Genomic DNA, 144,179 nt, shown 5'->3' with positions numbered 1-144,179 from the left:
ACCAAGTAAATGTATTCAAGTCTCACAATCCACTAGTGACATCTAGCAGCATATAGTGACAACTCAGCAGAACAGAATGGATGAACCTCTAGGTGCAGTTAGCATATGATACAGTACCTCTATCATGGATTCCGACATGACGGAGGTTATGGATAACTTGTCAAACCCCATCGTCTGTCTTATGTCAAATTTTTTTGACTCAAGTTCGAGATTAGAAAACTCTTTTTTCAGAACTGCTCTGGCCAAGGCCTTTCGAGTTTAGTCTCATAAATCATATAGGATCACTCCTAATCTATCAAGGTCGATAGATTCCATTTAGATGCAACCCTAATCCGACAGCGAACCTACTGCAGCCAATCTACACCACAAGAACCTTTAGGGTCCATGTTTATGTGCTCGTCAAACTACAACAACCTCACCGTGATTAGCTGAGGCATCGCAGGTCTAAGTACTAGTCATACAACTGCAGCATCAAGTAAGTCACTGACGAGTGGATAGACATCCAAGTGACTTCTTGCTTTGGTCACGCTTAGTATCCTTGATCTCTAACAAGCACTTGCACAATCACCCCAGTGTCCCCACACTATGGACTTAAGACTCGTCTATCAAGAAAAGAGATTTGTGCACTAATCTCATCGGATCGATCACCGTCCTTCATGATGATCCATCGATCAAGAGCAATTCAGAAATTAGCTATTAATTACATATGCCTTAAATTCTCAACTCTTGAGAATATGTGCTATCATTTTATTAATTTCTAGGACGATTCATGGACACATAATAACATGAATGAATAAAATGCCTTTTTTATTAATTAATCAAAGATCAAATACAAATTTCATGCTTCCAGAACAATTACAATGCGTCTGCCAAATTGACTTCTAGGGCATACTGCTAACAGTAACTTGGTGTACCTCATGAAACATAAATATGAAATAAGATCTCTCTTGCAGTCCTTTATTTGTATGGTCCAAACCTAATTTAATGCCATAGTAAAACAAGTCAGAACCGATAATGGTGTGGAATTTCATATGTCTGAATTTTATAATTCCAATAGGATTATACACCAAAAGACTTGTGTTTATACTCCACAACAAAATGGAATTGTTGAAAGAAAACATCAACACCTCCTCAATGTTGCTAGAGCTCTTCTTTTTCAAGCATCTCTTCCAATCAAGGTTTGGGGAGATGTTGTCCTAACAGCCACTTATTTGATCAATAGGACACCCACTCTGTCAACCCTAAAGGATGAATTTTGATGATTACAAAACACTTGAGATCATATTGTGTACTAATGACATTGGCTTAATTGTGAAGTTTTATAAGTCAAGAAAAATCAGAAGAATTGAAGAACTGCAAAATCTTAAGTTCTTCGCAAATATCTCATTGGACATGTCCTAAAAAGGAATTGATCTTAATCTAGTCCATGGAGATCAGAGAAGAAGTCTAAGGTTTTCTGTTTGAAAGACTTGAGTCAACTTCTAAGCAAAAAGGACAAGTTTATGTTGATTCTGATAAGTTTTATTCAAGGAACACAGTCAAAGAGTCAACCCCCGCAAAACATGAGTCGACCCTTGTGTAGTAAACAAAAAGTTTTTTATGGCCTGAGAAAAGCTTGAAGAGTCGACCCTTGTGTTTGAAGAGTCGACCCCTGCTCAGTCTCAGCGCCAGCCGAAAAACTAAAGCATGAGTCGACCCTTGTGTTTAAAGAGGCGACTCCTAATGAAGATGAGCCAACCCTTAAGAATTAAGAGTCGACCCTTTGAAGATGACGCAGCAAAAGCTCTCTCCACGATTTGAAGTGCCGATCCAGAAAGAACATGAGTCGACCCCTGAGATACATGAGTCGACCCTTGTACTGCTGGGACCACAACGGGAAGCTGTGAACGATTTTTGTCTTCTTCTGTAACAGAAAAAGATTCTCATCAGAACGGGAAGAAAGGAATTCAAATTTCGTCGAAGAATTTGTCTATAAATACGAGGAAACCTCAGAATAGAAACAACAAGGAAAGGAAAAAGATTTCATTGAAAACAAAAAGTTTTCATTGAGAAAAAGAGAAGAAAAGCTTAACAGTTCATCTTCCTTACCGGCACTGTAATCAGAAACTTTCTCTTGTGAGGAGATCAGTCGAAGTTTCTCACTGCATCGTGAAGAGCTGCTGTTCAGGCATTGGAACATCTTTCCACAGCAAACTACTTCATTGGCTTCAGCTTTTTGCTTTCATTGATTTATTTTTTATATGCTTTGAAGCTTTTAGTTTTCAAGTTACAGCATTCTTTTAGTTGGATTAATTGCTGCTGTAACAGTTTCATTGATTTGAAACTTGTAAAGGCTCTTCCAAGCCTTGATTGAAAGTTGCTGAATCAGGTGTATTCAATAAGGGTGATAGTTTTGGTTGGTTCATCTGAAAACCAACTGGATTGTTTGTGAGCTCGGAAAAACAAACGGTGTAAAGTTTTGGTTGGTTCATCTGAAAACCAACTGGGTTGTTTGTGAGCCCGGAAAAACAAATGGTGTAAAGTTTTTGGTTGGTTTGTCTAAAAACCAACTAGGTTGTTTGTGATCCCGAAAAACAAAAGGTTTTCGGTTGGTTGCCTAGAAAAACTAACTGGATTTTTGATTGTGAGCCCGGAAAACAATCAGGCTATAATCTGTTGGGTTATAGTGAAAATCTCAAGCTAGGCTTGAGGAGTGGACGTAGGTGCTGGGAGTGCACCGAACCACTATAAACCTTGGTATTTGTGATTGCAGTTATTCTCTTTTTTTCCTCTGCATATTCCTTACTGCATTCCTAACTTTTATTAACTGTCATATTTGTGCAATCTCATTTCCGCTGCTGAATCTATAAGATATTAGTAACTCATACTCTCCATACGTTTAAACATTAATAATTTTTTTTTTAAGAGACCCAATTCACCCTCCCTCTTGGGCTGCACCTCTGGGCAACAAGTGGTATCAGAGCCTGATACTCCAGAAACTTTTTGATCTAACAATCAAGAGTTAAAGGTCATGGCAACCACTATGGGATCCTCTGTTTCCGAAGGGTAATCTACCAATAGACCACCTCTTTTCAATGGCACAAATTTTACTTATTGGAAAGCTCGTATGAGAATTTTTATTCAAGCACTTGACTATGACTTATGGACTGTTATTATTAATGGACCTCACACACCAACTAAAATTATTGATGGCATCACCTTATTCAAACCTGAGATTGAATGGGATGACCATGATAAAAGAATGGCTCAGCTGAATGCAAAAGCCATGAATGTTCTTTACTGTTCTTTAGATATAAATGAGTTTAATCGTATATCTATTTGCATGACTGCTAAAGAAATCTGGGATAGGCTGGAAGTTACACATGAAGGCACTAACCAGGTTAAAGAATCTAAAATCAGTATGCTAATGCATAAGTATGAACTATTTAGAATGGAAAATAGTGAATCTATAACTGAAATGTTTACTAGATTCACTGATATTATAAACGGCCTGAAAAGCCTCGGTAGATCTTACTCTAACAGTGATCTTGTTCGGAAAATTCTTAGGTCTCTTCCTAGAGCATGGGAAGCAAAGGTCACTGCTATTCAAGAAGCCAAAGATCTCAATTCTCTCCCACTGGAAGAACTGCTGGGTTCCTTAATGACTCATGAGCTCTCAATGAAACAGAATCTTGAGGAGGATGAACCTAAGAAGCGCAGAACCATCGCTCTTAAATCTACTCTGTATGAGGATGAAAGTGAGGATTCTGAACCTGATGAGAGTGAGGAAATGGCCCTGATTACAAGAAAGTTCAGAAAATTCTTTAGAAGAGATAGAGAAAACTTTAAGAAAAGGCCTGTGATCAAGGGGGAGCAAAGCAAAGAAAATAAGGAGCAATATGTTTGTTATGAATGCAAAAAGCCTGGACACTTCCGAACAGAGTGTCCTCTATTAAAGAAGGCTTTGAAGAGGTTAAGAAAGAGAGCTATGATGGCTACTTGGAGTGACAATGATGAATCCAGCTCTGGAGAAGAAGAACAGCAACAGGATGCTGCAAACCTGTATCTAATGGGACACGAAAATGAGGTATATCTGAATACTGATTACGATTTCACTTTCGATGAGCTTCAAGATGCTTTTTCTGAGCTTATGATTGAATATAAAAAGCTTAGCTTAAAGAACAAGGAACTGAAGACTAAGAACCAATCTTTAAAAAAAGAAAATACACTGCTTCTGGGTAACAAGAAGAAACTACATGAAGAAAATCAGGAGTTAGCTAATGAAGTTGAAAAACTGAAACCTATAGTTGATAAATTAACCCTAAGCTCTGAGAAATTGAATTTATTTCTAGAAAGTCAGAAAGCTGTTTATGATAAAGCTTGTTTAGGATATAATTCTTGGAAGAAATAGAAATTATTAAAAACATTTTTGTGAAACCCGCTTATGTTAAACCGAAATCTGTACCATTCAAATTGGACAAACTGAAACAGAGATATGCCACTTACAATCCTATAAGTCAAAATCATATGAACAATGTTTTAATTAAAAAGATATGGGTTCCAAAGGGAACCATCATTGCTAACATTCAAGGACCCAAGAAAGCTTGGGTACCAAAGATAAAGAATTGAATTTCTGTTTTGCAGGTGTGTCTAGCATCCCAAGCATCAAACAGAAAATGGTACTTGGATAGTGGGTGCTCTAGACACATGACAGGGGATGAATCCCAATTCATGTCCCTCAAAAAGAAAGATGGGGGAATGGTTACCTTTGGTGATAATGGAAAAGGCAAAATCATTGGTATTGGTAACATTTAGATTTCACCAACTACTTTTATTGAAAATGTTTTATTGGTAGGTGGAATGAAACATAATTTGCTAAGCATTAGTCAATTCTGTGATAAAAGATATGTTGTGACTTTTGAATTATCATTATGCTTAGTTTCTAGTAGTAATGACAGAGGTATAATATTTACTGGACATAGACATGGAAATATATATTTAGTTGACTTAGATCAAATACTCATGAAAAACATGGACTGTCTAGTAGCAATGAAGACCAAAAACAGTGAAGCCAGCTGGTTATGGCATCGAAAATTAGCTCATGCAAGCATGGACTTAATTTCAAAACTTATTCGAAAAGAACTTATTTTCAGCTTGCCCAAATTGTCATTTGAAAAAGATAAAATCTGCTCTGCATGCCAACTAGGAAAACAAACAAGAACCTCCTTCAAGTCTAAAAATGTTGTTTCCACTAATCGGCCTTTAAAGCTTCTGCATATGGACTTATTTGGACCAACTAAAACTGCAAGCCTAGGAGGAAAAATTTATGGCTTTGTTATTGTGGATGATTTTTCTAGGTATACATGGATTTTATTCTTGGCACACAAAAGTGAAGCATTTTCAGCTTTCACTAAACTGTATAAAAGGATTTCAAATGAATATGGACCGAAAACTATTAAGATTAGAAGTGATCATGGAACTGGATTTGAAAATCATAAACTTTCAGATTATGTTTTTAAATTGAACAAAGCACTTTATGGCTTGAAGCAAGCTCCTAGAGCTTGGTATGATAGGCTACGCAATATTTTAATAAAGAGCAATTTTTCAAGAGGAAATGTTGATAACACTCTCTTTATTAAAAAGAAAAATTCTGATATACTGATTGTTCAAATATATGTTGATGATATTATATTTGGAGCTATTAATGAAAGTTTATGTGAAGAATTTGCTAAGCTCATGCAAGGTGAGTTCGAGATGAGTTTGATGGGTGAACTCAACTTCTTCCTTGGACTCCAAATCAAGCAAATAAGAGATGGAATGTTCAGCTGCCAAAGCAAATACACAAAGAAAATCTTAAAGAAGTTTGGTATGGAAGATTCAAAATCAATAGGTACTCCAATGAGCTTCTCTTGTAAATTAGAAAAAGATGAGCATGGTAAATTCTTTGATTCAAAGCTGTATAGAGGAATGATTGGATCTTTACTTTATCTTACATCAAGTAGACCTGATATAATGCATAGTGTTTGTATGTGTGCAAGATATCAAGTAAATCCTAAAGAATCACACTTAATTGCTGTTAAAAGGATATTAAGATCCTTAAAAGAAACACAACACCTAGGTTTATGGTATTCTAAGGCATCTACAATTGACTTGATTGGATATTCAGATCCTGATTTTGCTGGTTGTAGATTAGACAGAAAAAGTACAAGTGAAACTTGTCTATTCCTTGGAACAAACTTAATTTCTTGGTTTAGCAAGAAACAAAACTCCGTAGCACTATCTATAGCTGAGGCTGAATGTATTGCTGCAGAAAGTTGCTGTGCCCAAATCCTATGGATCAAGCAACAGCTTGGGGATTATGGCATAAAACAAAATAAAATTCCTATAAGGTGTGACAACACTAGTGCCATAAATTTGACTAAAAAATTCCATACAACACTCAAGATCTAAACATATAGAAATCAGACATCATTTCATAAGAGATCATGCTCAAAATGAGAATATAAAAATGAAATTTATAAATACTGATAAACAAATTGCAAACATTTTCACTAAACCTCTTAATGAAGACATATTTTGTAAATTTAGAGGTGAATTATGCATTTGTGATCCATTTTGATGATTGATTATGACTGAAAAATTGTGTATTTTGATTGAGTATCATTGGTTGAATTTTAGTTGATTTGATCCGTGGTTTGCAATTAAGTTTTAAATGTTATTCAAAAAGATTTTGTCTCTTGAACAGTTTAAGGAGACGACTCATGTAAATGAGGAATCGACTCATGGTAATGGACGACTCTTAAGTTAAAAGAGTTGACCCCTAACTTACAAGAGACGACTCTTAAGTTAAAAGAGTCGACTCTTAGTTCATCGGAGATGACTCATGAGTTAGATAAGTCGACTAAAGAGGAAACTATTCGAAACGGATTCTAAAAGGCTTTCTCTCTCTCTCTCTCTGAAATGTTGAACCTGAAACGTTTCATAACCCTTAGAGTGCCTCTTTTGTCTTCAAACTCTTCTTCGAACCAGAAACTCCCAAAAACCCTAGAAAATCCTTCCGAGGTTCTGATTGATCTTCCAATGGTGAGAATCAAGCAAGCAATATCTGGACCAAAGAGAAAGAATACCACTCCACACACAGAGAGGAGAACAAAGGCTAGGGCAGAGAATCCACAGAAGGAAGTAACACCACCGCCTCAACCCGTTACGACTCCTCTGTCACCTCCATCCTCAGTATCCAGACAAGGACCTCTCTCCATAAGAAATATATCGACAGGAAGGAGAGTGGATTTTGAATTTTTGGAGAAAAAAAATTTCTCCTTAGGGCAGAATCTTAAGGATATGGGTTGGGAATACCTATGCTCTCTGAATGTGCCAACCTACCCAGACCTGGTACGAGAATTCTACAACAATGCCAGATATGGAGAAGGACAGATCTCGTCCAAGGTAAAAGATGTACCTATTTTAATTACTGAAGAGATTCTTAGAGATACCCTTCGGATTCCAAATGATGGAGAAAAAAGAGATCATCTAGAAAATAGGAATGAAGGGATTAGTACCATTTTGAAGAGAGAAGTCACAGGAGATTGGACTGAGATCAGTGCCAATCAACTGAATGCAGAGATGCGTCTGCTGCATCACATGATCAACAAGATGTTCTTCCCGAAGACAGGAAAATTTGATCATGTTTCAGAAAGGGATATACTAGTAATGCACCATATCATCCAAGGACTCCCACTGAACCTACCCTGCTTAATGCTTAGATACATGGAAGCTCAAGGTCAAAGAAAAGGAGCTTTACTTCCTTATGGTATGGTCTTAACTCAAGTCTTCTGTAACTTCAATGTAAATCTAGAAGGAGAAACCAAGAAAGAATTATCATCTTCTGATGTTTACAATGATAAATCACTGAAGAGGATGGGATTTGTCAAATCTGAGAAAAAATGGACTCATAAAGGGAAAGGATCTCAAGATGAAAGTGGTCAAGACACTACTACACCACTAAAAGGCAAAAAAATCCCTACACAAGCACCTCCAACAGAACCACCAATCAGTTAGCCTCCTCCAATACAAAGGCCATCAGATCCTTCACTTAGACTTGAGAAATGGCAGTTGAAATTTATTGGAGACAATATTATAAAAGCAATGTTCAATTCTAGAGTCTGCTGGAATTCGGTTGTTGACCTCATTGACTTGGTTAAAGAAGTTAAATCTGAACTGCAAGGATTGAGGCAATTAGCAGCTAACCAGCAGAGAAAAATTACTGAGATTGAAAAACAGCTGCAAGCACAAGAAAATTCTATTCAAGGCACTATACAAGAACTGAAAGAAGAACACAGTCAGCTCACTAACTCCATCACTGCACTAAACAGTAAAATTGACAAGCTGATGGAAGAGCCAAAGGAAGATCAGTCTGGACCTTCATCTTCAAAACCTTGAACCTAGACTGACCCTAGACTGAAACTACCCTTAGCTTAGACTGAAACCCATGTTTTCAAAACATAACCTTGTACTAAGTTGAGTTTCATGATTTTTTTTTGGCACACTTGTATGCTGTCTGATACAAATTGATCTCAATTGTAATCTTTTCGATTTATCAAATGTACTTCATCTATCAAATGTAATGAATGCTTACCTTTCTTGAAATGCAGTGAATGTCCTTATTGGTTTATATGCTGCTCTGATACATATTGAATCAACTCTTAATCCTTAATGTTAGTATGCTCTGATACTCTTAATGTCCTTATGTTTAATTTCCTTTCTTTGGTTGATGACAAAAAGGGGAAGAAATATATAGAGATAAGAAATGTAAAAAGAATTCAGAATACAAATCGGAAGAATTATATGAAAAAGAATTCTAATCTGAGCAATCTCTACATTAAAGATAATATATAGGGGGAGATTTAAATTATGATGGTAAACAAAACTTAAGAAAAGATGAAGAACAAGAACTCTGCATAATTTAAATGGTTATAACTGTTAGGGGGAGATTTTTTTTCTCCTTAATTTGGTGAAATTATGCATATATATCTGAATGTCATATTTGCTCTGAACTTCATTATAAAATTTTGATAATTGCTGTGAAAGTTATTGCAAAATTCTTTTTAACTCAATGGTTTTGTCATCATCAAAAAGGAAGAGATTGTCAACCCTAAAGGATGAATTTTGATGATTACAAAATACTTGAGATCATGTTGCGTACTAATGACATTGGCTTAATTATGAAGTTTTATAAGTCAAGAAAAATCAAAAGAATTGAAGCACTGCAAAATCTTAAGTTCTTCGCAAATATCTCATTGGACATGTTCTAAAAGAAATTGATCTTAATCTAGTCCATGGAGATCAGAGAAGAAGTCTAAAGTTTTCTGTTTGAAAGACTTGAGTCAACTTCTAAGCAAAAAGGATAAGTTTAAGTTGATTCTGATAAGTTTTATTCAAGGAACACAGTCAAAGAGTCGACCTCCGCAAAACATAAGTCGACCCTTGTGTAGTAAACAGAAAGTTTTTTATCGCCTGAGAAAAGCTTGAAAAGTCGACCCTTGTTCAAAATGAGTCGACCCCCGAAATTCAAGAGTCGACCCTTGCGTTTGAAGAGTCGACCCCTGCTCAGTCTCAGCACCGGCCGAAAAACTAAAGCATGAGTCGACCCTTGTGTTTAAAGAGGCGACTCCTGATGAAGATGAGCCGATTCTTAAGAATTAAGAGTCGACCCTTTGAAGATGACACAGCAAAAGCTCTCTCCACGATTTGAAGTGCCGATCCAGAAAGAACATGAGTCTACCCCTGAGATACATGAGTCGATCCTTGTACTGCTGGGACCACAACGGAAAGCTGTGAACGATTTTTGTCTTCTTCTATAACAGAAAAAGATTCTCATCAGAACGGAAAGAAAGGAATTCAAATTTCGCCAAAGAATTTGTTTATAAATGTGAGGGAATCTCAGAATGGAAACAAGGAAAGGGAAAAGATTCCATTGAAAACAAAAAGTTTCTACTAAGAAAAAGAGAAGCAAAGCTTAACAGTTCATCTTCCTCACCAGCACTGTAATCAGAAACTTTCTCTTGTGAGAAGATCAGTCGAAGTTTCTCACTGCATCGTGAAGAGCTGCTGTTTAGACATTGAAACATCCTTCCATAGCAAACTACTTTATCGGCTTCAGCTTTTTGCTTTCATTGATTTATTTTTTATATGCTCTGAAGCTTTAAGTTTTCAAGTTACAGCATTCTTTTAGTTGGATTAATTACTATTGTAACAGTTTCATTGATTTGAAACTTGTAAAGGCTCTTCCAAGCCTTGATTGGAAGTTGCTGAATCAGGTGTATTCAGCGAAGGTGATAGTTTTGGTTGGTTAATCTGAAAACCAACTGGATTGTTTATGAGCCCAGGAAAACAAACGGTGTAAAGTTTTGGTTGGTTCATCCGAAAACCAACCGGGTTGTTTGTGAGCCTGTGAAAATAAACGGTGTAAAATTTTTGGTTGGTTTGTCAAAAAACCAACTGGGTTGTTTATGATCCCGAAAAACAAAAGGTTTTCAGTTGGTTGCCTGAGAAAACCAGCTGGGTTTTTGATTGTGAGCCCGGAAAACAATCAGGCTGTAATCTGCTAGGTTATAGTGAAAATCTCAAGCTAGGCTTGAGGAGTGGACGTAGGTGCTGGGAGTGCACCGAACCACTATAAACCTTGGTGTTTGTGATTGCGGTTCTTCTCTTTCTTTCCTCTGCATATTCCTTACCGCATTCCTAACTTTTATTTACTGTCATATTTGTGCAATCTCATTTCCGCTGCTGAATCTATAAGATATTAATAACTCATACTCTCCATACGTTTCAATGTTAATAATTTTTTTTTAAGAGACCCAATTCATCCCCCCTCTTGGGCTGCACCTCTGGGCAACACACTCCCATTCTCAACAACAAGTCACCTTGTGAAGCTCTTTTTCTTCCACTCCTTACACCCATTTAAGAGTTTTTGGGTGTTTATGCTTTGTTTCCACTCTCAAGCATAACCAAACCAAGTTTGATCCTCGAGCCAGAAAATATATTTTTTTTGGGCATCCAGCAGAGGTTAAAGGCTACAAAGTCTATGACTTAGAAAATCAGTCATGTTTCATTTCCAAGGATGTCATCTTCCATGAATCCACATTTTCTTTTCAGAATTCTAACACAAAAGTTCCTGAATTTTTTCCACCTTCATCAGATCTGGTTCTACCTCCAGCTTTACCAGATACTCATTTATCAGCCTATCCCACGCAGACAGAAACCACCAACCCTTTACCTCACTCTCCAGCACCTAGTTCTTCCTCTGCATGTGCAGATTCAGCTGTGCCACCTTCAGCATGTGTATACTTAGCCGTGTCACCTTTTGTGTGTCCAGACTCAGTCATGCCAACTGAATCACCCTTTCTTAATGAGTCCCATAACCCTAATGTTTCTATGATCCCTCTTAGGAGGTCTAACAGGGTCAAACATCCACCAAACTATTTGAAGAATTATCACTGCAAATTAGTCACTACTACACCAATTGGACAACCAAATTCTCATTCCACTATCCACCCTCTACATAAGCAATTATCCTATGACCATCTTTCTCCATCTCACAAAGCCTACACACACTCTCTCTCTTTAACCAAAGAACCTACAACCTATAAAGAAGCTGTAGTCTCTCAGCATTGGAGAGATGCAATGAGGGCTGAAATAGATGCTCTAGAGGCCAATGGAACATGGACCATCACTACTTTACCTCCAGGGAAAACAACAGCAGGTTGCAAATATGTCTACAAAATCAAGTTAAATTCAGATGGGACAATTGAGAGATATAAAGCAAGATTGGAAGCTAAAGGTTACACATAAAGGGAAGGCTTTGATTACCAAGAAACCTTCAGCCCTGTAGCCAAACTCACAACCATCAGGGTATTCCTTGCTTTAGGAGCAAGATACAAGTGACATTTATGTCAATTGGATGTCCACAATGCATTTCTTCCTGGTGGTCTAGATGAAGAAATATATATGGAATCACCTCCAGGTTTTCAGATTAAGGGAGAGACATCCAACAAGAAATCAGTATGCAGATTACATAAATCTAACTATGGCCTCAAGCAAGCCTCTCGACAATGGTATTCAAAATTCTTCTCTTCTCTCACTGCCATTAGTTTTCAATAGTCCAAATTTGATTATTCCTTATTCACAAGAAGTGATGAGCATGGTTTGATAGTTCTTATAGTTTATGTAGATGATATCATTGTAGGCAACAACAACTTGACAGTTATTGACTCTATCAAAGCATATTTACACTCTCAATTCAAGATCAAGGATTTAGGAGTTTTGAAATATTTTTTGGAACTAGAGATTGCAAGATCAGTTGTTGGTATTCATTTATACCAAAGAAAATACACTCTTGAAATCCTTGAAGAGGCTGGGCTTCTCGGCAGCAAATCGGTCACAAATCCAATAGAATCCAATCGGAAGTTATCACACTCATCCAAAGATTTACTGGTTGATGTTACAAACTATAGAAGATTGATTGTGAGACTCATCTATCTGACAATCACTAGACCAGACATAATATATGCTATCAATTTTCTGAGCCAATTCATGGACAAATCAACACAAATTCATCTACTTGCAGCTCACAGAATTCTGAAATATCTAAAGGGATCCATAGGTCAAGGTATTTTCTTCTCTTCTCAATCTCCTCTGCACCTTAAGGCATATAGTGATTCAGACTGGGTAGCATGTCCAGAAACCAGAAGATCAGTCACTAGTTTCTGCATTTTTATTGGTGATTCTCTAGTTAGCTAGAAATCCAAGAAACATGCCACTATTTCTCGATCTTATGCAGAAGCAGAGTACAGGGCATTAGCTCTTATGAGTTGTGAGATTGTTGGTTGATTACCTTGTTGAAAGATTTCAAAAGAAACCATCCACAACCTGCACTCCTATATTGTGATAATCAGGCAGCACTACATCTCACTAGAAATCCAGTTTTTCGTGAGAGGACTAAGCACAGAGCTGGACTGTCACTTTGTCAGGGAAAAGGTGTTTGCTAGTGTTCTTAAACCAGTCCACATTGCTTCAAAATTTCAATTAGCCGATATATGTACCAAAGCTTTATTTGCTACTATATTCCATTTTCTGTTATCCAAGATGGGCACATTAAACATACATGCCCATCTTGAGGGGGAGTCTCAAAACTACAACACCATTAGCCCGGATGCAACTCCAAGCTGCAACTCCTCTATAGCAGCACCATTGGCTTGACACTTCAAAGCTGAAACTCCAATCTCAAAGCTGAAACTTCATCAGCTTGATCCAACTCCTCCAGCTCCACAGTAGTATAACGGGAACACATGAAACTTCAATAGTTTTTTCACCACGTTTCATAACAGTTGTCTAAAAAACTGTTACTGAAACTGTAATTGTTTCCGGTTATGCTCAGCAAGATTAGTTACATTCTGTTAGATTTTAATACTACTTAATACCTAGATTAGTTACCCACTAATCTACTATGGACATGTATAAATACCGCTGGGATCTGTACGAATTAAAGTGAGGAAAATAGAATCTCTTCCAACTTTCTCTTCTCCCCTATTTTCCTGCTGTCTTCCTTTATTTTTCTAACAGAAGGCGTGCAAGCACGACGTCTTGCTCACTTCCGCCGGGGCATCGAACTCCTCCAAGCATATCATGCACCCCTCCTCCCGAGCGCTGTCTCCTTGACCATACACGAAACACTGCAGCCCCTCAATAAAAGACCCGCTCGCCGGCACACCGCCAAATCCTTGTGGATGTAATAATCGAACACATCGTCAGCTTTCTCCTCTTCCTCCGAAGGATTGTCCATCATCCATTGAAGCATAAGCTCGACGTCTTTGCCCGACCCACGTTGTCCGAGTAGTAGGCCAACGTGGACGAGCAACTCGAGCACCGATCGGTCGTCCATCATCTGTGCTGCGGCCAGGTAGGAGAAGCGGAGTATCTGGTTGTTGCAGAGCTGCCGATTGTCTTGTGGACACCATGGAGGCAGGCTACTATGGAGGAGACGATCGATGGGAGAGCTGTGGGTAACGGGATCTGGCCCAAATGGAATCGACTCTTCAACGAACTAAATTTTACTGCTCTCTATCTTTCAGCTATGGTCGTTCTAGGGTCGACTCGTCTCTTTCTGAAGTCAATTCTAGTTTGACTACAGTCGGCTTATGAATTCTATGGGTTGACTCGCCAATACGATGATTTTTTCAACTCTCCATCTTTTCTCGATGGCCATTTTGGGTCGGCTCATTTTTGTCTAGGATCGACTCGTGCTAAGCTGGAGTCGGCTCGAGCACTTCATGATCTTGCTCATCAATGTAATGAATTTTTTGGCTTTCTGTCTATCCTCTGAGACTATTCTGGGGTCGACTCGTAATCTGTTGGAGTCGGCTTATGAAAGTACATCAGTCCGTGATAGTGTGCCGAGGTCGACGTGTTGCAGGCTTGAGGTTGACTCTTGGGATAGCTGAGGATAAAATCTTCTATCTTTGTATTTGAGCTTCCAAAAAATGTTATTATGGCCTTTTAGAGTTAGTTTCTTGATGCCGAGCTTCATATGGATGGTCCTTATTTAGGAGTGGCTGAAGGCTTTCTTCTTGCTTTTTGAAATTAATCAGTTATACTCAAAGCAATAGATTAGTCAACTTTTAATTCAACTATTTTGCATCATCAAAATCAACCCTTTAGGGTCAACATATAATAACATATTTTACTATATCTTAGCTTTGTATGTAAGGCCATCCTAAGCAACATAATAAAAAAAAAAAGAAAACAAAAGATCCTTTCCTTCGATTTATTGCCAGGAAGGTTGACAATAGAAATTATTTTTCTCCTCTGGAGGTTAATAGAGAAATATAGAGAAAAGAGGCAAACTCTTTATATTATTTTTATTGATTTAGAGAAAGCATATATTATAGTTCCTAAAGAAGACTTATGGTGGTTGTTAGAAAAGAATGGAGTTTCCATTAGAAATATTAGTGTGACAAAGGACATGTACGATACAGCAATTACTAGTATGAAAACTCCTGGTAGTAATATTAGTAAGTTTCTAATCATAGTAGGTTTAGTTTTATATGGAGGATCTACTCTAAATCCTTGCCTTTTTTACTAGTTATGGATGCACTTACTAGGCATATTTAGAAGAATATTCTTAAGCATTCTATTTGCGGATGATATAATCGTGGTGGATGAAACTAATATCAAGGTCGATCATAAGTTAGAATAATGGAAGAGTGCATTAGAATCCATGGATTTTAGGTTAAGTAGGACAAGATGGAATACATAGAATGATATTTTAATAAAATTTGAAATAAAAATGAAGGAGGTCTGAAACTAAGGATCATGAAGCCTCTAGGAGGGATCATTTTTGATATTTAGGATTTGATTTTTAATTAAGGGAAGAAGAGGATGCTATCCAATATGGTTAAAGCAAGTTGGATATAATGGAGGAGAGTAACTAGATATTATGCATTTATAGAATGTTTGCCAAGTTGAAGAAAAAGTTTCATAGGACAACCATATGACCAGTTACATGGTACAAACTTAAGAAATTAGAAAATAACATGTGCACTAGATAGGTGTGGTCGAAATGGAAATGCTGAAATAGATGTATAATAATACAAAAAAATAATGAATAAAAAATGAAGCCATTCATAAAAAGGTGGATGTAGCACTAATTGAGGAGAAGGACAAATTTGATGGTTTGGATATAGGTTGAGCGATGCACCGATATGGAGGAGTAGTTTGATATATGTAGAAGTAAAGAGGGATAGACCAAAAATCACATGAAATGAAATAGTAAGGAAGGACTTAACGTTTCAACATCTCTCAAAGAATATGTATTTAAACCAACTGGAATGGTGTAAAAGGATTCATGAAGCCAACCCTAAATAGTTTGGATTTAAGACTTAGTTGAGTGGAGTTGAAAATAATTATATCATAAGATATGATACAACATAATTTCTAAGCACTTTGTGTAATACATGTGCAAAATGTGCCTCATAGCCTCATTCCTGAGACTTGGTGCTCTTTAAGAAGTCCCAATTAGAGATGCAATGTGAGGAACATTTCAAATAAGCCAACTTAAACAATGCAGCCTAATAGTTGGAGCCTCTGTAGTGTTGTATAGGACCATATATGTGCATATAAATAGAAAGGTCACATATAAATATGTAATCAAGGTTGAAAGACAAAAGAAAAAATGACTTGTTCAGGGGTTTAACCATTGTCAGAAATGTTGATAAGTAGCTCTTGATTTCTGCAAAGGCACTGACCTCTACTTCTCATTGTCATTTGTTCATTCTGGAAGAGGAGTTTCTTCTTTTTTTTTCTGTTAGAAAATTTATATTTTTTATTTTTAATTGCTTCCATAGCAAGTTCCAGTAAATTGACCTAGTAATGATCACATGACTACAATTGTGGGTGCATCTACATCAATCATCTTTTTTTTTTTTTCTTTTGATAGCATACATGTTACTTCTGTTAGTGATGTCATTCCTCTCTATCTCTAATAACTATTTCCTTTAATTCATTGGGAAGACTAAATATCTAAGTCAATTATATATAAAGGATTCATGAAGCTAATTATCTCCTATAAAAATGAGGCTTCAAACTTTAAAAGATTCGATTTGTCAAATTATATGAATTATATGGGTGAATGCAATTCAGATATGTAGATTTATCAAGACCAAGTTCTCATGGAAGATAGTAACTTTACATAGTACACTCATATACATATAGAGAAGTGAGCTAATGATAGCTGAGTGTCTCTTGCACACATCAGAGATCTTAAAACATTAGCAAGCCAAAAAAAAATCAAGACCAAGCTCTGACGGAAGATAGCAATGAGACAGTAACATGACATGGCACAATCACATACATAGAGATAGCTATGCTAATAATGGAATGGGTGTTTCAGACATTCAAGGGTCTTAGAAGTATAGGAAGCCCATACTGGGGCTGAAGGGTAAGCATGTCCGCTGGTGCATGTATATAGTTTGGGGAGAGAGATAATGAGAACCTCTGGAGGATCATGGCGATCACGATTTTCGCTTCCAACATTGCAAAGCTTTGACCAATGCATGCTCTCGGTCCTATCGAGAATGCAAGTAGTGCATTGGGGTGCTTGGCGGCTTTTGATATCCCATTCTTGTATCTAAGAGGATTGAACTCATCAGCATCAGCTCCCCAAACCTCTTTATTCCTATGAATAATTGCAATTGGTATTGCCAGTCTGGTGTCCTTCGGAATCACTAGGTTTCCTAAGGTCAAATCTTTAGCAGCCATTCTTTGCATCATGACTGCTGGGCCATAGAGCCTCAAGGCTTCTAAGAGAACCATGGTAACCTGCAAAAAGAGATGATTATGTAAATAACTTAAAGACAAATTATGCAGGAGGATGTCCGTTGTGTCTGATAAATATATACCAATTTTAACTTGCTGAGCATGTCTGCATTGGGAATTCCTGTACCACATTCTCTGAGCACCTCCTCTCTGAGCCTCTCCTGCCATTCTTCATTGGTACACAACAGGAGCACAGTCCAAGTAAGCAAATGGGAGGTGGTCTCCTGTCCAGCAAAGAAGAATGTCTTGCACTCATCTATGATCTCATTCATGCTCAATATTTGACCCTTTCGCTCTTGATCATGGTTTGATCTGCAAGACTCCATCATCAACCCAAGCAGATCATTTGCATAGCTGGAGTCCTTCGAATCTAATCGACCCTGTATGATGTGCATCAGTGTGTTCCTCACTCTTCTTTCTAGCTTCCACCTGTGCAGATTCCTCCTAGAAGGAAAATATCTACTAACAAAGGATATGATTGTAGTTAGATTTGCTAAGCCATGTTTTATGAATCATAGTATAGTCATGAAAGGATAAAAGGAAAAATGAGTTACTTGTATCCAGGGATGTTCATATTGAGAAGACTTTCTCCTGCAAGTGTCTGGAGCTCTTTTTGTGCCTGAAAGACTTCCTTGCCCTCAACATAACTGCTTCCAAAAGCTGTATGGGAGATTACATCTGCTGTTAACTCTTGAAATTGGCTGCTGACCTCTATCTCTCTTTGTCCCTCAGCTTGAGTTGCCTGATCTTGCCATCGTTCTAGCATGGATTGAGCACATGCTGCCATCTTCTTTGTCATCGTCTGTCAAACTAAAAGCAGTTAGGTTACACATTAAAATGTGTGCTGACACATAAATCATGCCAGCCACCCTTAGATTATATGGTGTCTGAGTACTATTAAAGTTCAAATAAATTAATAGACATATAAGCTTGGATAGTGACTGAACTCATGATGATGGTTAAAGAATTGTGGTCATTTACTTCAGTTCTTTCACAAATTGAAAAAACATGAAGCAATTTTCTGTGCTGGATTTGTAGTGTTAGAAATAACAACATAGAAATCAAATACGAAGATCAATATTAATTAATGAAATAGGGTCCAACATTTGGTCTCTTTTTACTTATATCATTTTTTAATACAAGGTATCAAAGCCAACATAACTCAACTCAACTAAACCTTGGTCCCGAACTAGTTGGGGTTGGCTAAATAAATCTTTTTCCTACATTCCACTATATTTAGGGCAAGCAATCAATCTCGTAAAATTACAGCATTAATATTGTAGTGGCAATACTAAAGAAGTCGAGAAAAGGATAATTGAGTTAACTCTATGCTGGTTTTCTCTTTTTGGGTATAGAAAACCATAAAAATTCTAATAAGCAATGCTCCAACATCACTATTGATTTCTTAAACCATATATATATCTGTATCTGCGTATGTATATTGGTATGTACATATGGATGGGTGGATGGATGTTTTCGTGTGCGTGAGTAGGGAGGCCTATATAAACTTGCATCCTTTTCTAAGTATTATCATTGTAACCTGTTCTATTAAAACAGATTATGGTGCCAAGTGTTGTAGTAGCATTGTTGTAAAATATTAAGGGTTCATAGGCAACTGACCTTGAGCTTATCCATTGTAAAAGCAGGACTGACAACATGCCGGTGCCTAGCCCATTCCGCCCCTTGAGTGAGAAGCAAACCCTTACCCAATAAAGCCAGTAGGCTAGGAATTGGTGTCTCCTTTGGGAAGAAACCAAATTTGTTCGATAGCACTTGTTTAGCCAACTCTGGATCAGTGATACATATCGTTGGATGGGGTCCAAACCAATATAGAAATGTTTCTCCTGTGGCATGCAACAACATAATTAAGAAATTTAACAATATTTTAACATTTGACTTTTTTTAGTTGAAATATGTCATTTTTATAGTAATTAAAGACCAGCTTGACTTATTACAAAGCAGCTCATTTCCATGTTCTTGGATGCATGAACAATATTCATGGACTTTTTTTTGAGTGCTCAAATGTGTGAATGTATGACATATCTTTCTACCATTTGTCACCCTATCATGGACATATGAAGTTCTCCAGTCTATGTATTCTGGATTTATCCTTTGAAGACATGGTAACAGTGTTCTCCAACTTATTGAGAAATTATCAAATCAGACTCGACCATCTATGCCCGATTAGAGAAATGATGCTGACTTATTCTCTTCTAGCAGAAGCGGACAAGAATTATCAAGCATATGTGAATTTAATTGTTTAATTGTGAATTATTAATGATTTATTCAATAAAATTTTATGGATTATAGTTAATCATGCTGTTTGTCACTATTAGAGATGATGCTTTCATTAATATCTATGGTTGGTGCCCCTGCCACGCTTCTTTCTACTACTATATTAATTATTTTATATAATTTTCTTTTACTTTGTAAATTTATTAAATCTATTTCTAAATTTTGGCAAATTTAACTTTTTTAAGAGACAAATTCTGAAATTTTGTACCTTGCCAAATTAGTTCATGTGTACTGATCTTGTTGCCATATTCCAGAAAAGATGAAGAAGATAAAATGAGGACTAAGGAGACATATTGGGTGTGTGTGTAGATCTTGTGACAGTGTCAGTGTGTGTATGTGTGGGTGGTTGTGTGTGTGCGCGCGCGCGCATGCACGTGTGTGTACATATGTGCGTGTGTTCATGTATGTGCGTGTGTGCTGTGTAAATTTTATCACAGCTATTTCTGAATTTTGAAAAATTCCACTTTTGTAAGAGGCAAATTCTGAAATCTTGCAACTTGCAAAATTAATTTCTGTGTGCTGATCTTGTGACTGTGTTTCAAAAAAGATGAAGAATATAAGTTGAGGAGACACTGAATGATTATATATATATATATATATATATATAGAAATTCAGCTTTCCTAACAGGAAAATTCTTAAATTTTTAAACTTGCCTAATTAAGTTCCATGTGCTGATCTTGTGACTGTGTTCCAGACAAAATGAAAAAGATAAGATGAGGGGACATTGAATGATTTTATATATATACAACAAACCTTTGGAAGGAAAAAAATAATAAGAAGGCATTTATCAAAGCATCGAGTAGTATACCATCTTCCTCTAGAATATGAAGAAAGGTTAGTGAGTTTAAACAGACCATATTGTGACATCCACTTGAGATAGTGCGGCAGGACCCTAGGAGTGATATCATTTGAGTTGATGTCCAAGATCAGCTTTCTTCCAGCCTTCTTCATGCTTCGAATCTCCTCAAGTGATCCAGACCAGAACTTGCCACCAGGGCCCCTACCCCTTGCTTCCTGAACCTCTTTGTTATGGCATATGTTCTCCATGTAAGATACACCAATCCCATCCAGAGGCTAGAGACCAGTACCACCACCAAGGCACCTAACACCAATCCAAGATTGCTCATCTCCCTACAAAAAGAAGCTCAAAGTTAGAACCTAGTACCTTCCAAATCTTCAAAACTTAGTTGCGTGCAGCTTGCAGCCAAAGCATGCAAAGGAGCAGCAATTCGGAGCTCTGGAAAACAGTTTGAGCAAAGAAAACTTTGACAGCCGATCTTTGATACCTTCCTGAATGATATAGTAGCATTAGAGGAAGATTGCTATCTTATTTTTACCATAAGTTTTGGACTTTTTGTTTGCTTAACAAATGTTGCTGTGACAAACTGGTGACTGTGGTTTCCTGTTTGCTCTCTGTAAATGAGATCATGGATGATGCAAGCAAGGAAGGGCTTCTTTTGTGCATTATTGGCTTCGTCCAAACAAAGTCCAATCCTTACAATGGCACACCTGCTTGTATTGCTTCATTTTTCCCTCTCTCTTTTTTTTTTTTTGTTTTTTTCCATGTGCGTGTTGGTTTGTAGTCGGACTGATCCTTATCTTGTTTTCCGGCATGACCATATATATCCTTATATTTTTTAAAAAATGACTGCATCTAGAAAACTTATAAGAATCAAGATAGCTTTATAGGAAAAATCCCAAGCACGCGATCCACTGGATAGTGATAAATTATTAATAGAAAGATGTTATGTTACTCTCCCTTCATCTCCATCAAATTATTCAAATTTGATTCACAAGAGGATCCCTGTTCACTCTCCCTGACAACGTCTGTTTCCCTGCTCACGTCCCTGGTGGGTGGGCAGTCAAATTTATTACTACTTAAATGTGCTAAGCCTTCTAGTTGTTGTAGGGCTCTCACTTTATTTAGTGGAGAAACTTTAACCACCATGTGTATTTAATACTTCTACTTCCAAGTCATTGGTCTTTGCCATCAGAGCTGATTCAGCCAATAGGCTTAGTACGGTACGGAAAACCCATAAGCATCATGAGAAAAAGCATCTAAATCATTAGTTTCAACAAGATTTTGAGAGAAAATTGGAAGAAGAGCTATGAATTCTCAGATTCGCAGATTCAAGGGAGCTACACGAGGTTGGACGAAGTAGGCTGGAATAATTACCATTGTAATATTAAGTTTTGGCAACTAGTCGTGGGCTGAAGTAATTACCATTGTAATATTAAGTTTCGGTACCTAGTCATAAGCTGGAATAATTATCATTATAATATTAAGTTTCAGTAACTAGTCAATATCGACATCTTGCAATGTTACCATTAACTGAGGGGGCCGGAACAAAACAAGACACTAAGCATAGTCCCACCTCTCTTAAGGCAGAAGCATGCTTTCAGGATATCAATTGGCTTGTTTCTTCTATTAGTTCCCATAAACCATTTCTTTGCTTTTTAAACAGCCAATGATATGCATATTTGGAATATGGATAAACATTAATAAATCTCAAAAGCTGTAACCAACATCATTTTGAGCCTATTACAGTCTGTTTCTTTTCATATGCTTTGTGCAATAACATGTGGCCTGCAAGAAGCTATATGTTTATGAATGATAAAGTAGTTTCACATAAATAATCTGGTGCATGATCACAAGTATCTAACGGTCACGCCTCCGGCCCGAGGTTGCGAGCCGGGGGTCGCGCCAACCGCCGCACACCCGTAGGAAGCTCTCCCTACGAGCATGCAAGGCATCTAAACCAAACATTTCAATATATAACTAAAATAATTCGGCTGAAATAAATGCAATTTTATTCCATTGACTGACACAAATTTTAAAGTCTCACAATTCTAAATATGCAACGGAATAATAAAGATAAAACATCAATTTAAATAAAACCTAATTTAAGATAACTTGTACCATAATTCTTTTATTCGCTCTCCCATATTGTAAAACCCCAGATCGAGCTAATTCTTCGGATCTGTAAAAAAGTAAGAAATCGTATAATGAGCTAGACAGCCCAGTAAGTAATAAATATTTTAACTAGACAATTCATATAATAACATAAAATATAAATACAAATTACGATGAATCAGTATAAAGACATAATCAATTTCTTTTCAAACACAAATTCATTGAAATCCGTATCTTTCAAATATCCATATACATAATCATAAATTTGATTCGAAACAAATCACATTCATCTCAACAGCTTCTAACTACGACCACACTTATACCCTGTGGCTAGGCCAAAAACAGAACCGCACTTATACCCTGCGGAGTGGGCCAGAATACCGCACTTATACCCTGCAGAGTGAGCCAGAATACCACACTTATACCCTGTGGTGGGGCCAGAATTGCCAATGCATAATCCCTAATTGGCAGGGTCCAAAACATAGTCAGGCTGAGAGTTCCAAATCTAATGCACATCAAAATTCTTTTGTAACATAATAGATATATCATAATTCGATCTAAATATGCATATACGATGCAAGAACAGTAAATATATCCAAAAAATATTATTCCAATTCCTCTTTCTATTTTTCATTCAAATCATCATCTCATAAAATTCATAAATCACATATAAATTTATTAACAATTTATTCGATGCAAAAATAATATAAATGAAGAGTCTAGAGAAGGCAGTTCATTACTTACTTTGACAATTTCCTCGCAGAACCTTAGCCTCCGACGAAGATCGGCGATTCTCTTCCTCTCCGGCGGCAATGGAAGAAACCCGTGCCGTGGCTTCTCGGCTCTCTCTCTCTCTCTCTCTCTCTCTCCCTCCCTTGGATGGTTGCACGAGGAAGAAGAGGGGACTCGGGGGGTTTGCGGCTCCTCTTCCGGTGGACTTAAAGGAGAAAGAGGAGAAGCCCTAAAACAAGGGCTCCTCCTTCTTCTTCGGGATGGAAAGAATCCATCCCGCTGCCTCATGTGCGTTGCACGTGAGGCCAAGTCTTGGGACTGGGCCGGTCAAGTGGACCGGGCCCAGTTCCAGGGTCTCACATCCTTCCATCCTTAAAAGAAATTTCGTCCACGAAATTTTCGTATATGCAGTTCAAGAGTAGAGAATACTTCTTTCAAATCAAGTCTTAACACTCTTCAAATCAAAGTCGTTTCGTCTGACCAATGTCAAATAATTCCATTCACCACACTTTCTCTGCACACTCTGATTTAAACGTCAACATACTCGTCGTGTCAAGTCTAGATTTTTTTTTTTGACAATTAACTATTTAATCTTTTCTGGCAGCATAATGAGTTGTCTAACAAGAGCAGTGGGCATGGCTAGACAATAAATAGAAATAAATATTGGGACTAGATTAATACCTGTCGTCAACACATCAGAAGCCTGTGCATCTTGCTGTGTAAGTGCAAATACTCTTTCTTGAGTCTTTAGCCTCTGGCTTCCTTCCATTGCCTGAGTAGATCTATTCTCCTTTCTTTGTGGGCAATCTGCAATTTTATGACCCATCTTACCACATCTAAAACAGGCACCGGTGTTCCAATGGCAATGCTTGTCAGCATGAGCCTTACCACATCTGGAACATTTATTGCTATTCATCTGCTTAGAGTTGTCACTCGTAGATTTCTTGTTTGAACTTTCGGCGTTTTCATTGCTCTGCCCCTGGAATTCATTTGACCTGTTCCTCTTCTTTTGATTTCTTTCCCTTTCCAACCGTTCATCATTAACTTCCCTTTCAATTATCAAAGCCTTATTTACCACAGCTGCATAGGTAGTTAATTCATAAGGTACCACTTGTTTTCTAATTTCAGTGTTTAGTCCCATCTCAAATTTATGCGCTCGATCTAGCTCATCCTCAACTAACTTTGGAACAAATTTGGCTAGCTCGGTAAATTTAGCTTCGTATTCTGCAACAGTCATATTCCTTTGCTTTAGATGAATAAACTTCTGCTCTTTTTGCGTCCTTACACTCCGAGGAAAATACTTATCATAAAATGCTCCTCGAAATTTTTCCCAAGTGAGTGGCTCCCTATCCTGCTCATGTTTATGTTCCAACATCCGCCACCAGTTGAATGCCTTACCTTGCATCATGTATGATGCAAACAAAATCTTTTCATCATTTTGGCATCTCAAGACAGCAAATGCTTTTTCCATCTCTGTAAGCCAATTGTTTGCTTCCAACAGTTCTGTAGTCCTCTTGAAAGCTGGAGGAGCCAGCCTCTTAAATTCATCTATATTGCTACGTTGTTCACACTGTTCCCCTCGTCCTTGCTGTAGTTGTGTCTGGGGCAACGGTGCTTGTTGTTGGAGCAACTACTATTGCACCTGCTGTTGCATCTGCATAAGGCCCACTATGGTCTGCATAACCTGGCCTAGGCCCGGTTCTTGTTGTCCTGTTTGAGTATCACTAGCAGGATTGACGACTCTATCCTGCTGAGGGATGTTACCAACTTGTTGGGGTGTGCTGTCATTTTGCGGGTTGGGTGCCTTATTAGTAGCTCTGCGAGTAGTCTTTCTCATCCGATGTGGAGACATCCTGACCTATGTCTATCAAACAGCAGCATGCCAATAATAAGCTTACCAATTCATTACAAGTACATAGAATGGTTGCTACAATCATCATAAACTAACGTCCCAATGTCCCTAGTGTCTACCCACATACAATCATGTCATGTCAGATTTTCTCATCTTATAATTTATCCAATTATGCTCTGATACCATAAACGTTGTCACGCCCCCGACCCGAGGTCGCGAGCCGGGGGTCGCGCCAACCACCGCACACTCGTAGGAAGCTCTTCCTACGAGCATGCAAGGCATCTAAACCAAACATCTCAATATATAACTAAAATAATTCGGCTGAAATAAATGCAATCTTATTCCATTGACTGACACAAATTTTAAAGTCTCACAATTCTAAATACGCAGCGGAACAATAAAGATAAAATATCAATTTAAATAAAATCTAATTTAAGATAACTTGTGCCATAATTCTTTTATTCGCTCTTCCATATTGTAAAACCCCAGATCGAGCTAATTCTTCGGATCTGTAAAAACAGTAAGAAATCGTATAATGAGCTAGACAGCCCAATAAGTAATAAATACTTTAACTAGACAATTCATATAATAACATAAATATAAATACAAATTACGATGAATCAGCATAAAGACATAATCAATTTCTTTTCAAACACAAATCCATTGAAATCCGTATCTTTCAAATATCCATATACATAATCATAAATTTGATTCGAAACAAATTACATTCATCTCAACAGCCTTTAACTACGACCACACTTATACCCTATGGCTAGGCCAGAAACAGAACCACACTTATACGCTGCGGAGTGGGCCAGAATACCGCACTTATACCCTGCGGAGTGGGCCAGAATACCACACTTATACCCTGTGGTGGGGCCAGAATTGCCAATGCATAACCTCCAATTGGCAGGGTCCAAAACATAGTCAGGCTGAGAGTTCCAAATCTGATGCACATCAAAATTCTTTTGTAACATAATAGATATATCATAATTCGATCTAAATATGCATATACGATGCAAGAGTAGTAAATATATCCGAAAAATATTATTCCAATTCTCCTTTCTATTTTTCATTCAAATCATCATCTCATAAAATTCATAAATCACATATAAATTCATTAACAATTTATTCGATGCAAAAATAATATTATATAAATAAAGAGTCTAGGGAAGGCAGTTCATTACTTACTTTGAACGCGATCCATAACAAATCTAATTAATTTCACAATTTTCTCGCAGAACTTTAGCCTTCGACAAAGACTGGCGATTCTCTTCCTCTCCGGCGGCAATGGAAGAAACCCGTGCCGTGGCTTCTCGGCTCTCTCTCTCCCTCCCTTGGGCGGTTGCACGAGGAAGAAGAGGGGACTCGGGGGGTTTGCGACTCCTCTTCCGGTGGACTCAAAGGAGAAAGAGGAGAAGCCCTCCTTCTTCTTCGGGGTGGAAAGAATCCATCTCGCTGCCTCACGTTCGTTGAGGCCAAGTCTTGGGACTGGGCCGGTCATGTGGACCGGGCCCAGTTCCAGGGTCTCACACTAACAATCTTTAAAACTGAATCTTCACAAGAGACATTTTGTTGTAGAAGAATGTTTTAAATATGCTTGTGCAGGAAGGAAACCAGTGGAAACCTAAATTAGTATGACCTTTGCCACTAAAATCTTCTTAGGAGTCTGTCTCACCCTACTATCTTTCTACTGCTCAATTTGGTGTTAAATTAGCTTGGAGCTCAGCAGTGCAGTCAAATTTGTAATAGAACAAGCCGGACTTAAGCCACCAATCTTGAACAACAAAAGCACTATAATAATAAATTTCATGATTGGTTTGAAAATGAAAGGAACATACTGTATTTCATAATTCAACAAGGTCTAGAAACAACTACTGATGGAAGCAGATCATTGGAGAAGTGTTATGGACCATCAATAGGGAAGCCCTATCCAGAATAGAGAACCCTCAAGAACCTCACCTCATTGAGGAATGGAACATAGAGATCAATGATTTCAGTTCTTATTGGAGAGGAGGAGAGGATGGTGGGAAGATAAAGGTTCGGACAATGATAAAGGTATTGACTCTATCCGTAAAAACTCCTTTCTAAGGAATATTGACATGTTTTACTTCAAAACTTAAAGAACTTTCAGATATAATATATTTCTATTTCACACATAGCTCAACAAATTTCAATTATAGAAGATGAAAAAACATATTTATATATAAGTTCTCCATAGTGCATCCTGGAAAGCAACCAAACATAGTATCAAGAGCCTATAATGTGAGGACCTGTGCGGACGTGTGTTTAGTCCCACATCGGTTATTCGCTGGGTAGATCTTGGGTATTTATACAGGATCAAGGAACCCAAATAGTAACTTCCGGCTAGCCATTTTGGGTGAGGCCCTGAGTTGTTACAAATGGTATCAGAGCGGACCCGGCTCATAATCTATATGGACTAGGGGACACTGCAGCACGGATCCATTGGGGCTAACCATGAGCAAGATCGTGGTGTTTGTGATTAGATTTGAATGGATTTGAACCCTTAGCCTGACGAGGACGTCAGGGCTTGAACGGGGGGAGTATGTGAGGATTCGTGCGGACGTGTGTTTAGTCCCACATCGGTTATTCGCTGGGTAGATCTTGGGTATTTATACAGGATCAAGGAACTCAAATAGTAACTTCCGGCTAGCTATTTTGGGTGAGGTCCTGGGTTGTTACATATAATACAAAATATGGAATTTGGTAAAAATAGAAACAATCTTTTTATGCTGTTTAACCAAGAAATATATGTGAAAGTAGCCACAAAAACAACCAAACATGGTATCATGAGCCTATAATACAAAATACGGAATTGTCTATGCACAAAACAAGAGGGTCCATACCATATCACTCGAACAGCATGAAAATGAATTAGGATGATTCTAAGAGTTCATAATCAATGAAACAAACTTTATACCCACTCTAATGCACGCTCTATAAACTTAATCATCTTGGTTCATGGCCAGAATTGGAATCGAAATCAAAATCAGAATAGATTTGAATAGGAATCGGAATGGCCATATTTTCCAACGTATTTGGTTTATGACTAAAATCAGAATGGAATTTGAATGCCATAGAAGAGTCCAAAATGGATTTTGGAGAATTGGAGCATTCTAATTCCCTCCAGAAATTGGAATGAGAATGGGATTTTTTCTAACCAAACAGTTTGAATGAGAATCACGCATTTCCTTTCCCATTTCAGAGCTTAACTCTCCCCCGACCAAATATATCCTAAAGGTAGATGATGAATCCATTTTTGTCCACAAATACCATCTGACTAGATATCAGAATATGTCATGTTGTAGAGGCATATCTAAGTAAAACGAAATAGTGATTCTATTAATTCAAATGATACACAATTTCAGTCCATTTAACATCCATGGTATTTAATTTTGAATGCCGAAGTTGGCAATCAGCAATGAGCAGTCAATCAAAATATTTTTAAGATGTGTCCAAATTGAAAGCAATGGTGATCACTGTTTCACTAGTCGATGATTATAAGTTTTTAAGTGCACGTTATGATCGATGATTTGAATCGCGCAAAGGATCAGCTCAGCCCTGTTGTTTCCTCACCAACCAAAGCTTGAAGGGAAGAGCCGATCTCAAATTGCAATCAGAGTGCAGAGGACTTGCAATCAATTGCATAGACTCATCCTATTTATCATGTACTTCATCTATCAATACTATTTTCTTTTTGAGTGTATAGTTGATAAATGATATGAAAATCCACCTAAAGTATGAAAGAATCTAGTTCTTACATGTTTCCTTGGTGATCCCTCTTCTAGAGTTCACCAAGAAATCTTGGAAGATCACCATCATTAGAAATCACAACAATACATAATCCAATCCACCCAAATCTTCCAGTTGTGCTCCTAGTACATTAAACAGTATATGGAAAACATTATTTAACCTGACCTCCACTTAGCAAAATATTTGTGGCATCATAAGCTTTTACAAATATGTTGTTTCAATTATAATCTTATATGATCTTTCATGTATTTCTGACTTATGTTAACATCTCAAACCCATTACTATTAGTGAGTGAATCTTTGTTAAACAATTAAAACAAAATCCTGGTACAATCTTACAGCCACCAAGCTCCCCAATCCTGAAACCTTGTAGGTAATCAATGGCTTCTTGAGAAGGAAGTGAATATAGAAAGCTCTCCAAGCGCCCCCACCAAATAGGATCTTTCTGTTCCTGCATCTAAGAAAAATAATGATATAGTTGAACCTAGAAGTAAATGTAATAGAAGAGAACCAAACTTAGGTAATGAGTTATTTATCTATCTAGTGGAAAGTAATCCTGCTAGCCTTTCATGAGGCAGTGTCATCTATATATTCTCCTTTTTGGTGGAAGAAGCATTTTTGGTGGAAGAAGCAATAAAAATGAAATGGATTCCAGAGTGGCTAATAATATATGGGAATTAATTGATTTAGCTCTAGATTTTTACCATTGGATGCAAGTGGCTTTTGAGAAGGAAACTGGGACCCAATGTTATAGTTGAAAGGATTTAAAGCTAGGTTAGTTTATACAACATAAGGGGATTGAATATTTTGATACTTACTCATCTGTTGCACCACAATAAGAGCCTTAATTGCTGTAGCATCCATTTGTATCCCTCAGGTGACTGTTAAAATAGCCTTGTTATATGGAGAATTAAAGGTCCATGAATGTTTGTAGTTCCAGGACAAGAACATAAAATATGTAGACTATTAAATCATTGTACAGGTCAGAGAAGAAGACTCCAAAATAGTGGCATGAAAAATTTGATAGTGTAGTGATATCTAATAGCTTTTCAAGAATGATTTTTTGATCTCCATGACTCTTAGTTTACTTAAGATGTCTCTTTGACTTTCCAAAGCATTAAATACCAGAATTACATAACTCTTAAATTTACTCATATTAATTGTAAGCTTCTAGAATTACAAATTAATTTCTAACAATCCGCTCATACTTTTCAGGTTGCAATTGGTATGCCTGATCATGGAGGAAAGGTGCGTGTGCTATTTTGCAAATATCTCCGCATGTCGCAGCACTCAAGGTCACTTGATAGTAGCAGGCTTGATCTGTCATACTGGGTTTCATCGATGGCTGGCCCAAAATGAGTGTTTAACCAAAGCTCTTTCCAGCGGTTCAAATTTCATGTCAAGCTCAATACTCCGTTGCTGAATTCATGGTTGCATCCCACTAGGATAATCTCTCACTACTACTTGAGAAAATTTTTGAAGATATTGACGATGTTGCATTGTCCTGATTGTCGTATTTGTGGCAAATTCATTTTTCTTTGACGGATACAGATATGAATACAGATATTAGTCGAAATCTCAAATTTTTATCCCTATCCAAACAGATTAAGATACGAAAATAGATCCGGACAGATATTATCCTATCCACTTTCGTCCCTATTCTGCCATAACATTTAGTTGCCTCTTTAGATCCTCCCCTTACCCGTTGTTGTCTTACTCTATGCTTTGTAGCTTCATGAAAATATACATATATACATTATATATATGTGTGTGTGTACACACACATATATACATACATACATACATATACATATATATATACATATACATACACACACACACACACATATATAGGTGCTGGTGCATATTCATTTTTGTCATGCAATTTAGGGAATTTGTGCTGTGCACATGTATCACTATAATTGTCTATATGTAAAACTTAACCATGTGCACGTGAAGATGGTGCTCGAGGTGCTTGTTTGCGGTTGCATTCACTCTAATCATAGAAAGCTGAAGAAATAGGGTTTATACTCCTTGAGTGATACATACTTTTGTTCCTATGTTACTATTCAAATTCATGGTAATTACCACTTGATCATTATTTTGGCTGCTTATCCAAATAATGCATCCGTAAATGATGAAGCAACAGTTTCAAGTTATAATATTCTAATCTTTTTTGTAAGGAAAAATCACTTATGATCGAGAGCTTCAGTGTTATATTTTGTCCTAGTCTAAGCTATAGGAAAATGTCATTCAAAGTTTATTCACTTTGATTATCTCTTTCAAACAAATTGTTATCATGAATTCTTAGTTTGTTAAATAAGATAAAGGATAACAGAATAGTATAATTTTTCTGTTTTATACATTTTTGCCGAAATGCATGTTCAAACCACGTGCAAGTGGGATTACTATTAGATTGTCGTAATTTTGTTCTTAATCTCTTGTTCATATGTTTACATCTGAATGTTTATACTCTTATTTAGTTCTTTTCCTATTATTTTATATCATTGGATGTCTTGATAGCTTGAGTGCATAATATTATTAAGGAAATAGGGCATGTTGGTGCTGCTTAGTTGCTTCTAAAATAGTGATTCTTTCCATGTGGAAAGTTGGACATAATAATGAATCCTTACTCATATAAGCAAAAATATGTTGGAATCCCTTTATATCAATATATATTTTGTTCAATTGGCAACCAGTTACTAGGTATCTGGGTGAATGTTTTTGTCTTATCTAGCATACATGCTTTTGTTTTTTCCTCCTTTCACATGTGCCATCTTTTATATTGAATAGCTTCTCTGAAATTTCCATTGGCTTCCATAAGAAATGTCTAGAATGCCTAGAAGATCCATGAATTTCTTGCGTCTCTCTCTCTCGCCCCCACCCCCCAGCTTTCTGTCTCCCTCCCTCTGGTATAGTCTAGACAGTGACAAGCTCTTGGACTCCATGTAAAAAAGAGGCTTATCTCGAGCTACCAATGCTTTGAGCTCCATTGTTGGAATAAACTCAATGCTTTTGCATGTTACTATTTGCTCGCAAAACATTTTCAAAATATTTTAGCAACCACCATCAATCGTGTAGCTAATGATCGAATTGTTTTTCCTGATTTTCTTTTTTAAATTCTATTATCTCTATTAATTATTTTTCTGATAATATTCTAAAACTTCGTTATATAACTCTGATTTTCTAATTCTTTTTAAATGTAACTCCTATCCTTAAAGACTAATTTATGAAAAAAAATCTTGCTAACATATTTGTAGATCAAGATCTTTTATCCCAGAAATTCTCCAATAGTATTCCTAAGTAAACTTTTCATTAGCTATAATGAAAAAAATGATTGCATTTTCTGCATGTATGTTAAATTCAATGCTGACAGGAAAGACCGATGTCACATAATGCTATGTCAAATCCAATGACGACATCAAGAAATACAAATGGCTTACTAGCTAGAAGCTACAAAGATAAGGGAGAAATACAATGAATGGAAAAGTTTTCATGTTCTATCAAGAAATTACTAATATCAGTATTGATATAAAATTATGTAAAAAATGGATCTTTACATCATTCGTCCATAATGAAAGAAGTTATATACAAATATGGGTGAGATTCAAAAAGAGCCAAATTGCTTTTCTTTTTTCTTTTTTTTTTTTTTTGGGGGGGGGGGGGGGGGGAGGGGGGGAGCGGAGGGGTGACTTAGTATTTAAATTCAAAAATAAGTTGGATATGTGGAGGGAAGAAGGTGATTTACGGGTTACGGATTTAAGTTATCCCAATTTCCACCCTTTAGCCTTTTTTCTCTTTTTCAATTAAAATAACAACTAAATAATATCATAGATTATTATAAAACAACATTATGTATAATATATCATATACTCTAGGCCAGGCTAATTTTAAGAAGACAAAGCCCAAGCTGGGCAAAAAAATCGGGCCTGGACAAGTGGATCAGGTTTAGTTTGCTGAAGTCTAATTGCAAGTTACTATTTCAAATCTCCACCTGTCCATTTAATTTCCCTTTCCCTCTTTGTCATTTCAAAAAAGAATGCAAAGTGTTGTCCTAGGCTGATTGGGATTTATGTATGTTCTCTTTGGATTTGTGATTTCTCAAACCAACTTCTCAGTTCTTCTTGATTTTGTTGTACTAGAGTTTTATTTTCTATTGATATTTTTGATCCATAGTCTCTTTACCTGGGCAAGTTGGAACCACCTCATAAAAAATGTCTGTTGTTGAAGTAGGAGTGTTTAATCATGAGGTTCTACTTGCTCTGAAGTTTATCTTGTTGTTCTTCTTCTTCTTCCTACATAGAAGATTTGTCTTTTAATGACCTGGTGCTAAAGCTTTTTTTACTTTTAAGTTCCTAGTTGCACAAACTTCATGGCAATGAAGAAAGAATCTGAGAGGATAATAGAGAGGGTTGATCTTCATGATTAGATTCTAATAAGTTGCAAGAGTCTTCTTAAACTTAGTTGAATTCATGTGGTAAACCAAGGTAGTAGAGTTGCCGATTTTGATTTTACAGCCTCCATACCTTAGGGTCCAATTTGGTTAGTCTAGACCTGAATCGTACATATACTCAAGTCAAATTCGAGTATCGAATCTGCTGGTATCCAGAGTACTAACTTTTATGTCAGGTTTTGATGCCAAATTCAGACATTATAACTCAAGCTATCTAATATGGATATGGTAAGAGTGGATACAATCTGATTGCATCTAATCGAACTTGCCTGACGAAAGTCCTTGTTTAATTAGTAAAATGAGGAGAGAAGATATTGATGCCCCTGACGACCTCTTCATTCAGATCTTATACCCAGCTATTGTCATCAATGAGAGAAATGGAAAGAAAAAAAGAGAAAAGATCTGGAGAGAAGAGGAAATCCAGGACTTTAGCATTTGAAATTGCTTCTGCAATTTTATAAGGTCATATATTGCATATCTCGGATGCTCCTAAAGCAAATTGTTAATATATAATGTTGCCCAGTTATGCAGCCCAAGAAGAGAGTGAATTAGATTTTTCAAAAACTTTAACTAATGTAGCGAAATTAAATGCCTGAAAGAAGAAGATAAACTTTAGTAACAAACTAATAAGTAAATGTGTTGAAGATAAAAGCAAGTAAAGCAATCAACGCAAATACAAAAAAATAATAGCGATACAGTGTAAACCTACACCTACATCCACTCTCCAAGATCTTTTTCCTAAACAATTTACTATAATCTATAACTCAAATTACAGCCCAGTTGTTTTTCAGGTTCACAATCAATCTAGTTGATTTTTTTGGCAATCAACCAAAACCTTCTTCGAGCCTATCCTAGGCTCAACATAATCCAATTCAAGGTTAGATGGACCTTTTCCTCAAGTTTCAATCCTTGAAACTTATTACAGCAAAGAATAGAAAGAAGTAAATATTGTTGCCATGAATATAGCTCCAAGACAATAAATACAAAATAATAAATAGAGTTACACTCTGTTGGTTGACTTGAATACTTTTGAAGGCGCTTCACCAATTCTCTGATGTTCAATATATAGTATTTCAGCTCATAATGAAAGCTTTTAAATGATTTTCTCTTTGCAGCTCTCTCTTTTTAGCTTTCTTCTCTGGGCTCTATTAGATTTTTCTTTATAGTGCTGAAGTTCATATTTTTTTTTGGTGTTCCTATGAATTTATACACTTTGGAGAAGTTGGAACACTTTTCTAGCCATTAGACAATTAATAGAGACGTTTGAGATAAAAACAACTATTTTGATTCATAGGAAAACTAGCAGTTATAGTTGTCAAGCGCAGAGGGGTCGACTCGAAATTTTCAGAAGTTCACTCATGATCTTCATGAGTCGTCTCGAGCTTGCTTCTATTTTTGCTCTACTCTATTTTCGTTTGTGGCACTTTTCAAGTCATCTCTCTCAGTTCAGATTCGACTCAAGATTTTTAGAGGTCGACTTGAGATTATCAGGAGTCGACTCGTTGCTTTTAGGGGTCAACTCTTCAACAGACTAAATTTTACTGCTATCTATCTTTCTCCTATGTCTTTTCTAGTGTCGACTTGTCTCTTTTTGGGGTTAACTTGAGTCTGAGTAGAGTCGGCTCATGAATTCCATGGGTCGACTCGCCAATACGATAATTTTTTCAACTCCTTGTCTTTTCTCTATGATCATTCTGGGTCCACTCGCTTTTGTCTGGAGTCGACTCGTGCTAAGTTGGAGTCGGCTCGAGTACTTCATAGATCGACTCATCAATATAATAAATTTTGTGGCTTTTTGTCTGTCCTTTAAGACTATTCTAGGGTCGAGCACAATCTATTGGAGTTGGCTCGTGAAGGTGCGTCAGTTAGTGACAGTGTGCTAGGATCGACTTGTTGCAGGCTTCAAGTCGACTCTTGAGGCAGCTCAAGATGAAATCTTCTGTCTTTATATGTGAGCTTCCAAAAAAAGCTATCATGGCCTTTTGGAGTTAGCTTATTGATACGGAGCTTCAGATGGATGATACTTACTTGAGAGTGGCTAAAAGCTTTCTTCTTGCTTCCTAAAATTAATCAATTATACTCAAAGTAATAGATTAGTCAACTTTTAACTCAACTATTTTACATCATCAGAATTAATTCTTTAGGGTCAACATATAATAACATATTTTACTATATCTTAGCCTTGTATATAAGGCCATCCTAAGCAACATAATGCGGAAAAAAGAAAACAAAAGATCCATCCCTTCATTTTTGTTGCCAGGAAGGTCGACAAAAGAACTTTTTTCTCCTTTGGAGGTTAATGAAGAAGTATAGAGAAAAGAGACAAACTCTTTATATTATTTTTATTGATTTAGAGAAAGCATATATATATAGTTCCTAAAGAAGTCTTATGGTGGTTGTTAGAAAAGAATGGAGTTTCCATTCGTGTGACTAAGGACAAGTATGGTACAGCAGTTACTAGTATGAAAACTCTTAGTAGTAATATTAGTAAGTTTCTAATCATAATAGGTTTAGTTGATATTGAGGACCTACTCTAAATTCTTGCTTTTTTGTACTAGTTATGGATGCACTTGCTAGGCATATTCAGGACAACATTCCCAAGCATTCTATTTGCGGATGATATAATCTTAGTGGATGAAACTAATATTGTGGTCGATCATAAGTTAGAATAATAGAAGAGCGCATTAGAATTGAAGGATTTTAGGTTAAGTAGGACAAGATGGAATACATGGAATGAGAATTTAATAAAATTAGAAATTAGGATGAAGGTGGTCTGAAACTAAGGATCATGCAGTACCTAAGAGATATCAATTTTGATATTTTGGATTTGATTATTTATAAAGGGGAGAAGAGAATGATATCCAATATGATTAAAGCAGGTTGGATAAAATGGAGAAGCATAACTCGATATTATGTGATTATATAATATTTGCCAAGTTGAAGGAAAAGTTTTATAGGATAGCCATTTGACCAGTTATATGGTACAAAATTAAGAAACTAGAAAATAACATATGCACAAGATAGGTGTGGTCAAAATTAAAATATTGAAATGGATGTATGGTAATACGAGAGAATGATGAATAAAAAATGAAGCTATTCATAATATGGTGGATGTAGCACTAATTGAGGAGAAATTGAGAGAAAGACAAACTAGATGGGTTAGATATGTACAATATAGGTTGAGGGATGCAGCGGTATGAAGGAGTAGTTTGATATATGTAGAAGTAAAAAGGAATAGAGGTAAACCAAAAATCATGTGATATGAAATAGTAAGGAAGGACTTGACATTTCAACATCTCTTAAAGAATATATCTTTAAACCAACTGGAATAGTATAAAAGGATTCATGAAGCCAACCCTAACTAGTTTGGAATTAAGACTTAGTTGAGTTGAGATGAAAATGATTATATCATAAGATAAGATACAATATAATTTGTAAAGCACGTTCTTTAATGCGCCACTTTGTGTAATGCCCGTGCAAACGTGCCTCATAGCCTCATTCCTGGGACTTGGTGGTCTTTAAGAAGTCCCAATTAGAGATGCAATGTGACGATCATTTCAAATAAGCCATCTTGAACAATGCAACCTAATAGTTGGAGCCTCTGTAGTATTGTATGGCATGACCATATATATGTGTATAAATAGAAAGGTCACATATAAATATGTAATCGAGGTTTGAAAGACAAAGAAGAAATGACTTGTTCAGGGATTTAACCATTGTTGGAAATGTTAATAAGTAGCCCTTGATTTCTACAAAGGCATTGACCTCTATTTCTCGTTGTCATTTGTTCATTCTAGAAGAGGAGTTTCTTATTTTTTTAGTTAGAAAATTCTTATTTTTTATTTTTATTTGCTGCCATAGCAAGATCCAGTAAATTGACCTAGTAATGATCACATGACTACAATTGTGGGTGCATCTACATCAATCATCTTTTTTTTTTCTTTTGATAGCATACATGTCACTTCTGTTATTGACGCCATTCCTCTCTATCTGTATTAACTATTTCCGTTAATTCATTGGGAAGACAAAATATCTAAGTCTATTATATATAAAGGATTCATGAAGGTGATTATCTACTATAAAAATGAGGCTTCAAACTTTAAAAGATTCTATTTGTCAAATTATATGCCTAAAATTCCATTATGTTTGGGTGCCTCTAATACTTTAATCAGATAAAAACTCTAAAATCATATGGCTGAATGCAATTCAGATATTTGGATTTATCAAGACCATCTCATGGAATGTAAGTTATGCTCATATATGTATCTATTATACCATTAATCACAAGCATACTTGATCAAAATAATATTTAATATAGAAACCATCATAAAATTATTATTGCTTCTTACTTATCTTGATCATTAACACGTCATACATATATAGGTACAAAAATATTTATATCAAGCAAGTTGATGTACAAGGATTTTTATCTCTTTGCTGATAACCAGACAGATCAATCACCTACCCACTGCAATCTACGAACTAGGGTGTGTAGAACCTTGCTCAACATCCTCTTGTCTAATAAATTATTCTCCTACAGAACCAAGTCAACATTAAAAATTATCTAGAGTATCTGATAACCCAGAATCCTCAATTTATTCTCTAAAAGGTCCCCCACCACCTTGCATTCCAAGACTATCCAACAGTCCTTACAAACAAAGATCTCTCTGGAACAAACTAGAGATAAGAAACCCCAACAAGAAGAGAGAGAAACTAGAGAGAGGGGAGAGAAGAACAAGAAAAGAGGAGAGAATCGGGTGGTTCTCCCTCCCTCTCTCTCTCTTTCTTCCTTCTTCCTAACTGAAGGGGATGTTCGACGACAACGGCCCATGGTCGACGATGCCCCATGGTCGATGGCCTCAGAGGTGCCGGCGGTGTGCCAAGCTTGGCGACGACTGGCCGAAACGAAATAGAATAGACCGAAGAGGGGAGTCCGGCTTCACATCAATCCGGCAGCTTGTCGATTGGATTCAAGGAGAATAGAGGCCCAAAGACCGAAGAGAAGAAGGAAAGGGAGCTCACCTTGCCTCCGGCGAGCTTCTCCGGCTAGTCGAATGGTGAACACTCCGAGCTTCTCCCACGGATCACCTAGCGATCAAAGCTCTAAATCTCTAATGGAAGAGCTCCCAGGTTGATGCCAAGGAAGAGAAGGAAGGGGGTCTTTTATAGACGAGGATTGGCAGCATTTTAGTAAGCTACGACCTTCCTCCTCCGGTAGAATCAAAGGGGAAAATCGAGAAGGAGAAGAGGAAGACTCCAATCAGGAGTCTTCCTCCCATGCCACAAGGGTCGAGCAAGCACCATGGCCCAGAGGCCAGCCTAGGCCCAAAAATATGGGCTCTTACAACGTTTGCAGACAACATGGGCAATATTGGATGAGAATCCAGCATAGAAACATTACAACATCAGTTGCAAACAACAAAAGTTGGTCGGCTAAGGCAATCAAAGGGTCAGGAATCAGAGGGAACACCTACTTTGTTAATTTTAAAAAGGGATATGTATTATAAGTTAAATTCAATATCTGATCTTTGCATTTACATCCAATATATGGTACTATATATATGGAGGCCACAAACAGTCCAATGTGAGAAGGACTGGAGATGGTACACTCATATACATATATGGTACAAATATATGGTACACTCATATACATATAGAGAAGTAAACTAATGATAGCTGAGTGTCTCTTGCACACATCAGAGATCTTAAAACATTAACAAGACAAAAAGTTATCAAGACCAAGCTCCGACGGAAGACAACAATGAGACAGTAACATTACATGGCACAATCACATACATAGAGATAACTATATATGCTAATAATGGAATGGGTGTTTCAGACGTTCAAGGGTCTTAGAAGTATAGGAAGCCCATACTGGGGCTGAAGAAAAAACATGTCCGCTGGTGCATGTATATAGTTTGGGGAGAGAGATAATGAGAACCTCTGGAGGATCATGGCGATCACGGTTTTCGCTTCCAACATTGCAAAGTTTTGACCAATGCATGCTCTCGGTCCTATCGAGAATGCAAGTAGTGCATTGGGGTGCTTGGCAGCTTTGGATATCCCATTCTTGAATCTAAGAGGATTGAACTCATCAGCATCAGCTCCCCAAACCTCTTTATTCCTATGAATAATTGCAATTGGTATTACTAGTCTGGTGTCCTTTGGAATCACTAGGTTTCCTAAGGTCATATCTTTAGCAGCCATTCTTTGCATCATGACTACTGGGCCATAGAGCCTTAAGGCTTCTAAGAGAACCATGGTAACCTGCAAAAAGAGATGATTATGTAAATAACTTAAAGACAAATTATGCAGGAGGATATACGTTGTGTCTGATAAATATATACCAATTTTAACTTGCTGAGCATGTCTGCATTGGGAATTCCTGTACCACATTCTCTGAGCACCTCCTCTCTGAGCCTCTCCTGCCATTCTTGGTTGGTACACAACAAGAACACAGTCCAAGTAAGCAAATGGGAGGTGGTCTCCTGTCCAACAAAGAAGAATGTCTTGCACTCATCCATGATCTCATTCATGCTCAATAGTTGACCCTTTCGCTCTTGACCAGGGTCTGATCTGCAAGACTCCATCATCAACCCAAGCAGATCATTTCCATAGCTGGAGTCCTTCGAATCTAATCGGCCCTGTATGATGTGCATCAGTGTGTTCCTCACTCTTCTTTCTAGCTTCCACCTGTGCAGATTCCTCCTAGAAGGAAGATATCTGCTAACAAAGGATATGATTGTAGTTAGATTTGCTAAGCCATGTTTTATGAATCATAGTATGGTCATGAAAGGATAAAAGGAAAAATGTGTTACTGGTATCCAGGGATGTTGACATTGAGAAGACTTTCTGCTGCAAGTGTCTGGAGCTCTTTTTGTGCCTGAAAGACTTCCTTGCCCTCAACATAACTGCTTCCAAAAGCTGTGTGGGAGATTACATCTGATGTTAACTCTTGAAGTTGGCTGCTGACCTCCATCTCTCTTTGGCCCTCAGCTTGAGTTGCCAGATCTTGCCACCTTTCTAGCATGGATTGAGCACATGCTGCCATCTTGTTTGTCATCGTCTATCAAACTAAAAGCAGTTAGGTTACATATTAAAATGTGTGCAGGCACATAAATCATGCCAGCCACCCTTAGATTATGTGGTCTTTGAGTACTATTATTATAGTTCAAATAAATTAATAGACATATAAGTTTGGACAGTGACTGAACTCATCATGATTGTTCAAGAAATATGGTCGTTTACTTCAGTTCTTTCACAAATTGGAAAAACATGAAGCAATTTTCTGTGCTGGAGTCACAGTGTTACAAATACCAACAAAGAAATCAAATATGAAGATCAATATTCATTAATGAAATAGGGTCCAACATTAGGCCTGTTTTTGCTTACATCATATTTTAATTTGCAGTATCAAAGCCAATATAACTTAACTCAGCTAAACCTTAGTCCCAAACTAGTTGGAATTGGCTAAATGAATTCTTTTCCTACATTCCACTATGTTTAAGGCAAGCAATCAGTTCGTAAAATTGCAGCATTAATATTGTAGTAGCAATATCGAAGAAGTCAAGAAAAGAATAATTGAGTTAACTCTATGCTGGCTTTCTATTTTTGGGTATAGAAAAACATAAAGATTCTAATAAGCAATGCCACCGACATCACTATTGGTTTCTTAAACCATATCTATATATGTATCTGTTTATTTACATAGGTATGTACACACGTATGGATGGATGGATGTTTTCGGGCAAACACGCGCGCGGGGGGTGGGGGTGGGGGTGGGAGGGGCCAGGGGGGTGTGGTCTATGTAAACTTGCATCCTTTTGTAAGTGTTATTATTGTAACCTGTTCTATTAAAACAGGTTATGTGCCAAGGGTTGTTGCAGCATTATTATAAAATATGAAAGGTACATAGGCAACTGACCTTGAGCTTATCCATTGTAAAAGCAGGACTGACAACATGCCGGTGCCTAACCCATTCCGCCCCTTGAGTGAGAGACAAACCCTTACCCACTAAAGCCAATATGCTAGGAATTGGTGTCACCTTTGGGAAGAAACCAAATTTGTTCGACAACACTTGCTTAGCCAACTCTGGATCAGTGATACATATCATTGGATGGGGTCCAAACCAATATAGAAATGTTTGTCCTGTGGCATGCAGCAACATAGTTAAGAAATTTAATAATATTTTAACTTTTTATCTTTTGTAGTTGAATTATGTCATGTTTTACAGTAACTAAAGACTAGCTTGACTTATTACAAAGCAGCTCATTTCCATGTTCTTGGACACATGAACAATATTTATGGAGTTTTTTTGAGTGCTCAAATGGGTGAATGTATGACATATCTTTCTACCATTTGTCACTCTATCATCAACATATGAAGTTCTCCGGTCTATGTATTCTGTATTTATCCTTTGAGGACGTGCTAATAATGTTCTCCAACTTATTGAGAAATTATCAAATCATACTCGACCGTTAGTGTCCCATTAGAGAAATGATGCTGGATTATTCTCTTCTAGCAGGAGCAGACAAGAATTATCAAGCATCTGTTAAATTTAACTATTTAATTGTGAATTGTTAATGATTTATTCAATGAAATTTTATGGATTATAGTTAATCATGCTATTTGTCACTATTACAGATGATGCTTTCATTGTTATCTATAGTTGTTGCCTCTGCTAGACTTCTTTCTACTACTAAAGAAAGTATTTTATATACTTTACTTTTACTTAGTAAATTTTCTTAAATCTTTTTCTGAATTTTGGCAAATTTAACTTTTTTTTAAGGGACAAAATCTGAAATTTTGCACCTTGCCAAATTAGTTTGTGTGTGGTGAACTTGTCACTATATTCTAGAAAAGATGAAGAAGATAAGACGAGGATTGAGGAGACTTATTGCGTACGTGTGTGTAGATCTTGTGACCGTGTGCCTGTGTGTCTGTGTGGGTGGGTGTGCGCGCACACGTGTTCATGTGTATATGCGTGCGTGTGCATGTATTCATGTGCTTGTGTGTGTGTAAATTTTATTAAAGCTATTTTTGATTTTTGACAAATTCCACTTTTTTAAGAGGCAAATTCTGTGTGTGTAAATTTTATTAAGGCTATTTCTGAATTTTGACAAATTCCACTTTTTTTAAGAGGCAAATTCTGAAATCTTGCAACTTGCCAAATTAGTTTCTGTATGCTGATCTTGTGACTGTGTGTTCCCGAAAAGATGAAGAAGATAAGTTGAGGAGACACTGAATGATTACATACATACATATATATATATATATATATATATATATATATATATATATATATATATATATATATATATATATATATATACAGAGAGAGAGAGAGAGAGAGAGAGAGAGAGAGAGAGAGAGAGAGAAAATCAACTTTTTTAACTGGAAAATTCTTAAATTTTTCACCTTGCCAAATTAAGTTCCTGCATTCTGATCTTGTGACTGTGTTCCAGAAAAAATGGTATATATAATGATTATATATATATATATATATAACAAGCCTTTGGAAGGAAAAAAATAATAAGAAGGCATTTATCAAAGCATCGAGTGGCATGCCATCTTCCTCTACAATATGAAGAAAGGTTAGTGAGTTTAAACAAACCATATTGTGACATCCACTTAAGATAGTGGGGCAGGACCCTAGGAGTGATATCATGTGAGTTGATGTCCAAGATCAGCTTTCTTCCAGCCTTCTTCATGCTTCGAATCTCCTCAAGTGATCCAGACCAGAACTTGCCACAAGGACCCCCTACCCCTTGCTTCCTGAACCTCTTTGTTATGGCAAATGTTCTCCATATAAGATATACCAATCCCCTCCAAAGGCTTGATATCAGTACCACCACCAAGGCGCCCAACACCAATCCAAGATTGCTCATCTCCCTACAAGAAGAAGCTCTAAGTTAGAACCTAGTACCAAATCTTCAAAACCTAGTTGCTTGCAGCCATAGCATGCAAAGGAGCAGCAATTCGGGGATCTGGAAATCAGTTTGAGCAAAGAAAACTTACGACAGCCGACCTTTGATGCCTTCCTGAAGGATATTTTAGCATTAGAGCAAGATTGCTATCTTATTTATACCGTAAGTTTTGGACATTTTGTTTGCTTGACGCATGTTGCTGTGACAAACTGGTGACTGTGGTTTCTTGTTTGCTCTCTGAAATTGAGATCATGGATGATGCAAGCAAGGAGAGGCTTTGTCCAATATTGGCTTTGTCCAAACAAAGTCCAATCCTTACAATGGCACGCCTGCTCGTATTGCTTCATTTTTCCACCTCGTTTTTTTTTTTTTCTCCCTCCATGTGCGTGTTGGTTTGTGGTCGGACTGATCCTTATCTTGTTTTCCTCTAGAAAAAATGACTCTTTTTGAAAAATGACTGCATCCTGAACCCTTATCAGAATCAAGATAGCTTTATAGGAAAAATCCCAAGCGCGCGATCCACTGGATAGTGATAAATTATTAATAGAAAAATGTTATGTCACTTTCCCTTCATCTGCTTAAGTCCACGGTGGGTGGGGAATCAAATTTATTACTCCTTAAATGTGCTAAAGCTTCTAGTTGCTGTAGTGCTCTCACATTATTTAGTGGAGAAACTTTAACCACCATGTGCGTTTAATACTTCTAAGTTATCGGCCTTTGCCATCAGAACTGAATCAGCCAACAGGCTTAATACTGTAAGGAAAACCAGAAAGCATCCGGAAAAAAAGCATCTAAATCTTTAGTTTCAACAAGATTTAGAGAGAAAATTGGAAGAAGAGCTATGAATTCTCAGAGTCGCAGATTCGAGCAAGCAACACGAGGTTGCACGAAATAGGCTGGAATAATTACCATTGTAATATTAAGTTTTGGTGACTAGTCGTAGGCTGGAATAATTACCATTGTAATATTAAGTTTCGGTGACTAGTTATAGGCTGGAATAATTATCATTGTAATGTTAAGTTTCAGTAACTAGTCAATTTCGACATCTTGCAATGTTATCATTAACTGAGGGGGAAAGAACAAAACAAGACATTAAGCAGAGTCCCACCTCTCTCAAGGCAGAAGCATGCTTTCTTCATCATTTGGCTTGTTTCTTCTATTACTTCTCATAAATCATTTATTTGCTTTTTAAACAGCCCATGATATGTATATTTGGAATATGGATAAACATTAATAAATCTCAAAATCTGTAACCAACAACATCGTTTTGAGTATATGACAATCGGTTTCTCTTCATATGCTTTGTGCAAAAACATGTGGCCTGCAAGCTATATGTTTATGAAAGATAAAGTAGTTTCATCATAAATAATCTGATGCATTATCACAAGTGTCTAACAATCTTTAAAACTGAATCTTCACAAGAGACATTTTGTTGTAGAAGAATCTTTTAAATATGCTTGTGAAGGAAGGAAACCAGTGGAAACCTAAATTAGTATGACATTTGCTACTAAAATCCTCTTAGGAGTCTGTCTCACCGTACTATCTTGCTACTGCTCAATATGGTGTTAAATTAGCCTGGTGCACAACAATGCAGTCCAATTTGTAATGTAACAAGCCGGACTTAAGCCATCAACCTTAAAGAATAAAAGCACTGTCATAATAAATTTCAGGAATGGTTTGAAAATGAAAGGAATATATTGTAGCTCATAATTCAAGGTCTAGAAACAAATACTGATGGAAGCAAACCATATTTGAGAAGAGTTATGGACCATCAATAGGGAAGTCCTATTTGGAATAGAGAACCCTCAAGAACCTCATTGAGGAATGGAACATAGAGATCAATGATTTCAATTCTTATTGGAGAGGAGGAGAGGATGGTGGGAAGATAAAAGGATGGGACTAGGATAACGGTATTGACTCTATCGGTATTTGCTCCTATCTAAGGAATATTGACATGTTTTATTTTAAAACTTAAATAAAAAGAGCTATATTTTGGATATAATATATTTCTATTTCACATATAGCTCAACAAATTTTAACTATAGAAAATGAAAATACATGTTTATATATAAGTTCTCCGTAGTGTGTCCAGGAAAGCAACCAAACATAGTATCAAGAGCCTATAATACAAAATATGGAATTTGGTAAAAATAGGAACAATCTTTTTATGCTGTTTAACCAAGATATATATATGAAAGTAGCCACGAAAATAACCAAACATGGCATCAACTATCAAGAGCCTATGTTACAAAATACGGAATTGTCTACACACTAAATAAGAGGGTCCATATCATATCACTCCAACAATATTAAAATGAGATAGGCTGATTCTAAGTGTTCATAATCGATGAAACAAACTTCATACATACTCTAATGCGCACTCCATAAACTTAAGCATGCATTGGTTCGCGATAGGAATTGGAATTAGAATCAGAATCAAGCCAACTAGATATCAGAATATGTCATGTTGCGGAGGCATATCTAGTAATTTTTTGAATAGTAAATATTATAGGTTTGGTTTTTATGTTTGAATTTAGCTGTTTTGAACTAGTATTGGTTACATTTAATAGATAATGAAAACGAATTCCTATTTATTCTATTATATTTGAGATAGATTTGAAGCTAAATGTAATATTGGCTTTGTTATCGTAGACTGCTATTCTCGATAGCATGGCCATATCATACTCTGGATTTAGGGTGTGATTCTATTAATTCAAATGATACACAATTTTAGTCCATTTAACATCATATTTAAGTCTGAATGCTGAAGATGGCAATCTGATAGGCGCACTCATCCACAGCGGGTCCGAAGACCCAATCCCCGATATCTGGGGGCCTTCATCACCCACGATGGAAGCAGAGGGAAGAAGAGCTCGGCGTCTGCGAGAGCAACGGAGGAAGTGGGAGACGCTCGGAACGTGGGAAGTGGGAAGGCAGGCATGCAAGCTCGGCTCGACGTGGGAGACGCGGAATGAGGCGAAGAGACGAGCCCCGAAGCCACGTGTGTGGGGTACGACGAGGTGGACGTGGGACGAGGTAAGGGGGAGTTGAGCTCCGAAGCTCAGGCCGTGGGGTACGGGAGTGGATGAGTGATGGTGAGGAGTGAAGAGTGATGGTCCGGGTTTCATGGGAAAAGGGAGGAAGTATTTAATGTGGTGTATGCTTTGGGATATGGGACGTGAATTGAGTGATACTTTGTATGGGTCTTCTCTCACCCAAAAGAGAGTGTGTTATTTTCATTGCACTGGTCTAGCTCTCACCGTAAGACGAGCTGAAAAATATATCATTCCGTTTCTCCCTTTTGTTCCTACTTGGCTCGACTTCATCCTTCTCTCTTGTTCACCTTTCCTGCTTCTGATCGGGACCTATCAATTGGTATCAGAGCTGGCTATGTCTAACAAGGAGAGAATAGAGCGGTTGGAAGTTGAGACGAGTACCATGCGGGAGGAACTACATGGCTTGGAGGCGCGGGTTGATGGACGACTCGCGGAGATCTTAGAGGCTATTCGACACCTTCAGATCACTGCTCAGTCGCCGACACCGTTCGAGTAACCTATATCCCCTCCTCAGTCACCAAGGGGGGGTGGTTACAGACGGACGGAGGAACTCGCGATGGTCCAACGACACCCACGGATGGACTTCCCGCGGTTCACTGGAGATGATCCGATTGTTTGGTTGGATCGGGCCGAGCAGTATTTCGACGGCCAAGGAGTCCCTGTCAACCGACGGGTAGCAACCGCCTCGTTCTACTTAGACGAGGAAGCTAACCACTGGTGGCAGTGGTTACGACGAGCATACCAAGATGAAGGGGCCACCATTACTTGGAGGGTTTTCGAACGGGAGTTGTTGGCTCGGTTTGGACCCAACGAGTATGTGAATTTTAACGAGAAGCTCTCCCGAGTTCAGCAACAAGGCTCGGTACGAGAATATCAACAGGAATTTCAGAAGCTGGCTAACCGAGTCCGGGGTTGGCCACAGGACGCGCTCATCGGAACCTTCGTCGGAGGGCTCAAGGAGGAGATCGCGAAGGAGGTTCGCATGAGGCAGCCGCACTCACTCCGGGAAGCAATCACGGTTGCTCGCATGAGGGAGGGAAGGTTGGAACAAAAGAAGAAGGCCACTCGAGGCGTTCAACCACGACTGACTGGTATCCCACGGATGCCCAACCCGAGTCTCCCTGCACCGCGGCTACCGGCGCCGACGCCGATCCGGCGCATCACATGGGAGGAGATGCAACAACGGCGGGAGCGAGGTCTTTGCTTCAAGTGCAATGACAAATTCACTCCAGGGCACCGGTGCAAAACTCCCCAGGTTCACTTAATCGAAGCGGACCGAGAGGAGGACGCGGACGGAGTTGGCGATGGGGAACCTGACCTTCATGCGAGGGCCAGACCAGGGAAGAAGCGCAACCAGTAATCTCGCTACACGCACTCTCTGGATGGACTGGACCGAAGACGATGCGGGTGATGGCGCGAATACAAGGGCAACCAATGACGGTCCTCATTGACAGTGGATCCACTCACAACTTTGTGAGTGACCGCATAGCCAAGCAACTGCGACTCCCCATTGACTCCACTGTACCGTTCGAAGTCCGAGTTGCGAACGGAGACATCCTTCAGTGCCGGGAGATGTTCCGAGCAGTGGAGGTTGAGCTGCAAGGGAAGAAATTCCTGGTGAACTTCTACACCCTGCCACTTGTTGGGTTGGACGCTGTCCTTGGCATCCAATGGCTAGAAAAGCTGGGACCCGTGCTCTGCGACTGGAAGCAAATGACTATGAAGTTTTGGTGGGATGGACGGGAGTGTGAGCTCTCCGGACAACCGGCACGTCCCGCCCGAGCCCTGGGTTTCCCAGGGATTCAGCGAGAACTAAAAGGAGGGACTCAACTTTTTGCTGTCATGATCAGAGGCTCCGAGGTGCAACCCTCCGGGTCTGACACGAGAGAATGCCCCAGAGATCTACAGAAGCTGCTTCAAGAGTTCTCCCCTCTCTTTGAAGAACCCCGAGGGCTTCCGCCGGAGCGAGCTTTTGTCCACCGGATTCCACTCTATGACGGAACCTCAGCCGTCAACGTCCGGCCATATCGGTATACTTACTACCAAAAGAATGAGATCGAGCGACAAGTCACCGAGATGCTGGACGCCGGGATTATCCGGGAGAGTCAGAGCCCCTTTTCTTCTCCCGTCTTACTTGTAAAGAAAAAGGATGGCAGCTGGAGGTTCTGTACGGACTACCGGGCGTTGAATGCTGTTACTGTAAAAGACCGATTTCCGATCCCTACCGTTGATGACATGCTGGATGAGCTGCACGGAGCCAGCTTCTTCACCAAGCTGGACCTTCGAGCAGGATATCACCAGATCAGAGTTCACCCCGACGACATCCACAAGACGGCTTTTCGCACGCACAACGGCCACTTTGAGTACCTGGTGATGCCCTTCGGGTTATGTAACGCTCCATCAACGTTTCAAGCCATCATGAATTCCGTTTTCAGAAGGTTCTTACGCAAGTTCATCCTGGTTTTCTTTGACGATATCCTGGTGTATAGCGCTACGTGGGAGCTCCATTTGTCTCACCTCCATACTACGCTCCAGATCCTCACAGAACATTGCTTTTATCTACAACCATCTAAGTGCTTGTTTGGGCAACATCAAGTTGAATATCTGGGCCATATCATCTCGGCTGCAGGAGTACAGGTGGATGCCAACAAAATACAAGCGATGAAGGAGTGGAGGCAGCCAACCACCGTAACGGAACTTAGGGGATTCCTGGGACTTACCGGGTATTTTCGGAAGTTCGTCAAGAATTACGGGATCATGGCCGCCCCTTTAACGACCCTGTTAAAGAAAGGGAAGTTTCAATGGAGTCCACAGGCCGAGCAAGCGTTCAACCTCCTCAAAGAAGCCATGACTACCACCCCGGTACTAGCCACGCCCAACTTTTCAGAGGTTTTCGTAATTGAAACTGATGCTTCAGATAAAGGAATTGGAGCTGTCCTAACCCAAGGGGGGAGGCCCTTAGCTTACATGAGCAAGGCGTTGGGTGTGAGGAAGAAAGGATGGTCCACGTATGCCAAAGAAATGCTGGCGATCATGGAGGCCGTGCGGATGTGGCGACCTTACCTGTTAGGAAGAAGATTTCAAATCCGCACCGACCAGAAAAGCCTTCGACACTTCTTAGAACAGCGTGTGAGTACACCAGAACAACAGAAGTGGGTCGCAAAACTCTTAGGATACGAGTATGAAATTGTATACAAGCCCGGGAAGGACAACACAGCCGCGGATGCCTTGTCTCGCCAACCTGAAGCAGCCCTGCTCCATGCCATTAGTCGACCGCTCTTTGACATTTGGGAGGAGATCCGGGCTGCCACCCGAGAGGACTCCTATCTGCAAAATAAGATCCAGCAGCTAGACTCCGAACCTGAGTGCATGAAGGATTACGAACTCAAGGGAGGAGTCCTGTATTATAAGGAGCGGGTCCTGATTCCTCCGAGGTCACCCCTGTGCAACAAACTGATGGAGGAATTTCACAACACCAAGGTCGGAGGGCATTCCGGAGTCTTGAGAACTTACAAACGAGTCTCTCAAGCCTTCTACTGGGAAGCAATGAAGCGGGATATCCGAAGGTTTGTGGCAGAATGTGTGGTCTGCCAGCAACAAAAATATGAAGCTCAAGCTCCGGCTGGATTATTGCAATCCCTTCCGACGCCTACGCAAGTCTGGGAAGACATCTCCCTAGACTTCATCGAAGGACTACCGCGGTCCAGAGGTAAAGATGTAATACTAGTTATCGTCGATCGGCTGACCAAATATGCCCACTTCTTGCCTCTATCTCACCCGTATACTGCTAAAGGAGTAGCAGAGCTTTTTGTGCACCAAGTGGCCCGCTTACATGGGATGCCAAGGTCGATTGTTAGTGATCGGGATCCTGTGTTTGTGAGCACCTTCTGGCGAGAATTCTTCAAACTACAAGGGACCTCCCTCAACATGAGTTCGGCTTATCATCCGCAGTCTGATGGCCAAACTGAGGTGGTTAATAGGTGCATGGAGCAATACCTCCGATGCATGTGCAGTCAGTACCCAAGGACATGGGAGCACAACTTAGCTTGGGCGGAATACTGGTACAATACCACTTTCCACTCCACTGCCGGGATGACACCGTTTCAAGCACTATATGGGAGACTTCCACCAACAATTATTCGATATATGGATGGTGTTTCAGTGGTAGATGAGGTCGACAAAAACTTGGTCGACCGCGATCAGTTGCTGAAAGAGTTGAAAGGTAATCTGGAGAAGGTGAAGAACAACATGAAGCAACAGGCAGACAAAAGACGGAGGGAAGTTACGTTTGAAGAAGGCGACTGGGTGTTCTTAAAACTTCCTCCATACTGGCAGCAAACAGTCTTCCGCCGAGCTCACCAGAAGCTAGCACAAAAGTACTTCGGGCCTTATCGCATCACTGAGCGTATAGGGCCAGTTGCTTACCGGCTGGCGTTGCCGGAGACTGCCAAGGTCCATCCGGTGTTCCACGTATCACTTCTCAAAAGACGACTGGGAGAAGGACAAGCCACCTGCACTGCGCCACCACCGATACGGGAGGATGGCAACCTCGTGCTAGAGCCCGAACTTGTCAAGGACTACCGATGGGTTAACAAAGGAGGAAAGCTAACAGAAGAAATCTTGGTGCAGTGGCGTTCGCTTCCGAAAGAGGACGCAACTTGGGAGGACTATGGGCAGCTAAAGGAACTATATCCTAAGACAAACCTTGAGGACAAGGTTTCACCTGAAGAGGGGAGGGATGATAGGCGCACTCATCCACAGCGGGTCCGAAGACCCAATCCCCGATATCTGGGGGCCTTCATCACCCACGATGGAAGTAGAGGGAAGAAGAGCTCGGCGTCTGCGAGAGCAACGGAGGAAGTGGGAGACGCTCGGAACGTGGGAAGTGGGAAGGCAGGCATGCAAGCTCGGCTCGACGTGGGAGACGCGGAACGAGGCGAAGAGACGAGCCCCGAAGCCACGTGTGTGGGGTACGACGAGGTGGACGTGGGACGAGGTAAGGGGGAGTTGAGCTCCGAAGCTCAGGCCGTGGGGTACGGGAGTGGATGAGTGATGGTGAGGAGTGAAGAGTGATGGTCCGGGTTTCATGGGAAAAGGGAGGAAGTATTTAATGTGGTGTATGCTTTGGGATATGGGACGTGAATTGAGTGATACTTTGTATGGGTCTTCTCTCACCCAAAAGAGAGTGTGTTATTTTCATTGCACTGGTCTAGCTCTCACCGTAAGACGAGCTGAAAAATATATCATTCCGTTTCTCCCTTTTGTTCCTACTTGGCTCGACTTCATCCTTCTCTCTTGTTCACCTTTCCTGCTTCTGATCGGGACCTATCACAATCAGCAATGAGCGCAGTCAATCAAAATATTTTTCAGGCATGTGTCCAAATTGAAAGCAATGGTGATCACTCTTTCACTAGTCGATGATTATTAGCTTTTAAGTGCACGCTATGATCGAAGATTTGAATCATGTAAAGGATCAACTCAGCCATGTTGTTTCCTCACCAGCCAAAGATTGAAGGGAAGAACCGATCTCAAATTGCAATTAGAGTGCGGAGGGCTTGCTTAAGACCTTTACATGGAGGCTCGGAAATGAACTTGCTCCGACCCATGTGCCCACGCCCAAGTCTGGTCCGAGCCCAGGCCTTCTCTTACATGACAAACCTATTAAAAAAATTATGCTCCCGAGGAGACGGGAGGGCGACGAAGAAAAAGAGAAATAGCAGCCCGTAACACGAAGGTCAGGTCAACAAATTCGTTCCCTCGTGTGTGATTTTTTATTTTTATTTTTATTTTTTTCGTGTTACCTAGTATTAATATTTTCTCTGATGGATATTATTGTCGCCTTCACGTATTAAATCTTAGCTTTTCTCTTTCGAATGTGAGCTCTTGATTTTTTATAATGATAATAATTATGCAGGCCTTCCACTTGTTTGTCAGAATGTCTTAGTGTTTTGAGATGCATGAATATTTGCTTTAAAAATAGGGGGAAAAAGAAAAGAGGAAAAGTGGATGTGTTGATGTTTGTTACTAAAGATATATATGTCTTTCATGTGTTTGTCAAAATGCTTCAAACATCAATAGTCCAGTATTTCATCTCAATCTATTAGTTGATTGGATGCTAGGGTCCTAAGGTTTTGGTATCTTAGACCTTCAGCAATTTATTTTACATGCAATGTGCTCATACCAACCAAAATAATTGTTACAACTTACAAGTTTTCATTATTTTTCTCCCGTGGTACAATTATTGATGCTTTTCTCTAAAATATCTATATAGGTGAGTATTGCAGTGAAATACGAGGTTGACACTAAGATCCTCCATGTTCATCTTTAGATCCTAGGTATGTATAATAACCTTTTGGACCAAATCTTATTTTGTTTATCTTTTATTTTCTTTTTATGTTCAATAAAAAAGCAATTCTATCATGTATTCTTCGATCCAATGATAATCCATCAATCCATCTAATGCTGCTTGCTTAACCTACTCTAATAGTTCTCTAGTGAAAAATTATTTACATGCTTCTTGTATCTTTGTTTGGATTCAAAACTTTGATAATAGTATCACTAATTTTTTTATTGTCCTAATTTGGAAACCAAGACAACCAACCCTAAATTATTTGTCTAGCATGCAAACTTGCAATGGTTTATGCTTTACTAAAAATAAATAATAATAGGCATGCAACTTATAAAGTTAATTAGGGGCACATGTTTTTTTATTAACAATAGACCATACATGGATAAGGTTGTTCCAAGATAAGTATTAGAGGGCTCCACCAAATGCTGCGCAATCATGTGAATCCTAGCCTTAGTTACCTGATCGGGGAAGATGTCTGGGAATGGGTTTGTATGCTAGTGAAGGGAAGTGGATAGCTACAAGAAGTTTAGAGTAAAAAGCACCTAAGAAGCAAGTGCAAATGCAAGCTATTAAGAGATTTCAAAGTGGGTGTCTCAGATGTCTCTTTTTACTAAGGTCAAACCTCTATTAACTAATTGCCTTTGTGACATACATGGGAAAAGACCACATGAGTATGGCCAAGCAACTTCTTAACCTTTTTCACTTTTTGTGTTTTGGGGGTGGGGGAGGGGATGGGGGAGGGGGTAATAAATAATTGTGTTGCACTTTAGCCATATTATCTAATATACTATCATTTTTAAACAAGTCTTTCTTTCAGTTGATAAAGTGATCATTGAAATTACTTTGACAAGTTTTATCCTCCTCCAATCTAATCTTTCTTTTTAGTTTTCTAATACACATTTAAGGATTTTTTGGGACAAATTTATCGACTTTGTTGTCATTAAAATATTTCTCTTTCTTTTAGTTGATGAACTCATGAATTAAGGTACTTGGCATGTTTGACCTCTCCCAAGGTAGGCTGGTTCCTCAAGAAATGTCCTCTTCATGGTCATTACATTTAGACCTTATTTTGTACCTTCAAACTTCTTTTTATATTTGAACACATTTTAGTCCACCTTCCACATATAGATTTAAACCATACATCATCCAAAAAGATTAAAATATTTTGTTAAAACAAAACAATATGTCCTTTTCAAGTTCGCTTCACAAATAGTTGAATAAATTAGACGACATCTTTGAAGAGCATTTTGGAAATATGTGGACTGTTCTCCTTCCTCTTTGTTGGAGAAGGAACCGAGCAATGCAAGATATGGCCAGTTTGGGCTGCTTTTGTGACACCATGATTTGGCATTTAATGTTGGATTTTGAGTACCAGTCGCATAGACTCATCCTAGCTATCATGTACTTCATGTATCATAACTATTTTCTTTTTGAGTGTATAGTTAATAAATGATATAAAAGTCCACCTCAAGTATGAAAGAATCTAGTTCTTACATGTTTCCTTGGTGATCCCTCTTCTAGAGTTCACCAAGAAATCTTGGAAGATCACCATCATTAGAAATCACAACAATAAATAATCCAATCCACCCAAATCTTCTAGTTGTGGTCGTAGTACATTAAACGGTATATGGAAAACATTATTCAACCTGACCTCTACTTAGCAAAATGTTTGTGCCATCATAAGCTTTTACGAATATATTGTTTCAATCAAGGTTCGCCGTACCGGTACTGGTAGGCGTACCGGTCGCCTATCAGACCGGCACGGTTTCGGTTCAAACCAGTTTAAACCGGTACCGAAACAAAACACTCTTCTCCGCCGGAGCCGGCGAAGAAGAAGAGAGTGAGAGAGCGAGCGGGGGAGGGAGGGCGGGAGGAGAGGAGAGGCCGCCCACAGAAGGCCGGGGGGGGGGCGGCGGAGGCTGGGGGGTGGCGGAGCCGGCGGGGGGGCGGGGGAGCCCACGGGGGTGCGACGGAGGCCGCGGCCGCTTCCCCTATTTCGAAAGAAACAGGGAATGCGGCTGCGGTTTTTTAGTTTAAGAATTTTTTAGTGAAGTCGTCAACCGAGTGAAGTCAGCAAATAGGTTTCCGACTTTACTTAAAAATCTCCAAATTAAAAAATTTGAGAATTTTTAAATGAAGTCGGCAATCGATTTACCGACTTCACTTACAAATTTCTAAATTTTTTTCTGCGACCTCGACCTCCGCCATGGCCCTGCGGGCTCCACCGCCCCCCATGCTTCCACCGGCCCCCGCGGCCCTCCGTGGGCGGCGGAGGCCTCTCCTCCCTCCCTCTCTTTCCCGCCCTCTCCTCCCTCCCTCTCTTTCCCGCTCTCTCTCTCCTCTTCATCTTCCTCGGCTCCGGCTGGGTTCGGCCCGTGCCGGTTTTCACTACTCCGGCATACCGGTTACAGGCCGGACTGGTCCGAACCAGACGGTACGGGCCAGTTAGTCAGACCATGGTTTCAATTATAACCTTATATGATCTTTCATGTATACTTTCTTACTTACATTAACATCTCAAACCCATTACTTTTAGGGAGTGTGTTGCCCAGAGATGGTCACCCAAGAGGGGGGTGAATTGGGTGTTTTAAAAACTTTTTGCCTAATTAAAAATAAAACACAGAAATATATGAACTAAAATAAAGATAAAGAGATAAGAAGAGACAACCACAAACACACGGTTTTATAGTGGTTCGGAGCCTTCACCGCTCCTACATCCACTCCCCAAAGCGCCTTTGGGAATTTCCACTATAATCCAAGATTACAGTACGGTAGTTTTGCGAGTTCACTACCCAACTCGTTGTTTTACACTGGGCTCACAACAAACCCTAAAACCCCCAATTTCTCTTAGGCTTGGGAGGCCTTTTCCTTGTTCCAAGTCCCTTGACTGGAACAAGCACCACAATAAAAGAGTTTACAAAAGGAAATAAAAGCTCTAAGAAGCAAATATAACAATTATGAATAATGTAACCCGGAAGAATCCTTTTGCCGTTGGAAGCGTGGGAAATGTTGATTCTTTCGAGGTGGAGCGCGTAGGGTTGAGTGTGAGCTTCGAATCCCGAGCGCACGAGAGTGGTTGAGCTTGAAATCGCTTGGGAGACTTGAGAATACTTGATTTCCTTCCTTGAATGCACTCACTCCCTTGAGCTTTTCTTTCTAACTTCTCTCTTGAATGATCTAGCTTTTTGGTTGGTGAAGAGTTGTTGAGAACCACTTAAGAGGTCCCTTTTTATAGCCCAAAAAGCAAATATAGCCGTTAGAAACAAAAAGAGAAGGATTTGAAATTCAAACCAAACCTGAAAAGCTGTCAGTCGCGTCCCAGGCGCTCCGGGGACGTCTCCGCTACAACGAGGGACGTCTCGCCTACAGGATTTTACTTTTTATGTTGTCTGGGGTCGACTCGGCACTTTACGGGGACGTCTCGGCTTGTCTGCACTTTTTGCATGGGGACGGCTCCGCTGTCTCAGGGTCGACTCCGCTGCCTTATCACCGAAAAAACCATTCTCTGGAAAACCCTGAGAGAGCCGTCTCGGCTATCTTGGGGACGACTCGGGAACTCTCCTTTTTACCTGCGGGGACGACTCGGCGTACAGTGGGGACGTCTCGCGCATATCTCTTGAAAACTGCCTTTCTGCCGCCACTGAGAGAGTCGACTCCGCTACTGAGAGAGTCGACTCCGCTAACGCGGGGACGACTTGGCAGGTGCCGGGGACGTCTCCAAGTGTGCCAGTTCTTCCTGTTTGTGCCAGAGACGTCTCTGAAACTGTCAGGAGACGTCTCGGCTGTCCTTGAACTTTTTCATTAACTCAAAATGTTCTTCAATGAATTCATAAAAATTATGGGAACTTGCCTAGACATTTCTCAACAATATTCTAGATAAAACACATGAATTCCTTAATTAAATTGTTAAGATATAATGGAATTATGCTCTAGTGTTTTGTATTCATCAAAATCCATTAGGGGGTCAACAATCTCCCCCTTTTTGATGATGACAAAACACTGAGTATATGCAAAATTTGAAATTTAAACATATACACAGTATTTGATCGGATGTACAAGTATAATATTTTGGCCTAGATACAATGTGCATCACTCAATTCAGTTCTTTCCTTGTGCATAAGATTGATCTTTATAGTTCTTAAATGATTTTGGCATATGAACTGAGTTTGAATCAAGTTAAAATGAAATATTGATGCTGAAGATAATTGAAAGCTAGATTCTTTTTGACTCCCCCTTTCTTTTCCAGAAGGGCAATTATCTTAAAATCAATATTCTTCAATTTTATCTTTCCTAATTCAACTTTGGAGTATGATTAAAAATTTTGCATTCCATATTCAATATCCATGTCTACTCCCCCTTTCATACTCCCCCTTTCAATATCTCCATATTCAATATCTATTATAAATTTTGCATTCCATATACTATCTACTCCCCCTTTTTGTCAGCAACATGAAGGGGACAAATTATCCTTAGGTGCTTAAGACTCAATTTATAGTGGAATTCAGCATTCATTTTACTCAAGGATATTCAAGTTGTGCTCCCCCTGTCCAAGTCATTTCTATTAATGTATTCATATCACTCCCCCTTTGTTTTGGAATTCATTTCAGACTTATCTTTTAGTTTAACATAGTTATCACAAGATGTGCTCCCCCTGTTTTATGTGCATTGTTTCTTTGTATCAAATTTGAACACTCAAGGTATGTGGTAAGATTTTTATGGCATATCATACAATCACATACACAATCACAGAAACACATACGCAGAATTGGCAATGTACACAAAGTGTTCAAAAGAGATTGTATTCATTCATATGTCATCATAAACCTTTGAAGTCAGTACATAGTCAAAAGAAGAAATCATTACAAGTATTGATTTCTAATACAAAAGGTGTTTCAAAATAGCCTAGGATTTACAAAAAGAAGATCCTACAAGATATCCATCATCGGCGACGTTGCTCATGGGGCCTACTAGTTGTACTTTGTGCATAAGCCTTACAAGCTGCATCTATGAATGCATTGATAGAATCCATGAGGGTCTTAAATTGATCTCCCTGTGACTTGTGGAAACCTGCCACAAGTGCCTCAAACTCTATAGTTGCCATTTCAATTCTTCCTCTGAGTTGGGCAACTAAGGTGCTCACATTGCCATCTGGCTTTGTTAGCTCTTTAAGACTCTTGGAAATGCTCTTCAAGCTGTCCTTGAGCTCTAATGATCTGATGGTTTGGGTGGCACCCACACCAATTATTTCTTGTGTTGTAGCTTCAATTTGACTTCTAATATCCTTCATCTCTTGTAGAAGCCCTTCATGTGAAGCTCTGATGGGGGCCAACTCTGTGGAGATCATGGATCTCATCTCCTCCCTTATCTGCTGGCAAATGGCCGATGCTAAGGTGTGCATCTGATCCTCTGATAGGAAGGAGGGCCCACTGACTGGAGGAGGTGGTGGCATGGACGTGGAAGGTCCAGCTGAGCTGGAGGGAATATCAGGGATGTTCATGTGGCTAGGTGGAGGAGAGTGATGGTCAGACTCATGATGTGGGATTTCAGGCTCTATGGTTTGTGCTTTTCTTTTTGGAACCTTGACCCACGATCCATCTATCTTATGAAACTCCATTCTTCTCATTGTGCCCTCATTATAGTAGTCGGTGTTTCTCAAGGCCTTTGCAGGTTCATTTGTTGGAATGGGAACCTTGAAGTGTTTAAAGATTAAGGTAAAGATCATGCCATAGGGTATACTAAACCTAGAATACCTATGACATAGGGCAATGTAATTTAGCATGAGTCTAGGAAGGTTTAGAGGGATCCCTTGTAGGATATGATGCATAATAGCTAAGTCTCGCTCCGAAACAAAATCGAAGCGACCGGTTTTGGGAAACAAGACCCGGTTGACAATACTTAAAAGTAATCTCATTTCGGCGTTTAGGTCTTGGGAGTTGATAACATCAAGAGGGCCGCAGTCCTCTTGTCCTAACAGCAGATTTAGGGCTAATTCCCTTTGGGGAAGTGAGGTTGGAGCCTCACCGTCCTTAGGGATTTGTAGGACAGTGGATAGGACATCTTCATTTACTTCCACTAATGTCCCCCGGACACATCCAGTGTACCCTTGGTCCCCTAATGCCATATTGCTAAAAAACTCTCTAACTAGGCCGGGATAGGTCGAGGTATTTAGTGTGCAAAGGTGCTCCCACCCTTGAGCTCGGAGTCTCTCTCCAATAGAGAACCCCTCATGATCTAAAAAGGAGAAATCGATGTACCTACCAGTCGTGACTGTGCGATTTGCACAGGAAATCGTCGTGGTCGGCGGAGCAACCGGAGGAGAAGGCGCGGAGGGTTCTTCCCGCCGTTCCTCACCGTCGGCCGCTACTCTAGGTCGCCTCCCACGGGTTGTCCTAGCTTTCTTTGGTGCCATGGATGCTAGGGTTTGTGATTTAGAGCAAACGGAGGCTGGGATTTGAGGTGGAGAGCAAATGGAGGCTAGGGTTTTCCGTTTTGGTCGGGAATGAGGGAGAAAGCTCGAGTCGGCTCGAGCGATTTCGACCTATTTAAAAAGCCCTCATTCGGTCCCCGAGACGTCTCCGCGACTAAGGCGAGACGTCTCCCCTTGGGGGGACGTCTCTGCGATTTGCCAGAGACGTCTCCGGCACTGAAAAATTTCAGACTGTATTCTATCTTCTCCCAATTTTGTTTAATTACCCTAATCAATATGATCTCTTTTGATAAACTTAGAGTGAATTTGTTTGTGATCCTCCCCCTTAATGATACAACCTATAATAATTTGATAATTTTTTTTTGAATTATTAATATTGAAATGAGGAATGTTTGACCAAATTTCGAATACCTATGAAATAGGTTCTGAAAATATCTCCATGAAGAGTCCAAGGGAGGGTAACCATCCTCCGGAAAGTCAAACAGTTCGTCATTTAGCTTAGATGAATTCATGTTTTCACTTATGTCTACCTTGAGGTTGATTACTAGTTTGAGTAGCAAAGTAATCCAATACAAATTCAACTCATTTGCTAGGATCATACAAGCTCAAGGCATTCCTTAAGAAATTGAATCTTTCTTTACAAAGGGGCTTTGTAAAGATATCAGCTAATTGATTTTCTGTACATACATATTCAATCATCACATCATTTTTCAGCACATGATCCCTAATAAAATGATGCCTAATCTCTATATGCTTTGACTTAGAGTGTTGGACAGGATTTTTTGTTAAATTAATTGCACTTGTATTATCACATTTAATTGGTATATTATCCATTTTGATACCGAAGTCTTCAAGTTGTTGCTTAATCCAAAGAACTTGGGCACAACAGCTTCCAGCTGCAATGTACTCAGCCTCAGCTGTGGACAAAGCAACTGAATTTTGTTTCTTGCTAAACCAAGAAACCAAATTGGCACCCAAGAATTGACATGTGCCACTTGTGCTTTTTCTGTCGAGTTTGCACCCGGCAAAATCAGCATCGGAATAAGCAATTAAGTTTATGTCAGATTGTTTAGAATACCATAAGCCTACATTAGATGTCCCTACTAGATATCTAAAAATTCTCTTAACAGCTTGCAAGTGTGATTCCTTAGGACATGCTTGGTATCTAGCACACATACAAACACTGAATAATATATCTGGTCTACTAGCAGTAAGATAAAGTAGAGAGCCTATCATACCTCTGTATAATTTGCAGTCTATACTTTTACCTTTTTCATCTTTGTCTAGCTTGCAACTTGAGCCCATGGGTGTGCTGATTTCCTTTGCATCCTTCATCTTGAATTTTTCCAGCATTTCCTTGATGTATTTGGACTGACTGATGAAGATGCCTTCCTCTGATTGTTTTATTTGTAACCCAAGGAAGAAGTTGAGCTCACCCATCATGCTCATTTCAAATTCTCCCTGCATAAGCTTGGCAAACTCTTGACAAAGACTATCATTAGTAGCACCAAAAATTATATCATCCACATAAATTTGTACAAGCAATAAGTCATTTCCTTTTCTTTTAATAAAGAGGGTTTTGTCTACATTTCCTCTCTTGAATTTGTTCTCAATTAGGAAATTACTTAACCTTTCATACCATGCCCTAGGGGCTTGCTTAAGTCCATACAATGCTTTATGCAATTTATAAACATAATCTGGATGTAAGTGATTTTCAAAACCTGGAGGTTGTCCTACATAAACTTCCTCCATTATATAGCCATTTAAAAATGCACTTTTTACATCCATTTGATAAAGTTTAAAATCCATGAAGCATGCATATGCTAAAAGTAGTCTAATAGCCTCTAATCTAGCAACAGGAGCAAAAGTTTCGTCAAAATCTATTCCTTCCTCCTGATTATATCCTTTGGCCACTAGCCTAGCTTTGTTTCTTATTACTATTCCATCTTCATCTAGTTTATTTCTATACACCCACTTGGTACCTATAATTGAAACATTAGGGGGTCTTTTCATTAGAGTCCAAACTTCATTTCTTTCGAATTGATTTAATTCCTCTTGCATAGCATTCATCCAATTATCATCTTTTTCAGCTTCTTCTAGTGATTTAGACTCTATTTGTGATACGAAAGCAAGGTAATTACTAGTGTTTCTTAAAGAGGATCTAGTTCTTATACCTTGTGAAGGATCACCAAGGATTAGATCCTTTGGATGACCATGTGCATACCTCCATTCTTTAGGAAAATCTTGAATTTTTGATGGAGGTTGACCTTCTTCATCTTGCTGATTTGTATCTTCCTTGACCTCATCCTCATGTTGTTTGTCTTGTATGGAGAATTCCTTTATTCGGTCTTCAAGTATACCTGCATCACCATCTTCTTCTTTTCTAGAAGAATCTCCATTAGTTTCATCAAAAACAACATGAATGGATTCTTCAACAACGAGAGTTCTCTTGTTGAAGACCCTGTATGCTCTACTAGATGAGGAATAACCTAAGAAGATCCCCTCATCTGATTTAGCACTAAATTTACTGAGATTGTCCTTTCCATTATTCAAAATAAAGCATCGACAACCGAAAACATGAAAATAACTTATATTTGGTTTCTTACCTTTTATCAATTCATACGGTGTTTTCTTTAAGATGGATCTAACTAAAGCACGATTTAAGATATAACATGAGGTATTTATTGCTTCAGCCCAGAAATACTTTGGTAGATCCGATTCGCACAACATGGTACGAGCCATATCTGCTAGTGTGCGATTCTTCCTTTCTACCACCCCATTTTGTTGGGGTGTCCTAGGTGCCGAGAAATTGTGATTGATACCATTTTCGTCACAAAATTTTTCAAAGTGTTGATTTTCAAACTCGGTACCATGATCACTCCTAATTGCTTTTAGTTTAAGATTGAGTTCATTCGAAACCTTATTATGAAACTTGACAAAAGCGAGAAAGGACTCATCTTTGTGTGCAAGAAATGAAACCCATGTAAAACGTGAAAAATCATCAACAATGACAAGACCAAATTTCTTACCCCCTAGACTAGCAGTTCTAGTGGGTCCAAACAAATCCATGTGAATTAGTTCTAAGGGTTTTGATGTTGAGACTATGTTCTTAGACTTGAAAGAACTTCTTGTTTGTTTCCCTAATTGACATGCCGCACAAATTTTATTCTTTTCAAAGTCTATTTTTGGTAGTCCTTTGACTAGATCCTTTGTGATCAATTTAGAGATTAAATCCATGCTAGCATGCCCTAACCTACGATGCCATAACCAACTAGTCTCATTGACTTTGGGATTCATGGCTACAAGACATTGGCCATCCCTCATGGTGAGATCATCAAGATCTACCATGTAAACGTTTCCATGCCTATGTCCTGTGAGTATGATCTCATTATCAATTGGACTATTAATTATGCATAGTGATGATTCAAATGACACTTTAAAGCCCTTGTCACAAAATTGACTTATACTTAATAAATTATGTTTTAGTCCATTAACTAACAATACATTATCTATAAATGAGGAGGGTGATATGGAGATTTTACCAACACCAATAATTCGACCTTTAGCATTGTCTCCAAATGTGACTACTCCTCCTTCTTTTGATTCCAAGGTGACGAAGAGACTCTTGTCACCGGTCATATGCCTTGAGCAACCACTATCAAGATACCACATTCTCTTTTTATTTCCGGCTGCAAGGCATATCTACAAAATGATCATGTGAAGCTCTTAGGTACCCAAGTTTTCTTGGGTCCTTCGTGGTTAGTGTAGTTGACTCCCTTAGGCACCCATACTTTAGTTATGTTTTTAGCTTTTACAAATGTACCATTGTTAGTTTGGATTTTTCTTTGAATACAAGAGTAGGCTTTATGTCCGTTCTTTCCACAAAGAAAGCATGTTGGTTTTTCAGTTTTTACGTCTTTTGCTTTTACAAAGAAATTCTTTAGATACTTTTGTTGCTTATTAGTTTTATATCCTAATCCAGCTTTATTGAAAACAGCTCTTTGATTTGAAAGAATAAGATTTAATTTTTCAGAGCTTTGTGTGAATTTTTCAACAATTGGCTTGTACTTATGTACCTCATTCTTAAGATTCAAATTTTCTTTAACTAGTTCTTTCATATCCTTTTTAAGAGATTCAACAGTTTGCGCAAGTGAGGTATTACTATTGAGTAGGGAATTTACTTTTAGATTTAATTCCTTGATTAGTGTTTTTGCCTTTTCATTTTCAGTGCTAAGTCTTGAATTTTCGATTTTTAGGTTAGTAGTGTTCATATTTTTAACGCTCTCCTTTTGAATTAATAGGTTTTCAATATTTTCCTTTAGTTTTTGATTTGAGGCTTTTAATTCTTTATTCTTTGCTTCTAACATACTACAATCACCCATAAGTTCTTGAAAAGCATCATATAATTCTTCTAAAGTAAAATTTATAGTTGGGTTTTGACATACCTCGTCATCTTCGAGCGCCATGAAGCATAGATTGGCGGTCTCTTCCTTCTCTTCCTCGGAGGATGATGTGTCACTGTCATCCCATGTTGCCTTCAATGCCTTTTTCTTCTTCTTTCCAAAATGCTTCTTTTGTTGTGGGCATTCGGAACGAATATGTCCCGGTCTCTTGCAGTCATAGCATACGATTGGGTCTCTTTCTTTTTCTTTTTCTTTTTCCCAATCATTTCTCCCTCCAAATTTCTTTCTTGGGAATGGTTTCTTTCTTCTCATGAACTTTTTAAATTTCCTTACTATCAAACCCAAGTCCTCATCTTGACTTTCTTTTTCACTCTCACTGCTCTCTTCACATACACTTGAGGTAGCCTTGAGTGCGATTGTCTTTTTCTTTGGCAACTCTTCTTCATGCTGCTTCATCGTGAGCTCATGCGTCATCAATGAGCCCAAGAGTTGTTCTAGCCCCAAGGTGTTGAGGTCTTTGGCTTCTACAATCGCCGTGACCTTTGCTTCCCATGCTTTTGGCAGTGACCTGAGAATTTTACTCACAAGTTCGGGGTTAGTGTAAGATTTGCCCAAGCTTTTTAGACCATTAATAATTTCGGTAAAACGTGTAAACATGCATGTGATGGTTTCATTAGGTTCCATCTTAAACAATTCATACTTGTGAACTAGAATGTTCACTTTGGACTCTTTGACTTGATTTGTACCCTCGTGGGTAACTTCAAGCCTATCCCATATTTCCTTAGCGGAACTGCATGTAGAGACTCTATTGAACTCATTTACATCTAGAGAATAAAATAATGAGTTCATGGCTCTAGAATTGAGTTGAGCCATCCTATCATCATTCTCATCCCAATCCTCCTCAGGTTTGGGAACTCGAATGCCATTCACCACGTGTGATGGTTCTTGTGGTCCCTTGACTATAACCCTCCACAAGGCTTAGTCTTGTGCTTGAATGAAAATTCTCATTCTCGTCTTCCAATAGGTATAATTTGTCCCATTGAAGAGTGGAGGTCTATTGGTTGCTTGCCCCTCGGCAGGAACATTGTTAAAGGGTGTTGCCATCTAGATCTTTGGCTAAGACGGTTAGGTCTTTCAAGAAATATACAGAGCACCCGCTCTGATACCACTTGTTGCCCAGAGATGGTCACCCAAGAGGGGGGTGAATTGGGTGTTTTAAAAACTTTTTGCCTAATTAAAAATAAAACACACAAATATATGAACTAAAATAAAGATAAAGAGATAAGAAGAGACAACCACAAACACACGGTTTTATAGTGGTTCGGAGCCTTCACCGCTCCTACATCCACTCCCCAAAGCGCCTTTGGGAATTTCCACTATAATCCAAGATTACAGTACGGTAGTTTTGCGAGTTCACTACCCAACTCGTTGTTTTACACCGGGCTCACAACAAACCCTAAAACCCCCAATTTCTCTTAGGCTTGGGACGCCTTTCCCTTGTTCCAAGTCCCTTGACTGGAACAAGCACCACAATAAAAGAGTTTACAAAAGGAAATAAAAGCTCTAAGAAGCAAATATAACAATTATGAATAATGTAACCCGGAAGAATCCTTTTGCCGTTGGAAGCGTGGGAAATGTTGATTCTTCCGAGGTGGAGCGCGTAGGGTTGAGTGTGAGCTTCGAATCCCGAGCGCACGAGAGTGGTTGAGCTTGAAATCGCTTGGGAGACTTGAGAATACTTGATTTCCTTCCTTGAATGCACTCACTCCCTTGAGCTTTTCTTTCTAACTTCTCTCTTGAATGATCTAGCTTTTTGGTTGGTGAAGAGTTGTTGAGAACCACTTAAGAGGTCTCTTTTTATAGCCCAAAAAGCAAATATAGCCGTTAGAAACAAAAAGAGAAGGATTTGAAATTCAAACCAAACCTGAAAAGCTGTCAGTCGCGTCCCAGGCGCTCCGGGGACGTCTCCGCTACAACGAGGGACGTCTCGCCTACAGGATTTTACTTTTTATGTTGTCTGGGGTCGACTCGGCACTTTACGGGGACGTCTCGGCTTGTCTGCACTTTTTGCATGGGGACGGCTCCGCTGTCTCAGGGTCGACTCCGCTGCCTTATCACCGAAAAAACCATTCTCTGGAAAACCCTGAGAGAGCCGTCTCGGCTATCTTGGGGACGACTCGGGAACTCTCCTTTTTACCTGCGGGGACGACTCGGCGTACAGTGGGGACGTCTCGCGCATATCTCTTGAAAACTGCCTTTCTGCCGCCACTGAGAGAGTCGACTCCGCTACTGAGAGAGTCGACTCCGCTAACGCGGGGACGACTCGGCAGGTGCCGGGGACGTCTCCAAGTGTGCCAGTTCTTCCTGTTTGTGCCAGAGACGTCTCTGAAACTATCAGGAGACGTCTCGGCTGTCCCTGAACTTTTTCATTAACTCAAAATGTTCTTCAATGAATTCATAAAAATTATGGGAACTTGCCTAGACATTTCTCAACAATATTCTAGATAAAACACATGAATTCCTTAATTAAATTGTTAAGATATAATGGAATTATGCTCTAGTGTTTTGTATTCATCAAAATCCATTAGGGGGTCAACAGAGTGAATCTTTGTTAAACAATTAAAACAAAATCCTGGTACACTCTTACAACCACCAAGCTCCCCCAGCCTGAAACCTTGTAGGTTGAAGGTGACTTGTAGGTGATCAATGGTTTCTTGAGAAGGAAGTGAATATGGAAAGCTCCCCAAGCTCCCCTGCCCAATAGGATCTTTCTGTTCCTGCATCTAAGAAAAATAATGATATAGTTGAACCTAGGAGTAAATGTAATAGAAGAGAACCAAAGTTAGGTAATGAGTTCTTTATCTATCTAGTGGAAAGTGATCCTGCTAGCTTTTCATGAGGCAATGTCATCTATATATTCTCCTTTTTGGTGGAAGAAGTAATAAAAATGAAATGGATTCCTTAGTGGCTAATAATATATGGGAATTAGTTGATTTACTTCTAGATTTTTACCATTGGATGCAAGTGGCTTTTCAGAAGGAAACTGGGACCTAATGGTACAGTTGAAAAGATTTAAAGATAGGTTAGTTTAAACAACATAAGGGGATTGAATATTTTGATACTTACTCATCTGTTGCACCACAGTTAGAACCTTAATTGCAGTAGCATCTATTTGTATCCATCAGGTGACTGTTAAAACAGCCTTCTTATATGGAGAATTAAAGGTTCATGAATGTTTGTAGTTCCAGGACAAGAACATAAAATATTTAGACTATTAAATCATTGTACTGTTTAGAGAAGACTCCTAAATAGTTGCATGAAAAATTTGATACTGTAGTGTTATCTAATGGTTTTTCAAGAAATGAATCAGATAAATCTGCATATAGTAAATTTGATGGTAATTCAGGTGTGATACTTTGTCTTTATTTTCTGAACTAGTATTGATAAAATAAATGAGACTAAGTCTTTTCTTTCTCAAAATCTTAATATGAAATACTTAGGAGTAGCTGATATGATTTCAGGACATAACATAATTAAAACCCCTGAAGAAAATGTTATTACTCAATCTCACTAAAGTGAAAATATACTTAAAAGATTCAGTTATTATGAATGTACCTGCCCATGCTCCTTTTGATGCTAATAGTAGGTTAAAGAAAAAGAAGAAGAAGAAGAAAGTGTGGCACAATGTAAATATTACTAAATAGTTGGGTGCCTTAATTTTCTTGACAATCATACCAAACCTGATATTTGCTGCTTAGATGGTATACTAGTCAACCCAATAAACTTCACTACAGTGAGCTAGAAGGGGTAATGAGGTACCTTAAACGTGCAATATCCTGTGGATTAGTCTATGGAGGATGCCCACCTTTTATTGAGGCATATAATGATGGAAATTGGATCTCTGCCAAAGAGGAGACCAAAGAAACTAGTGGGTATGTGTTTACATAGGGAGGTGCTGCTATCGCTTGGAATTCTACCAAGCATACCTTGATATCTAAATCTACTACGGAGGCTGAGTTCAGTGCTCTTGACCTCACTAGTGAAGAAGCAAATTGGCTTAGGAATCTGTTTGCAGATGAATTGGGGAGCCAGCCAATCCCCGTGGTACCTGTACATTGTGATAAACAAGCAGCAATTGCAAAGGCTAAACGTAAAATGTATAATGGAAAATCCATAATTATACATCTGGGGCATGACCGAAAGAGTATTCACATATTGATTATGTCTGACCAAAGGATTCGAATTAAAGGTCTATCAAAAAGACAAGTGTTAGAGACATCAAGAGGAATGTAGCTGAAGCCTATAATGTAAATCACCTTCAATGGCAACCCTACATTATGAATGGAGATCCCAGGAAAAGGTTCAAAGGGTAGGAACAAATTGTTGAGTGATTTGAGAAAGCACTAATATGCTAGTGAATAATCTTCACTTATGCCCTGCCTATGATAAATTAGTGCTGACCTGCAGGGTTAAAAGGAATAGTATTAATCTCTGAATGTCATCATAGCCATTTGTGTAGGATACTTGTTGCAGGTTGTCTTTAGATGATCTGCCTGCATGGTTGTATACGTGGGATGCTTCCAATGAGAATACGTGCAAGGCTGTAACTTGTGAACCTGTAAAGTGTGATCCTTGCTCACATTGTGTGTGTCGTATGTTAAATTTGTATACGTGCCTGAAGTTTAAGACATTAATCACTTTGGACTTGTATGAATTGTGACATATGTACACTTGGTGGATGTTCCTGTCATGAAGACACCTTCATTTGATGCAAAATGTGTGATGCCCCTTTTTAAATTTTGATGAGTGGTTATTATGAGAGGTTTTTGTTGTTTCTTGGGGTTAGACTAGCATGAGAGCGGTTGCACCATTGAGGGGAAACGGAAATCTATCCCAAGGACAGCAACTCAGTAACGTGTCTTAGAATCTCGTCTCGTTTATTTTATTTTTCCTTGTTCTCGTTTTCTTGTGTTTTGCCTTAGGTTTCGAGCAATCTTGGCATCAAGCTTGCATCTTGCTGCTCTTCTTGAGGATGGAGCACTCTTTGGTCAAGGAGGGGACCCTTGCATAAATAACGATTGCTAATGGTTCTCAGGTGATCAAATATAGATGCAATTGGAAGTTCTTTCTGAAACAAAGTATGCACTAGATTGGGAGGTTAAAATTTTTCAAAAGAGAAGTGTAACAGCATAGTGATCAGGCATCATTATAATGTCTTATATGCTCAGAAATACATAAGAGTTGAAAGACTGGATTCTCATTGGAATAATGGTCTTCGTAATGGCATTTTATTCTGTTTTCTCATTCACTAGTTTGGCAAAGAAAAACCATCTTTAAAGCTACAATTCTAGATGAGCAGTCCATTTATCATAAGAATTCATAGGAGAAATATGCTCAATACCTTCTTAGTTGTCAATAAGCTCCCAATAGGTTCACATAAATATATCTATTCCCATTGTGCAGGTGAAAGAACTTGGCATTCATGTCCCCTTCAACTAATCCATGAGTTACTGAAATGCCTCTCATTATTTGCAACATGGTTACTTGTTAGCATTTTATTGTTCACTCAGTTGAAATTATAGAAGGTTCGTATTTACAAGAGTAGTTTTAAGATGCGCTTTGACATTATTGTGTTCCACTTCCTGATGCAACCTGATTTGAATAGAATAATTTTGAACATTAAATTTAGGTGGCTCAAATTCCCACATCTTGTGACACTACATATCATAACTTAGAGTAGCCAAGTTTTCCTGTGTCAAAAGCCTATGAAATTTGATAGTCATATCATTAGAGAGTGAAGGTCTGAGGTTGGAGATATTATGTTTAGATGGATGATCTATTTCAGATAACAAAACAAGCTATTTCAAAGTATTCTGCATGTGTTTAGTAAGTAATCAAAAACAAGTGGTACTCTCTAATTACAGTAGTTGGAAAATTTAAAGAAATCAATCTCCGAGGCAATTCTGTGCCAACCTCTGTATTTGGGTTGAGTTACTATCCCAAACTCCACAGAGCAACCAAAGCTGAAGCAAGTCATTGCAGACACCTGAGAAGGGCAAAATACTTAATTAGTAATCACTAATCAGACTAATCTTTCACAACCAATTCCAAATGCTTCTAGAGAACTTATTCATTATGCTTCTGAAGTGGTTCCTATATTCATTATGCTTCTAGAGCACTAAAAGCGGATGCCCCTCCCTCTTTCCTTCTTTGCTCCACATGCATGGAGGAAGGGATCCTTCCCTTCCTTCCATGCATGGGTCTCCTAATCCTATTAGAAATTACATGGTCCTACTTGATCAATTAAATTCTAATCCAATTAGAACCTAATGTGTCTTCCAAATTGATTTATGCGAATCCTAATCCAATTAGGATCCAAATTGGACTTCATAAATTAAGTTCCTTATCTAATAAGAAGTTCTAATTAATTAGGCCTTTCCATCCTTATCCAATAAGGTTAAGCCTAATTTAATTAGGTCCAATTAAATCAATTAAATTGCAATTCAATTGCAAATCCTTCTTCTTTATTTCACTAACTCTAATTGTCAATCAAATTGACAATCAAGATCAATTGCGATTCTAAATCGCTATCCAACCATCGAAACGATCAAAACCTCTAATGTGTGTGACCCCGTAGGTTCTATTCTGACTGGTAGTGAGATATATTATGATCTCGATCATAATATCATCGAAACTCTTTTCAATGGGTTGAAACGATTTCAACTCTACTCTTAGGGTTCACTGATCACCAAGTGAATGCCTTCAAGTCTCACAATCCACTAGTAACACCTAGCAGTATATAGTGACAACTCAGCAGAATAGAATAGATGAATCTTTAGGTGCAGTTAGCATATGATACAATACCTCTATAATGAATCTCGACATGATGGAGGTTATGATAACTCGTCAAATCCAATCGTCTGCCTTATGTCAAATTTATTTGACTCAAGTTGGAGATTGGAAAACACTTTTTTCAGAACTGTCGTGGCCAAGGTCTTTCGAACTTAGTCTCATAAATCACATAGGCTCACTCCTAATCTATCAAGGTCGATAGATCCTATATAGATGCAACCCTAATCCGACAGCGAACCTACTGCAGCCAATCTACACCACAAGGACCCTTAGGGCCTATGTTTATATGCTCGTCAAACTACAGCAACCTCACCGTGATTAGCTGAGGCATCGCAGGTCTAAGTACTAGTCATACAACTGCAACATCAAGTAAGTCACTGACGAGTGGATAGACATCCAAATAACTTCTTGTTTTGGTAATGCTCAGTACCATTGTTCTCTAAAAAGCACTTGCACAATCACCCCAGTATCCCCACACTATGGACTTAAGACTCGTCCATCAAGAAAAGAGATCTGTGCACTAATCTCATCGAATCGATCACCGTTCTTCGTGATGATCCTTCGATTAAGAGTAATTCAGGAATTAGCTATTAATTATACATGCCTTAAATTCTCAACTCTTAAGAATATGTGTTATCATTTATTAATTTCTAGGACGATTCATGGACACATAATAACATGAATGAACAAAATGCCTTATTTTATTAATTAATAAAAGATCAATACAAATTTCATGCCTCCAGAACAATTACAATGCGTCTGCCAAATTAGCTTTTAGGGCATACTCCTAACAATCTTCCACTTGCACTAAAGCTAATCAGATATATATCTAAGCCCCATCTTCTCAAGATGTGCTTCTGTCTTTTGCTGACTCACCTGCTTAGTGAATGGGTCCGCCACGTTATTTATGGAGTCCACTCTCTGCACCTCTATATACTTCTTTTCGAGATAGTCGTGTAACAGGTGATATCGCCGCTCTATGTGTTTGAACTTCTGGTGAGACCTGGGCTCCTTAGCTAGTGCTATGGCGCTATTGTTGTCGCAGTAGAGTGTGATGGCATCTGATGACATCCCGCCTAACTCTTCAACAAACTTTTTGTACCAGAATGCTTCCTTTGCAGCTTCAGAGGCGGCAATGTACTCAGCTTCCATGGTAGAATCTGCAATGATCGGTTGTTTGGAACTCTTCCAATGTACCGAACCACCATTGCACAAGAATACATACCTTGATGTAGACTTTCTGTCATCAATGTCAGTCATAAAGTCTGAATCTGTGTATCTTTCTACCTTTAATTCTGATCTTCCTCCAAAGATCAAGAACATATCTTTAGTTCTTCTCAAGTACTTAAGAATGTTCTTCACAGCTGTCCAGTGCTCTTCGCCTGGATTCGACTGATATCTGTTCGTGACACTCACAGCATGTGCTATAACAGGTCGTGTACATAGCATGGCATACATGAGGCTCCCTATAGCCGAAGCATAAGGGATCTTGCTCATGCGTTGAATCTCTTCAGATGTGTTGGGGGACATCTTCTTGGAGAGATGAATCCCATGCCTAAGGGGTAGCAATCCCCTTTTAGAGTTTTCCATACTGAACCTCATCAGCACTTCTTCTATATACATTTTCTGTGACAGGCCAAGCATCCTTTTAGATCTATCTTTATACATCTTAATTTTCAAAATGTAGGATGCTTCCCTAAGATCTTTCATAGAGAATTTCTTAGACAACCATACCTTGACCGAAGTAAGAATGGGAATATCATTCCCAATTAGGAGGATATCATCCACGTACAATATGAAGAATACAATAGCCCTCCCACTAATCTTCTTATAAAAACACGGTTCCTCTTCGTTCTTGATAAAATCAAACGATTTGATAACATCATTGAAACGAGTGTTCGAACTCCGAGATGCTTGCTTTAATCCATAGATGGATCTTTGCAGTTTGCAGACCTTGTGATCACCATCACTGGAAGTGAAATCTAAAGGCTGCTCCATATAAATATCTTCTTTAAGATATTCATTTAGAAAAGCAGTTTTCACATCCATCTGCCATATCTCATAATCATGATATGCTGTAATGGCGAGCAATGTTCGAATGGACTTCAGCATGGCTACAGGTGAAAAGATTTCCTGATAGTCAATGCCTTCACGCTGACTATAACCTTTCGCCACTAGCCTTGCCTTATAGGTCTCTACCTGGCCATCCGAACTTAATTTTCTCTTGTAGATCCATTTACATCCAATAGGTACTATACCTTCTGGTGGATCTACTAAGGTCCAGACTTGGTTGGTATGCATGGAGTCTATCTCTGACTTCATTGCTTCTAGCCATTTTTCGGAATCGATGTCTAACATCGCCTCATTGTAGGTATTGGGATCCTTAGAATGATCCCTATTTTCCATGAGGAACATTTTTCCTACTTTCTCTATAAGCATACCTAAGTATCTTTCAGGAGGATGGAAAATCCTACTAGATCTACGAGGTGGAGGAGGTTCTACGTGTATTGGCTCAATATGAATAGGTTCTATAGGCACAGTGGCTCGTTGCTCTTTAGAGATTTTCTCTTCGAGCTCAATTTTTCTTCCACTGCTTTTATCAAGGATAAACTGTTTTTCCAGAAAGACAGCATATCAGCTCACAAACACTTTGTGATCCTCTGGAACGTAAAATTTGTATCCTAATGACTTCTTAGGATATCCTATAAAACAAGCACTAACAGTCCTAGCCTCTAACTTGTCTGCCTGTTGTCGCTTGATGTGGGCCGGACATCTCCAAATATTGAGATGACCAAGACTTGGTTTCTTACCATGCCATATCTCATACGGTATGGTAGAAACAGACTTAGAGGAAACTCTATTCAATATATAAATTGTTGAAAGTAGGGCATCTCCCCAAAGGAATAAGGGTAAATCAGTGAAGCTCATCATGGACCTGACTATATCCAATAGGATCCGATTCCTCCTCTTTGACACTCCGTTGAGCTGAGATGTACCAGGAGGGGTCCATTGTGAAACTATACCATTTTCTTTAAGAAAATCACAGAGTTCTCCACTAAGGTATTCACCTCCTCGATCTGATCGAAGAACCTTAATGAGTTTTTCTGTTTGTTTTTCTACTTCATATCTGAACTCTTTGAACTTTTCAAAAGCTTCAGACTTATATCTAATAAGATACACATACTCATACCGAGAGCAATCATCGGTAAATGTTATGAAGTAAGAATAACCTTCTCTAGCTTGCACATCGAATGGGTCGCACACATCCATATGTACTAGGATAAGTATTTCAGTGGACCTCTCCCCATGTCCTACAAAGGATAATTTGGTCATTTTTTCTTGAAGGCAGGATTCACAAATCGGATATGACTCGGAAGTCAATGAGCCTAGTAGCCCATGTTTCTCCAATTTGTTTATTCTGTCTTCTCCTATATGACCAAGCCTGAGGTGCCATAAATACTTTGATTTATCTCATCTCTAGATCTTTTTGATCCTATGGTACTCACTGTTTGCTCAGATATATTCACAGACACATCCAAATATAAGTGATAAAGACTGTCAATCATAAAACCATGTGCAACCATTTTATTTCTCAAATAAACGGAACAATAGTCTTTATTGAAATTGAATTCAAAATCTTTCTGTGCTAGACAAGATACAGAAATCAAGTTTCTGCTAGCAGCAGGTACATAATAACAGTCCCTAAGTATCAAAGTAAATCCAGATAGTAATCGCAGAGGGTAGGTGTTGATAGCAACAGCATCAACTTTTGCTCCATTGTTAACCCGAAAGGTTGCCGCACCTTCCATAAGCCTTCTACTTTTCTGTAGACCCTACATAGTAGTGCATAAGTGAGCACTAGAACCAAAATCTATAATCCAACTGGAAGTAGAAGAAACCGTTAGATTAGTTTCAATAATGAGTATATCTGACATACCTTCAAAAGGCGTGTCACCCTTCTTGCTCTTTATACTCCTCATATAGATCGGGCAGTTCCTCTTCCAATGGCCGTCTTCGTTGCAATGGAAACACTTTTCCTTGTTCGCGGCCTTTTTCTTTGGAACATCCTTCTTTGGCTTCTTCTCGGTCTTCTGCTTCTTTGCAGACTTCTTCTTCTTCCAGGTAGACTTTCTCTTGGAAGTAGAAGTCAACTCGGCAGCGAGAACTTTGCCCCTTGAACTCTTCAAGGCTCCCTCAGTTGTTACCAACATATTTAATAATTCAAGTTTGGTGCATTCAATCTTGTTCATGTGGTAGTTTACTATAAACTGCCTATATGAAGAAGAAAGGGATTGCAGGATCAAATCAGTTTGCAATTCATTGTGCATGTTCATGTCGAGCTTCTCAAGCTCCTCCAAGTCCTTTATCGTGGTTAGACCATAATCATGGACAGACTGCCCTTTGAGCATCTTGACCTTGAAGAGACTCTTAGACACTTCAAACTGAGCTGTGCGACTTTGTTCACCATACAATTCTTGCAGGTGATTCAATATATCCCTAGCAATCCTCATGTTTTCATGCTGGCATTGTAGTTCATTAGACATGGATGCCAAAATATAGCACCTAACTTTATTGTCATCATCCATCCACCTAGCATACGTCTCACACTGCTCAGCATTCGGACGATTTGGTAACACTTGGGCGTCATGGTCTAGTACATTTTCTCACAACTTAAGACAATTTTCAAGTTGCGGAGCCAATCTTTATAATTGGGTCCGGTCAATCGGTTGTTCTCAAGGATACGGGTCAAGGGATTAGAGGCTGACATTTTTATCTACAGAGTTTTGTATTTGAATTTGAATTTCTATTTGTTTTTAGGACTTAAAACAAACATCTCCTACTATTTTCTCGAATCTCCTACACTCTTCTAGTAGAGAAACGGAAACCTGCGACTCTAGGTTTCAAGTGGGGTGCTATGGTCCCACCAATTTATATGCCACCTCACCTAATAGTTATTGGTGATACATAAACGATGAGTGTACAACTCTTTGTACAATGCTTCATAAACAAGTTGTAGCCTACTTGGTCTCCAAGTCATAAGGGCCTCACCTAACAGTTATTGGTCATATTCCTTGGTTAAGTTAGACCCACCATAATTCCTGCAGAAGTAAAGTCGTCATTGGGTCCTCACCTAACAGTTATTGGTTCCCAACTCCATCTTTATCCCACAACATCTCATGCTAATAGAGAGGTCCAGCCCCCCGATGCAATTTGCCCACTGTGTCCAGCCGAGACAAATTAACGCCAGAAAGACCTTAGCAACTCTACTACGATAGAAGACCTATAGACTTAATATTAAGTAATCTAGTCTTAGTGATTCCAACTTTGAGCTATTTATAGGAGGTAATCGATCAATTGGCTAGGTAAGCAGGTGGGAGGCTCCCCTTACTCAGAGAGTAACATCCTAATTAAGTAACCACCTTTAATGCTTTCTTAGACACCAATTAGATCAATTAATCAAATATTGCTAGCTCAATGTATCGTTCACTTTTGACTGATTGAGGAGGTTTTAGGTCTCGAATAGGGTTTACATTTTATGTAAATATGAAACTGCTTTCATATATTATGCGTTTACATCTTATATAAATGTCATATTGTTTAGGTTTACATCCTTTGTGAATATTAAACCCTTTGCATATGTGTTTACATCTTATGTAAATGACATATTAGTTTAGGTTTACATCTTATGTAAATAACCTAACCTATTTAGGTTTTTATTCACATCTCATGTAAAGATTACTTAACATGTATACATCTCATGCATATATCTATTTCCCTTTTAAGCATAATCCTAAACAAAATTATCCTTTAATGAACATGATTCTATGATTTGATCATATCTTATGCATCTCATGCATATATCAATTTCTTTTTAAGCATAGGCATAAATAGAAATTTATCTTTTATGATCATAAATCTTTGATTTAATCTTATCACATGCATCTTATGTAATTTCAGATCTGAAAATTTTAATTAAATATGCTATCAACTGAAATTCTGATCATGCAAGATATGATTTTAATTATTGCAATCTGATTGTAATTAAAATTAATCATGCAAGATCTAGATTTTTAAACAAAAAATCTGCATGCTGAAATCTAAAATTTCAGCACACAGAAATTTCAGCAAGCATATGAAATTTTCAGATCTTAATTAAATTCTAATCAAACCTATCAATTTTAATCTAAATTCCCATAAACGCGGCTCCGATACCACTGTTGGGTTACCCCTGCACGCGTTGCGACGATCGCAGCGGAAAGACACGTGCGGGGTTCATTCATCTCATGAATGTTCTAAGGAATATAGATTTCAAAAATTTTTTAGAGTTCTCTAACTCAGATTTATGAAATCTAAAAGAATGATTAAAATTAAAAGACTAGATTAATTTCAGATATACTATAATTCCTAATTGTATAGAATTTGTAAAGATTTAATTTTTACCTTTGAGCGGGTAGAACTTCACCGCTATCTGATAATCGTAGGATTTTGGTTCGCTCAAAGCCACACAAGCGTCCGGCCTCTATAGGTATCCACACGAGGTATAGATCGCTCCAAGATCTCACCAGGGTGCTAGCTCCCTTGCAGAGATCACGTTTGATGGCTGAATTCCTCTTCTTTTAATCAACTCCTTGATTACTTTGAGAGGAAGAAAAAGGAGGAAGCTCCTTGGAAAATTTCGCTGCCAAGCCTTGAAGGAGGAAGAAGATGAAGAAGACACCTCTTCTTCTTTCTTCGCTCACGCCAGGGACGAGAAAGGGGGAAGGGTGGCCGGCTGCAAGGGGACTCAATGCTCCTATGCTTCACGCCAGGGCCCTTTAAATAGGCATCTCATGCCCATAAAAACAAGGAATAATTTCAAGAATCAATCACTCCTTGATTCATCCCTCCAAAATCAACTACCCCTCTTACTTAATTCTATCACAACCCTTACTTAAAAGTGATTGGAAAGAATCCAAGGGACGTGCTCATGCCTGTGGCAATCCGCGTGAACAAGGAGGAGGGGCATCCTCCCCTCCTCTTGGCGTGCGGACCATGAAAGGAAAGGAGGGGCATCCGCCCCTCCTTTGTGCGTGTGAGGAGGGACGGACGCCCCTCCCTCTTTCCTTCTTTGCTCCACACGCATGGAGGAAGGGATCTTTCCCTTCCTTCTATGCATGGGTCTCCTAATCCAATTAGGAATTATATGGTCCCACTTGATCAATTAAATTCTAATCCAATTAGAACCCAATGTGTCCTCCAAATTTATTTATGCGAATCCTAATCCAATTAAGATCCAAATTGGACTTCATGAATTAAGTTCCTTATCTAATAAGGAGTTGTAATTAATTAGGCCTTTCCATCCTTATCTAATAAGGTTAAGCCTAATTTAATTAGGTCCAATTAAATCAATTAAATTGCAATTCAATTGCAAATCCTTCTTCTTTAATTCACTAACTCTAATTGTCAATCAAATTAACAATAAAGATCAATTGCGATTCTAAATCGCTATCCAACCATCGGAACGATCAAAACTTCTAATGTGTGTGACCCCGTAGGTTCTATTCTGACTGGTAGTGAGATGTATTATGATCTCTATCATAATATTATCGAAACTTCTTTCAATGGGTTGAAACGATTTCAATTCTGCTCTTAGGGTTCACTGATTACCAAGTGAATGCCTTCAAGTCTCACAATCCACTAGTGACACCTTGACACCTAGCAGCATATAGTGACAACTCAACAGAACAGAATGGATGAACCTCTAGGTGCAGTTAGCGTATGATACAGTATCTCTATCATTGATTCCGACATGACGGAGGTTATGGATAACTCGTCAAACCTGATTGTCTGTCTTATGTCAAATTTATTTGACTCAAGTTCGAGATTGGAAAACTCTTTTTCCAGAACTGCTTTGGCCAAGATCTTTCGAACTTTGTCTCATAAATCACAAAGGATCACTACTAATCTATCAAGGTCGATAGATCCTATCTAAATGCAATCCTAATCCGACAACGAACCTACTGTAGCCAATCTACACCATAAGGACCCTTAGGGCCCATGTTTATGTGCTCGTCAAACTACAACAACCTCACCGTGATTAGCTGAGGCATCACAGGTCTAAGTACTAGTCATACAACTGCAGCATCAAGTAAGTCACTGATGAGTGGATAGACATCCAAGTGACTTCTTGCTTTGATCACACTCAGTACCCTTGTTCTCTAACAAGCAGTTGCACAATCATCCCAGTGTTTCCACACTATGGACTTAAGACTCGTCCATCAAGAAAAGAGATCTGTGCACTAATCTTATCGGATCGATCACCGTCCTTCGTGATGATTTATTGATCAGGAGCAATTCAGAAATTAGCTATTAATTACATATGCCTTAAATTCTTAACTCTTGAGAATATGTGTTATTATTTTATTAATTCCTAGAACGATTCATGGACACATAATAACATGAATGAACAAAATGCCTTATTTTATTAATTAATAAAAGATCAAATACAAATTTCATGCCTCCAGAACAATTACAATATGTCTGCCAAATTGGCTTCTAGGGCATGCTCCTAACAGTAACTTGGGTGTACCTTATGAAACATAAATCTGAAATAAGATCTCTCTTACAGTCCTTTATTTGTATGGTCCAGACCTAATTTAATGCCAACGTAAAACAAGTTAGAACTGATAATAGTGTGCAATTTCAGATGTCTGAATTTTATAATTCCAATGGGATTATACACCAAAAGACTTGTGTTTATACTCCACAACAAAATGGAATTGTTGAAAGAAAACATCAACACCTCCTCAATGTTGCTAGAGCTCTTCTTTTTCAAGCATCTCTTCCAATCAAGTTTTGGGGAGATGCTGCCCTCACGGCCACTTATTTGATCAATAGGACACCCACTCCCATTCTCAACAAGAAGTCACCTAATGAAGCTCTTTTTCTTATACTCCTTCTTACACCCATTTAAGAGTTTTTGGGTGTTTATGCATTGTTTCCACTCTCAAGCATAACCGAACCAAGTTTGATCCTCGAGCCAGAAAATACATTTTCTTGGGCATCCAGCAGAGGTTAAAGGCTACAAAGTCTATGACTTAGAAAATCAGTCATATTTCATTTCCAGGGATGTCATCTTCCATGAATCCACATTTTCTTTTCAAAATTCTAACACAAACGTCCCTGCATTTTCTCCACCTTCATCAGATCTGGTTCTACCTCCAGCTTTACCAGATACTCATTTATCAGCCTATCCCACTCAGACAGAAACCACCAACCCTTTACCTCAATCTGTAGCACCTAGTTCTTCCCCTGCATGTGCAGATTCAGCTGTGCCACCTTCAGCATGTGTATACTTAGCCGTGTCACCTTTTGTGTGTCCAGACTCAGTCATGCCAACTGAATCACCCTTTTTTAATGAGTCCCATAACCTTAATGTTTCTATGATCCCTCTGAGGAGGTCTTGAAAGTGCATCCTAGGTTCTTCGGTGTTTAGCATGCTGAATTTTTTTTTTTTTGAAAACCGTGGCTGAACCTGATCGGGTTGCCTACGTACCTCTTCACAAGGAGGATCAAGTCACATGTAGTTCTTTTTAAGTTTCAAAAACGGAGCGGAAAAATGAATCAAACAATTTAATTCATGTATGCTTACAAGATCAAATCTAGAAATCAGCACATTAAGATCACATAGGATTATGCCGGAATCGTTTAAACAATTATGCTAAAATTTTTATGCATGATTAACTATCAGATCTGAAACTTAAGAACTCTATTCCAATTAATCTCCAAATATACATCGAATAGATTCTGGAGATATCTCCGTGAGGAGCTCCAAAAGAGCGTAAAACCTCAGAGAATCGGACTAAACCTTGACACCATAATAAATGATTAATACTAGATTAATACCTTTTATGATGGATGAAAATTGTGGATCTGATCCTTGACTTCGCAGCCACGCACACGAATGGCCTCTACGAGAAGTACACGCGGAGACCTGAAGGATCTTCTTCCGCAACAGTGCTAGCAGCTGCAGAACACTTGAAAGCTGAAATCTGCTCGCCGGGATTCAATCAACTCTTGATCAATCGTCTTGAAGCAGATGGAGATGAGGTTTGTAAGGAAAGTAGAGGACTCAGATCTAATCTTGAATCTTCTAGATATTCATCCTGAAAACCCTATCTAAAATGGAGAAGAAGAGGAGGAGGCGTGAGGAAGAAGGCTGCAATGGATGTGTTGCCGGCACCTATGTTTGACCCCTTTTAATGGCCTCCGAATTTCATTCAAAAAATTCGAAAAACCTTCTTTAGTTGGCGCGTGCAATGGAATAGGAACAACCCAAATCAGATCTCAACCAAATCTGATTTAAATTCAAAATTTAAACACATGCGCAAGAGGGGAGAAATTTGAAATCCATGTGGCAGAATTTTTCTTCCTCTTGTCGCATATATTTCATTTGAAATTCGAATTTAAATGATTCAGAGGTTCACACGCCAGCTTGGAAAGTTATTTGATATATGAAATCATTTAATATATTGCTTAATGTTTGAATTCAAATTCAAACAACAAACAATGTTATCATATGTCAAGCAATGGGTCCATGCGCCATGCAATAATTTTGGTTTATTTAAAATTCATGAAATTCAATTCCATGTCACCACTAATTGCCACATCGTCTGAGCCTAATCCCCTTGGGTTGCACCTAATCAAATTTGGTCAAACCCGGATTAAAACAAAGCAATTTGGTTGAACCCAATTTAATCAGGTCAGACCCTAATTGAGCTCAAATTGAATCCAATTCAATTTTTGGCTCATCCAAACTCAATCAAATTGAATTAATTACTTTGTGTTGCACCTAATCCAATTAGGTCAATCCCCAATTAAGCACAAATTAATTTAAAATTAATTTGATCAGCTTAAATCCTTTTGGTTCTGACCTAATCCAATCAGGTCAAAACCCTGATTGAGCCCAAAGTTGAATCCAATTCAATTTGGCTCATCTTTAGCTTAATTACTCAATCAAATTGAGTTTATTAGTAATTTAATTACTAATTAATCCTTCAATAATTACTTTAATTATTTTAGAAGATAATTTGCCAATCAAATTGACCAAATTATCCCTGAATGATTCTTAATCATTCATCAGCCTTGATCAATTAGGAAACTTCTATATGTGTGTGACTTCATAGGTTTGAACCTAAGCCGGTAGTATAGGAACGACTTCCTACACTAATCGATGTAACCATTTAGCAATGGTACCCGATGTTTGGATAGGTCAAATATATGCGAAGCAAATATTCTGGAACCTTGAACTATGGTTACTGTATAATTCATCCCTTTGACTCCTAATGCCAGGATGACTTAGAGCTTACTGTCAACCCTATAATTAGTACATCCATTATGTGATTAACTTTAGATATTCCGTGACTCCTCACTGGGATTACCCTGGCCAAGGTTTTGTTAAATTAATCACAAGACATTATCTCCTATTTCCAGAAGAGGTCAATTCCATCTTGACTCACAACTGACTACGTAAGTACTTGACTGCACCCAGTGACCTTCCGTCACTGAATTAGAAATTCAGGTAGTCCGGTACGAAAGTACAGTGAGTTGCTTGCTAATCACTATGGTGATCTCAGGTCCAAGGGATACTTATACCCATATCTACTCGGAACATCTCTCCACAGTAGAGTATTTCGGAATTGGTCACGTGAAATGTACTCCTACACTTCACCTGTGTGGCATATCAGTGTCTCCACACTCCTTGGTTAAGAGGACAACCAACGTATATGTCACACAACGACCTAATCTCGATAATGTTGCCGTCCTTGTAACAACATATCATTTGGTCGCGAACAAGTTTAAGGACTCAAAAATAAATCCTCCTTTATCATAACATAAGTCCTAAGGACTTCATCATCTAAGAGTTCATTTGAAGATGAAATGATGAATAATGCCAAATAATACTTTATTAATTTATCAATTTATTTACAAAATTCAATCATCAATATACTGACGATTGACATTTAGAATATAAATCCCAACAACTTCTACTTAGCCTAAAGCCAATCAGCACAGTATCTAATACCCATCTTCGACTTGTGTTCGTTGAACTCTTTGATACCGAGGACTTTGGTAAATGGGTCAGTCAGATTTTTTTTTGTCAATCTTTTGAAGATCAATTTCACCTCGTTCGACGATCTCTCGAACCAGGTGGTAACGACGTAGAATATGCTTGGTTCGCTGATGTGCTTTGGGTTTTCTTGCTTGAGCTATGGCTCCAGTGTTGTCACAAAATACAGGCACTGGACCATCAATGGAGGGTGTCACTCCAAGCTCGGTGATAAACTTCCGCAACCATACAGCTTCCTTGGCGGCATCAGATGCTGCGATGTATTCTACTTCACATGTAGAATCTGCCACTGTATGCTGCTTGGAACTCTTCCAGCAGATGACCCCACTCTTAAGAGTAAAAATATATCCCGACACTGACTTGCTATCATCTTGATCTGACTGTAAACTTGAATCGGTATATCCCTCAAGTTTTAAGTCAGAATCACCATAGACAAGCCACTGGTCTTTAGTATTTCTCAAATACTTAAGGATGGTTTTTACAACCTTCCAGTGGTTGCTATCTGGATCAGATTGGTATCTGCTCACTACTCCTAGTGAGTATGCCACGTCTGGTCTAGTACATGTCATGGCATACATTAGAGATTCCACTGCCGAAGTATATGAAATTCTATCCATACTCTCTTTTTTGAGGAGTTGTCGGACAATCCCTTTTAGAGAGATTAATTCCATGGTCCATCGGAAGATAACCTTTCTTGAAATTAATCATACTGAACCTCTTCAGTATAGTATCAATGTATGTGGATTGGGATAATCCAAGCAATCTTCTAGATCTATCTCTGTAGATCTTCATCCCTAGAATGTAAGATGCTTCTCCCAAATCCTTCATGGCAAATTGAGATGATAGCCAAACCTTTACTCCTTGTAATGCAGGAATGTCATTCCCGATTAAAATAATGTCATCCACATACAAAATAAGGAATATAATAATTGAACCATTTGCCCATTTATAAATGCAAGGTTCCTCTTCATTCTTAATGGAGCCATATGTTTTGATTACCTTATCAAAATGTATATTCCAACTCCGTGAAGCTTGCTTTAATCCATAAATGGATTTTTGAAGCTTGTACACTTTAGACTCATCTGCAGATGTAAAATCTTCAGGTTGTATCATATACACTTCCTATTCTAAATTTTCATTTAAAAATGCGGTCTTTACATTCATTTGCCAGATTTCATAGTCTAAATGTGCTGCTATTGCAAGCACAATCCGAATGGACTTGAGCATTGCCACAGAAAAAACGTCTCGTCATAGTCAATACCATAACGTTGACGATATCCCTTAGCAACCAGATGGGCGTTATAGGTGTCTGCCTTTCCATCTGCGCCCCGTTTCCTTTTGAATATCCACTTACACCCAATGGGTTTAATCCCTTCAGGTGGGTCAACTAATGTCCATACATCATTGACCTTCATGGATTCCATTTTGGATTGCATGGCTTCAAGCCATTTATCAGAGTCATACTTCTGCATTGCATCCATATATGTGATCGAATCCTCATCGTTTTCATTAAGTTTGATAGGATCCCCGTCCCGGACCAAGAAACCGTAGTATCTGTCCGGCTGACGCGGTACTCTACCCGATCGCCTTAATGGTGCATCTAATATGGGTTCTGGATCTGATCTAATCAAATCCGACTCAACTGGTTTAGTAGATGGTGTCGGATCTTTTACATGTTAAACTTCTCTAAGCTCAACATTAGAGCTATTTGTTCCTTCACTAAGGAATTTCTTTTCTAAGAAAATTGCTGTATATTGCTTACGAATAACTTTTGTTCTTCAGCAAAATAGAAGTAATATCCTTTAGTTTCTTTAGGGTAACCAACAAAGAAATATTTGTCAGACTTGGGTTCATTTGACGTACGCCGACACCCTCAAACCCTAAGGTGAGAGAGCATCGGCTTACGTCCAGTCCAAATCTCATGTAGTGTTTTATTTACAAACTTACTTGGAACCTTATTTAGAATATAGCAGCTGACTCAAGAGCATATCCCCAAAAGGATATGGGCAGATCAGCAAACCCCATCATGGATCGAACCATGTCTAATAGAGTTCGATTTTTCCTTTCTGACACACCATTATATTGTGGTGTACCAGGAGGAGTCCATTGGGAGAGAATCCCATTTTCTTCTAGATATGTCAAAAACTCACTGAAGAGGTATTCACCTTCTCGATCTAATCGAAGAGTTTTAATACTCTTTTCGGTTTGTTTTTCTACTTCATTACAATATAATTTGAACATTTCAAATGATTCAGATTTATGTTTCATTAAATAGATATAACCATACCTAGAAAAATCGTCTGTAAACGTAATGAAATATGAATACCCATATCTAGCATTTGTACTCATTGGCCCACATACATCAGAATGTACAAGGGTCACTAAATCACTGGCTCGTTCACCTTTTCCGGTAAAAGGTGATTTGATCATTTTACTAAGAAGGCATGATTCACAGGTTGTCAATGATTCACAATCATTAACATCGAGGATTCCCTCTTTACTTAACCTGTTCATCCTGTTCTTGTTAATATGACCTAGCCTATGATGCCAAAGGTAGACATCCGTGACATTATCTATTCTAGGGCGCTTATTGGATTTATACATTACATGAACAGGCTGTGACAAAATGTAAATGCCATTACTCAAAATTCCATTCATTACAGCAGCACTATTCCAAATGATATTGCAATAATCCTTTTTTATTGATATTTCATAACCATTTTTGGCCAAAAAGCTTACAGAAATGATATTCAATAGAAAACTGGGATAATAGTGACAATCACTAAGGACATTTACATGAGAGCTGAATTCAAGTTTAAGAATTTCTAAAGCTAGAACTGGAACTGGTCTTCCATCTCCAACATTCAGGAACCTTTCTCCTTCTTCAAACCTTTTATTGACTTGTAGCCCCTGCAACGAATTGCAAATATTAAAAGGACTACCGGTATCCAATACCCAGGTCGAATTATCATAAATAGAAAAATTGCAAGGTGTTATCATATAAGTACCTTGATTGGCAACTGATTGCCCACTTTTCTTAGGCCGGTTCGGATCGAGGGATGCAATGTAAAGAGGACAGTTCATCTTCCAATATCCTTGCTTCTTGCAGAAGAAGCACTCCGCCTTGCTCTGATCAACCTTTTTATTCTTTTTCTGACTAGGCTGAGCATGGTGCACCTGTTTCTTTTGGATTTTATTTTTCTTCTTTCCTTTCTTAAAGGGACCACGACCCTTGGATGAACCTTCCACTAAGTTCACCGTCTTCTTAAGAAGTTGGTGATCATTTTTAAACGTCTGTAGTAACCCCAACAATTGGTGATAATTCACTATAGGTTTCGTCATACGAAAATGAGTGAGAAAAGGACGGTATGATCCAGGCAATGAGTTTAGTATGACATCCTTCCCCAATTGATCATGAAGGGGAAAGCCAAGAGAGCTTAGTCGCTCGATCAACTCAATCATGTACAGTACATGATCAGTTACCGAGGTCCCATCTTTCATTCGGGTGCTGAAGATGGCACAACTAGTTGTGCCTCTTAACGTCGTCAGGAACGCCGAATGATTCATTCAACACTTGAATGATATCTTCCGGCTGCGTATTCTCAAAACGCCTACTAAACTCATCACTCATTGCTGCCAACATGATGCATCGAACAGTGATCCGGTCACTGAGCCACTTCTGATAAGTGTCTTTGGCTGATCTTGATGCATTGGCAGCGGGCTGCTCAGGTGCTTGATCCGTTATCACATAAAGGATCCTCTCATACTCTAGCACTATTTTCAGTTTCCTATGCCAATTAATGAAATTTGGACCAGTCAACTTGTCATTGTCGAACAATGAGCGAAGTGACAAATTAGTGACCATTTCTGCATAAAAAGAAAATTTGGCTATTAGTATATGAATTGACTAAACTCAATAGACTTGGACTTTAGTTTAAAGGTACTCCCACTATTTCATACAAATTGGTAGCTTCTACCTCTAATTCGAAAAATTACTTCTAATTCTTTAGTGGGCACTAGAACCCAATAGATCGCATATAGGCCCGAGTGTGGCTCGACCAACCCATATGCACCTATTGGTAGGTTCTTAACCAATTGCTTCACCAAGCAACTTCTAGTGATGATTTTGCCCTAGGTTTTTCGGCAGGCGTGTGGCGCCTCCACCGAATACCTTAGTCAGGTCCAACCATTAAATGATAGGGTTCAGTCTAATCAACTAAATAATGACCAAGCCCGAGTGTAGCTCGGCTTACCTGACCGCCTATTGAAGATACACTCAACTCATCATATATTGAATGACAATTCCAATGCTTGATAAGTACCAGGCGTGTCGCATCTCCAATAATTATCAAAACATTGGACCCATTATCATCCAACTTAATGGGAGGCTATGACCTAGTTGTCCTCATAACCATTTTATTTTAAGGACCTAATAATTTTAGAGGATTTCATAATTGGGATAGATAATAGGGTTCGGTTAGTTTAATTTCTCCCACTGACTTCACTAAATCAGATTAGACTCAAACCGGTTAAGGAGGCACCTAAATTAGTCAAACTGATTTTCCTTATAGGCATGGACTAACTCGAATCATTAAGTGATCCAATCAAAATGTGATTGACCATGTCGGCCAGGTAAGTGAGATTGGTGGAAAGGATATACCATTAACTCAACAAAGACGAATCAGTGCGAGTAGCTCCTAATTAAAAACCACCGATCGAGTCTGCCAAACTTACCTTAGACACCGACTGGTTAATCAATTTCGATTTGATTATTCAAATGACTCGGGCTATACCTCTGAGCCTAAATCAAGTTTCATCTTGGTCTAATCAAAGACATGGACTTGATCAATCTACAACTATTACAAATTGAGCTAGAATTTTCTTGACCTAATCTAGTTACTACCTAATTAGATTTGATCAATTAATTCTATTAATCCATGTATGATTCTAACCTTAGGTCTAACCCAATCCTAGGAACTTGATTCAAGCTAACCCATATGCCCAAAGAATTATGCAATGTCAATTAATTGAGTTACAATTCTATTTCATAACACTTAATTCTCAATTAAGTTTAGACTTATGAAAGTTTTGATCATTGTATATTTCTTTATATTACATGTTAATTACAATCTTTCAGTTCTTAAAACATATTTTCAGATCTGAGTTTTTGTAATTAATCACATGTAATCAGATTTAATTCATGTTTAAATCATTATAATTTATGTTCATGCATCACATATACATAACAACGTGAATTAATACAAACAACATACATCTTATGTATTTGTTTTTTCACTTTTATTTTCAGATCTGATTTGTTCATTAAAATTAAAGATCATATGAATCATAAACTTTATTTAGATCTAATCTAAACAATATTATGATTTTAGATTTATTCATGTTACTAATCTTAACACAAACAAGCATCATATGCATCCAAAATTTTAGATCTACTTAATCATGCATAATCAGCAATTAAATCAATCATAAAAAGTACTTTAGATCTAATCTAAACATGTTAATGATTTCAGATTTAATTGCAAGAATTAAAACATAAAAGTTTAAACATGAACTTGGCTCTAATACCACTGAAAGTGCATCATAGGTTCTTCGGTGTTTAGCATGCTGAATTTTTTTTTTTGGAAAACCATGGCTGAATCTGATTGGGTTGCCTACGTACCCCTTCACAAGGGGGATCAAGCCACACGTAGTCCTTTTTAAGTTTCAAAAATGCAGCGAAAAAATGAATCAAACAATTTAATTCATGCATGCTTACAAGATCAAATCTAGAAATCAGCACATTAAGAACACATAGGATTATGCCGGAATCATTTAAACAATTATGCTAAAATTTTTATGCATGATTAACTATAAGATCTGAAACTTAAGAACTCTATTTCAATCAATCTCCGAATATCCATCGAATAGATTTTGGAGATATCTCCGTGAGGAGCCCCAAAAGAGGATAAAATCTCGGAGAATCGGACCTAAATCTTGACACCATAATAAATGATTAATACTAGATTAATACCTTTTATGATGGATGAAATTTGTGGATCTGATCCTTGATTTCGCAGCCACGCACACGAATAGCCTCTACGAGAAGTACACGCGAAGTCCTGAAGGATCTTCTTTCGCAACAGTGCTAGCAGCTGCAAAAGACTTGAAAGCTGAAATCTGCTCGCCGAGATTCAATCAATTCTTGATTAATCGTCTTGAAGCAGATGGAGATGAGGTTTGTAAGAGAAGTAGAGGACTCAGATCTGATTTTGAATTTTCTAGATATTTACCCTGAAAATTCTATCTAAAATGGAGAAGAAGAGGAGGAAGAGGCGTGTGAGGAAGAAGGTTGCAATAGATGTGTTGCCGGCACCCATGTTTGACCCCTTTTAATGGCCTCCGAATTTCATTCAAAAAATTCGAAAATTATCTTCAGAAAACCTCCTTTAGTTGGCGCATCCAATGGAATAGGAACAACCCAAATCAGATCTCAACCAAATCTGATTTAAATTCAAATTTTAAACACATGCGTAAGAGGGCAGAATTTTCCTTCCTCTTGTCACATATATTTCATTGGAAATTCGAATTTAAATGATTCAGAGGTTCACACGCTAGTTTGGAAAGTTATTTGATGTATGAAATCATTTAATATATTGCTTAATATTTAAATTCAAATTCAAACAACAAACAATGTCGCCATGTGTCAAGCAATGGGTCCATGCGCCATGCAATAATTTTGGTTTATTTAAAATTCATGAAATCAAATTCAATTTGGCTCATCCTTAGCTCAATTACTCAATCAAATTGAGTTTATTAGTAATTTAATTACTAATTAATCCTCCAATAATTACTTTAATTATTTTATAAGATAATTTGCCAATCAAATTGACCAAATTATCCCTGAATGATTCTTAATCATTCATCAGCCTTCTTGATCAATCAGGAAACTTCTATGCGTATGACCTCATAGGTGCGAACCTAAGCCGGTAGTATAGGAACGACTTCCGACACTAATCGATGTAACCATCTAGCAATGGTACCCGATGTCCGGATAGGCCGAATATATGCGAAGCAAATATTCTGAAATTCTGGACTATGGTTACTGTATAATTCATCCCTTTGACTCCTAATGCCAGGATGATTTAGAGCTCACTATCAACCTTATAATTAGTACATCCATTATGTGATTAACTTTAGATATCCCGTGACTCCTCACTAGGATTATCCTGGCCAAGGTTTTATTAAATTAATCACAAGACATTATCTCCTGTTTCTAGAAGGAGTCAATTCCATCTTGACTCATAACTGACTACGCAAGTACTTGACTGCACCCAGTGACCTTGCCGTCACTGAATTAGAAATTCAGGTAGTCCGGTACCAAAGTACAGTGAGTTGCTTACTAATCACTATGGTGATCTTAGGTCCAAGGGATACTTATACCCATATCTACTCGGAACATCTCTTGACAGTAGAGTATTCTGGAATTGGTCACATTCAGTGAAATATACTCATACACTTCACCTATATGGCATATCAGTGTCTCCACACTTCTTGGTTAAGAGGACAACTAACGTATATGTCACACAACCTAATCTCGATAATGCTGCCGTCTTTGTAACAACATATCATTTGGTCGCGAACAAGTTTAAGGACTCAAAGATAAATCCTTCTTTATCATAATATAAGTCCTAAGGACTTCATCATAAGAGTTCATTTGAAGATGAAATGATGAATAATGCCAAATAATACTTTATTAATTTGTCAATTTATTTACAAAATTCAATCATCAATATGCTGACAATTGACATTTAGGATATAAATCCCAACAGGTCTAACAGGGTCAGACATCCACCAAACTATTTGAAGAATTATCACTGCAAATTAGTCACTACTACACCAATTGAACAACCAAATTCTCATTCCACTATCCACCCTCTACATAGGCACTTATCCTATGACCATCTTTCTCCATCTCACAAAGCCTACACACACTCTCTCTTTAACCAAAGAACCTACAACCTATAATGAAGCTATAGTCTCTCAGCATTGGAGAGATGCAATGAGGGCTGAATTAGATGCCCTAGAGGCCAATGGAACATGGACCATCACTACTTTACCTCCAGAGAAAACAACAGCAGGTTGCAAATATGTTTGCAAAATCAAGTTAAATTCAGATGGGATAATTGAGGGATATAAAGCAAGATTGGTAGCTAAAGGTTACACACAAAGGGAAGGCTTTGAAAACCAAGAAACCTTCAGCCCTGTAGCCAAACTCACAACCATCAGGGTATTCCTTGCTTTAGCAGCAAGATACAAGTGACATTTATGTCAATTGGATGTCCACAATGCATTTCTTCCTGGTGATCTAGATGAAGAAATATATATGGAATTACCTCCGGATTTTCAGATTATGGGAGAGTCATCCAACAGGAAATCAGTATGCAGATTACATAAATCTATCTATGGCCTCAAGCAAGCCTCTCGGCAATGGTATTCAAAATTCTTCTCTTCTCTCACGGCCATTAGTTTTCAATAGTCCAAATTTTATTATTTCTTATTCACAAGAAGTGATTGTTAGATGTATACCCTAGAAGCCAATCTGGCTGACATATTATTAATTTTGGGACATAGTTTTGTACTTGACTTTATTATTATTGAATAATAAATGGGCATCTTTTCTTTTCATTCATATTGTTTATGTGTCTATGAATCGTCCAAGGAATTAATAAGATGATGATACATATTCTCAAGTGTTGAGAATTTGAGCCATGTATCATTGGTGATAAATTTCTAAATGCTCCTGATCAATGGATCATCACGAGGACGGTGATCGATCCGATGAGATCAGTGCACATATCGCTTTCCTTATGGATGGACGAGACTCGAGTTCACAGTGTAGAGACACTGAAGTGATAGTGCAGGTGCTTGTTAGAGAACAAGGGTACTTAGCGTGACCAAGACAAGAAGTTACTTGGATGTCTATCCACTCGTCAGTAACTTGCTTGATGTTGCAGTAGTGTGACTGGTCCTTTGACCTGCGGTGCTTTGGCTACTCACAGTGAGCTTATTGTAGTTTGATTACACATATACATGGTCTCTAGTCATCTAGGTCCTTGTAGTGTAGATTGGCTGCAGTAGATTCATTGTAGGAGTAGGGTATGCACCTACATGGAATCTATCAACCTTGATAGATGAGGAGTGATCCTATGTGATTTATAAGATTGAGTTCTAAGACCTTGGCCTGGGTAGTATATACAGTGGAGAAAGAGTTTTCACTCTCGAACTCAAGTCGAATAAATCTAGACATATGACAGATGACGGGGTTTGACGAGTTATCCATGACCTCCGGTCTGTAGGGATCTACGATAGAAGGACTGTATCATACGATAACTGTACCTAGAGGTTCATCATTCCATTCTGCTGGGTGGCCACTACATGCTGCTAGGTGTCACTGGTGGATGGTGAGACTCACAGGGACATCTTGATGGTCGATGATCCCTGGTTAGTTGAGTTGGAATTGTTTCAATCCATTGAAAGGAGTTTTCAATGATATTGTGATAGAGATCGCAATATATCTCACTACCAGTCAGAATAGAACCTATGGGGTCACACACATTAGAGGTATTGACCGATCCGATGGTTGAAATGTGATTAGGAATCATAAATAATCAATTTGATTGATAATTAGATAACTCGCTAAAGGTTAGTGAGTTGAAGAAGGAATAATTGCAATCGGATTGCAATTTAATTTAATTAATTGGACTTGATCACGAGTCCTACCTGGAGTAGGATTCTTGGAGTCCTAATTGGATTAGGATTTCAAAATTAAATTAGAGTCCTACTTGGAGTAGGATTTCTAAAGTCCTAATTGCCTTAGAGCTGAAATTTTTTATAAGTCCTAATTAGATTAGGATTTCTTAAGTCCTAATTAATTTAATCTAATTAATCTAAAGACTTCTAATTAGATTAGGATTGAAGAGTTCAATTGAGTCACGGTTCAATTAAATCCTAATTGGATTAGGATTTGGAGGAAATTGAAATGGGTGCAAATCCTATTTTGAATAGGATTGAATCCTAGCACTTGGACCCAACCCTCCCCACTTAATTAGATTAAGTGAGGGCTAACCAAATGGGAGAAGAGGGAGGGGCCTACGCCCCTCCCTTGGCTGGTGGCGTGAAGGAAAAAGGAGGGGCCACGCCCCTCCTATTTTGAATTCACAAAAGGATAAAGATAAGCTCCTAAAATTTAGGAGCTCATCTCTATCCACACACCATAAAAGAGAGGTTCAAAGGGGCTACGAATTTTTCATGGTTTTTCCTTGGGATTTTCGGCAGCAAGGAACCTCCTTCCATCCCTCCTTTCAGCCGCAAGAAATCAAGAAAAAAAAAGGCTTGTGGCGTGGCCCTTCTTCCTTCCATTCTTTGGTTCCAACGCGAAAGGAAAAAGGAAAGGCTGTGGGCTTTACATTCTTCTTCCTACATCCAACCTTCTTCTTCTTCCTCCCTTAGGCATTCAAGAGTTGATTGAAAGAGAGGATATTAGCCATCAATAGCCATCTCTGCAGGGGAGCTAGCACCCCGGGAAGATCCAAAAGCTTCGATCGGTGTTTTACTTCGTGTGGATACCCGTAGAGGCCGGACGCATGTGTGGCTTCCATCGAACCTTCAACAAATCCATATAAATCAGATTTGCGGAGACCATCTACCCGCACAAGCTGAAGATCTAATCTTCTTAATGACTTAAAAATGGTTCATAAGAATTTAATTCTAATCTATCTACAAACGAAATGTTTTAAAATACGTTCATAAAGATGAACAGGATCGCGCATGCCCTTCCGCTGCAGATCTGAAAATTTTTGAAATTTTCTGCGGCATGTGTCAGATCCTAACAGTGATGAGCATGGTTTTATAGTTCTTATAGTTTATGTAGATGATATCATTGTAGGCAGCAACAACTTGACAGCTATTGACTCTATCAAAGCATATTTACACTATCAATTCAAGATCAAGGATTTAGGAGTTCTGAAATATTTTTTTTGGAACTAGAGATTGCAAGATCAGTTGCTGGTATTCATTTATACCAAGGAAAATACACTCTTGAAATCCTTGAAGAGGCTGGGCTTCTCGGCAGCAAATCAGTCACAACTCCAATAGAATCCAATCAGAAGTTATCACACTCATCCAAAGATTTACCGGTTGATGTTACAAACTATAGAAGATTGATTGGGAGACTCATCTATCTGACAATCACTAGACCAGACATAACATATGCTATCAATGTTCTGAGCCAATTCATGGACAAGTCAACACAAATTTATCTACTTGCAGCTCACAGAATTCTGAAATATCTAAAAGGATCCATAGGTCAAGGTATTTTCTTCTCTTCTCAATCTCCTCTACACCTTAAGGCATATAGTGATTCAGACTGGGCAGCATGTCCAGAAACCAGAAGATCAGTCACTGGTTTCTGCATTTTTATCGGAGATTCTCTAGTTAGCTGGAAATCCAAGAAACATGCCACTATTTTTCGATCTTCTGCAGAAGCAGAGTACAGGGCATTAACTAATATGAGTTGTGAGATTGTTTGGTTGATTACCTTGTTGAAAGATTTTGAAAGAAACCATCCACAACCTGCACTCCTATATTGTGATAATCAGGCAGCACTACATCTCACTGGAAATCCGGTTTTTCATGAGAGGACTAAGCACAGAGCTGGACTGTCACTTTGTTAGGGAAAAGGTGTTTGCTAGTGTTATTTAACTAGTCCACATTGCTTCAAAATCACAGTTAGCAGATATATTTACCAAAGCTTTATTCACTACTACATTCCATTTTCTGTTATCCAAGATGGGCACATTAAACATACATGCCCATCTTGAGGGGGAGTCTCAAAACTACAACACCATCAGCTCGGATGCAACTCCAAGCTGCTGCTACTCTATAGCAACACCATTGGCTTGACACTTCAAAGCTGAAACTTCATCAGCTTGATCCAACTCCTCCAGCTCCACAGCAGTATAACGGGAACACATGAAACTTCAATAGTTTTTTCACCACGTTTCATAACCAGAATAACAGCCATAACATTTCATAACAGTTGTCCAAAAAACTATTACTGAAACTGTAATTGTTTCCGGTTATGCTCAGCAAGATTAGTTACATTCTGTTAGATTTTAATACTACTTAATACCTAGATTAGTTACCCACTAATCTACTATGGACATGTATAAATACCGCTGGGATCTGTACGAATTAAAGTGAGGAAAATAGAATCTCTTCCAACTTTCTCCTCCCCTATTTTCCTGCTGTCTTCCTTTATTTTTCTAACAGAAGGCATGCAAGCACGGCGTCTTGCTCACTTCCGCCGGTGCATCGAACTCCTCCAAGCATATCATGCACCCCTCGTCCCGAGCGCTGTCTCCTTGACCATACACGAAACGCTGCAGCCCCTCAATAAAAGACCCGCTCGCCGGCACACTGCCAAATCCTTGTAGAAGTAATAATTGAACACATCGTCAGTTGTCTCCTCTTCCTCCGGAGGATTGTCCATCATCCATTGAAGCATGAGCTCGAATCTTTGTCCGACCCACTTTGTCCGAGTAGCAGGCCAATGTGGATGAGCAGCTCAAGCACCGATCCGTCGTCCATCATCTGCGCCGCGGCCAGGTAGGAGAAGCGGAGTATCTGGTTGTTGCAGAGCCGCCGGAGTGTCTTGTGGACACCATGGAGGCAGGCTACTATGGAGGAGACGATCGATGGGAGAGCTGTGGGTAATGGGATCTGGCCCAGATGGAATCGACTCTTCAACGAACTAAATTTTACTGCTCTCTATCTTTCTGCTATGGTCGTTCTAGGGTCGACTCGTCTCTTTCTAAAGTCAACTCTTGTAACGACCCAGGATATCACCTAAAATGGCTAGCCGGAAGTTACTATTTGGGTTTCTTGATCCTGTATAAGTACCCAAGATCTACCCAGCGAATAACCGATGTGGGACTAAATACACGCCCGCACGGGTCCTCACATACTTCCCCGTTCAAGTCCTGACGTCCTCATCAGGCTAAGGGTTCAAATCTATTCAAATCTAATCACAAACACCATGATCGGCTCATGGTTAGCCCCAGTGGATCTGTGCTGCAGTGTCCCCTAGTCCACATAGATTATGGACTGGGTCCGCTCTGATACCATTTGTAACGATCCAGGATCTCACCCAAAATGGCTAGCCAGAAGTTACTATTTGGGTTCCTTGATCCTGTATAAATACCCAAGATCTACCCAGCGAATAACCGATGTGGGACTAAACACACGCACGCACGGGTCCTCACAACTCTAGTTTGACTACAGTCGGCTTATGAATTCTATGGGTTGACTTGCCAATACGATGATTTTTTTAACTCTCCATCTTTTCTCGATGGCCATTTTGGGTCAGCTCATTTTTGTCTAGGATTGACTCGTGCTAAGCTGGAGTCGGCTCGAGCTCTTCATGGTTTTGCTCATCAATGTAATGAATTTTTTGGCTTTCTGTCTATCCTCTGAGACTGTTCTGGGGTCGACTCGTTATCTGTTGGAGTCGGCTTATGAAAGTACATCAATTAGCGATAGTGTGCCGAGATCGACTTGTTGCAGGCTTGGGGTTGACTCTTGGGATAGCTGAGGATAAAATCTTCTGTCTTTATATTTGAGCTTCCAAAAAATGTTATTATGGCCTTTTAGAGTTAGTTTCTTGATGCGGATGATATAATCGTGGTGGATGAAACTAATATCGAGGTCGATCATAAGTTAGAATAATGGAAGAGTGCATTAGAATCCATGGATTTTAGGTTAAGTAGGACAGGATGGAATACATAGAATGATATTTTAATAAAATTTGAAACAAAAATGAAGGTGGTCTAAAACTAAGGATCATGAAGCCTTAGGAGGGATCATTTTTGATATTTAGGATTTGATTTTTAATAAAGGGAAGAAGAGGATGATATCCAATATGGTTAAAGCAAGTTAGATATAATGGAGGAGAGTAACTAGATATTATGCATTTATAGAATGGTTTGCCAAGTTGAAGAAAAAGTTTCATAGGACAACCATACGACCAGTTACATGGTACAAACTTAAGAAATTAGAAAATAACATGTGCACTAGATAGGTGTGGTCGAAATGGAAATGCTGAAATAGATGTATAATAATACAAAAAAATAATGAATAAAAAATGAAGCTATTCATAAAAAGGTGGATGTAGCACTAATTGAGAAGAAGGACAAATTTGATGGTTTGGATATAGGTTGAGCGATGCACCGGTATGGAGGAGTAGTTTGATATATATAGAAGTAAAGAGGGATAGAGGTAAACCAAAAATCACATGAAATGAAATAGTAAGGAAGAACTTAACATTTCAACATCGCTCAAAGAATATGTATTTAAACCAACTGGAATGGTGTAAAAGGATTCATGAAGCCAACCCTAAATAGTTTGGAATTAAGACTTAGTTGAGTGGAGTTGAAAATGATTATATCATAAGATATGATACAACATAATTTCTAAGCACTTTGTGTGATACCTGTGCAAAATGTGCCTCATAGCCTCATTCCTGAGACTTGGTGCTCTTTAAGAAGTCCCAATTAGAGATGCAATATGATGAACATTTCAAATAAGCCAACTTAAACAATGCAGCCTAATAGTTGGAGCCTCTGTAGTGTTGTATAGGACCATATATGTGCGTATACATAGAAAGGTCACATATAAATATGTAATCAAGGTTGAAAGACAAAGAAGAAATGACTTGTTCAGGGGTTTAACCATTGTCAGAAATGTTGATAAGTAGCTCTTGATTTCTGCAAAGGCACTGACCTCTACTTCTCATTGTCATTTGTTCATTCTGGAAGAGGAGTTTATTTTTTTTTTTGTTAGAAAATTCTTATTTTTTATTTTTAATTGCTTCTATAGCAAGTTCCAGTAAATTGACCTAGTAATGATCACATGACTACAATTGTGGGTGCATCTACATCAATCATCTTTTTTTTTTTCTTTTGATAGCATACATGTTACTTCTGTTAGTGATGTCATTCCTCTCTATCTCTAATAACTATTTCCTTTAATTCATTGGGAAGACTAAATATCTAAGTCAATTATATATAAAGGATTCATGAAGCTAATTATCTACTATAAAAATGAGGCTTCAAACTTTAAAAGATTCTATTTGTCAAATTATATGAATTATATAGGTGAATGCAATTCAGATATGTAGATTTATCAAGACCAAGTTCTCATGGAAGATAGCAACTTTACATAGTACACTCATATACATATAGAGAAGTGAGCTAATGATAGCTGAGTGTCTCTTGCACACATCAGAGATCTTAAAACATTAACAAGCCAAAAAAAAGTCAAGACCAAGCTCTGACGGAAGATAGCAATGAGATAGTAACATGACATGGCACAATCACATACATAAAGATAACTATGCTAATAATGGAATGGGTGTTTCAGACCTTCAAGGCTCTTAGAAGTATAGGAAGCCCATACTGGGGCTGAAGGGTAAGCATGTCCGCTGGTGCATGTATATAGTTTGGGGAGAGAGATAATAAGAACCTCTGGAGGATCATGGCGATCACGGTTTTCGCTTCCAACATTGCAAAGTTTTGACCAATGCATGCTCTCGGTCCTATCGAGAATGCAAGTAGTGCATTGGGGTGCTTGACAGCTTTTGATATCCCATTCTTGTATCTAAGAGGATTGAACTCATCCGCATTAGCTCCCCAAACCTCTTTATTCCTATGAATAATTGCAATTGGTATTGCCAGTCTGGTGTCCTTCGGAATCACTAGGTTTCCTAAGGTCAAATCTTTAGCAGCCATTCTTTGCATCATGACTGCTGGGCCATAGAGCCTCAAGGCTTCTAAGAGAACCATGGTAACCTGCAAAAAGATATGATTATGTAAATAACTTAAAGACAAATTATGCAAGAGGATGTCCGTTGTGTCTGATAAATATATACCAATTTTAACTTGCTAAGCATGTCTGCATTGGTAATTCCTGTACCACATTTTCTGAGCACCTCCTCTCTGAGCCTCTCGTGCCATTCTTGGTTGGTACACAACAGGAGCACAGTCCAAGTAAGCAAATGGGAGGTGGTCTCCTGTCCAGCAAAGAAGAATGTCTTGCACTCATCTATGATCTCATTCATGCTCAATATTTGACGCTTTCGCTCTTGATCAGTGTTTGATCTGCGAGACTCCATCATCAACCCAAGTAGATCATTTGCATAGCTGGAGTCCTTCGAATCTAATCGGCCCTGTATGATGTGCATCAGTGTGTTCCTCACTCTTCTTTCTAGCTTCCACCTGTGCAGATTCCTCCTAGAAGGAATATATCTGCTAACAAAGGATATGATTGTAGTTTGATTTGCTAAGCCATGTTTTATGAATCATAGTATAGTCATGAAAGGATAAAAGGAAAAATGAGTTACTTGTATCCAGGGATGTTCACATTGAGAAGACTTTCTGCTGCAAGTGTCTGGAGCTCTTTTTGTGCCTGAAAGACTTCCTTGCCCTCAACATAACTGCTTCCAAAAGCTGTGTGGGAGATTACATCTGATGTTAACTCTTGAAGTTGGCTGCTGACCTCCATCTCTCTTTGGCCCTCAGCTTGAGTTGCCAGATCTTGCCACCATTCTAGCATGGATTGAGCACATGCTGCCATCTTCTTTGTCATCGTCTATCAAACTAAAAACAGTTAGGTTACATATTAAATTGTGTGCGGGCACATAAATCATGCCAGCCACCCTTAGATTATGTGGTCTTTGAGTACTATTATTATAGTTCAAATAAATTAATAGACATATAAGCTTGGACAGTGACTGAACTGATGATGATGGTTAAAGAAATGTGGTCATTTACTTCAGTTCTTTCACAAATTGGAAAAACATGAAGCAATTTTCTGTGCTGGAGTCGCAGTGTTAGAAATACCAACATAGAAATCAAATACGAAGATCAATATTAATTAATGAAATAGGGTCCAACATTTGGTCTCTTTTTATTTATATCATTTTTTAATACAAGGTATCAAAGCCAACATAACTCAACTCAACTAAACCTTGGTCCCGAACTAGTTGGGGTTGGCTAAATAAATCTTTTTCCAACATTCCACTATAATTAGGGCAAGCAATCAGTCTCGTAAAATTGCAGCATTAATATTGTAGTGGCAATGCTGAAGAAGTCGAGAAAAGGATAATTGAGTTAACTCTATGCTGGTTCTCTCTTTTTGGGTATAGAAAGCCATAAAAATTCTAATAAGCAATGCTACCGACATCACTATTGATTTCTTAAACCATATATATATCTGTATCTGCGTATGTATATTGGTATGCACATATGGATGGATGGATGGATGTTTTCGTGTGCGTGCGTAGGGGGGCCTATATAAACTTGCATCCTTTTCTAAGTGTTATCATTGTAACATGTTCTATTAAAACAGATTATGGTGCCAAGTGTTGTAGTAGCATTGTTGTAAAATAGTAAGGGTTCATAGGCAACTGACCTTGAGCTTATCCATTGTAAAAGCAGGACTGACAACATGCCGGTGCCTAGCCCATTCCGCCCCTTGAGTGAGAGGCAAACCCATACCGAATAAAGCCAGTAGGCTAGGAATTGGTGTATCCTTTGGGAAGAAACCAAATTTGTTCGATAGCACTTGTTTAGCCAACTCTAGATCAGTGATACATATCGTTGGATGGGGTCCAAACCAATATAGAAATGTTTCTCTTGTGGCATGCAGCAACATAATTAAGAAATTTAACAATATTTTAACATTTGACTTTTTTAGTTGAATTATGTCATTTTTATAGTAATTAAAGACCAGCTTGACTTATTACAGAGCAGCTCATTTCCATGTTCTTGGACACATGAACAATATTTACGGACTTTTTATTGAGTGCTCAAATGTGGGAATGTATGACATATCTTTCTACCATTTGTCACCCTATCATGGACATATGAAGTTCTCCGATCTATGTATTCTGGATTTATCCTTTGAGTCGTGGTAACAGTGTTCTCCAACTTATTGAGAAATTATCAAATCAGACTCGACCATCTATACCCCATTAGAGAAATGATGCTGACTTATTCTCTTCTAGCAGGAGCGGACAAGAATTATCAAGCATATGTGAATTTAATTGTTTAATTGTGAATTGTTAATGATTTATTCAATAAAATTTTATGGATTATAGTTAATCATGCTATTTGTCACTATTAGAGATGATGCTTTTATTAATATCTATAGTTGTTGCCTCTTTCACCACGCTTATTTCTACTACTATACTAATTATTTTATATAATTTTTTTTTACTTTGTAAATTTTATTAAATCTATTTCTGAATTTTGGCAAATTTAACTTTTTTAAGAGACAAATTTTGAAATTTTGTACCTTGCCAAATTAGTTCGTGTGTGCTGATCTTGTTGCTATATTCCAGAAAAGATGAAGAAGATAAAATGAGGACTAAGGAGACATATTGAGTGTGTGTGTAGATCTTGTGACAGTGAGTCGGTGTGTGTATGTGTGGGTGGTTGTGTGTGTGCTTGCGCCCGCATGCACGTGTGTGTACATATGTGCGTGTGTTCATGCGCGCGCGCGTGTGTGTGTGCGCTGTGTAAATTTTATTACAGCTATTTCTGAATTTTGAAAAATTCCACTTTTTTAAGAGGCAAATTCTGAAATCTTGCAACTTGCAAAATTAATTCCTGTGTGCTGATCTTGTGACTGTGTTCCAAAAAAGATGAGGAAGATAAGTTGACTGTGTTCCAATCCAAGATTGCTCATCTCCCTACAAAAAGAAGCTCAAAGTTAGAACCTAGTACCTTCCAAATCTTCAAACAGCCAAGGCATGCAAAGGAGCAGCAATTCGGGGCTCTGGAACACAGTTTGAGCAAAGAAAACTTTGACAGCCGATCTTTGATACCTTCCTGAATGATATAGTAGCATTAGAGGAAGATTGCTATCTTATTTATACCATAAGTTTTAGACATTTTGTTTGCTTAACAAATGTTGCTGTGACAAACTGGTGACTGTGGTTTCCTGTTTGCTCTCTGTAAATGAGATCATGGATGATGCAAGCAAGGAAGGGCTTCTTTTGTGCATTATTGCCTTCGTCCAAACAAAGTCCAATCCTTACAATGGCACACCTGCTTGTATTGCTTCATTTTTCCCCCTCTTTTTTTTTTTTTTCCATGTGCGTGTTGGTTTGTAGTCGGACTGATCCTTATATTGTTTTCCGGCATGACCATATATATCCTTATATTTTTAAAAAATGACTGCATCTAGAAAACTTATCAGAATCAAGATAGGTTTGTAGGAAAAATCCCAAGCAGGCGATCCACTGGATAGTGATAAATTATTAATAGAAAGATGTTCTGTTACTCTCCCTTCATCTCCATCAAATTATTCAAATTTGATTCACTAGAGGATCCCTGTTCAATATCCCTGACAACGTCTCTTTCCCTGCTCACGTCCCTGGTGGGTGGGCAGTCAAATTTATTACTACTTAAATGTGCTAAGCCTTCTAGTTGTCGTAGGGCTCTCACTTTATTTAGTGGAGAAGCTTTAACCACCATGTGCGTTTAATATTTAATACTTCTACTTCTAAGTCATTGGTCTTTGCCATCAGAACTGATTCAGCAAATAGGCTTAGTACGGTACAGAAAACCCATAAGCATCATGAGAAAAAGCATTTAAATCTTTAGTTTCAACAACATTTTGAGAGAAAATTGGAAGAAGAGCTATGAATTCTCAGATTTGCATATTCGAGGGAGCTACACAAGGTTAGACGGAAATGCCTGGAATAATTACCATTGTAATATTAAGTTTCGGCAACTAGTCGTAGGCTGAAATAATTAGCATTATAATATTAAGTTTCAATAACTAGTCATAGGCTGGAATAATTATTATTATAATATTAAGTTATAGTAACTAGTCAATATCGACATCTGGCAATGTTACCATTAACTGAGGGGGCCAGAACAAAACAAGACACTAAGCATAGTCCCACCTCTCTTAAGGCAGAAGCATGCTTTCCTTATCAATTGGCTTGTTTCTTCTATTAGTTCTCATAAACCATTTCTTTGCTTTTTAAACAGCCAACAATAGGTATATTTGGAATATGGATAAACATTAATAAATCTCAGAAGCTGTAACCAACATCATTTTGAGCCTATTACAGTCAGTTTCTTTTCATATGCTTTGTGCAAAAACATGTGGCCTGCAAGAAGCTATATGTTTATGAAAGATAAAGTAGTTTCACCATAAATAATCTGGCGCATGATCACAAGTATCTAACAATCTTTAAAACTGAATATTCACAAGAGACATTTTGTTGTAGAAGAATCTTTTAAATATGTTTGTGAAGGAAGAAAACCGGTGGAAACCTAAATTAGTATGACCTTTGCCACTAAAATCTTCTTAGGAGTCTATCTCACCCTACTATCTTTCTACAGCTCAATTTGGTGTTAAATTAGCCTGGAGCTCAGCAATGCAGTCAAATTTGTAATAGAACAAGCTGAACTTAAGCCACCAATCTGGAACAACAAAAGCACTATAATAATAAATTTCATGATTGGTTTGAAAATAAAAGGAACATACTGTATTTCAACATTCAACAAGGTCTAGATACAACTACTGGAGAAGTGTTATGGACCATCAATAGGGAAGCCCTATCCAGAATAGAGAACCCTCAAGAACCTCATTAAGGAATGGAACATAGAGATCAATGATTTCAATTCTTATTGGAGAGGAGGAGAGGATGGTGGGAAGATAAAGGTTCGGACTATGATAAAGGTATTGACTCTATCCGTAAAAACTCCTTTCTAAGGAATATTGACATGTTTTACTTCAAAACTTAAATAAAAAGAACTTTCAGATATAATATATTTCTATTTCACACATAGCTCAACAGATTTCAATTATAGAAGATGAAAAAATATATTTATATATAAGTTCGCCATTGTGCGTCCAAAAAAGCAACCAAACATAGTATCAAGAGCCTATAATACAAAATATGGAATTTGGTAGAAATAGAAACAATCTTTTTATGCTGTTTAACCAAGAAACATATGTGAAAGTAGCCACAAAAACAACCAAACATGATCAAGAGCCTATAATACAAAATACGGAATTGTCTATGGACAAAACAAGAGGGTCCATACCATATCACTCGAACAACATAAAAATAAAATAGGCTGATTCTAAGTTTTCATAATCGATGAAACAAACTTTATACCTGCTTTAATGCACGCTTTATAAACTTAATTATGCTAGTTCACGGCCAGAAATGGAATCAGAATCAAAATCAGAATAGATTCGAAAAGGAATCGGAATGGCCATATTTTCCAACGTATTTGGTTCGTGACTGAAATCAGAATGGAATTTGAATGCTATAGAAGAGTCCGAAATGGATTTTGGAGAATTGGAGCATTCTAATTCCCTTATGAAATTGGAATGAGAATGGAATTTTTTCCAACCAAACATTTTGAATGAGAATCACGTATTTCCTTTCCCATTTCAGAGTTTAACTCTCCCCCAACCAAATATATCCTAAGGGTATATGATGAATCCATTTTTGTCCACAATACCATCTGACTACATATCAGAATATGTCATGTTGCAGAGGCATATCTAAGTAAAACGAAATAGTGATTCTATTAATTCAAATGATACACAATTATTTGACGTCCATGATATTTAATTTTGAATGCCGAAGTTGGCAATCGGCAATGAGCAGTCAATCAAAATATTTTTTAGACGTGTCCAAATTGAAAGCAATGGTGATCATTGTTTCACTAGTCGATGATTATAAGCTTTTAAGTGCACATTATGATCGATGATTTGAATTGTGCAAAGGATCAGCTCAGCCTTGCTGTTTCCTCACCAACCAAAGCTTGAAGGGAAGAACTGATCTCAAATTGCAATCAGAGTACGGAGGACTTGCAATCAATTGCATAGACTCATCCTAGTTATCATGTACTTCATGTATCAATACTATTTTATTTTTGAGTGTATAGTTGATAAATGATATGAAAATCCACCTAAAGTATGAAAGAATCCAGTTCTTACATGTTTCCTTGGTGATCCCTCTTCTAGAGTTCACCAAGAAATCTTGGAAGATCACCATCATTAGAAATCACAACAATACATAATCCAATCCACCCAAATCTTCTAGTTGTGCTCCTAGTACATTAGACACTGTATGGAAAACATTTTTCAACCTGACCTCCACTTAGCAAAATACTTGTGGCATCATAAGCCTTTACAAATATATTGTTTCTATTATAATCTTATATGATCTTTCATGTATACTTTCTTACTTACGTTAACATCTCAAACCCATTACTATTAGTGAGTGAATCTTTGTTAAACAATTAAAACAAAATCCTGGTACAATCTTACAGCCACCAAGCTCCCCAAGCCTGAAACCTTGTAGGTTGAAGGTGACTTGTATGTAATCAATGGCTTCTTGAGAAGGAAGTGAATATAGAAAGCTCCCCAAGCTCCTCCGCCAAATAGGATCTTTCTGTTCTTGCATCTAAGAAAAATAATGATATAGTTGAACCTAGAAGTAAATGTAATAGAAGAGAACCAAACTTAGGTAATGAGTTATTTATCTATCTAGTGGAAAGTAATCCTGCTAGCCTTTCATGAGGCAGTGTCATCTATATATTCTCCTTTTTGGTGGAAGTAGCAATAAAAATGAAATGGATTCCAGAGTGGCTAATAATATATGGGAATTAATTGATTTGGCTCCAGATTTTTACCATTGGATGCAAGCGGCTTTTGAGAAGGAAACAGGGACCTAATGTTATAGTTGAAAGGATTTAAAGCTAGGTTAGTTTATACAACATAAGGGAATTGAATATTTTGATACTTACTCATCTGTTGCACCACAATTAGAGCCTTAATTGCTGTAGCATCTATTTGTACCCATCAGGGGACTGTTAAAATAGCCTTGTTATATGGAGAATAAAAGGTCCATGAATGTTTGTAGTTCCAGGACAAGAACATAAAATATGTAGACTATTAGATCATTGTACAGGCCAGAGAAGACTCCAAAATAGTGGCATGAAAAATTTGATAGTGCCGTGATATCTAATAGCTTTTCAAGAATGATTTTTTGATCTCCATGACTCTTAGTTTACCTAAGATGTCTCTTTGACTTTCCAAAGCATTAAATACTAGAATTACATGACTCTTAAATTTACTCATATTAATTGTAAGTTTCTAGAATTACAAATTAATTTCTAACAATCCGCTCATGCTCTTCAGGTTGTAATTGGTATGCCCGGACATGGAGGAAAGGTGCGTGTGCTATTTCGAGTGCCCCTTAGCTGCTGAGGTATTGGATCTTGCAAATATCTTCGCATGTCGCAGCACTCAAGGTCACTTGATAGGAGCAGGCTTGATCTGTCATATTGGGCATCATCGATGGCTGGCCCAAAATGAGTGTTTAACCAAAGCACTTTCCAGCGGTTCAAATTCCATGTCAAGCTCAATACTCCGTTGCCGAATTCATGGTTGCATCTCACTAGGATAATCTCTCACCACTTGGGAAAATTGTTGAAGATATTGATGATGTTGCATTGTCCTGATTGTCGTATTTGTGGCAAATTCATTTTTCTTTGACGGATACAGATATGGATACGGATATTAGTCAAAATTTCAAATTTCTTTCCATATCCAAATAGATTAAGATACGAAAATAGATCTGGACAAATATTATCTTATCCACTTTCACCCCTATTCTACCATAAAATTTAGCTACCTCTTTAGATCCTCCCCTTTACCCGTTGTTGTCATACTCTACGCTTTGTAGCCTCACGAAAATATACATATATACATACATACATACATACATATATATATATATGTGTGTGTGTGTGCGCGCGCGCGCGCATGCGTGTGTGTGTATACACGTATATATATACATATTTACATATATATATACACACACATATATATGTTAGAAGTATGCCCTAGAAGCCAACGTAGCTGATGCATATTTGTAATCTGGGGCACAAATTTATAATTTGACTCTTATTAATAAATAAGATTAGGCAATTTGTTTTTTATTCATGTTTGTATGTGTCCATGAATCATCCAAGAAATTAATAGATGATGACACATATTCTCAAGGAGTTGAGAATTTGAGGCATGTGTCATTAGGGATTAATTTCTAAATGCTCCTGATCGATGGATCCATCACGAGGGACGGTGATCGATTTTCTGAGATTAGTACACAGATCACTTAGTCAGATGGACGAGTCTCGAGTCCACGGTGTAGAGACACTGGAGTGATTATGCGAGTACTTGTTAGAGAACAAGATACTGAGCGTGACCAAAAATAGTAGTCATATGAATGTCTATCCACTCGTCAGTGACTACTTATGCTGCAGTTGTATGACTGGTCCTTCGACCTGCAATGCCTCAGCTATTCACTGTGAGGTTGCTGTAGTTTGACGAGCATGTGAACTTGGGCCCTAGCCATTTGGATCCTTATAGTGTGGATTGGCTGCAATAGGTTCATTTTGGAATAGGGTTGCATCTAGATGGGATCTATCGACCTTGATAAATTAGGAGTGATCCTATGTGATTTATGAGACTGAGTTCGATAAATTCTTGGCCATTTTGAAAAAAGAGTTTTCCATATCTCGAACTGGAAGTCGTATAAATTTGACATATGACGGACGATAGGATTTGACGAGATATCCATAACCTCTATCACGTCGGGATCCATGATAGAGGGACTGTATCATACGCTAACACCTAGAGGTTCAGACTGCATCTATGAGCACAAGGATTGGACACTTGGCATTAATCCAAGGGTGGGTTATAGTCCCATACTCCTAATAAGATTAGGAGAAGCCCTAAACCCAATCTATAAAAGGGTAGCAACGGAGACATTATGAATCAATTCTCTTCTCTTCCTCTCCACGCCTCCCTCTCTCTTTTCTTCTCCCTTCCCACGGTAGCAAGAGGCTTCCCCTCTTCTTCCCACGGCAGCAAGGGAGATCAAGTTCATCTTCTTCCAAGTGTTGGAAAGAAAGAAAGAAGAAGAACCTAGGAAGAGATCAATTCACCCAAGGAAAGAAGGAGTTCTTTCCTCCACGCCCAAGCCCATTCTTCCTCCTTCTCCACAATAGCAAGGGGGTCCTCTGCATCCTCCTCTTCTATGGCATCAAGGCAAGGAAGATCCACGCGCAAAGGTTCCTCCTTCCTCTTCCTCCGTTGCGAGTAAGATCAAAGAAGAATGGGTTCTTCTTCAAGGAGGTATGTTGCAGATTTCTTCTAATCTATTTGATAGTCATGAGAGGTCTTTGCAAGGAGCTAGCACTCCGGTAAGACCCTATCTCAGATGATTAGATCCTCGTGTGGATACCTATAGAGGCCGGACACGTGTGCGGCTTAACCAGGAACCTAGAAAGATCATCACGTTGTGGTGTTCTACAACTACAGAATTTTTGAAGATAAGATCTTCAAATCTATAACTTCTTATTTTTGTTTCAGTTTTATGAATCTTAATCAACCCTCCTCAGATCCTAATCTTCCCTTCCTAATGAGTTCAAAGATCTTCTGGATTTGGATCCAGAAAATTTTTTGAATTCTACGATCTGAGGCGCGTTCATACGATGAACGACGTTCCGTTCGAATTTCGCTGCGAACGTCGCATCGAACAGGGCATAACTCATCACTTACAAACAAAGATCTCTCTGAAACAAACTAGAGATAAGAAACCCCAACAAGAAGAGAGAGAAACTAGAGAGAGGGGAGAGAAGAACAAGAAAAGAGGAGAGAATCGGGTGGTTCTCCCTCTCTCTCTCTCTTTTTCTTTCTTCTTCCTGACTGAAGGGGATGTTCGACAACGGCGGCCCATGGTCGATGATGCCCTATGGTCGATGGCCTCAGAGGTGCCGGCGGTGTGCCAAGCTTGGCGACGACTGGCCGAAATGAAATAGAATAGACCGAAGAGGGGAGTCAGGCTTCACATCAATCCGGGCAGTTTGTCGACTGGATTCAAGGAGAACAGCGGCCCAAAGACCGAAGAGAAGAAGGAAAGGGAGCGCACCTTGCCTCCGGCAAGCTTCTCTAGCTGGTCGAATGGCGAACACTCCAAGCTTCTCCCACGGATCACCTAGCGATCAAAGCTCTAAATCTCTAATGGAAGAGCTCCCAGGTTGATGCCAAGGAAGAGGAGGAAGGGGGTCTTTTATAGACGAGGATTGGCAGCATTTTGGTAAGCTACAATCTTCCTCCTCCGGTGGAATCAAAGGAAAAAATCGAGAAGGAGAAGAGGAAGACTCTGATCGGAAATCTTCCTCCCATGCCACAAGGGCCGAGCAAGCACCATGGCCCAGAGGCCGGCCTCTAGGCCATGGCCTAGGCCCAAAAATATGGGCTCTTACAACATTTGCAGACAACATCGGCAATATTGGATGAGAAATCTAGCATAGAAACATTACAACATCAATTGCAAACAACAAAAGTTGGTCGGCTAAGGCAACAAAGGGTCAGGAATCAGAGGGAACACCTACTCTGTTAATTTTAAAAAGGGATATGTTGTTGGAAATTGTATCCTAAATGACAATCGTCAGTATATTGATGATTGAATATTGTAAATGAATTGACAAATCAATAAAGTATTTTTCGGCATTATTCATTATTTTACATCTTCAAATGAACTCTTATATGATGAAGTCCTTAGGGCTTATTAATGATAAAGGAGGATTCATCTTCGAGTCCTTAAACTAGTTCGCGACCAAATGATATGTTGTTACAAGGACGACAGCATTATCAAGATTAGGTCATTGTGTGACATGTACGTTGGTTGTCCTCTTAACCAAGGCATGTGGAGATACTAGTATGCCATACAGGTGAAGTGTAGGAGTACATTTCACTGAACGTGACCAATTTCGGAATGCTCTACAGTCAAGAGATATTTCGAGTGGACATGGGTATAAGTTTCGCCCTCTGACCTGAGACCGCAATCTGTGACTAGCAAGCAACTCATTGTACTTTGGTACCGGACTACCTGAATTTCTAATTTAGTGACGGAAGGTCACTGGGTGCAGTTAAGTACTTGCGTAGTCAGTTGTGAGTCGAGATGGAATTGATCCCTCCTGAAAACAGAAGATAATGTCTTGTGATTAATTTAGCAAAACCTTGGCCAGGGTAACCCAGTGAGGAGTCACGGGATATCTAAAGTTAATCACATAATGGATGTACTAATTATAGGGTTGACAGTGAGATCTAAGTCATCCTGGCATTAGAAGTCAAAGAGATTGAATTATACAATAACCATAGTTCAGGATTCCAGAATTTGCTTCGCATATATGCGGTCTATCTGGACGTCAGATACCATTGCTAGATGGTCATATCGATTAGTGTAGGAAGTCGTTCCTATACTACCGGCTTAGGTTTGAACCTATAAGGTCACAGGCATAGAAGATTCCTGATTGATCAAGAAGGCTGATGAATGATTAAGAATCATTCAGGGGTAATTTGTTCAATTCGATTAGCAAATTATTCTATAAAATAATTAAAGTAATTATTGGAGAATTAATTAGTAATTGGATTACTAATAAACTCAATTTGATTGAGTAAATGGATTTAGGATGAGCCAAATTGAATTGGATTCAATTTTGGGTTCAATCAGAGTTTTTGACCTGATTGGAGTCGACTCGAGTTTCCTAGAAGTCAACTCGAGCCTGACTGGGGTCGACTCTCTCAGAGAATCCAGAGATGACCTCTTCTATTTTTCTCAGTTGGAGTCGACTCGAGAAGAAGGGTTGACTCGAGCCTGGCTGGGGTTGACTCTCTCTCAGAGAATCCAGAGACGACCTCTTCTGTTTTTCCCAGTGGAGTCGACTCGAGCTATGAAGGGGTCGACTCGCTGGGCGTATCGGAGAAAATGTTCTCTGTCAGAGTCGACCCGCAAAGCTTTAGAGTCGACTCGGAGGGGAAGGAGTCAACTCGAGGCGACTTGGAGTCGACTCGTAGATCGAGAAGGTCGACTCCTTCCAAAAAATCTGGAGCTTGCGGACGTTTTGAACTTCCGGGATTCGATCCAGTAGTTGTTTTTCAATAAAATCTGATGGGATTTGGGTCGTGGAATATGTGGAAAAATGGCTAGATGATGATGGAAGATCCTCACCATCCATTTCGATTCTATCTCACCCACATGAACCAAATATTTTTTGGATTTTGAATTCAAACAAAGATAAGATCTATCTTGTTACAACTATCCCCTTCATGCGCCAACAAATACCAGATTTGCATTTGAATTTCGAATTCAAATGATCAGATGGCGTGCCTATAAAAAGGGGTCAAGATGGGCGCTGGTGTAATCAATCCAATGCAGCTCCTCTTCTTCTCCATTTTAGCTAGGTTTTTCAGGATGGATATCTAGAAGATTCAAGATCAAATCTGAGTCCTCTACTTCCTTTACAAACCTCATCTCCATCTGCTTCAGGATGATTGATCAAGAGTTGATTGAACCCCTTAGAGCAGATTTCAGCCTTCAAAGTGTTCTGCAGCTGCTAGCACTGTTGCAGAAGAAAATCTTTCAGGGCTTCGCGTGTACTTCTCGTAGAGGCCATTCGTGTACGTGGCTGCGAAGTCAAGGATCAGATCCACAAGTTTCATCCATCATAAAAGGTATTAATCTAGCATTAATCATATATTATGGTGTCAAGGTCTAGGTCCGATTCTCCAAAGTTTTATCCTCTTTTGGGGCTCCTAACGGAGATATCTCCAGAATCTATTCGATGGATATTCAGAGATTAATTGGAATAGAGTTCTTAAGTTTCAGATTTGATAGTTAATCGTGCATAAAAGTTTTAGCATAATTGTTTAAACGATTCCGGCATAATCCTATGTGTTCTTACAGTGCTGATTTCTAGATTTGATCTTGTAACCATGCACGAATTAAAATTGTTTGATTCGATTTTTTTGCTGCATTTTTGAAACTTAAAAGAACTACGTGTGGCTTGATCCTCCTTGTGAAGGGGTATGTAGGCAATCCGATCAGGTTCAGCCATGGTTTTCTGGAAAAAAAAAATTCAGCATGCTTAACACCGAAGAACCTAGGATAAACTTTCAGTGGTATCAGAGCCAGGTTCATGTTTAAACTTTTATGTTTTAATTTTTGCAATTAAATCTGAAATCATGAGCATGCTTAGATTAGATCTAAAGTATTTTTTTTATGATTGATTTAATTGCTGATTATGCATGATTAACTAGATCTGAAATTTTGAATGCATATGATGCATGTTTGTGTTATGATTTGTAACATAAACATATCTAAAATAATAATATTATTTAGATTAGATCTAAATTAAATTAATGATTCAATTGATCTCTGATTTTAATAAACAAATCAAATCTGAAAATAAAAGTGGAAAAACAAATGCATAAGATGTATGTTGTTTGCATTAATTCATGTTGTTATGTGATGCATGAACATAAAACATGATGACTTAAACATGAATTAAATATGATTACATGTGATTAATTACAAAAACTCAGATCTGTAATTTTGTCATCATCCAATTGTTCTCGAATTGGTCCATTCAATGGCTCGAAATATAACAATGTGACAAAAGAATCAGATCCCATAATCCAAATTAGGGATTTGCCGGAAAAATGTGTTTTAAGAACTGAAAGATTGTAATTAATATATAATTAAAAAGAAATATGCAATGATCAAAACTTTCATAAGTCTAAACTTAATTGAGAATTAAGTGTTATGAAATAGAATTTAACTCAATTAATTGATATTGCATAATTCTTTGGAACATTTAGGTTAGCTCAAATCAAGTTCCTAAGATTGGGCTACACCTAAGGTTAGAATCATACATGGACAAATAGAATTAATTGATCAAATCTAATTAAGTAGTAACTAGATTAGGTCAAGAAAATTCTAGGTCAATTTGCAATAGTTGTAAATGGATCAAGTCCATGTCTTTGATTAGACCAAGATGGAACTTGATTTAGGCTCAGAGGTATAGCCCGAGTCATTTGAGTAATCAAATCAAAATTGATTAACTAGTCGGTGTCTAAGGTAAGTTTGGTAGTTTTGACCGGTGGTTTTTAATTGGGAGCTACTCGCACTAATTCGTCTTTGTTGAGTTAATGGCATATCCCTTCCATCGATCTCACTTACCTGGCTGACATGGTCAATCATATTTTGATTGGATCACTTAATGATTCGAGTTAGCCCATGCCTATAAGGAAAATCAGTTTGACTGATTTAGATGCCTCCTTAACCGGTTTGAGTCTAATCTAATTTGGTGAAGTCAGTGGAAGAAATTAGACTAACCGGACCCTCTTATCTATCCCAATTATGAAATCCTCTAAAATTATTAGGTCCTAAAATGAAATGGTTATGGAGATAACTAGGTCATAGCCTCCCATTAAGTTAGGTGATAATGGGTCCAATGTTTTGATAATTATTGGAGGCGCGACACGCCTGGTACTTATCAAGCATTAGAATTGTTATTCAATATATGATGAGTTAAGTGTACCTTCAATAGACGGTCAGGTGAGCCAAGCCACACTCAGGCTTGGTCGTCTATTAGTTGATTAGGCTTAACCCTATCATTTAATGGTTGGACCTGACTAGGATATTCGGTGGAGGCGCCACACACCTGCCGAAGAACCTAGGATAAAATTATCACTAGAAGTTGCTTGGTGAAGCAACTGGTTTAGAACCTACCAATAGGTGCATATGGGTTAGCCGAGCCACACTCGGGCCTTTATGCGATCTATTGGGTTCTAGTGCCCACTAAAAAATTAGGAGTAATTTTTCGAATTGGAGGTAGAGGCTACCAATTTGTATAAAATAGTGGAAGTATCTTTAGACTAAAGTCCAAGTCTATTGAGTTTAGTCAATTCATATACTAATAGCCAAATTTTCTTTTTATGCAGAAATGACCACTAATTTGTCACTTCGCTCATTGTTGGAAAATGACAAGTTGACTAGTCCAAATTTTAATATTTGGCATAGAAAAATGAAAATAGTGCTAGAGCATGAGAGGATCCTTTATGTGATAACGGATCCAGCACCTGAGCAGCCCGCTGCTAATGCATCAAGATCGGCCAGAGACACTTATCAGAAGTGGCTCAGTGACTGGATTACTGTTCGATGCATCATGTTGGCAGCAATGAGTGATGAGTTTAATAAGCATTTTGAGAATACGCAGCCGGAAGATATCATTCAAGTGTTGAATGAATCATTCGGCGTTCCTAACGATGTTGAGAGGCACAAAACTAGTTGTGCCATCTTCAGCACCCGAATGAAAGATGGAACCTCGGTAACTGATCATGTACTGTACATGATTGAGTTGATCGAGTGTCTAAGCTCTCTTGGCTTTTTCCTTCATGATCAATTGGGGAAGGATGCCATACTAAACTCATTGCCTGGATCATACCGTCCTTTTTTTCACTCATTTTCGTATGACGAAACCTGTACTGAATTATCACCAATTGTTGGGGTTACTACATACGTTTGAGAATGATCACCAACTTCTTAACAAGACGGTGAACTTAGTGGGAGGTTCATCCAAGGGTCGCCCCTTTAAGAAAGAGAAAAAGAAAAATAAAATTCAAAAGAAACAAGTGCACCATGCTCAGCCTAGTCAGAAAAAGAATAAAAAGGCTGATCAGAGTAAGGCGGAGTGCTTCTTCTGCAAGAAGCAAGGACATTGGAAGAGGAACTGTCCTTTTTATATTGCATCCCTCGATCCAAACCGGCCTAAGAAAAGTGGGTAATCAGTTGCCAATCAAGGTACTTATATGATAACACCTTGCAATTTTTCTATTTGTGATAATTCGACTTAGGTATTGGATACCGGTAGTCCTTTTAATATTTGCAATTCGTTGCAGGGGCTATAAATCAGTGAGAGGTTTGAAGAAGGAGAAAGGTTTCTGAATGTTGGAGATGAAAGATCAGTTCCAGTTATAGCTTTAGAAATTCTTAATCTTAAATTTAGCTCTCATGTAAATATCCTTAGTGATTGTCACTATTGTCCAAGTTTTTTATTGAATGTCATTTTTGTAGGCCTTTTAGCCAAAAATGGTTAGGAAATATCAATAAAAAAGGATTATTGCAATGCCATTTGAAATGGTGTTGTTGTAATGAATGAAATTCTGAATAATGGCATTTATATTTTGTCACGTCCTGTTTATGTAATGTATAAATTCAATAAGCGCCCTAGAAAAGATAATGTCACGGATGTCTACCTTTGACATCATAGGCTAGGTCATATTAATAAGAACAGGATGAACAGGTTAAGTAAAGAGGGAATCCTCAATGTTGATGATTGTGAATCATTGATAACCTGTGAGTCATGTCTTCTTGAAAAAATGACAAAGTCGCCTTTTACAGAAAAAGGTGAACGAGCTAGGGACTTATTGACCCTTGTACATTGATGTATGTGGGCGAATGAGCATAGATGCTAGAGGTGGGTATTCATATTTCATTACGTTTACAGATGATCTTTCAAGGTATGGTTATGCCTATTTAATAAGACATAAATTTGAAGCATTTGAAATGTTCAAATTATATCGTAATGAAGTAGAAAAATAAATGAGAAAGTATATTAAAACTCTTCGATCAGATCGAGGAGGTGAATACCTCACCAGTGAGTTTTTGACATATCTAGGAGAGAATGGGATTCTCTCCCAATGGACTCCTCCTGGACACCACAGTATAACGGTGTATCAGAAAGGAGAAATTGAACTATGTTAGATATGGTTCGATCCATGATGGGGTTTGCTGATCTGCCCATATCCTTTTGGGGATATGCTCTTGAGTCAGCCTGCTACATTCTAAATAAGATTCCAAGTAAGTCTGTAAATAAAACACCACATGAGATGTGGACTGGACGTAAGCCGATGCTCCCTCACCTTAGGGTTTGGGGGTGTCCGGCGTACGTCAAACGTTTGAAGACAGACAAATTTGAACCCAAGTTTGACAAATGTTTCTTTGTCGGTTATCCTAAAGAAACTAAAGGATATTACTTCTACTTTGCTGAAGAATAAAAGTTGTTCGTAAGCAATAGAGCTGTTTTTCTAGAGAAAGAATTCCTTAGTGAAGAAACTAAAAGCTCTAATGTTGAGCTTAGGAAAGTTCAACATGTAGAAGACCCGTCACCATCCACTGAACCAGTTGAGTCGGATTTGATTAGATCAGATCCATAACCCATCTTAGATGCACCATTAAGGCGATCAGGTAGAGTACTACGTCAGCCGGACAGATACTACGGTTTCTTGGTTCGGGACGAGGATCCTATCGAACTTGATGAAAACGATGAGGATCCGATCACATATATGGATGTAATGCAGAGGTATGACTCTGATAAATGGCTTGGAGCCATGCAATCCGAAATAGAATCCATGAAGGTCAATGATGTATGGATATTAGTTGACCCACTCGAAGGGATTAAACCCATAGGGTGTAAGTGGATATTCAAAAGAAAACGGGGTGCAGACGGAAAGGTAGAGACTTATAAAGCCCGTCTAATTGCCAAGGAATATCGTCAATGTTATGGTATTGACTATGACGAGACATTTTCTCCTGTGGCAATGCTCAAGTCCATTCGGATTGTGCTTGCGTTTGCAGCACATTTAGACTATGAAATCTGACAAGTAGATGTAAAGTCCGCATTTCTAAATGGAGATTTAGAAGAGGAAGTGTATATGATACAACCTGAAGGTTTTACATCTGCAGATGAGTCTAAAGTGTGCAAGCTTCAAAGGTCCATTTATGGATTAAAGCAAGCTTCTCGGAGTTAGAACATACGCTTTGATAAGGTAATCAAAACGTATGGCTTCATTAAAAATAAAGAAGAACCCTGCATTTATAAATAGGTCAATGGTTCAGTAATCATATTTCTAGTTTTGTATGTGGATGACATTCTTTTAATCGGGAATGATATTCCTACATTACAAGAAATAAAGGTTTGGCTATCATCTCAATTTGTCATAAAGGATTTGGAAAAAGAATCTTACATCATAGGGATGAAGATCTATAGAGATAGATCTAAAAGATTGCTTGGATTATCCCAATCCACATACATTGATACTATACTGAAGAGGTTCAGTATGATTAAGTCCAAGAAAGGCTATCTTCCAATGGGCCATGGAATTAACCTCTCTAAAAGAGATTGTCCAACAACCCCTTAAGAAGGAGAGAGCATGGATAGAATTCCATATGCTTCGGCGGTGGGATCTATAATGTATGCCATGACATGTACTAAACCAGACGTGGCATACTCACTATGAGTAGTGAGCAGATACCAGTTTGATCCAGGTAGCAACCATTGGAAGGTTGTGAAAACCATTCTTAAGTATTTGAGAAATACTAAAGACTAGTGGCTTGTCTATAGTGATTCTGACTTAAAACTTGAGGGATATACCGATTCAAGTTTTTAGTCAGATCAAGATGATAGCAAGAGTGTGTCGGGATATATCTTCACTCTTAAGGGTAGGGCCATCTGCTAGAAGAGTTCCAAGCAGCATACAGTGGCAGATTCTACATGTGAAGCAGAATATATTGCAGCATCTGATGCAGCCAAGTAAGCCGTATGGTTGCGCAAGTTCATCACCGAGCTGGGAGTGACACCTTCCATTGATGGTCCAGTTCCTATATTTTGTGATAACACTGGAGCCATAGCTCAGACAAAGGAACCTAAAACACATCAGCGGACCAAGCATATTCTGCGATGCTATCACTTAGTTCGAGAGATTATAGAACGAGGTGATATTGATCTTCAGAAGATTGACACAAAAGAAAATCTGGCTGACCCATTTACCAAAGTCCTCGGTATCAAAGAGTTTAACGAACACAAGTCGAAGATGGGTATTAGATACTGTGCCGATTGGCTTTAGGCTAAGTGGGAGTTGTTGGAAATTGTATCCTAAATGACAATCGTCAGTACGTTGATGATTGAATATTGTAAATGAATTGACAAATCAATAAAGTATTTTTTGGCATTATTCATCATTTTACATCTTCAAATGAACTCTTATATGATGAAATCCTTAGGGCTTATTAATGATAAAGGAGGATTTATCTTCGAGTCCTTAAATTAGTTCGCGACCAAATGATATGTTGTTACAAGGACGACAGCATTATCAAGATTAGGTCGTTATGTGATATATATATTGGTTGTCTTCTTAACCAAGGAGTGTGGAGACACTGGTATGCCATACAGGTAAAGTGTAGGAGTACATTTCACTGGACGTGACCAATTTCAGAACGCTCTACTGTCAAGAGATATTCCTAGTGGACATGGGTATAAGTTTGGCCCTCTGACCTGAGACCGCAACCTATGACTAGCAAGCAACTTATTGTACTTTGGTACCAGACTACCTGGATTTCTAATTCAGTGACGGAAGGTCACTGGATGTAGTCAAGTACTTGCGTAGTCAGTTGTGAGTCAAGATGGAATTGATCCCTCCTGAAAATAGGAGATAATGTCTTGTGATTAATTTAGCAAAACCTTAGCCAGGATAATCTCAGTGAGGAGTCACGGGATATCTAAAGTTAATCACATAATGGATGTACTAATTATAGGGTTGACAGTGAGCTCTAAGTCATCCTGGCATTAGGAGTCAAAGGGATTGAATTATACAGTAACCATAGTCCAGGGTTCCAGAATATTTGCTTTGCATATATTCGGCCTATCCAGACATCGGGTACCATTGCTAGATGGTCACATCGATTAGCATAGAAAGTTGTTCCTATACTACCGGCTTAGGTTCGAACCTATGAGGTCACACGCATAGAAGATTCTTGATTGATCTAGAAGGCTGATGAATGATTAAGAATCATTCAGGATAATTTGGTCAATTCGATTGGCAAATTATTCTATAAAATAATTAAAATAATTATTGGAGAATTAATTAGAAACTGGATTACTAATAAACTCAATTTGATTGAGTAAATGAATTTAGGATGAGCCAAATTGAATTGGATTCAATTTTGGGTTCAATCAGAGTTTTTGACCTGATTGGAGTCGACTCGAGTTTCCTAGGAGTCGACTCGAGAAGAGGGGTCAACTCGAGCCTGGCTGGGGTCGACTCTCTTAGAGAATCCAGAGACGACCTCTTCTATTTTTCCTAGGTGGAGTCGACTCGAGTTTCCTAGGATTCGACTCGAGAAGAGGGTTCGACTCGAACCTGGCGGGGGTCGACTCTCTCAGAGATTCCAAAGACGACCTCTTCTGTTTTTCCCAGGTGGAGTCGACTCAAGTTTCCTTAGGGTCGACTCGAGGCTACTTGGAGTCGACTCGAGCTATGAAGGGGTCGACTCGCTGGGCGTATCAGAGAAAATGTTCTCTGTCAGAGTTGACCCGTGAAGCTTTAGAGTCGACTCGAAGGGGAAGGAGTCGACTCGAGGCGACTTGGAGTCGACTCGTAGATCGGGAAGGTCGACTCCTTCCAGAAAATCTGGAGCTCGCGGATGTTCTGAACTTTCGGTATTCGATCCAGAAGTTGTTTTTCAATGAAATCTGATGGGATTTGGGTCGTGGAATATGTGGGAAAATGGCTAGATGATGATGGAAGATCATCACCATCCATTTCGATTCTATCTCACCCGCATGAACCAAATATTGTTTGGATTTTGAATTCAAACAAAGATAAGATCTATCTTGTTGCAACTATCCCCTTCATGCGCTAACAAATACCATATTTGCATTTGAATTTCGAATTCAAATGATCAGATGGTGTGCCTATAAAAAGGGGTCAAGATGGGCGCCGGTGTAATCAATCCAATGCAGCCTACTTCGTCACACACCTCCTCTTCCTCTTCTTCTCCATTTTAGCTAGGTTTTTCAGGGAGGATATCTAGAAGATTCAATATCAGATCTGAGTCCTCTACTTTCCTTACAAACCTCATCTGCATCTGCTTCAAGACGATTGATCAAGAGTTGATTGAACCCCTTAGAGTAGATTTTAGCCTTCAATGTGTTCTGCAGCTGCTAGCACTGTTGCAGAAGAAGATCCTTCAGGGCTTCGCGTGTACTTCTCGTAGAGGCCATTCGTGTGCATGGCTGCGAAGTCAAGAATCAGATCCACAAGTTTCATCCATCATAAAAGGTATTAATCTAGCATTAATCATTTATTATGGTGTCAAGGTCTAGGTCCGATTTTCCGAGGTTTTACCCTCTTTTGGGGCTCCTCACGGAGATATCTCCAGAATCCATTCGATAGATATTCGGAGATTGATTGGAATAGAGTTCTTAAGTTTCAGATTTGATAGTTAATCATACATAAAAGTTTTAGCATAATTGTTTAAACGATTCCAGCATAATCCTTTGTGTTCTTACAGTGCTGATTTCTAGATTTGATCTTGTAAGCATGCACGAATTAAAATTGTTTGATTCAATTTTTCCGCTGCGTTTTTGAGACTTAAAAGAACTACGTGTGGCTTGATCCCCCTTGTGAAGGGGTACGTAGGCAACCCGATCAGGTTCAGCCATGGTTTTCCAAAAAAAAAAAATTCAGCATGCTTAACACCGAAGAACCTAGAATACACTTTCATATGTATTATAAGTTAAATTTAATATCTGATCTTTGCATTTACATCCAATATATGGTACTATATAGAGGCCACAAACAGTCCAATGTGAGATGGACTGGAGATGGTACACTCATATACATATATGGTACAAATATATGGTACACTCATATACATATAGAGAAGTAAACTAATGATAGCTGAGTGTCTCTTGCACACATCAGAGATCTTAAAACAATAACAAGCCAAAAAGTTATCAAGACCAAGCTCCGACGGAAGACAGCAATGAGACAGTAACATTACATGGCACAATCACATACATAGAGATAATTATATATGCTAATAATGGAATGGGTGTTTCAGACGTTCAAGGGTCTTAGAAGTATAGGAAGCCCATACTGGGGCTGAAGGAAAAGCATGTCCGCTGGTGCATGTATATAGTTTGGGGAGAGAGATAATGAGAACCTCTGGAGGATCATGGTGATCACAGTTTTCGCTTCCAACATTGCAAAGTTTTGACCAATGCATGCTCTCGGTCCTATCGAGAATGCAAGTAGTGCATTGGGGTGCTTGGCAGCTTTGGATATCCCATTCTTGAATCTAAGAGGATTGAACTCATCAGCATCAGCCCCCCAAACCTCTTTATTCCTATGAATAATTGCAATTGGTATTACTAGTCTGGTGTCCTTTGGAATCACTAGGTTTCCTAAGGTCATATCTTTAGCAGCCATTCTTTGCATCATGACTACTGGGCCATAGAGCCTTAAAGATTCTAAGAGAACCATGGTAACCTGCAAAAAGAGATGATTATATAAATAACTTAAAGACAAATTATGCAGGAGGATGTACGTTGTGTCTGATAAATATATACCAATTTTAACTTGCTGAGCATGTCTGCATTGGGAATTCCTGTACCACATTCTTTGAGCACCTCCTCTCTGAGCCTCTCCTGCCATTGTTGGTTGGTACACAACAAGAACACAGTCCAAGTAAGCAAATGGGAGGTGGTCTCCTGTCCAACAAAGAAGAATGTCTTGCATTCATCCATGATCTCATTCATGCTCAATAGTTGACCCTTTCGCTCTTGACCAAGGTCTGATCTGCAAGACTCCATCATCAACCCTAGCAGATCATTTCCATAGCTGGAGTCCTTCGAATCTAATCGGCCCTGTATGATGTGCATCAGTGTGTTCCTCACTCTTCTTTCTAGCTTCCACCTGGGCAGATTCCTCCTAGAAGGAAGATATCTGCTAACAAAAGATATGATTGTAGTTAGATTTGCTAAGCCATGTTTTATGAATCATAGTATGGTCATGAAAGGATAAAAGGAAAAATGAGTTACTGGTATCCAGGGATGTTGACATTGAGAAAACTTTTTGCTGCAAGTGTCTGGAGCTCTTTTTGTGCCTGAAAGACTTCCTTGCCCTCAACATAACTGCTTCCAAAAGCTGTGTGGGAGATTACATCTGATGTTAACTCTTGAAGTTGGCTGCTGACCTCCATCTCTCTTTGGCCCTCAGCTTGAGTTGCCAGATCTTGCCACCGTTCTAGCATGGATTGAGCACATTCTGCCATCTTCTTTGTCATCGTCTATCAAACTAAAAGCAGTTAGGTTACATATTAAAATGTGTGCGGGCACATAAATCATGCCAGCCACCCTTATAATATGTGGTCTTTGAGTACTATTATTATAGTTTAAATACATTAATAGACATATAAGTTTGGACAGTGACTGAACTCATCATGATTGTTCAAGAAATGTGGTTGTTTACTTCAGTTCTTTCACAAATTGGAAAAACATGAAGCAATTTTCTATGCTGGAGTCACAGTGCTACAAATACCAACAAAGAAATCAAATACGACGATCAATATTCATTAATGAAATAGGGTCCGACAGTTGGCCTCTTTTTGCTTACATCATATTTTAATATGTGGTATCAAAGCCAATATAACTTAACTCAGCTAAACCTTAGTCCCAAACTAGTTGGGATTGGCTAAATGAATTCTTTTCCTACGTTCCACTATGTTTAGGGCAAGCAATCAGTCTCGTAAAATTGCAGCATTAATATTGTAGTAGCAATATCGAAGAAGTCAAGAAAAGAATAATTGAGTTAACTCTATGCTGGCTTTCTATTTTTGGGTATAGAAAAACATAAAAATTCTAATAAGCAATGCTACCAACATCACTATTGGTTTCTTAAACCATATCTATATATGTATCTATGTATGTACGTATGTATGTACACACGTATGGATGGATGGATGTTTCCGGGCAAACACGTGCGCGGGGGGTGGGGTAGGGGTGGGAGGGCCAAGGGGGTGCCAAGGGTTGTTGCAGCATTATTGTAAAATATGAAAGGTTCATAAGCAACTGACCTTGAGCTTATCCATTGTAAAAGCAGGACTGACAACATGCCGGTGCCTAACCCATTCTGCCCCTTGAGTGACAGACAAACCCTTACCCAATAAAGCCAATATGTTAGGAATTGGCATCACCTTTGGAAAGAAACCAAATTTGTTCGACAACACTTGCTTAGCCAACTCTGGATCAGTGATACATATCGTTGGATGGGGTCCAAACCAATATAGAAATGTTTCTCCTGTGGCATGCAGCAACATAATTAAGAAATTTAATAATATTTTAACTTTTTATTTTTTGTAGTCGAATTATGTCATGTTTTACAGTAACTAAAGACTAGCTTGACTTATTACAAAGCAGCTCATTTCCATGCTCTTGGACACATGAACAATATTTATGGATTTTTTTTGAGTGCTCAAATGGGTGAATGTATGACATATCTTTCTACCATTTGTCACTCTATCATCAACATATGAAGTTCTCCGGTCTATGTATTCTGTATTCATCCTTTGAGGACGTGCTAATAATGTTCTCCAACTTATTGAGAAATTATCAAATCATACTCGACCGTTAGTGTCCCATTAGAGAAATGATGCTGGATTATTCTCTTCTAGCAGGAGCAGACAAGAATTATCAAGCATCTGTTAAATTTAACTATTTAATTGTGAATTGTTAATGATTTATTCAATGAAATTTTATGGCTTATAGTTAATCATGCTTTTTGTCACTGTTACAGATGATGCTTTCATTATTATCTATAGTTGTTGCCTCTGCTAGACTTCTTTCTACTACTAAAGAAAGTATTTTATATACTTTACTTTTACTTAGTAAATTTTCTTAAATCTTTTTCTGAATTTTGGCAAATTTAACTTTTTTTAAGGGACAAAATCTGAAATTTTGCACCTTGCCAAATTAGTTTGTGTGTGCTGAACTTGTCACTATATTCTAGAAAAGATGAAGAAGATAAGACGAGGACTGAGGAGACTTATTGCGTACGTGCATGTAGATCTTGTGACCGTGGGCCTGTGTGTCTGTGTGGGTGGGTGTGCGCGCCCACGTGTTCATGTGTATATGCGTGCGTGTGCATGTATTCATGTGCTTGTGTGTGTGTAAATTTTATTAAAGCTATTTTTGAATTTTGACAAATTCCACTTTTTTAAGAGGCAAATTCTGTGTGTAAATTTTATTAAGGCTATTTCTGAATTTTGACAAATTCCACTTTTTTTAAGAGGCAAATTCTGAAATCTTGCAACTTGCCAAATTAGTTTCTGTATGCTGATCTTGTGACTGTGTGTTCCCCAAAAGATGAAGAAGATAAGTTGAGGAGACACTGAATGATTACATATATAGAGAAAGAGATAGAGAAATTCAACTTTTTTAACAGGAAAATTCTTAAATTTTTCACGTTGCCAAATTAAGTTCCTGTTTGCTGATCTTGTGACTGTGTTCCAGAAAAAATGATATATATAATGATTTTATATATATATATATATATATATATATATATATATATAACAAGCCTTTAGAAGGAAAAAAATAATAAGAAGGCATTTATCAAAGCATCGAGCTGTGGCATGCCATCTTCCTCTACAATATGAAGAAAGGTTAGTGAGTTTAAACAAACCATATTGTGACATCCACTTAAGATAGTGGGGCAGGACCCTAGGAGTGATATCATGTGAGTTGATGTCCAAGATCAGCTTTCTTCCAGCCTTCTTCATGCTTCGAATCTCCTCAAGTGATCCAGACCAGAACTTGCCACAAGGACCCCCTACCCCTTGCTTCCTGAACCTCTTTGGTATGGCATATGTTCTCCATATAAGATATACCAATCCCCTCCAAAGGCTTGATATCAGTACCACCGCCAAGGCGCCCAACACCAATCCAAGATTGCTCATCTCCCTACAAGAAGAAGCTCAAAGTTAGAACCTAGTATCAAATCTTCAAAACTCAGTTGCTTGCAGCCATAGCATGCAAAGGAGCAGCAATTCGGGGATCTGGAAATCAGTTTGAGCAAAGAAAACTTACGACAGCCGACCTTTGATGCCTTCCTGAAGGATATTTTAGCATTAGAGCAAGATTGCTATCTTATTTATACCGTAAGTTTTGGACATTTTGTTTGCTTGACACATGTTGCTGTGACAAACTGGTGACTGTGGTTTCTTGTTTGCTCTCTGAAATTGAGATCATGGATGATGCAAGCAAGGAGAGGCTTTGTCCAATATTGGCTTTGTCCAAACAAAGTCCAATCCTTACAATGGCACGCCTGCTCGTATTGCTTCATTTTTCCACCTCGTTTTTTTTTGTTTTCCTCCATGTGCGTGTTGGTTTGTGGTCGGACTGATCCTTATCTTGTTTTCCTCTAGAAAAAATGACTCTTTTTGAAAAATGACTGCATCCTGAACCCTTATCAGAATCAAGATAGCTTTATAGGAAAAATCCCAAGCGCGCGATCCACTGGATAGTGATAAATTATTAATAGAAAAATGTTGTCACTTTCCCTTCATCTGCTTAAGTCCACGGTGGGTGGGGAATCAAATTTATTACTCCTTAAATGTGCTAAACCTTCTAGTTGCTGTAGTGCTCTCACATTATTTAGTGGAGAAACTTTAACCACCATGTGCGTTTAATACTTCTAAGTTATCGGCCTTTGCCATCAGAACTGAATCAGCCAACAGGCTTAATACTGTACGGAAAACCAGAAAGCATCCGGAAAAAAAGCATCTAAATCTTTAGTTTCAACAAGATTTAGAGAGAAAATTGGAAGAAGAGCTATGAATTCTCAGAGTCGCAGATTCGAGCAAGCAACACGAGGTTGCACGAAATAGGCTGGAATAATTACCATTGTAATATTAAGTTTCGGTGACTAGTCATAGGCTGGAATGATTACTATTATAATATTAAGTTTCGCTGACTAGTTATAGGCTGGAATAATTATCATTGTAATATTAAGTTTCAGTAAATAGTCAATTTCGACATCTTGCAATGTTATCATTAACTGAGGGGGAAAGAACAAAACAAGACATTAAGCAGAGTCCCACCTCTCTCAAGGCAGGAGCATGCTTTCTTCATCATTTGGCTTGTTTCTTCTATTACTTCTCATAAATCATTTATTTGCTTTTTAAACAGCCCATGATATATATATTTGGAATATGGATAAACATAAATAAATCTCAAATCTGTAACCAACAACATCATTTTGAGTCTATGACAATCGGTTTCTCTTCATATGCTTTGTGCAAAAACATGTGGCCTGCAAGCTATATGTTTACGAAAGATAAAGTAGTTTCATCATAAATAATCTGATGCATTATCACAAGTGTCTAACAATCTTTAAAACTGAATCTTCACAAGAGACATTTTGTTGTAGAAGAATCTTGTAAATATGCTTGTGAAGGAAGGAAACCAATGGAAACCTAAATTAGTATGACCTTTGCTACTAAAATCCTCTTAGGAGTTTGTCTCACCGTACTATCTTGCTACTGCTCAATTTGGTGTTAAATTAGCCTGGTGCACAACAATGCAGTCCAATTTGTAATGTAACAAGCCGGACTTAAGCCATCAACCTTAAAGAACAAAAGCACTGTCATAATAAATTTCAGGAATGGTTTGAAAATGAAAGGAATATATTGTAGCTCATAATTCAACAAGGTCTAGAAACAAATACTGATGGAAGCAGACCATATTTGAGAAGAGTTATGGACCATCAATAGGGAAGTCCTATTCGGAATAGAGAACCCTCAAGAACCTCATTGAGGAATGGAACATAGAGATCAATGATTTCAATTCTTATTGGAGAGGAGGAGAGGATGGTGGGAAGATAAAAGGATGGGACTAGGATAACGGTATTGACTCTATCGGTATTTGCTCCTATCTAAGGAATATTGACATGTTTTATTTTAAAACTTAAATAAAAAGAGCTATATTTTGGATATAATATATTTCTATTTCACATATAGCTCAACAAATTTTAACTATAGAAGATGAAAATATATGTTTATATATAAGTTCTCCGTAGTGTGTCTAGGAAAGCAACCAAACATAGTATCAAGAGCCTATAATACAAAATATGGAATTTGGTAAAAATAGGAACAATCTTTTTATGCTGTTTAACCAAGATATATATATGAAAGTAGCCACGAAAATAACCAAACATGTTATCAACTATCAAGAGCCTATGTTACAAAATACGGAATTGTCTACACACTAAATAAGAGGGTCCATGTCATATCACTCGAACAATATTAAAATGAAATAGGCTGATTCTAAGTGTTCATTATCGATGAAACAAACTTCATACATGCTCTAATGCGCACTCCATAAACTTAAGCATGCATTGGTTCGCGACAAGAATTGGAACTAGAATCAGAATCAAGCCAACTAGATATCAGAATATGTCATGTTGCGGAGGCATATCTAGTAATTTTTTGAATAGTAAATATTATGGGTTTGGTTTTTATGTTTGAATTTAGCTGTTTTGAACTAGTATTGGTTACATTTAATAGATAATGAAAACGAATTCCTATTTATTCTATTATATTTGAGATAGATTTGAAGCTAAATGTAATATTGGCTTTGTTATCGTAGACTGTTATTCTCGATAGCATGGCCATATCATACTCTGGATTTGGGGTGCGATTCTATTAATTCAAATGATACACAATTTTAGTCCATTTAACATCATATTTAAGTCTGAATGCTGAAGATGGCAATCAGCAATGAGCGCAGTCAATCAAAATATTTTTCAGGCATGTGTCCAAATTGAAAGCAATGGTGATCACTCTTTCACTAGTCGATGATTATTAGCTTTTAAGTGCACGCTATGATCGAAGATTTGAATCATGCAAAGGATCAACTCAGCCATGTTGTTTCCTCACCAGCCAAAGATTGAAGGGAAGAACCGATCTCAAATTGCAATTAGAGTGCGGAGGGCTTGCTTAAGACCTTTACGTGGAGGCTCGGAAATGAACTTGCTCCGACCCATGTGCCCACGCCCAAGTCTGGTCCGAGCCCAGGCCTTCTCTTACATAACAAACCTATTGAAAAAATCATGTTCCAGAGGAGACGGGAGGGCGACGAAGAAAAAGAGAAATAGCAGGCTGTAACACGAAGGTCAGGTCAACAAAGTCGTTCCCTCTTGTGTGATTTTTTATTTTTATTTTTATTTTTTTCGTGTTACCTAGCATTAATATTTTCTCTGATGGATATTATTGTCGCCTTCTCGTATTAAATCTTAACTTTTCTCTTTCGAATGTGAGCTCTTGATTTTTTATAATGATAATAATTGTGCATGCCTTCCACTTGTTTTGTCAGAATGTCTTAGTGTTTTGAGATGCATGAATATTTGCTTTAAAAATAGGGGGAAAAAGAAAAGAGGAAAAGTGGATATGTTGATGTTTGTTATTAAAGATATGTATGTCTTTCATATGTTTGTCAAAATGCTTCAAACATCAATAGTCCAGTATTTCATCTCAATCTATTAGTTGATTGGATGCTAGGATCCTCAGGTTTTGGTATCTTAGACCTTCAGCAATTTACTTTTACATGCAATGTGCTCATACCAACCAAAATAATTGTTACAACTTACAAGTTTTCATTATTTTTCTCCCGTGGTACAATTATTGATGCTTTTCTCTAAAATATCTATATAGGTGAGTATTGCAGTGAAATACGAGGTTGACACTAAGATCATCCATATTCATCTTTAGATCCTAGGTAAGTATGATAACCTTTTGGACCAAATCTTATTTTGTTTATCTTTTATTTTCTTTTTATGTTCAATAAAAAAGCAATTCTATCATGTATTCTTCGATCCAATGATAATCCATCAATCCATCTAATACTGCTTGCTTAACCTACTCTAATAGTTCTCTAGTGAAAAATTATTTACATGCTTCTCGTATCTTTGTTTGGATTCAAAACTTTGATAATAGTATCACTAATTTTTTTTTATTGTCTTTCTTTGGAAACCAAGACAGCGAACCCTAAATTATTTGTCTAGCATGCAAACTTGCAATGGTTTATGCTTTACTAAAAATAAATAATAATAGGCATGCAACTTATAAAGTTAATTAGGGGCACATGTTTTTTTATTAACAATCGACCATACATGGATAAGGTTGTTCCAAGATAAGTATTAGAGGGCTCCACCAATTGCTGCGCAATCATGTGAATCCTAGCCTTATTTACCTGATCTGGGAAGATGTGTGGAATGGGTTTGTATGCTAGTGAAGGGAAGTGGATATCTACAAGAAGTTTAGAGTAAAAAGCACCTAAGAAGCAAGTGCAAATGCAAGCTCTTAAGAGATTTCAAAGTGGGTGTCTCAGATGTCTCTTTCTACTAAGGTCAAACCTCTATTAACTAATTGCCTTTGTGACATACATGGGAAAAGACCACATGAGTATGGCCAAGCAACTTATTAACCTTTTTCACTTTTTGTGTTTTGGGGGTGGGGGAGGGGATGGGGGAGGGGGTAATAAATATTTGTGTTGCACCTTAGCCATATTATCTAATATTTTATCATTTTTAAAAAAATCTTTCTTTCAGTTGATAAAGTGATCATTGAAATTACTTTGACAAGTTTTATCCTCCTCCAATCTAATCTTTCTTTTTAGTTTTTTAATGCACATTTAAGTATTTTTTGGGACTAATTTATCGACTTTGTTGTCATTAAAATATTTCTCTTTCTTTTAGTTGATAAACTCATTAATTAAGGTACTTGGCATGTTTGACCTCTGCCAAGGTAGGCTGGTTCTTCAAGAAATGTCCTCTTCATGGTCATTACATTTAAACATTATTTTGTGCCTTCAAACTTCTTTTTATATTTGAACACATTTTAGTCCACCTTCCACATATAGATTTATACCATACATCATCCAAAAAGATTAAAATATTTTGTTAAAACAAAACAATATGTCCTTTTCAAGTTCGCTTTACAAATAGTTGAATAAATTAGACGACATCTTTGAAGAGCATTTTGGAAATATGTGGATTGTTCTCCTTCCTCTTTGTTGGAGAAGGAACCGAGCAATGCAAGATATGGCCAGTTTGGGCTGCTTTTGTGACACCATGATTTGGCATTTAATGTTGGATTTTGAGTACCAGTCGCATAGACTCATCCTAGTTATCATGTACTTCATGTATCATAATTATTTTCTTTTTGAGTGTATAGTTAATAAATGATATGAAAATCCACCTCAAGTATGAAAGAATCTAGTTCTTACATGTTTCCTTGGTGATCCCTCTTCTAGAGTTCACCAAGAAATCTTGGAAGATCACCATCATTAGAAATCACAACAATAAATAATCCAATCCATCCAAATCTTCTAATTGTGGTCCTAGTACATTAAACAGTATATGGAAAACATTATTCAACCTGACCTTTACTTAGCAAAATGTTTGTGCCATCATAAGCTTTTACGAATATATTGTTTCAATCAAGGTTTGCAGTACCGGTACTGGTAGGCGTACCGGTCGCCTATCAGACCGGCACGGTTTCGGTTCAAACCAGTTTAAACCGGTACCGAACCAGAGCACTCTTCTCCACCGGAACCGGCGAACAAGAAGAGAGTGAGAGAGCGAGCGGGGGAGGGAGGGCGGGAGGAGAGGAGAGGTCGCCCACGGAGGGCCGTGGGGGGGGGGCGGCGGAGCCCGTGGGGGGCGACGGAGGCCGCGGCCGCGGCCACGTCCCCTGTTTTGGAAGAAACAAGGAATGTGGCTGCGGTTTTTTAATTTAAGGATTTTTTAGTGAAGTCGGCAACTGATTGAAGTCGGCAAATCGGTTGCCGACTTCATTTAAAAATCTCCAAATTAAAAAATTTGAGAATTTTTAAATGAAGTCGGTAATCGATTTGCCGACTTGACTTACAAATTTCTAAATTTTTTTCTGCAACCTCGGCCTCCACCGCGGCCCCGCGGGCTCTACCGCCCCCCCGGCCTCCGCTAGCCCCCGTGGCCCTCCGTGGGTGGCGGAGGCCTCTCCTCCCTCCCTCTCTTCCTTGCTCTCTCTCTCTCCTCTCTTCGTCTTCCTCGGCTCCGACTGGGTTCGGCCCGTGCTGGTTTTCATTGCTCCGGCATACCAGTTGCAGGCCGGACTGGTCCGAACCGGCCGGTACGGGCCAGTTCGTCAGACTATGGTTTCAATTATAACCTTATATGATCTTTCATGTTTACTTTCTTACTTACATTAACATCTCAAACCCATTACTTTTAGTGAGTAAATCTTTGTTAAACAATTAAAACAAAATCCTGGTACACTCTTACAACCACCAAGCTCCCCCAGCCTGAAACCTTGTAGGTTGAAGGTGACTTGTAGGTGATCAATGGTTTCTTGAGAACGAAGTTAATATGGAAAGCTCCCCAAGCTCCCCTGCCCAATAGGATCTTTCTGTTCCTGCATCTAAGAAAAATAATGATATAGTTGAACTTAGGAGTAAATGTAATACAAGAGAACCAAAGATAGGTAATGAGTTCTTTATCTATCTAGTGGAAAGTGGTCCTGCTAGCTTTTCATGAGGCAATGTCATCTATATATTCTCCCTTTTGGTGGAAGAAGTAATAAAAATGAAATGGATTCCTTAATGGCTAATAATATATGGGAATTAGTTGATTTACTTCTAGATTTTTACCATTGGATGCAAGTGGCTTTTCAGAAGGAAACTGGGAGCTAATGGTACAGTTGAAAAGATTTAAAGATAGGTTAGTTTAAACAACATAAGGGGATTGAATATTTTGATACTTACTCATCTGTTGCACCACAGTTAGAACCTTAATTGCAGTAGCATCTATTTGTATCCATCAGGTGACTGTTAAAACAGCCTTCTTATATGGAGAATTAAAGGCCCATGAATGTTTGTAGTTCCAGGACAAGAACATAAAATATTTAGACTATTAAATCATTGTACTGTTTAGAGAAGACTCCTAAATAGTGGCATGAAAAATTTGATACTGTTGTGATATCTAATGGCTTTTCAAGAAATGAATCAGATAAATCTGCATATAGTAAATTTGATGGTAATTCAGGTGTGATACTTTGTCTTTATTTTCTGAACTAGTGTTGATAAAATAAATGAGACTAAGTCTTTTCTTTCTCAAATTCTTAATATGAAATACTTAGGAGTAGCTGATATGATTTCAGAACATAAAATAATTAAAACCCCTGAAGAAAATGTTATTACTCAATCTCACTAAAGTGAAAGTATACTTAAAAGATTCAGTTATTATGAATGTACCTGCCCATGCTCCTTTTGATGCTAATAGTAGGTTAAAGAAAAAGAAGAAGAAGAAGAAAGTGTGGCACAATGTAAATATTACTACATAGTTGGGTGCCTTAAATTTCTTGACAATCATACCAAACCTGATATTTGCTGCTTAGATGGTATACTAGTCAACCCAATAAACTTCACTACAGTGAACTAGAAAGGGTAATGAGGTACCGTAAAGGTGCAATATCCTGTTGATTAGTCTATGGAGGATGCCTACCTTTTATTGAGGCATATAATGATGGAAATTGGATCTCTGCCAAAGCGGAGACCAAAGAAACTAGTGGGTATGTGTTTTCATTTGGAGGTGCTGCTATCGCTTGGAATTCTACCAAGCATACCTTGATATCTAAATCTACTATGGAGGCTGAGTTCAGTGCTCTTGACCTCACTAGTGAAGAAGCAAATTGGCTTAGGAATCTGTCTGCAGATGAATTGGGGAGCCAGCCAATCCCCGTCGTACCTGTACATTGTGATAAACAAGCAGCAATTGCAAAGGCTAAACGTAAAATATATAATGGAAAATCCATACTTATACATCTGGGGCATAACCGAAAGAGTATTCACATATTGATTATGTCTGATCAAAGGATTTGAATTAAAGGTCTATCAAAAAGACTAGTGTTAGAGACATCAAGAGGAATGTAGCTGAAGCCTATAATGTAAATCACCTTCAATGGCAACCCTACATTATGAATGGAGATCCCAGGAAAAGGTTCAATGGGTAGGAACAAATTGTTGAGTGATTTGAGAAAGCACGAATATGCTGGGCGCCTATGATAAAATAGTGCTGAAGTTTGTATGTGATCCTTGTTCACATTGTGTGTCGTATGTTAAATTTGTATGTGTGCCTGAAGTTCAAGACATTAATCACTTGGGACTTGTATGAATTGTGACATATGTACACTTGGTGGATGTCCTGTCATGAAGACACCTTCATTTGATGCAAAATGTGTGATGCCCCTTTTTTAATTTTGATGAGAGGTTATTATGAGAGGTTTTTGTTGTTTCTTGGGGTTAGACTAGCATGAGACTGGTTGCACCATTGAGGGAAACGGAAATCTATCCCAAGGACAGCAACACAGTAACGTGTCTTAGAATCTCGTCTCGGTTATTTTATTTTTCCTTGTTCTCGTTTTCTTGTGTTTTGCCTTAGGTTTCGAGCAATCTTGGCATCAAGCTTGCATCTTGCTGCTCTTCTTGAGGATGGAGCACTCTTTGGTCAAGGAGGGGACCCTTGCATAAATAACGATTGCTAATGGTTCTCAGGTGATCAAATATAGATGCAATTGGAAGTTCTTTCTGAAACAAAGTATGCACTAGATTGGGAGGTTAAAATTTTTCAAAAGAGAAGTGTAACAACATAATGATCAGGCATCATTATAATGTCTTATATGCTCAGAAATGCATAAGAGTTGAAAGACTGGATTCTCATTGGAATAATGGTCTTCGTAATGGCATTTTGTTCTGTTTTCTCATTCACTAGTTTGGCAAAGAAAAACCATCTTTAAAGCTACAATTCTAGATGAGCAGTCCATTTATCATAAGAATTCATAGGAGAAATATGCTCAATACCTTCTTGGTTGTCAATAAGCTCCCAATAGGTTCACATAAATATATCTATTCCCATTGTGCAGGTGAAAGAACTTGGCATTCATGTCCCCTTCAACTAATCCATGAGTTACTGAAATGCCTCCCATTATTTGCAACATGGTTACTTGTTAGCATTTTATTGTTCACTCAGTTGAAATTATAGAAGGTTCGTATTTACAAGAGTAGTTTTAAGGTGGGCTTTGACATTATTGTGTTCCACTTCCTGATGCAACCTGATTTGAATAGAATAATTTTGAACATTAAATTTAGGTGGCTCAAATTCCCACATCTTGTGACACTACATATCATAACGTAGAGTAGCCAAGTTTTCCTGTGTCAAAAGCCTATGAAATTTGATAGTCATATCATTAGAGAGTGAAGGTCTGAGGTTGGAGATATTATGTTTAGATGGATGATCTATTTCAGATAACAAAACAAGCTATTTCAAAGTATTCTGCATGTGTTTAGTAAGTAATCAAAAACAAATAGTACTCTCTAATTACAGTAGTTGGAAAATTTAAAGAAATCAATCTCCTAGGCAATTCTGGACCAACCACTGTATTTGGGTTGAGTTACTATCCCAAACTCCACAGAGAAACCAAAGCTGAAGCAAGTCAGTGCAGACACCTGAGAAGGGCAAAATACTTATTTAGTAATCAGACTAACTTTTCACAACCAATTCCAAATGCTTCTAGAGAACTTATTCGTTATTCTTCTGAGGTGGTTCGTATATTTTATGATGACCAAGCTTTGTTCAATGAGGGCGAAACTATTTGCTGTTTATCATTCGTTGAATCCCCATATAGTGATTCTGATGAATTTTAAATAATACTTTTTCTTATTAAATATTATCTAGCACAACCACTTACATATGACTATCATCCCCAACCTTTTTCTTGAGTAATATTCGTCTATCTCCAAATCTGTTCCCATACGAGCTTCTGGTTTAGGCTGCATAATAGCTACCAGTCCTAGAAGTAACAAATTTGCATATGCACAGGCTATCTATAAAACTTGTGTTCGATATGTTAGCTGCTAAGTTTTCAGTCGTATTACTCAAATTTGCATTGCACAATATGAAGGATTGGAAAATTCTGAGATGGAAATTTGCATAATAGAATGTAAATGTACTTAAGCATGTGGTGCTTGCATTATATTTTCTATTTCACACGGAGGACATATTTAATTCTTGATCAATTGACAACTCTGTAATAGAAACATATTAGTGCACTGGAGGAATTGTCAACTACTTCAGTGGAAATGAAACTTCAATGGAGCATTGAGATTTGGAAGATAGGAATTGTCAACTACTTGGATGCACTCAAGCTGCAAGAGACTTTTTTCAGATCATAAAGCTGGTAAAATCCTAGACACCGTGCTATCCCTTCAACATCTACCTACTTACACACTTGGAAAACGGAGAACATATCACAAGTTGTTAGTGCCTGAGGCCGTCCTCAAAGCCATTGTGCTGAGTTGCACTACACGGAGAGAGGAGACATAACCTTTCATGGCCCACGACAAGCTATTTTATATCCCATCATCTCTCTTAGGGATATTGGGTTTGGTGCACGGAAGTATGTTGAAGGCCTTGAATCGGCTATGATTGAACTTGCAGCTCTGTACGGTGTGAAAGCTCATACAGGGAAAGTAGGTGAAACTGGGGTATGGGTGGGAGGCAGGAAGATTGGTGCCATTGGTGTTCGAATATCTTCAGGCATCACTTCTCATGGATTGGCCTTCAATATAGATCCTGATCTAAGTTATTTTAAGCATATTGTGCCTTGTGGAATTTCAGATAAAGGGGTGACATCATTGAGAAGAGAGACCAAGATGGAACTTCCATCTGATGAAGTGATTCATGAACAGCTAATACAGTGTTTAGCAAGAGTATTTCATTTTAGTGACCTCCAATAGAAACAAGATCCATTGTCCTTGAAAACTGGTGAGCTTAAGTGAGATACGAGGCATAATTGATTACAATATTTTTCTGGATTGGTGTGTACTCGTTCTAGTACTTATTGCTTCGTTGTAACTTATTCATTAGGTTATTATATTGAAAATTTTGTTGGACTAATTATCAAATATATTGAAAATTCATTAAGTTAAATTGTTTAGGCGGAGCTGATGCAATTTTGGATTATGGGAAAGTTTGGTGTGCATTAAAAACAAAATTAAGTGGTAACTTTAGGAAGAGATGGTGTTTGTTCATGATGCAGATGAGATCTCTTCCTCAGAACCAGATCTCGAGTGAAATGGAATGCTCTTTAAAGGTTACATTAAGGGATGCCCTAACGATGACTCAGAAAAAAGGATCATTGCATTCTATATCCATTATATTAAAAGAAGAGATGGTTGCCCATGCTGATATTGTATGGAAGCTGGTGCTTTCATTCTTATGATGTGCATATATGCTTCAATAACAGCATACGACTATCACACTTATGGTGAGTAAAGTTTTGTCTTGGTGTTGAATCCAAGAACCCCACAAATGCATCACGGTATGTCTCTTTAAGTTGCTTGGTATGCTACAGAAAGAAGGGTGACGCAAAACATACTCTTATGAGGTCAAGGGCCTAAATTAGACGTCTATGGTCAAAGGCCCAAATTAGAGAAAGAGAGAGAGAGAGAGAGTCATCCTTCAACTGAGGGAGAGAAGGAGAGAGAAGAGAGAGAAAGGAAAGAGGGAAAACCAGAGAAACAAAGGTGGAGGGGGTGCCAGTGATGAGGCGATGGGGATCCTGTGAGGTAGCAAAGCACCCTCCCCCTTCCAGGGAATCATGGTGGGTGGTGGCATTTCAGCCACAAGGGAGATAGGGAATCAAATGTGCTGCTGGTTAAATCATGAGTCTAGCAAGTAGAATTGGCTGGGCGAATGGAGGGGTGGGTCTTTGAACTTCAATAAGTGGCAATGGGAGCTAGGATGGTGAGATTAGGAGATGGTTGAATGAGAAGCAGAGGAGGCGGGTTGAAAGCAAGGGAGGCTCCAATAACTACGTTCAATGGAAGGTAAGCCAGCTCGGAGGGGCTTCTTGGCTCGTAGAGGATAGAGAGCCGATGATCATGGGGTTGTTAACCTCTTCGTGATAGGATGCCCAAGAAAAAAATTTCATCGAGAAAAGGAACGAAGGGGGCAAGACTTCCAGTCCTTCCTCAACTAGATTAACAAAGGTAGAAGAGGAAAAAGCTAGGAAAGAAGTAGGGGAGAGGTAAGGCATTTCCACATACCTCCTAAAAGGAATTGCATCCTCGAAATATTGATATACCTAGGCCTTCAAAAAGTTGACGGTACTTTGCTATTATCCCATCCTCAAGTTCTAAAATAGCCTCTCTCTCTCTCTCTCTTGGTGTAATTACTTGTTATTTGGAGACCTCCTCCTTCTTATCGACAATCTTTATCGGTCACTCATAATGGAGATTTTTTCTAGGCTTAAAGGGTTCAAATTTTACATGTCTAGTATTTGATGCGTACTTCCTTAGCATTTTGATATTTAAACTTCTGTAGCTGGGTCTTGTAATTGTTATGATATACATGATCAACCAGCTAACATCTTTTTATTTATCTGAATCAGTATATGTAATTGAACTCATATTATTTTTATTTTGTACTAGTGTGAAATTTCATTTTAAAGTTGTAAGCTATGAGAAATTGTATGACTTTGGACCAAAGAACAACAAAATGCTTGACATTTCACAACAGAGACCAAGAGGTCAAATGCCATGTACTAATTATTGTTAAGGAGCAGTTTTTTTCTTTTTGATGGAAATTAAGGAGCAATTTTGTTGTGTATAGCTAATGGAACAAATAACACAATCATCGAATGAAAATTTTAAAATCAGTTTTGTGTTTCTTATGCTCTCTTCCATCTCATCCTTCTTGCACTACCTTGAAATTTAGAGGCATGCTAATTTGATTGAAAGTGTGTCAAATATTTGGTGTCCGTTATAGAATAATTAGTTTTCTAAGATTTGCTGAAGAATCATGCCAGCATGCCCATTCAACCAGTATTTAGTAATGTCATGTGAACTAGTAATTTCATTAGGGCTGCAAACCTAGTTTTCTTCCTGATATGAGCACCTGACAATTGCAAAAAGAATGTCTCTCTAGCTAGTTTTAACATGTAATCCCAATCATTGAAAGGTAAAACCAGGTTATGAAGTCATTTAGGGCTTGTTTGGTTTGCGGGAAGCATTTTTCTTCCTAGGAATATGATTCTTGGGAAACAAATTTCTAGGAAGAGGATGCCTAGGAAAGTACTTTTGGTATGTTTGATTGACCATGGGAAAGTGACAAATTTACAAAGTGCTTGTGTTTGGTTGGCCATTCACTTTCCTGGAAATTTATGTATAATTCTTATTATACCCTTAATAAAAATTAGGTCTTTAATGCCTCTTTAATGCTTCTTTAATGCTGAAGGGCCTTTTTGGAAAAAAATAAAAATGGAGTGATTCCGCCTCATGGGAAAGTTACTTTCCCATGTTTCTCATGGAAAAGACTTTTTCATGAAATGTGGGAATTATATTCCCATGGGAATACAACTTTTCCGTCTCTCTCCTTTAAAAACTCCAACCAAACAAGAGGCATCTCATTACTTTCCCGTTGACCACACTTTTCCTCCTCCTTTTTCCGCGAACCAGCTACAATCCAATCTCAAATGATCATTGCCATCCTTTCCTTACACCTCCAAGTTGTAATACCTGGGTCCAAAAATCAACTGGGCCCAATTACTTCTTTTTCGGCCCATATTTGAACATTGGGCCATGACATCTAATAGGCTAACTGGGCCCATAGTTGGCAGCCCGTTTGATGGCTGCCACCTCATGCTTTATGCATGGATTTGACTAGGGCCAGGTGGGGATCAGGGGAAGACCCAGCTGTTAAGCCTTTCATGAAGAGGAAGCTGGGCGTGACACCTCGAACCCCCCCCCCGAAACCACTTAAGAACCTACTGGTTCTTCCTTCAAAAATCTCAAGAACCTGTGAACCGGCAGAAGAGGTGTTGGAGTGGAGGCACCGGAGCACGGGATACTACAATCTCCTTCTCCACTTCCCGCAGAACGGAGTCTCAGAATCGTTAGCCTACGCGTGGGAGCAGGGATCGTCGCTGGTACTCCCCAGAAGTTAGGTACGCCCCCTGCCTTCTCATCTCTTGATTTATTCAGGACAACAAAGAAACAAAGAAAGAAGGGAGGAAGGGGACTGCTGGCAGGCCGAGGGCCACCGGCGACGGCCACCGGCTTCGGCCGCGATCACCGTCGGCGCGGGCATCGGCTGCTGGCAGGCCAAGGGCGCGGCCGTGGGCTCAGCCGCAGGCACGGCTGAGGACGCCGCGAGCCCGGCCATGGCACCGCCGGCTGTGGCCCGGCCCTCCCAAACTCCCCTTCTTCCTTCACAGGAGAAGAATAGAGAGAGGAAGAGAGAGGGTTTGGGAGCGAGAGAGAGAATATGGGAGGTTGGTGAAGGGAGGAATAAGAAAAAGAAGAGAGGAAGAGGGGACTCATCCTCGTCATCTTGTGCGGCGGCCGCCGGCTTCGGCCGAGAGCGCTGCAGGCTCGGCCGGGGACGCCGCCGGTCGTGGCCCGGCCCTCTTCCGCTCGTCGTTCCCCCCTTCCACTCGCCGTCCTCCCTTCGTCGGAGAAGAGAGGAGACCGTCGTCCTCTCTTCACCGGAGAGTAGAGGAGAAGAGGAAGGGGAGATCGGGATGAAAGAAGAAGGGAGGAGAGGAAGCTTCGGGAAGGAGAAGAAAAGAAGAAAAAGAAAAGAAAAAGGAGAAGAGAAGAAAAGGAAAGAAAAAAAAGAAAGAAAAAGAAAAAGAAAAGAAAAAGAAGGAAAAGAGAAGAAAAGGAAAAAAAATGAAATGAAATGGGTTTAGCCAAATTTGACTACCCAAGCCCAATTAGATTGGGCTAAGTCTAAATCCGAGCTCAATCAGATTGGGCTAAGTTTGGACGAGCCCAAACTATAAATTGGGTTAAATCCGAGCTAATTTAAGTTAAATTGAAATGGGTCCGAATCCAATTAAGCTGAGTTGGTCTCAGCAGACCTAATTGATTGTGAATCAGGCCCAATTCAAACCCAATTCAACCGACAGAAGGTCGAATTGACCTTGGGCTAACCTTGACTCAGGCCCAAATGAGCCACATTGACCAAATCAGAGGACCCAATTGGCTAGAAAAGGTTGGACCCAATTATAAACGAGGCCCAATCCTTTAATTAAAACCCAATCAACCCATGTGGACCCAATCTGGTCTTAAATCGAACCCCAAAGGCTTCAAATTGGACTTGGGCTAAATCCTTGGATGGGATTCAAGCAAGTAAGTTCATAGTATGATGAACTAAGAAATTTTATAATAAATAAATGGGGAATAATGTAATCCCTATGATGTTGTTTTAGGTGATTAAAGATTAGTCTCCTAGACTTGAGAAATTTGGACAGCGAATTGAGGTAAGTAATCTATTTTAATCTTATTGTGGATTATATGAGTACTATGTTTGTTAAGTTTTTAAAGTGTTATTCATGCATGATATGTTATGATGGATAAGTAACTTGCCTAATCTCATAAACTATGGCCATGTATGCACCATGATTATGCTTATATTTTAATCATGCATGCAAGTTAGTATAACAAAATACTATCTAGCCAAGAGGCACTATAATGGGCTCAAAGATGCTACTGATCGAATGCAACTGAGCTGGCCTTGCTAGTGGCCGAGAATAACTTCGCTGGCCTTTGCTAGTGGCCGAGAATGACTAACTGGCCCCGCCAGTGGCCGAATGGACTTCGCAGTAGCATCCGAGAGAATGGACCACGACATGCCGGGGGCACGGTTTCATGTGCATATTTTATGAAAATTCTGTTTGACTGAAAATACTGCTTTGTTTTCCAAGCATACATATTTTGCCATGATAAATTGTGAGATAATACGCATGCCAGCTTCTTAAACCCTGCATAAACATGGTTACCATTATGTTCGATCCAGTAAGATTATGTATGATTACTTACTGAGCTGTGTAGCTCATACCCGTTATTTACATTTTTTTTTCTTCAGATCCTCACCACTGAAAGCTGCCAGAGACACTTTAATTTTGTATCAGGGCTTCTTTCTTTTGGGGTAAAGCAAGTATACTTTTGTATACATAAACTACATAGAAGCTCTGTATTTGGGTACTAACCAGCATGTTGTACTAAGAATGCTTTCATATGAAAAGATTTGGTTGGTTGACTACCCTGTTACCTGTGTATGAGGCTGCGTGCTATTGTGGCGGTAGTCGGCAATAGCACGGCCGTGTCACGGATTCGGATCTGGGGCGTGACATTCTTGTGGTATCAGAGCTTAAGATTTAAGACTACTAAGGATTTTGGTGTTTTGAATCAGAATGCTAACGAGCCATGCCAAAATAAGAAAAAGCTATTTTGGAGACAATGTACTCAGAGGCCTAACTCTTCAACAAACTTTTTGTACCAGAATGCTTCCTTTGCAGCTTCAGAGGCGACAATGTACTCAGCTTCAATGGTAGAATCTGCAATGATCGGTTGTTTGGAACTTTTTAATTTACCAAATACTATTGCACAAGAACACATACCCTGATGTAGACTTTCTGTCATCAATGTCAGTCATAAAGTCTGAATCTGTGTTTCGTTCTACCTTTAATTCTGATCCTCCTCCAAAGACCAAGAATATATCCTTAGTTCTTCTCAAGTAACTTAAGAATGTTCTTCACAGCTGTCCAGTGCTCTTTGCCTGGATTCGACTGATATCTGCTCGTGACACTCACAGCATGTGCTATATCAGGTCGTGTTGCATAGCATGGCATACATGAGGCTCCCTATAGCCGAAGCATAAGGGATCTTGCTCATGTGTTGAATCTCTTCAGATGTGTTGGGGGACATCTTCTTGGAGAGATGAATCCCATGCCTAAGGGGTAGCAATCCCCTTTTAGAGTTTTCCATACTGAACCTCATCAGCACTTCTTCTATGTACATTTTCTGTGACAGGCCAAGCATTCTTTTAGATCTATCTCTTTACATCTTAATTTTCAAAATGTAGGATGCTTCCCAAGATATTTCATAGAGAATTTCTTAGACAACCATACCTTGACCAAAGTAAGAATGAGAATATCATTCCCAATTAGGAGGATATCATCCACGTACAATACGAAGAATACAATAGCCCTCCCACTAATCTTCTTATAAAAACACGGTTCCTCTTCGTTCTTGATGAAAATCAAACGATTTGATAACATCATTAAAACGAGCGTTCCAATTCCGAGATGCTTGCTTTAATCCATAAATGGGATTTTGCAGTTTGCAAATCTTATGATCACCCATCACTGGAAGTGAAACCCAAAGGCTGCTCTATATAGATATCTTCTTTAAGATATCCATTTAGAAAAGCAATTTTCACATCCATCTGCCATATCTCATAATCATAATATGCTGCAATGGCGAGCAATGTTCGAATGGACTTTAGCATGGCTACAGGTGAAAAGATTTCCTGATAGTCAAATGCCTTCATGCTGACTATAACTTTTCGCCACTAGCTTTGCCTTATAGGTCTCTACTTGGCTATCCGAACTTAATTTTCTCTTGTAAATCCATTTACATCCAATAGGTATTATACCTTCTGGTGGATCTACTAAAGTCCAGACTTGGTTGGTATGCATGGAGTCCATCTCTGACTTCATTGCTTCTAGCCATTTCTCCAATTTGTTTATTCTGTCTTCTTTTATATGACCAAGCCTGAGGTGCCATAAATACTTTTGATTTATCTCATCTCTAGATATTTTTGATCTCACTGTTTGCTCAGATACATTCACAGACACATCCAAATGTAAGTGATAGAGATTGTCAATTATAAAACCACGTGCAACCATTTTATTTCTTAAATAAACGGAACAGTAGTCTTTATTCATTCAAAAATCTTCTTATGTTAGACAAGATATAGAAAATTAAGTTTCTGCTAGCAGCAGGTACATAATAACAATCCCTAAATATCAAAGTAAATTCAGACGGTAATCACAGATGGTAGGTGCCCACAGCAACAACAGCAACTCTTGCTCCATTGCCAATCCGGAGGGTTGCTGCACCTTCGTAAGCCTTCTACTTTTCTTTAGACCCTACATGGTAGTGCACAAGTGAGCACTAGAAGCAGAATCTATAACCCAATTGGAAGTAGAAGAAATCATTAGATTAGTTTCAATAATGAGCATATCTGACATACCTTCAGGAGGCGTGTCACCCTTCTTGCTCTTTATACTCCTCATGTAGATCGGACAGTTCCTCTTTCAATGGCCGTCTTCGTTGCAATGGAAACACTTTCCCTTGTTCGCGTTCTTTTTTTCTTTGGAACATCCTTCTTTAGCTTCTTCTCGGTCTTCTGCTTCTTTGCGGACTTCTTCTTCCAAGTAGGCTTTCTCTTGGAAGTAGAAGTCAACTCGGCAGCAAGAACTGTGCCCCTTGAACTCTTCAAGGCTCCCTCAGTTGTTACCAACATATTTAACAATTCAAGTTTGGTGCATTCAATCTTGGTTTATTGTGGTAGTTTACTATAAACTGCCCATATGAAGAAGGAAGGGATTGCAGGATCAAATCAGTTTGCAATTCATTGTGCATGTTCATGCCGAGGCTTCTCAAGCTCCTCAAAGTCCTTTATCATGGTCAGACCATGATCATGGATAGACTGCCCTTCGTGCATCTTAGCCTTAAAGAGCCTTTTGAACACTTCAAACCGAGCTGTGCGACTTTGTTCATCATACAACTTTTGCAGGTGATTCAGTATGTTCCTGGCAGTTCTCATGTTCTCATGCTGGCATTGTAGCTCATTGGACATGGATGCCAAAATATAGGCACCTAACTTTATTGTCATCATCCATCCACCTATCATGCGTCTCACGTTGCTCGGCATTCGGACGATTTGGTAACATTGGGGCGTCATAGTCCAGTACATACCCTAATTTTCACAACTTAAGACAATTTTCAAGTTGCGGAGCCAATCTTTATAATTGGATCCGGTCAATCGGTTGTTCTCAAGGATACGGGTCAAGGGATTAGAGGCTAACATTTTTATCTGCAGAGAGTAAAGATTTTAGTTAGAGTTTTGTATTTGAATTTGAATTTCTATTTGTTTTAGGGACTTTTAAAACAAACATCTTCCACTATTTTCTCGAATCTCCTACACTCCTCTAGTAGAGAAACGGAAACTTGCGACTCTAGGGTTTCAAGTGGGGTGCTATGGTTCCACCAATTTACATGCCACCTCATCTAACAGTTATTGGTGACACATAAACGATGAGTGTACAACTCTTTGTACAATGCTTCTTAAACAAGTTGTAACCTATTTGGTCTCCAAGACATAAGGGCCTCACCTAACAGTTATTGGTCCTGTTTCTTGGTTAAGTTAAACCCACCATAATTTCCTACAGAAGTAAAGTCGTCATGGGTCCTCACCTAACAGTTATTGGTTCCCAACCCCATCTTTACCCCACAACATCTCATGCTAATAAAGAGGTCCAGCCCCCCGATGCAATTTGCCCACTATGTCCAGCTGAGACAAATTAACGCCGGAAAAGACCTTAACAACTCTACTATGGTGGAAGACCTATAGACTTAATATTAGGTAATCTGGTCTTACTGATTCCAACTTTGAGCTATTCATAGGAGGTAATCGATCAATTGGCCAGGTAAGCAGGTGGGAGGCTCCCCTTAACTCAGAGAGTAAGGTCTTAATTAAGTAACCACCTTTAATGCTTTCCTAGACACCAATTAGATCAATTAATCAAATATGGCTAGCTCAATGTATCGATCACTCTTGACTGATTAAGGAGGTTTTAGGTCTCGAATAGGGTTTACATCTTATGTAAATATGAAACTACTTTCATATTGTTATGCGTTTACATCTTATGTAAATGTCATATTGGTTAGATT

General features: G+C 38.5%; 4 protein-coding genes, 1 long non-coding RNA gene and 1 pseudogene across 10 annotated transcripts; 2 read left to right on the top strand and 4 right to left on the bottom strand.

The window, feature by feature from the left end:
• Nucleotides 1–16,679: 16,679 nt before the first annotated feature.
• Nucleotides 16,680–20,948, bottom strand: LOC103698412 (cytochrome P450 709B2-like). The gene is made up of 6 exons (XM_039130915.1): nucleotides 20,811–20,948; nucleotides 20,500–20,747; nucleotides 18,970–19,193; nucleotides 17,904–18,151; nucleotides 17,433–17,811; nucleotides 16,680–17,352 (listed from the first exon to the last, which is right to left on the bottom strand). The coding sequence occupies exons 2-6, from the start codon at nucleotides 20,690–20,692 to the stop codon at nucleotides 16,921–16,923; spliced, it is 1,476 nt and encodes a 491-aa protein (XP_038986843.1). The 5' UTR covers nucleotides 20,693–20,747; nucleotides 20,811–20,948; the 3' UTR covers nucleotides 16,680–16,920.
• Nucleotides 20,949–38,970: 18,022 nt separating this feature from the next.
• On the bottom strand, nucleotides 38,971–43,489 carry LOC103696906 (cytochrome P450 709B2-like). Its single transcript, XM_039130907.1, has 6 exons — nucleotides 43,387–43,489; nucleotides 42,983–43,260; nucleotides 41,294–41,517; nucleotides 40,188–40,435; nucleotides 39,717–40,092; nucleotides 38,971–39,636 (listed from the first exon to the last, which is right to left on the bottom strand). The coding sequence occupies exons 2-6, from the start codon at nucleotides 43,254–43,256 to the stop codon at nucleotides 39,205–39,207; spliced, it is 1,554 nt and encodes a 517-aa protein (XP_038986835.1). The 5' UTR covers nucleotides 43,257–43,260; nucleotides 43,387–43,489; the 3' UTR covers nucleotides 38,971–39,204.
• A 7,686-nt stretch (nucleotides 43,490–51,175) lies between these two features.
• LOC113461161 lies at nucleotides 51,176–106,189 on the top strand. 3 transcript variants are annotated; one of them, XR_005513682.1, is made up of 4 exons: nucleotides 51,176–51,746; nucleotides 51,854–52,085; nucleotides 52,623–52,686; nucleotides 105,787–106,189. It is a non-coding gene; the product is annotated as an uncharacterized LOC113461161 (long non-coding RNA). The 3 variants fall into 3 exon arrangements; XR_005513684.1 differs by lacking the exon at nucleotides 105,787–106,189 and adding an exon at nucleotides 101,252–101,534; XR_003383255.2 differs by lacking the exon at nucleotides 105,787–106,189 and adding an exon at nucleotides 100,949–101,215.
• On the bottom strand, nucleotides 97,763–101,480 carry LOC120112175 (cytochrome P450 709B2-like). Of its 3 annotated transcripts, none has more exons than XM_039130894.1 (5): nucleotides 101,334–101,480; nucleotides 100,018–100,184; nucleotides 98,948–99,195; nucleotides 98,477–98,855; nucleotides 97,763–98,396 (listed from the first exon to the last, which is right to left on the bottom strand). In XM_039130894.1, exons 1-5 carry the CDS (start codon nucleotides 101,455–101,457, stop codon nucleotides 97,965–97,967), a joined length of 1,350 nt encoding a protein of 449 aa, XP_038986822.1. In that variant the 5' UTR covers nucleotides 101,458–101,480; the 3' UTR covers nucleotides 97,763–97,964. The 3 variants fall into 3 exon arrangements, with proteins under 3 accessions (XP_038986822.1, XP_038986824.1, XP_038986825.1); XM_039130896.1 differs by having other exon boundaries at nucleotides 98,477–98,852; XM_039130897.1 differs by lacking the exon at nucleotides 100,018–100,184 and having other exon boundaries at nucleotides 101,334–101,427.
• A 13,941-nt stretch (nucleotides 106,190–120,130) lies between the features above and the next one.
• Nucleotides 120,131–124,484, bottom strand: LOC103696054 (cytochrome P450 709B2-like). Of its 2 annotated transcripts, none has more exons than XM_039130884.1 (6): nucleotides 124,438–124,484; nucleotides 124,024–124,301; nucleotides 122,417–122,640; nucleotides 121,383–121,630; nucleotides 120,912–121,287; nucleotides 120,131–120,831 (listed from the first exon to the last, which is right to left on the bottom strand). In XM_039130884.1, the coding sequence occupies exons 1-6, from the start codon at nucleotides 124,467–124,469 to the stop codon at nucleotides 120,400–120,402; spliced, it is 1,590 nt and encodes a 529-aa protein (XP_038986812.1). In that variant the 5' UTR covers nucleotides 124,470–124,484; the 3' UTR covers nucleotides 120,131–120,399. The 2 variants fall into 2 exon arrangements, with proteins under 2 accessions (XP_038986812.1, XP_038986816.1); XM_039130888.1 differs by having other exon boundaries at nucleotides 124,428–124,469.
• Nucleotides 124,485–127,088: 2,604 nt separating this feature from the next.
• On the top strand, nucleotides 127,089–135,363 carry LOC113461160 (annotated as a pseudogene).
• Nucleotides 135,364–144,179: the final 8,816 nt, after the last annotated feature.

The sequence above is a fragment of the Phoenix dactylifera genome, chromosome 1, assembly GCF_009389715.1.
Source record: "Phoenix dactylifera cultivar Barhee BC4 chromosome 1, palm_55x_up_171113_PBpolish2nd_filt_p, whole genome shotgun sequence".
Taxonomy (NCBI): Eukaryota; Viridiplantae; Streptophyta; class Magnoliopsida; order Arecales; family Arecaceae; genus Phoenix; species Phoenix dactylifera.
This window is presented reverse-complemented; position numbering and strand designations above follow the sequence as displayed.

Bases quoted from the DNA above. Each gene is read 5' to 3' on its own strand.
- LOC103698412 (XM_039130915.1), bottom strand. From the start codon at position 20,692: ATGGAGAACATATGCCATAACAAAGAGGTTCAGGAAGCAAGGGGTAGG. The intron at 19,194-20,499 runs GTCTGTTTAAAC...TGCATGCCACAG, and splicing joins CAAGTGGATGTCACAATATG to GAGAAACATTTCTATATTGG. The intron at 17,353-17,432 runs GTATATATTTAT...CTCTTTTTGCAG, and splicing joins TGCTCAGCAAGTTAAAATTG to GTTACCATGGTTCTCTTAGA.
- LOC103696906 (XM_039130907.1), bottom strand. From the start codon at position 43,256: ATGAGCAATCTTGGATTGGTGTTGGGCGCCTTGGTGGTGGTACTGATA. The intron at 40,436-41,293 runs GTCAGTTGCCTA...TTAGTTTGATAG, and splicing joins TTACAATGGATAAGCTCAAG to ACGATGACAAACAAGATGGC. The intron at 39,637-39,716 runs GTATATATTTAT...CTCTTTTTGCAG, and splicing joins TGCTCAGCAAGTTAAAATTG to GTTACCATGGTTCTCTTAGA.
- LOC120112175 (XM_039130894.1), bottom strand. From the start codon at position 101,457: ATGCTACTATATCATTCAGGAAGGTATCAAAGATCGGCTGTCAAAGTT. The intron at 99,196-100,017 runs GTCAGTTGCCTA...TTAGTTTGATAG, and splicing joins TTACAATGGATAAGCTCAAG to ACGATGACAAAGAAGATGGC. The intron at 98,856-98,947 runs GTAACTCATTTT...ATCCTTTGTTAG, and splicing joins GTGAACATCCCTGGATACAA to CAGATATATTCCTTCTAGGA.
- LOC103696054 (XM_039130884.1), bottom strand. From the start codon at position 124,469: ATGCTAAAATATCCTTCAGGAAGGCATCAAAG. The intron at 124,302-124,437 runs GTCGGCTGTCGT...TTCTTCTTGTAG, and splicing joins CCTTCAGGAAGGCATCAAAG to GGAGATGAGCAATCTTGGAT. The intron at 122,641-124,023 runs GTTTGTTTAAAC...TGCATGCCACAG, and splicing joins TAAGTGGATGTCACAATATG to GAGAAACATTTCTATATTGG.